We start from the raw sequence: 108,428 nt of genomic DNA on the forward strand, positions 1-108,428 counted from the left end.
ACAGCCGCCACTGCTGCTGCTGCTACTGTCAAAACAAAGCCTTTTCTGTCCTTCCAAGGCTGGGGCTATTCTGGCAAGTGAAACAAAGGATCTCTCTTGGGGGTCTTTAACTGGCCAGAAACAACGACCCGCCCTTTGCAGACTCCCAAAAACTTGGCAACAAGCAGTGCAATATGTACTCAGAGATGCATCTCACAAACAAATCCAGTGGCTTTTCAGGGATTGTGCCTGGGGTGATGGTTAGGTTTAGGCAAATGGACGTGACAGGGCTGAGGTCCCGACAGACGCTGGAGCCCAATGAAATCAGTTTGGGTTCAAGTTAGCTGTGATGAGGAGCGGGGGAGAAATCCAATGCCATTTGCATTTAAAGGCAAACCTCATATGCACTTTCTGTAGCAACGGGAGCACAAAAAAACACAGCCATCCTTCAGAATGCGCACTTCTCCAAATTTTGCAATGCTGTCCTCCATCGAAAGAGTGTGTCGAAAACTGCACACGCTGGGGTAAAGTGTTCAGCAAAGGGCATAAAGGTAAAGGTAAAGGTGCCCCTGCCCGTACGGGCCAGTCTTGACAGACTCTAGGGTTGTGCGCCCATCTCACTTAAGAGACCGGGGGCCAGCGCTGTCCGGAGACACATCCGGGTCATGTGGCCAGCGTGACATCGCTGCTCTGGCGAGCCAGAGCCGCACACGGAAACGCCGTTTACCTTCCCGCTAGTAAGCGGTCCCTATTTATCTACTTGCACTCGGGAGTGCTTTCGAACTGCTAGGTTGGCAGGCGCTGGAACCGAGCAACGGGAGCGCACCCCGCCGCGGGGATTCGAACCGCCGACCTTTCGATCGGCAAGCCCTATGCGCTGAGGCTTTTACCCACGGCGCCACCCGCGTCCCTCAGCAAAGGGCATATATTCATGTAAATCGGATTGCAATGTGTATTCTATTACTTAACCCCTGTAACACTGGCTAAAATTTATAAACTAACATCAAATCTGTTGGAGGTGTAAGGTATCAGAGGGATCCTTATATCATGTATGGTGGGGATGTGATAAAATTAAGAAATTTTGGGGAAATATACATGAGGAACTGAAAATATGTTTAAAACAACAATAGGTAAGAAGCCGCAAAAATTCCTTTTAGGAATTATTACAAATGACATCCCCAAAAGACATGAAGAGAATCTTTTTATATGCAACAGCTGCCACAAGGTTATTGATTGCAAAAAACTGGAAATCAGAAGAAGTGCCAACATTGAAAGATTGGCAAAATATTTTTTTTTGAAATGATTGAATTAGCAAAAATGACGGCAACAATTAGAATGCAATGCAATCCAATCAAAATCTCAAACAGGAATGGAAATGTGTAGAAGAATACATGACCAAAAGATGCTCCAACAAGAATTTATTGCTATGTATAGACTGATTTCACAAAGTTAAGCAGATATATAAGAATGAATGTTTAATTATTAAGATACAAAATTACAATCTCAATAATAAAGTTACAAAATAATAACAAGGAAGTCACGCACGGGTGGAGGGAAGACACAGGGCAAGAAATAAGAAATGGATAAATACTGGTACATAATGAAATGTGAAAATGTGAATTTACAAATATAATGTATATGTATCAATATGTAAAGATTTCATATATGTATTGCAAGATTTCATATATGTATTTAATAATAAATAAATTAAGTGCGAAAGAAAGAAAGAAAGAAAGAAAGAAAGAAAGAAAGAAAGAAAGAAAGAAAGAAAGCAAGCTGCTTTGCAGGGCGAGTTGATCTTCACCCTTTCCTCTCCCAACGCAATCCTGAATTCCGCCACCACCAGCAGCACTACAGTTACAGTGGTGCCCCGCAAGACGAATGCCTCGCAAGACGGAAAACTCGCTAGATGAAAGGGTTTTCCGTTTTTTTAGTCGTTCCACAAGACGAATTTCCCTATGGGCTTCCCCATTTCGTCTTGCGAGTTCTTGCGAGTTTGTTTCCTTTTTCTTAAAGCCACTAAGCCGTTAATAGCCGCTAAGCTGCTAAGCCGTTAATAGCCGCTAAGCCGCTAATAGCCGCTAAGCCGCTAATAGCCGTGCTTCGCAAGACGAAAAAACCGCAAGACGAAGAGACTCGCGGAACAGATTAATTTCGTCTTGTGAGGCACCACTGTAGCTTTAGAGGGAAAGCTCCCATTGGTGTCAGGCTAATTGCAGTGCAAGTGGGTTTTTGCTGGAATCACAGTAGGGGAGGGCAAGGATAAACCTCCCTCCCCATACACTGTGATCCTGATGAAAACCCTCCACCCTGAATCTACTACTGTTTTTTAAACTTACGTGTGGTTGCATGAATGGGGAGCAGTTTTCCCCAACCGGGCACCCTCCAGATGTTCTGGACTGCAACTTGCATCTGCCCCAGCCAGAACAGGTGTGCTGATGGGCGTTGTGCCTGTGAATACTTCCTTTATCCTGAGCAAACCGTTTTGTGGTCCTGATTGACTTTTTGGACTGATGAAGCTTGTAGCGAAACCTGTAATATATCCAGAGAACACATCTCCTTTTGCCCACTTGTGTTATTCTCACCAGGGCGGTGGCTTTGATTAGCCTTCCCGTGATTGATCCATGCCTACGGCTTTGTGTTTCCAACTCAAGACCCATTGAAGAACATCTCATCCAGTTCAATCTTTGAAAAACAGCTTTGAAAAACTTTTTCACATTCTCCAGTGTGCTACCCTTGCCATTGTGGTGGCACGGGGTTGCCGTTCTGTGATTGGACTTACACTACTTGTTGAATGGTTCATTTATCCAGTCTATATAATGTTTACTGCACATCTAACTTGTTAAGATGGGATGTGGGTGGCGCTGTGGGTTAAACCACAGAGCCTAGGACTTGCCAATCAGAAGGTTGGCGGTTCGAATCCCCGCGACCGGGTGAGCTCCCGTTGCTCGGTCCCTGCTCCTGCCAACCTAGCAGTTCGAAAGCACCCCAAAAAGTGCAAGTAGATAAATAGGTACCGCTCCGGTGCGAAGGTAAACGGTGTTTGCATGCACTGCTCTGGTTCACCAGAAGAGGCTTAGTCATGCTGGCCACATGACCTGGAAGCTGTACGCCGGCTCCCTTGGCCAATAAAGCGAGTTGAGTGCCGCAACCCCAGAGTCGGTCACGACTGAACCTAATGATCAGGGGTCCCTTTACCTTTACCTTTAACTTGTTAAGATAGAGTTGTACATTTATCCACTTCATGTTTACAGTATCTCCAGGCTTTGTCTTGCATATGGCACCTTAGTATATTTGTTGTTTGAATGGTTACAAGTCTATCTCTATTCTAGCTATTATTCTAGTAAATTTGGTTTTATACTTATAAGCCAGTTTGTGGTGGTGTTGTTTTGTTGTATTATTATTACTGTCACCACATTTGATACTTTGTGTATATACTTTGAATTAAGAGTACCACCTTGTTTAGCCCTCAGGTCTCAGGATTGGGAGAGAGGGCTGCCATTCAGAGTAGACAGCACTGGGCCAAAGGTCTGGTTCAGTCCAAAGCAGCTTCAGTTCCTCATTCATTTCATTCTCTTTTGACTCCAGGCACAAGAGATCAACTTCCTGATCTCCTTCCAGAGGAACGCTAAAGGTGCTGTGAGGCTCGAGGTCTTCCTCCCGCCCAGGAAGAACCTTAGAAAACTAGCAGACTGCATGAACACAGTCCAGGTATGTTGAACGCACAAATTGTCTGACAAATACAGTGGTGCCTCGCAAGACGAAATTAATTCGTTCCGCGAGTTTTTTCGTCTTGCGATTTTTTCGTCTTGCGAAGCATGGTTTCGGAAAAGTTTTGGAAAAGCTTCAAAAATCACCAAAGTCTTCAAAAACCTCAAAAAAGGCTACCACACCGCGTGCTATGAGTTGCTCCTCGAAGTCAAGTCGCAACTGTATTAACGGTTTTAAGAAAAAGGAAACAAACTTGCAAGACGTTTCCATAGGGAAAATCATCTTGCGAAGCAACTAAAAAAAACAAAAACCCTTTCGTCTTGCGAGTTTTTCGTCTTGCGAGGCATTCATCTTGTGAGGTACCACTGTAGTTCCTTCTAACTGACATATCTCTCCATTTCCCAGTTCTGAAAGGGGGGGCCCATCAAGAAAGAAGGTTGCTTAGAAATGTGGGGCTGCGCAGCTCCCTCCGCAGACAGCGTGCACATGTCGCCGCAGAATATTGAGGAGGCCCGACCCTCTCCTTTAATTTTTTTGGGGGGTCCTAGAACACTTGTGGCCGCCCCTAGATGCTGCCCCTGATTCATAGGGTGGACCGTTTCCTGGGAAGACGAAGTGATGACCATCATCTTCAGTGGTTCTTTAAAAGCATTCAGCTAACTCACTGTGGCTGGATCCATTGATAGTTAAGGGAGCCAGCTGGGTCAGACCAGTGTCTAGTCCAGCAACCTATTTTCACAATGGTTTGCTAGATGCCTGTGACAAACCAGCAAGCTGCACCTGAGCACAAGAGCCCTCTCCTAGATCCCATGGATCCCAGCAACTCTTATTCAGAAAGATTCCTGCCTTCAACTGTGGAGGCAGAGCCACCACATCTAAGAGCCTTCTCCTCCATGAATCTGCCCAATCCTGGAAATGTAAAGAAAAGGAAGGAACTTTTTATCACATGTGGTGGGAATGTAAAAAAGTGAAAAACTTCTGGGAAATGATATATAATGAGAAGAAAAAGATGTTGAAATGTACATTCATTAAGAACCCAGAAGCATTTTTACTTGGCATTGTAGGAGATGGTATTAATAGACAGGATTGTAAGTTGTTTTCATACGCAATGACAGCAGCAAGAATACTATTGGCACAAAAATGGAAGCAAGAAGAATTACCAACGAAAGAAGAATGGAGAATGAAACTGATGGACTATGCAGAATTAGATAAATTAACAGGAAGGGTTCGAAACCTGTGGGACCAGAGATTCTTAGAAGACTGGAGTAAATATATGAACTATTTGAAAAGTAATTGTAATGAACAGATTACACTAGTAGGACTGCAAGAAGTTCTGTAAAGAGGACCATTTGAAATATTGCAAGAAAGACTATGAGGAGAGTTATTAGTTAATGATAATTAAAAGTAATAGAGAAATTAAGAAATGCAGAATAAGTGATAAAGAATGAAAAATCATCAGAGGTGTTGACAAAAGTCTAAAATATTGTATAAGATAAGAAGTTATGTTATATGATTTTTGGAAATGATATGTTAAAAAAACCAATAAAATGTATATATAAAAAAGAATTTGCTCAATCCTCCTCCTCCTCCTCCTCCTCCTCCTCTTCTTCTTCACAAACTTTACTGAGTACAGTGGTACCCTGGTTCTCAAACTTAATCTGTTCTGGAAGCCCATTCCAAAACTAAGGCGCGCTTTCTCATAGAAAGTAATGCAAAATGGATTTATCCATTCCAGACTCTTAAAAACAACCCCTAAAACAGCAATTTAACATGAATTTTACTATCTAACGAGACCATTGATCCATAAAACAAAAGCAATAATCAATGTACCATGCTATAAAATAAAGGAGACAGTATTGTAGATGGCAAAAATGATTACTCACACAGTCATAAAAACAAATTAACCGAAAAGTCCTCAAAAACAAAAAATACCAAATAAATAGCAAAAACAAAAGCACCAAACTTAATCCGTTCCGGAAGTCTGTTTGACTTCCGAAATGTTCCAAAATGTTCAAAAACCAAGGCGCAGCTTCTGATTGGTGCAGGTGCCCCGAAAACAATACCCGACAGCTGCATCGGACGTTTGACTTCCAAAAAACATTCGAAAACCAGAACACTACTTCCGGGTTTTTGGCGTTTGAGAACGAAGGTACCACTGTATCTTAAAAACAGTTACCAAATTTATTTGTCTTCCAAGACAAATACATGTACAGATGCGAAGTCTTGCGTGCTGCCATTCACAAGGCATCAAAACAAACTTGGAGAATCTTTTACATTACAAATTCAGCTCACAATCCGCAGGGTGGACTTGAGATAATTTCTTAACCGGTGACTGCTTCAACTGAAATGAACACGGGATTGCTGCTGTTACTGTTTTTAATAAACAATGTGAACCGAGACCATCTGCACACTGTTTGCTTTGCTTTCCTTTACAGAGAAGCCGGATTGAAGAGATTCTGGAAGATGAAACGGGTGAGGTCTATATCAGAAAGCCTTGAAACCCCACATAGGACAAGGCAGTATAAGGGGAGGAGATTATGGATGGAAGCCAGACAGAGACCAAATCTCTGGACAGCTCCAACTTAGAAAAACTATTGCTGTTCAATAAACTTGATGGATTATTATCCATGCCTTAAGACAAAAAACAAAAAACCTCATAGTTAGGGGTGGACAAATCTGTTTCAGCTCCATGTTATTTTTGCATGTGTTCACCCAAAAGTCTGTTCCATTCCATTTTTTCCCCATTAATTTTCGAGATCTCCAAATATATATTGCATTTAAATGTGCATTTTAGGCTGCAATGGGACCTCTCAACAGTAGTGTATAAGGCTGCGCGGTCAAAATGCAATTTTTGAAAACGGTGAATTGTTAAAAGTTTTGGGTGCTTTTTAAAAGAAATGACCATGGCTAAACATTCAGGAAGTACAAACAGCTGGCCAATAACTTAACTGACACATCTGCACTGTGGTCGGAGTGGTCCTGATCAGCAAAGATAGGGTTCTCTCTCCAATTTGCAGTTCTGCCTTTCAAATCAATGTGCGTGGACTTTGTCAATCTGGTGCACGACTCTGCTTGCTGGGGCTGATGGGAACTGTCATTCAAAACATCTGGAGGGCACCAGAGTGGCAAAGGCTTGCTAGAGCATTATGCCTGGGATGGGAGATACCTGTTGGAGGAACGCTGGACCTCAGATTAGCCATCTCTTGTTAGAGACATGCTTTTCAGTTCAAAAACCTTTTGGTACTGAAGACCTATCCTTCGGTGCAGTCCTGTGCCTAGTTAGCAAAATAGCTGAGCATCAGACTTGCAGAGTTTGCCATACTGAATTCCTTCCATTTAAACCCTGTGCAAAACATGCAATCCTGTGCATGCTTAGCCATGAATGTGGGACTCGCAACATCCTCATTCCATTGGTGATGCATGTGAAAACTCATGAGAAGCAGACACTGGCCCCAATCCCCATCTGTCACCACGTCCTTGCTTCCTCCTCTGTCAGTTTTGTATTTTCTGGCTCCCCGCCCAGCAACCATATAGCCTGTTACAACTACTAGGCTCTCTCTTCAACCCAAAATAAAGCAGGGGGTCAACATTCAGCCACGTGGTCCCTGGTCCACGATAGTGTCCCCCCCCCCATCTGCAGAGAATGAGACCTGCAGGAATCATTGCATGAATGAGATGACTTCACGGGATTCAAAGGCTTAGAACATGTTCCTATATATGCCTGATTCTAAGGTTTAACAATAGGAAAGTAGATTCTACCAGGCTCATTAAAAGCACAGGTAAAGGTAAAGGGACCCCTGACCATTAGGCATAGTTGTCAACGTTTCCCTTTTTTTAAGGGAAATTCCCTTATTCTGAATAGGATTCCTCACAAGAAAAGGAAAAAGTTGATAGCTATGCCATTAGGTCTAGTCGTAGACAACTCTGGGATTGTGGCGCTCATCTCGCTTTACTGGCCAAGGGAGCTGGTGTACAGCTTCCAGGTCATGTGGCCAGCATGACTAAGCCGCTTCTGGCAAACCAGAGCAGTGCACGGCAAGGCCGTTTACCTTCCCGCCGGAGCGGTACCTATTTATCTACTTGTACTTGGTGTGCTTTCGAACTGCTAGGTTGGCAGGAGCAGGGATAAAGCAACAGGAGCTCACCCCATCGCATAGGACATGTCTAAACCGCACCGCTTCATAGGATCATAGAATTGTAGAGTTGGCTGTGGTCTAAACCACAGAGCCTCTTGGGCTTGCCGATTAGAAGGTTGGCGGTTCAAATCCCCGCAACCTAGTGGACTCCCGTTGCTCTGTTCCAGCTCCTGCCAACCTAGCAGTTCAAAAGCATGCCAGTGCAAGTAGATAAATAGGTACCGCTCCAGCGGGAGGGTAAATAGTGTTTCTTTGCACTCTGGCACTTGTCACGGTCCTCTGTACACAAGAAGCGGGTTAGTCCTGCTGGCCACATGACCTAGAATGCTGTCTGTGGACAAATGCCGGCTCCCTCGGCCTGAAAGCGAGATGTGCGCCGCAACCCCATAGCCACCTTTGACTGGACTTAACCGTCCAGGGGTCCTTTACCATCTACTCCAACCCCATGCAATGCAGAAATCTCAGCTAAAGAATCCCTGAGAGATGGCCCTCCAGTCTCAGTTTTAAAACCTCTAGTGAAGGGGAGCCCAGCACATTTTGTGGTCGTCCGTTCCACAGCTCTTACCGCCAGAAAGTCCTTCCTGATGTTTATCCAGAATCTCATTTCTTGTCATTTGCATTTGTTTGTAATTTGTGTTGTGTTGGTTTTATGCACTGGTTTAACTTGCCATGCCTTTCCGGGAAAAATTCTGAGGACTGAAGTTTCTTGAGGTGCCAAGGATTGTTCTTCCCCTACAAAGCTACAGTTCTCAGTGTTCCCAGGGGAGAGGGACTTTTGCCAAACCATGTGAATGGCATAATATATATACTGTATTTTTCGCTCCATAAGACACACTTTTTTCTTCCTAAAAAGTAAGGGGAAATTCTGTGCATCTTATGAAGCGGATGCGTAGTCCCTGGAGCCGAATTGCCCAGGGCAAAAAAATCATGCTTTCTTTTTTTTTTGAAATAGGGAAGTGGGTGTTGAAAAAAAGCCGCTGGTCGCCAAGCAATCAGGAGGGAGATAAGGGATGCTAGCAATAAAGGAGGCTACCTGGGAGATAAAAGCCCATGGATCCTCAGGATTTTTGCATTGGGTCACCCCAAATTCACCATCAGATCACATAGCATGTCCATGGCTACAGCTTGCACCAAAAAAATCACGCACCCACTGTTGTGTGGCACAAAAACGTGGTTACAAAGCACGGATCCACATGGATCCTCAGGATTTTTGCATTGGGCTACCCCAAACTCACCATCAAATCACATGTCTGTGGCCACAGCATGAACCACAAAAATCATACATCCACTGTTTCGTTCAGAATATTTTTTTTCTTGTTTTCCTCCTCTAAAAACTAGGTGCGTCTTATGGTCAGGTGCGTCTTATGGAGCGAAAAATACGGTATATATGCCCAAGGGGTCAAGTTCATATATCTTTTGTACAGGGATGGATAGAAAAGGCTACTTCCAAGTCCATATCAGTTTCAGATGTGTTCATTGCCTATGTCTCTTCCACCTTCCTTTCTGCATTATGATTATTTTTTTAAAAATCCACAGGAGGTTGTGCGAATTGTGAGCAGCCCTGAGACCTCTGGGTATGGGGCGGTATATAAATTAAATAAATAAATCTAAATTAAATAAATAAATATAAATAAGATAGATAAATAAATATAAGCTCCCTGCCCTCCACACATGTGTGCATGTTGCATCTGAAACTGACTGGACCAGCCATTGTAATGTCCCAATAACGCTGGGAACTGTTGCGAGGGAGAGATGGAAACTTCTCCGCTTTTCAAAACCTTTTCAAAACCTCCAGTTCTCTGGAATCTTACGGGAAAGCCATGCAGGACCCAGGGGTGGGGAACCTCAGCCCCCAAAAACCTAATATTGGCCTCCTTTAACTCTTAAGAATGCCTCTTTGCTGGCCTGGGTGGAGGACCAAGAGAGGTGAGTGTAGGAACGAGCCTACGGAACAAAGCTGAAATTTACATTCGTTGCTCTACCCATTTTGGCCTCTGGTCCTGCCTCACTGCTGGCATGTGCCCACACCAGCCCCCAAAGCTTGCCCAGAAGGGAACGTAGACCTTGAAAAAGGTTCCCCGCCCCTGATAAATCAAATCAGCATTGTTAACAGCCAGTGACCATGGTATGACCTGTCTTTTGAAACGGGCTCTCAAGTGCTAAACGCTCTGTGTCTGCTCTCTTTTGCCGCTTCAGCGAGATTCTAGGGCAACCGCCCTCCGGAAATAGGTCCCTGTTTCCTTTGCCACAATCAGGGCTCTTGGCGATGAGCGCTTGGCCTTGTGCTGAACCAAGGGGAGCGTAGCTGCTCAGACGTCTGTAGAGCCTCTAAGCTTGAATAGGTCACTTTTTCGTATATGTAAAGATAGTCACCATGTATATATATATACCCATGTTCCAATAAAGGCAACCGACCCAGCTTGGAATTGCAGCTTCTATCTTATTTCTCCTTTGCTCACTAGTCTTTCGGTGGGGTTCGCCAGGGCTGAGCCACCATGACTTTCCACAATTCACCATCCCAGTTTGTCCTGACCGCCATGACTCTGATGTACCTAGGAGCATAGTGCGGGGAGGGCCAGGGAGCCCCCAGCCCTCTCTTTGAATGGTCACCTGGCCGATGTTGAGGTATTGAGCCCACAAAGGACCATGTCATGGCCCCCATGAACCCTCTGTGTCCCAGGAGACACCCAGGAGAGAAAGTTCCCCAAGTGCAATCAATTATTGTTGCCCAGTGCATTTTGGAAACAATAACTTCTTCTTCTTCGTCTTCGTCTTCTTCTTCTTCTTCTTCTTCTTCTTCTTCTTCTTCTTCTCCTCCTCCTCCTCCTCCTCCTCCTCTTCTTCTTCTTCTTCTTCTTCGGCTTCTCCTCCTCCTCCTGCCCATCACCCTAAGGTCCCAGGGCGGGTTTTTAACCAGGGCGGGTTAAAACACAGTATTAGAAACAGTTTAAAACAACCTACAATCACAAAAATGAGGTGGATCCAAAAAATAAAGAACTCCCTTCCTCCAAGACAATCCCCTGCAAATACACACACACACACACACACACACACACACACACACACACCATATTGGACCGACAGTAAGCCGCACCCACAAATAAGCCACACCTTTAAAATTCAAGGCTCATTTGTGAGGGTAGCCTGCCTCCCGGCACTACTGCCCTGAATGGGGCGTAGGGGCAGCCGGCGCTCGCCACTCCGCTCCCCAAGTCAGTGCCAGCACTTGGCTCCAAATACAAGCCGCAACAACAACTACCAGACTTTTAGAAGACATCTGAAGGCAGCCCTGTTTAGGGAAACTTTTAATGTTTGATGCATTACTGTATTTTAATATTTTGTTGGAAGCCGCCCAGAGTGGCTGGGGAAGCCCAGCCAGATGAGCAGGGTATAAATAAATTATTATTATTATTATTATTATTATTATTATTATTATTATTATTATTATTATTATCACAGAATTTGGCCAAAAAAAAGTGTGGCTTATATTTGGGCCAATACAGTATATATTTTACTGCAGCTTCCCCCATTGCCAAGCGTGGGCAATAACAAAAGATTTCGGACACGTTCAGAACCTTTTCCTCTCTGGGTTGTTGTTGTTTGTTGTTGTTTTGCTGCATTCAGTGCCTCTCCCCCCTTTTCCCGCAAATTGTGCCAAACGGTGTCCTTGTGAGGACAATCCCCTCTCCAGCTCCAACCTCAGGAGGAGAAGTCAGGCTAGCTTGTGCTACCTGGCCCATAGCTCCATGGCAAAAAGTCCCATGTTCATTCCCCAACATTTCCTGGCAGGCTGGTGGGGGGGGTCCCTGCCAGAGACCCTGGAGAGCTGCTGCCAGTGTGTAGACCATGGGTAGGCAAACTAAGGCCCGGGGGCCGGATCCAGCCCAATCGCCTTCTAAATCTGGCCCGTGAACGGTCTGGGAATCAGCGTGTTTTTATGTGAGTAGAATGTGTCCTTTTATTTAAAATGCACCTCTGGGTTATTTGTGGGGCATAGGAATTCGTTGATATTTTTTTTCAAAATATAGTCCGGCCCCCAACAAGGTCTGAGGGACAGTAGACTGGCCCCCAGCTGAAAAAAGTTTGCTGACCCCTGGTGTTGTCAATGCTGAGCTAGATAGATCAATGTTCTGATGCAGCATTGGGCAGCTTCCTGAGTTGCAATGCTTAAAATGTACAGGCAGTTTTGAATAGTTTTGGGACCAATCTGATGCTTTGAGCCACTGTGGAGTTTTCTGTGCAATCTAGGCAATGGGAGATCTTATTCCTAAGGGTTGCAGTCAGCTAACTGTTCCTTCGAGTAGACACACTGAAATTAATGACCAACTTGCACCCGCTGATTTCAATGGTCCTACTCTGAGTAACAGGGACGCGGGTGGCGCTGTGGGTTAATCCACAGAGCCTAGGACTTGCCGATCAGAAGGTCGGCAGTTCGAATCCCCGTGACGGGGTGAGCTCCTGTTGCCCAGTCCCTGCTCCTGCCAACCTAGCAGTTTGAAAGCACGTCAAAGTACAAGTAGATAAATAGATACCGCTCCGGCGGGAAGGTAAACGGCGTTTCCGTGCGCTGCTCTGCTTTGCCAGAAGCAGCTTAGTCATGCTGGCCACATGACCTGGAAGCTGTATGCCGGCTCCCTTGGCCAGTAAAGGAAGATGAGTGCTGCAACCCCAGAGTTGGCCACGACTGGACCTAATGGTTAGGGGTCCCTTTACCTTTACCTTACTCTGAGTAACAATTTCTTGATGATGATGATGATGATGATGTATCATCATCATCATGGCAGCTTCAACAACCCTTCGCTCTTACTTTAGCAGCAGCTAACACACATTGAATAAAGGGGGGGGATCAATTCATCGTTTTATTCTCCCCCTCCAGCCCAATCGCATAGGATAAGCTTTGGCATCATCATGTATGTTCATGTCAATAACATTCAACATAACGCTGAGGATCAAGAGTCAGGGTGGAGAACCTGGGACTCTTTGGAAGTGGATGGACTACAACTCCCATCATCCCTGATCACACTTGCTGTGGCTGATGGGAGTTGTAGTCCCTGGATAACCACATATACCCCATGCTGCTCAGGAGAAAAAAATACTCACTGCTCAGCCAGTTTCTTAAAACACACGTGGAGCAGCCTCCCTTGGTCTATCATCCCACTTTTGACTCCATTTTTCTAACACTGGGTTATATTTTGCTATATTCCAAGAGAAAAGCAGGAGGGAGCATAAAATCACACATGTTTTTATTTATTTGTACCCAGCCAGATGGGTGGGTACAAATAAATAAAAAAATATAATAAGTAATAATAATAATAATTAAATGGTTCCTCCATCCTTTGCGCCTTCCCCCTCAGTCAGGACAAAGTCCTCTGAAGTACTGTGCTTGGGAATTTAAATGCTGCAGGCCATATAAAGTCCAGGGCTTATGAAATTGTAGGCAAGCATATTCCACCTTTTTAATACCTCGGCCTTTACAATTTATTACTTTCATTATTAACGTGCGCTCCCAGGCTCCTGAATTTCTTGGCAATTAAATTCTGCATTGTTGCTTTTAAAATTACATCTTCTAAATTGGTATTTTTGTGGCGGGGGTGCGGGGAGGGGTACTACGTGCTTTAGGGCGTAATCCCATACATGCTTACCTGGGTGTGAGTCCCACTAAACACAGCAGGCCTTACTTCTGAGTAGACATGCCTCTAAGATTGCACCATTATTGTGAATAGGAAATCATTGTTAGGAACTGATTTTGTTGTGTGGCTAACCTGACTGGATTTTGTTTTGTTATATTTTGATGACTCCTTTTTTTAACAGAATTGCTGTTTAATACCTTGCTGTTTAATAAATATCCGGATTTTAAACAACCGACTATAAAATATGATTTATGTATGATTGCCTCACTGTTGTAAGTGGCTTGCCCTAGATATTTCGGATTGCTTGTTTGTTGTTGTTTGTTCATCTCTTGTATTATTATTGTTTCGATGTAAATTGTCTTAAGCACTTCATATGCAAAGATGCTGTACAAATAAACTGGAAGCTGAATTCAACTACCTCTGGCATCTCTGACTCTTCTTTGCTGTCCAGAGCCTTGACTTCCCTCTGACTCGGACTACGCAACTGCCTTCAACCTCTCTGAGCAGATTAGAAAGGGACACATTGCCACGGTTCCAAGCTGGGTTTCCATGTGTAAAGTTTTTGCACTGATACTTCGCACTGGAAGCCAGGCTTGAACCACACAATATGGGCGCTCACCTAACCAGCATCATTAGAGGATTCAACTAAGGCTTGTGAGACCTGGGTTCAAATCCCCACTCAGGTACAAAGCTCACTGGGGTGAACCTTGTGTCATTCGAGTAAAAGCTCCTGACTGAAATCCTGGGAAACACCTGCCAGTCAGTATAGACCAGGCCTACAACAACTCCCATGATCCCTAGCTAGCAGGACCAGTGGTCAGAGATGATGGGAATTGTAGTCTCAAAACATCTGGAGGGCCGAGGTTGAGGAAGCCTGGCGTAGACAATATTGATCTAGATAGACCAATGATCTGACTCTAGTTTCCTATGTTTTCAGCATAAACTACTTCACAGGGTTGTTGTGGGGATCAAATAGGAAGGGGAAAACCATATATGCCACTTAAGCTTCCAGGAGGAAAGCCAGGATATTGTTGTTATTGTTGTTTAGTCGTTTAGTCGTGTCCGACTCTTCGTGACCCCATGGACCAGAGCACGCCAGGCACTCCAGTCTTCCACTGCCTCCTGCAGTTTGGTCAAACTCATGCTGGTAGCTTCGAGAACACTGTCCAGCCACCTTGTCCTCTGTCGTCCCCTTCTCCTTGTGCCCTCCATCTTTCCCAGCATCAGGGTCTTTTCCAGGGAGTCTTCTCTTCTCATAAGGTAGCCAAAGTATTGGAGCCTCAGCTTCAGGATCTGTCCTTCCAGTGAGCACTCAGGGCTGATTCCCTTAAGACCCTGATGCTGGGAAAGATGGAGGGCACAAGGAGAAGGGGACGACAAAGGACGAGATGGTTGGACCGTGTTCTCGAAGCTACCAGCATGAGTTTGACCAAACTGCAGGAGGCAGTGGAAGACAGAAGTGCCTGGTGTCCTCTGGTCCATGGGGTCACAAAGAGTCAGACATGACTAAACGACTAAACAACAAAAGTTTGTTATTGGTTTGAGCTTTTGTGTGAATTTGCACCTCTTCAGATACCTCAGCAATTCTCACCCCTGGGCACTTCCCTGGGTGGGGTGTGTGTACATGTCCTCGCGGGAGGTGGCAGGCAAGAGTCCTTTTTGCCAGGGCAAAATGGCGTTGGAATGTGTTTAAATTGGCAAGGTATATGATTTATAAAGCTAGGTATCTTCCCTGAGCAGTCAAGTTGAAAGGATGTTGTTGTTTAGTTGTTTAGTCGTGTCCGACTCTTCGAGACCCCATGGACCAGAGCATGCCAGGCACTTCTGTCCTCCACTGCCTCCCGCAGTTTGATCAAACTCATGCTGGTAGCTTCAAGAACACCATCCAACCATCTCATCCTCTGTCGTCCCCTTCTCCTTGTGCCCTCCATCTTTCCCAACATCAGGGTCTTTTCCAGGGAGTCTTCTCTTCTCATGAGGTGGCCAAAGTATTGGAGCCTCAGCTTCATGTTGAAAGGATACATTCAGGCATAATATTTGTAACATTCAACAACCCCATAGATGTGCTCCCCCCCGTAATTTCCGTAACAGCTGGGATCTCCAAGGATCATCTAGTCCAACCTGCTGCAATGCAGAAATCTCAGCTAAAGCATCCATGGCAGATGGGCATCCCAAACTCTGCTTAAAAACCTTCAAGGAAGGAGTGTCCACCATCTCCCGAGGGAGACCATTCCACTGTCCAACAGCTCTTCCTGTCAGAAAGTTCTTCCTAATGTTTAGCCTGAATCTCCTTTCTTCTAACGAGGTTATTGGTTCGAGTCCTGCCCTCCAGAGCAGGAGAAAACAGGCTCCATCTTCCTTGTGGCAGCCCTTCAGATATTTGAAGATGGCAGTCTTCTTATTCAGATAAAGGTCCAGAGAATCATGTTAAACCCCTTTATTATGGGAGACTATCCCATGCAGACAAGGGACGCGGGTGGCGCTGTGGGTAAAAGCCTCAGCGCCTAGGGCTTGCCGATCGAAAGGTCGGCGGTTCGAATCCCCGCAGTGGGGTGTGCTCCCACTGCTTGGTCCCAGCGCCTGCCAACCTAGCAGTTTGAAAGCACCCCCGGGTGCAAGTAGATAAATAGGGACCGCTTACTAGCGGGAAGGTAAACAGCGTTTCCGTGTGCGGCTCTGGCTCGCCAGAGCAGCGATGTCACGCTGGCCACGTGACCCGGAAGTGTCTCCGGACAGCGCTGGCCCCTGGCCTCTTGAGTGAGATGGGCGCACAACCCTAGAGTCTGTCAAGACTGGCCCGTATGGGCAGGGGTACCTTTACCTTTACCTATCCCATGCAGACAGAGTCTCTGTGCACACCACGCATTTAAAGCACATTTAAAGCATGTGCAAAGCACATTGCTCCTCACCCCCCCAAAAAAAGAATCCTTCACCGAGCTACAATTCCCAGCACCCATTACAAACTACAATTCCCATGATTATCGGGGAAGACATGTGCTTTAAATATATGGCTTGCACACTGCCATAAGTGCAAGCTTTCTTCTGGCACTGAGCAACATGGTGCAACATCGTATGGCATGTGTCAGCGCTGGATTGGTGCCCCAGAGCTTTCTGCCTATGTACATAAAAATGTAATGCTGTCATCACGCGGCCCCAATTGGAGGATTTGTTGCGTCACATCACAATGCTGGATTTGCATAAAGCCAGAGCACAGCCTCCCATTGGAGGGTTTGCAGTGCCTCATCAAGGGGGAGGGGGAATAGGAGGGGAGTTTGCAAGTAAATTGAAAAATACAGGAGAGCCATTCTTGCAGTGAAGGACTATCTAGTGGGGTTTTATTTCCTTTCAAAGGCCTACATAACAACCCAAGAGGGAAACGGAAATAATGGCAGCCAAGTAGTATCTCAAAGGCTGCAACACTCAGAATGGATCCTTGAATAATTGTTCCCAAAAGAAAAGGTGGCAACACAGAGAAGAATACTTGAGACTCAAAAGGAGTGGAGATCAGGAAAGTGAAAAGGATAAAGGTCAGAAGAATGTCAGGAGCAGAAAAAAAGGCTCCTGAGAGCAACATCTCCAAGGCAGCGTCATAATTAAGCAGAACTCGCTCCCCTGAAATCAGATTTAAGCAAAACATTGCATTTGCAAGTGGTGGTCTTCCACTATAATTGGAAGGATTAAAACTTTAGGGGGATTGTCGCAGTATACAAGCCACACGTGTGATATCAGTTCCTTTAATGTTGTGGTTTTCAAAGGGCGTTGCAAGAACCCCTGAGGTCCCTTAGACCAGGCTTCCTCAACCTCGGCCCTCCAGATGTTTTTGGCCTACAACTCCCATGATCCCTAGCTAGCAGGACCAGTGGCCAGGGATGATGGGAATTGTAGTCTCATAACATCTGGAGGGCCGAGGTTGAGGAAGCCTGCCTTTGAAGATTACCCAGAGTTCCTAAACGAGCAGGAAAGAGAAGCAAACTTTACCCAAAGACAGCTTTCCCTAACCCCATTGGTTTATTTCATCTAAGGAATATGTGTGCCACTCTTTGACCAATAACCCCAGGGCAACAAATTCTCAATTCGAATCAATTTGAGTTTTAATTCTTATTATTTTATATTTTAAAAAAAAATTCTTTTCATACAAGCAATCAAAAGGACAGAATGTGGTAAATAAACATGTACGTGCTTAACAGCTGCTAAATATAACCAGAAACATAGTTGTAGCTGGAGAATTGGCATTAAAAGAGAAAGAAAGCAGAAGACATTTGTAAACGGCTTAGTTTTTCTTACATTCGAACGGGGTATACATTTAATTAATTAATTGATTGATTGATTGATTACGAGCTTGATGGAACTAAAAAGGAAAAGGATTTAGGGGGGAGATCTAAATGATAACAAAGTAGGTACCAGGTTAACTTTTATTATATTGGGAATGTTGATGTGGAAGAAGTTTTTTTGGCTGGCCTAATTACTGCAATGGGACGTGGGTGGCACTGTGGGTTAAACCACAGAGCCTAGGGCTTGCCGATCAGAAGGTTGGCGGTTCGAATCCCCGTGACAGGGTGAGCTCCCGTTGTTCGGTCCCTGCTCCTGCCCACCTAGCAGTTCGAAAGCACGTCAAAGTGCAAGTAGATAAATAGGTACCACTCCGGCGGGAAGGTAAACGGCGTTTCCATGCACTGCTCTGGTTCGCCAGAAGTGGCTTAGTCATGCTGGCCACATGACCATCAGCTCCCTCAGCCAATAAAGCGAGATGAGCGCCGCAACCCCAGAGTCGGCCACATCTGGACCTAATGGTCAGGGTCCCTTTACCTAATTACTGCAATGTCAGGGGATGTTTTGCATTCAGGATTAGTGAATTAACCCTGCACCCTCCCTCCTTTTCCTTTGCCGAGAAAAAAAAACCTGCCACAGGCTTGTGTTAGGAGTCCTGCCAGGGGATTGTATATAACCCATATTGAGAAACTTGCGGTGCCGAAACTTCACCTGCGCAGATCCTGAATGAGCTATTAAGGCAATATATTGGGGCAGCTGAGCAGAATAAGAGCAATCTCAGCACCTCCTATAGAGATCTGTAGGACAAAGCAGACTGGATCAATGTATTTATTTGAAGGATTTTTACCCTGCTGCTCAGCCAAAAAGGGCTCCCGTGGGGGCCTTACAAAGATCGGTAATAAGACAGTTCCTCCTTTCAGGCTTTCAATTTAACAGACATAGCACAAAAGGAATGGGGATGGGGTGGAGGAGGGGGGAAGCAAACTCGTGCACTGGGTCTTATTTATTTACTTGAAAACATTTATAGAACACTAAACACTTAACCCTTCCCATAGTGATGCACAAGTTTAGCAGAATGTAATAAAGCACATAAAAAAGCACATCATAAAATACTGTCAACAAATAATGCCAGTGAATAGGCTCATCTCTCTGGAAAAACAAGCAGATTATTATTTTTAAAGTCTTTAATACAGGATGAAAGACCACAGTTTCTATGGGGAGCACATTCCACAGGGCAGGTGCTGTTGTGCTGTGGGCCTGAAACCAAACAGCTACAGAATGAGGCTCTGGCGCATGAAGCAACAGATACTGAGCCTCCAGAGGTGACCGCAGTCTACCTCTGATCCTGGGAGTAGCTCTAGCCATCATCCTGTTCGACAGAGGAACAGTCTCACTTTCAACTCTACGTTTCTATCATTCTCTCTTCTTTGGCGGTCACTCGTAGCTGAGTAAGATTGTCTTCCATAAACACGGTTTTAACAATGAGTCCGTAAGTGAATGTGGAGGCCAATTCTGGATCCACACATCTTTCCACAGTGGGGACATTGGTTTTCGGGCAGGAGTTGATCACAGTGCAGATTTGCCAAGCATGCCTTCCTCTTAGCACTTTTCTCCATTGCGTCCTGATTTCGAGTGTCTTCAAAGCCCATGACAACTTTGGTAAAGGCTTTTTCTCCAATTGGAGTGCTCGCAGGCAAGTGTTTCCCAGTTGTTTGTGTTTATACAGTGGTACCTCTGGTTATGGATTTAATTCGCTTCGGGGTGCCGTGTGCACCCCTAAAAATCTGTAACTAGAGGTGCTGCTTCTGTGCACCTGCAAGGTATGATAGAGCGCTTCTGCGCAAGTGGCAAAACCTGGAAGTATACATTTCTGGGTTTGCCGCAGTCATAACCCGAAGATTCCGTAACCTGGAGGTTACGCAACATGAAGTACCACTGTACAGTGGTACCTCAGGTTACAGACGCTTCAGGTTACAGAGGCTTCAGGTTACAGACTCCGCTAACCCAGAAATAGTACCTCGGGTGAAGAACTTTGCTTCAGGATGAGAACAGAAATTGCGCGGTGGCAGCAGAGGGAGGCCCCATTAGCTAAAGTGGTACCTCAGGTTAAGAACAGTTTCAGGTTAAGAACGGACCTCCAGAACAAATTAAGCTCTTAACCCGAGGTACCACTGTACTACTTTTTTTTTTAATTTGCCTTGAGACAATCTTTAAACCTCTTTTGTTGTCCACCAACATTACGCTTTCCATTTTCAAGTTCGGAATAGAGTAGTTGCTTTGGAAGACGAAAATCAGGCATCCGCACAACATGACCAGTCCAACGAAGCTGTTGTTGAAGAATCATTGCTTCTACGCTGGTGATCTTTGCTTCTTCCAGTACACTGGCATTAGTTCGCCCCTCTTCCGAATGATGTGTAAATCCACCCCATTGATGGAATCTTTCAAGGAATTGGAGATGGTGTTGATAAGTGGTCCATGTTTCACAAGCATACAGTAAGGTTGGTAGTACAATAGCTTTGGAAACAAGCATTTTGGTTTCCCTGCGAATGTCCCCTGTGCGTGAATTTGTTTTATGTGTGTCCTGTAATTCTATCCCTAGGAAACACAACTAGGGAGCTTTGGGTGTTTATGGGACTGGGGAGATCCAGGACCAAGCATGCGGCAAGGTCACAGAGGCAGAGGGGAAAGGTTCGACATATTCGTGTCATCTTTAACGCATTGGTTTTGATCTCAGTCTTTGGCTGCAGGAGTGAGCGTGTGGCTAGCAGGAAACAAATGGCGTTGTGGGAGGGTGAGACGGTCCCTTCTTGCTTTCGAGAGAGAAAGGGTCTGTCCTCTGATGTGGGCCTGGGAAATCGAGTTCCCGATTGCTGGAGTTGGGTGGCACCTACTGGATGCACAGAAGAACGCAGCTCAGAAAGTAAAGCCGAGGAACGGGGAGAAATTAATAAATAATAATAATAATAATACGGTAAGCTCGCATTCCCTGCTTTAACTGCTGTGCTGCTTTACATGGGTTATTTTATTGCGTGCTTTAATTATGGGTGCTTATATTTTGGGTGCTAATTATGGGTGCTTATAAGGGGACGCGGGTGGCGCTGTGGGTTAAACCGCAGAGCCTAGGACTTGCCGATCAGAAGGTCGGCGGTTCGAATCCCCGCGACGGGGTGAGCTCCCGTTGCTCGGTCCCTGCTCCTGTCAACCTAGCAGTTCAAAAGCACATCAAAGTGCAAGTAGATAAATAGGTAGGAAGGTAAACGGCGTTTTTGTGCGATGCTCTGGTTTGCTAGAAGCGGCTTAGTCATGCTGGCCACATGACCCGGAAGCTGTACGCCGGCTCCCTCGACCAATAAAGCAAGATGAGCGCCGCAACCCCAGAGTCAGCCACGACTGGACCTAATGGTCAGGGGTCCCTTTACCTTTACCTTATATTTTAATGGTTATGATGGCTTTGATTTCAGTGACTACTGATCTTGTCAGCTATGCCCTACCTCCTCTGTCGGAGACAGTATGGTTCTGAGTACCACTTGTTGCAAACCACAGAGGAAGAGCGTGCTCTTGAACTCAGGTCTTGCTTGCCCCAGGACTGAAGGTTCCCACACCAGTCGCATGGCTTGCTGGCTGGCTCTCAGAGACACAACCTTACACACAAACACACACACACACACCATCTCTTCCAGAGCAACAGAAGCTGAGAAGGCAGAGAGCCAGATGGGAATTTCAGAACAACACCAGAAGCCCAAACTCTTTGCTTGCAGAAGTGCTTTGGGAAGGAGTGGATGACGGAAACTGCCTTCTACTGAGTCAGATTGACTGGTCCATATAGCTCAGTGCTGCCTACACTGACTGGCAGAGGCTCTTCAGGGTTTCAGGCATGCAATCTCTCCCAGTGAAATATACTCGGAGTCGAGAGTGGATTTCATGCTCTTTATTCAGCTCATAGTGGTGAGGAGGAATGGAAGTTCCCCCAGGATGTCTGCTTTATATACATTATTTACACAATGCGCTGCATGTGATTGGCTAATTCCAGGATTCTCCTGTAGGCCAATCAGGTTGTGGGTTCACTTTCATCTGGAGCTGGATTGGGTGGCTCCTGCGGACCAATCAGACTGCTGTATTCTAGACCCTATTGTTCTAGGACCAATCAGACTGCTGCATTCTGAATCCTATTGTTCTAGGACCAATCAGACTGCTGCATTTTGGACCCTATTGTTCTAGGACCAATCAGACTGCTGCATTTTGGATCCTATTCAACTCAGTACATGACACCCAGTCTTGCCCAGAAACGCTGAGGATTAAAGCTGGGAGCTTCTAAGTTCAAAACACCATCCATCTATGGCCCTCCCTGGCGAAGTGGAACCTCAGGCACAGCTCAGGGCCTGACTGAGAGCCAGAGCATAGGCGCCGACTCCATGGGGCCTGAGGGGGCCCGAGCCCCCTCAAAAATTCGTTTAGGGGGGGGCTCTGCCCCCCCAATAATTTAAGAAAATTATTAGTTCGGCCTCATTACGCCCCCCCCCCCCGGCGATTCTCTGCCAGCCGCTTCATTCCACTTCCACGCGCCTCGGATAGAAGGTGACGCGCGCCGCTACCTTCTGTCGCCTCAGTCACTTCCCGGCTTCGTCTCCCTTCGTCCCCGCCCACTCTTGGTTCTTCGGCGCTCCTGCTCGGCCGGCAACAGCGGAGACTGCGACCCGCTCCGAACCGGCGCTCTCCAGGCGTGAAAAACCTGCGAGGGGGTCTTCCCATCCGCCGCCCGGAGCTGCGCGCAGCTTCTCTGCTGGAAGCGCGAAGTCGCCGAGGGGATGGCGCACGGGAAAAGCAGGAGGAGGAGACCGGAAGCGCCCAAAATAAAACTGTAACGGCATTCAGCACTCCGCCTCCCCGGTGGGATCCCGCACGGGCGGCCGGGCAAACGACAAGCCGAGGGAGAAAGTCTGCCTTTCAGCCCCGGCTGACTGACAGCGGGTTCAAAGCGCAGTCGCCGCTCCAGCTTTCTCTGCACCGGCCGCGCCCGCCCCCCGCCAGACTAGTTGGCTCCACCCTCCCTGGTATGGGCCCCCCCCAATATTTTTTATAAGTCGGCGCCCCTGAGCCAGAACGTAAGCGAAGCTGCTGGATCTGTCTTTTAAAGTTATCCAAGTCTGTGGCCATCCCTGCCTCAAGTGGCAGGGAGTTCCATAGTTTCAACTATACGCTGCCTTTCTTTTCTCTGTCCTGAATCTTCCAGCGCTCAGCTTCCTTGCATTGTCTCTCGTCGATTTGAGTGTGATGAGAAAGGGAGAAAAAACTTATCTGCGTCCCTGCCCCCTCCAAGGATTCTGGGAGCTGTAGTTTGTTAAAAGGGTGCTGAGCGCTTTTAGGAGGCACCTGTTCCCCTCGTAGAGCTAGTTCGCAGAGAGAGGGAGGCATGTGTCTTTTGAGGGAAAGATACAGCCTTCCCAGCTATAGGAGAATTGGCTGATAAAACTATTGGGTGAGATGGCCAAGTTAACGTGTTTAATTAGAGAAAAATCATTCCTGACACTTATTAAGGATTGGAAATTTCTTGTGGAGTTTCTGCGCGAAATAGAAAATGAACTTGTCATAGCTGAAGATTGAAAAAAATACTGGTTTATGGAAGATAGAATGATTGGATCTTAATATCATATGTAGCTGCGGGACAGAGAGCCGGAAGTCCCGCTATCCTAATTTATCTCTCTCTCATCTTTTCTCTCTCTTTCTCTCCTCTCTCTCTCTTTAGGTTTCCCTTTTTCAAATTCTTTTCTCCTTTCTGCCTTTGTTCTTTTTTTAGACTAAGTAGCTGTTTTATATCAGTATATTACAATAATAATAATAAAGAAACTCCCTCTGCAGTAACTCTTAAACTTTTGTTATAAGAAAAAACTGCTCATTTTCCCTCATGGGGTACCCAAGAGCCCATATACTAGAGACCTTATGTAGGTCCTCTATGGGTAGGAGAAAATAACAGAGGCCAACCAGAGAATATTGAGAAGCAAAGCAGCTAGCAAGCCTGATCTTTATTAACAGACTTTTGAAATTGCCTCCCCTGTAGCTCAAGACCACCCCCCAAAACATCATACATACATCACAGAAAGAGGTGGTCCCCAGCAGAAAAATTTGAGTGTGTTGCTTCTCTCCTGTCTGCCAGGATACCTGATAATGCCATATCTGATTGCCTTTTCTGGGTAGCCTGGCCATTCCTTGGAGATGGTAAATACTTAGTTCCTGAATCTCTTGTGCATATTGATAGTGTGCTCAGCTTAACAGATACTTGCCAGACGGTATTTACAGGGAGGTGTAAGCCCCTACAGTCCAAAGACAATTAGAAAGCTTTCCCCATTTCCTTCCTCCTTGCAGAGAAAGATTTGAGGTCAATTTGGGAATGTCAAAATGGCTCCAGGATTGTTCTCCTGTACTATTTCAGACACGTGGTTTATATACTTACGTACAGTATGTGTTTGCCTGGTACATTTATGAACATTTATTTTATATCTTAGACCTTATAATTCTCATAACACTTTCTTGCACTGAGAGCTGCTATTCTGTTGTGTTTATTCTTTGCAGAAATTCCTTGTGTTGCATTATCTTTTGGCAACTGCAGGAGAGCATAAAGACTAAACATTCAAACTCAGACATTAATTTGCCCTTTGTGGCCGTGACCAGCAATGCTATATGTAAGCAATGGGGGAGGGGACATTACAATATACTGTCAGGTTTGTTCGTTTATTTATTTATTGCATTTATTAAATTTGTGTAATTTGATCTGTAGATCTTAGGACAGGTTCACAGCATAAAAATACCAGATAAAAACAAACGATATGTGACTGAAGAGGCAAGCAGTATTTCAATGAAGTGGGTTGCCTCTTCAGCACAAGGAAAACCTGTATCACAGAAACCTTCATCACAGATCTCCAGCAGTTTCTTCTGTCACTTTCCTGGTCGCCTTGGCAACCAGCTTGAAAGCTGTTTCTCCCCAAGCCTCTGTTTAGCAACCACTTCTACAAAAGCATTTAAATAATGAACTTATGGCGATAAAGTTCACTTTTGAACATTTTCTGCCCCACCCTATGTATAGAAAGGGACGCGGGTGGCGCTGTGGGTTAAACCACAGAGCCTAGGACTTGCCGATCAGAAGGTCGGCGGTTCAAATCCCCACGACGGGGTGAGCTCCCGTTGCTCAGTCCCTGCTCCTGCCAACCTAGCAGTTCGAAAGCACGTCAAAGTGCAAGTAGATAAATAGGTACCGCTCTGGTGGGAAGGTAAACGGTGTTTCTGTGCGCTGCTCTGGTTCACCAGAAGCGGCTTAGTCATGCTGGCCACGTGACCAGCTGTACGCCAGCTCCCTCGGCCAATAAAGCGAGATGAGCACCGCAACCCCAGAGTCGGCCACGACTGGATCTAATGGTCAGGGGTCCCTTTACCTATGTATAGAAGTCCCACCAAGTTCAACAGGACTTACGCCCAGGTAAGTGGGTATAGGATTACAGGCTAAGAGCCTTCCCAGAAGTGAATCCTATTGAATTAAATGGGGTTAACCACCAGGTAAGTGGAGTCAGGGGTGCATCTGTGATAGGAATTTTATGGTCTTAGATATATGGTAATGTTCATAAGTGTACCAACCAAGCACGTACATAGATCAGCACAGGAAGACCAACCTGGAACCATTTTGATTCCTAAACTGATCCAATGTTCTCTACAAGGTCAAAATGGGAAACCTCCCCATTGTCTTTTTCCTCACAAATCCTGTCTTAAGGACACATTTAAGATATGAATAGGGTGTGAGTTCTGTGGGTCTACTCTGAGTACAAGTTAGTGGGTTATGTCCTGGTGTTGCCATTTTATTTCTTTAGAACATTTCTTAATTCTTTGTAGTCAAAAGAACCTCAAAGCAATGTACAAAACAGAAGTCAATGCAATATATTGTTGTTATTTAGTCGTTTAGTCGTGTCCGACTCTTCGTGACCCCATGGACCAGAGCACGCCAGGCACCTCTGTCCTCCACTACCTCCCGCAGTTTGGTCAAACTCATGCTGGTAACCTCGAAAACACTATCCAACCATCTCGTCCTCTGTCGTCCCCTTCTCCTTGTGCCCTCCATCTTTCCCAGCATCAGTGTCTTCTCCAGGGAGTCTTCTCTTCTCATGAGGTGGCCAAAGTACTGGAGCCTCAGCTTCACGATCTGTCCTTCCAGTGAGCACTCAGGGCTGATTTCCTTAAGAATGGAGAGGTTTGATCTTCTTGCAGTCCATGGGACTCTCAAGAGTCTCTTCCAGTACCATAATTCAAAAGCATCAGTTCTTCGGTGATCAGCCTTCTTTATGGTCCAGCTCTCACTTCCATACATCACTAATCACCTACTTTACATTACTTTACATTAATGTGTCTAATTCGTTTTTAGCATTAACTGCCCAGTTTCAGATGAAGGGTGGTATACAAATTTATGAATGAATGAATGAATGAATGAATGAATAAAGTGGTACCTCAGGTTACAGACGCTTCAGGTTACAGACTCCGCTAACCCAGAAATAGTGCTTCAGGTTAAGAACATTGCTTCAGGTTGAGAACAGAAATCGTGCTCCGGCTGCGCGGCAGCAGCGGGAGGCCCCATTAGCTAAAGTGGTGCTTCAGGTTAAGAACAGTTTCAGGTTAAGAACGGACCTCCGGAATGAATTAACTACTTAACCTGAGGTACCACTGTAAAACTAATAAAGATATATCTTTTTGCCCAGGCTTGCCCTGACCCATAAAAATGGACTCTCTTATTACTGAATTCCTGCATTTTATAAACTCTGGGTTTTTTAAACTTTAAATATAAAAAGACTGAGTTAATTAAGCAATAATAAACCCTTTAATCAATCGATTGACGACATGACAACAGCCACAACATATGAACGGATTGCTTATAGCCACAGACTTTGTTTGTGCTACTACTAAATGTAGTACACCCATCTTCTCAGAAAAACTCTTCACAAAGTTCAAGAGGTCAAGACACAAAGGCTTTAGCAACTAATCCACACCTAATGACCCACCTAAGTGGTACTCAGGATATCACTCAAGAAATCACTCAAGATATCCCTCAAGCAATTAAGGAACAAAAGAAGAAAAGGCACACTAGCCTGGGAACTTCCTCTCTGCCCAGAACATTGGAGGCTATACCTCCTCAACAGTATTTATAGGAACTCAAACACTGAGATCCTGCTCTGTTCCAGTAACAAGAAGCCGAAAGCACCAGCCTGAAGATGACGAGTGAGACCTCGTCGAAACGTCGCCTAGACACCCCAACTTTTACACGGGAAGATACCCGAGGACACCAAAACCTGCATTCCTGTACCCGTGAAAATCTACGAAAGCATATATATATATATATATATATATATATATATATATATATATATATGATTAAACCCAATACGTCCCTTAATATTTGTTCTGCATCACTTTCTCCTGGAATAAAAATTTCGCCTTGTTTTGCATCATGCCGTTTTTTCTTTTTAAGACTTTAGATTTTCAAATCCAGTCCAAATGGTAGTGTTCTGCCAACTTGCCTCCGACCCACAGACGTAATTTTTATTGTGCCTTCGGGAGAATTCGCCCTGGTGATAGGTATTGGGGTAGTTGTACATGATCATGCCTTCAATATTGTTAGAACCTGTAAAGGTTTCAGAATAAATACTACTCCGTTTCCAATTGGGGCATGTCCTGTGGCTGAAATTTTGTAACTTTTAATGCCATAGATGTTCCATGGGGGGGGGTGCTTTCATATCCTCCAACCAGGGCACACAAAAAACTGGAATTTGCATCTTCCAGGGCTGGGCTCCCGTGAGAATCATGTAACGTGTAAGATCATGGCCCCAAAAGACAGGCTTGTGGGGGGCATTATGCGAGATCACGGCTCCCCAAAAAGTGTGTAATGCGAGACTGTGGTGCCCAAATTGGCCACCATGCTCTCGTGTGAAAAAACGGGGTGTCCTGGTTTTAACAGGGCACTTGAGGGGGTTAAATCGTAGCACAACTTTTGTTGCCCCCGCCTAAAGAAAAGTCAGGGCAAAAGTCGAAATGGGTCCTTAGAAAACTCTGCTCAAATACAGGAACAAAACCCAAACAATATTGCAGCCGATTCCTGTTTATCACAGTCGCTCCTTCCAGATCTGACAGTGTGAAAAAAGATTAAAGGTCACTGCCATTGCATACGACAATTGCTGGATAATAATAACAACAAATTCATACAGATAAACTGCATTAACCACATCTGCTGAAAATCTTCCAGTCCCGTCCCCCCCAGGTTATTACATATGTGCAGTAGACAAAGTGGGGGGGAAACTAGAGATGGGTGATAAATTTGATTCAGTTCCTATTTAAAGATGAATTTATCCAATTCACACTTTCCTGAGTACCAAAACACAGCCATTCAATGAAATTCGCACTTACCTGACCTTTGCTGTGCAGTTCCCCCCACCAAACGATTTGACCAAAATGCCATTATTGGGGAAAAGCATGTGTAAAAAGGAATATACTATTGAAAACAGCATGCAAAATAAATAAATAAAATAAATGAGTCCATCAAAGGAAATTGCTTGAAAATGGTGTGCATGAGTCAAATCTGCGTACAAAAAATGTGCTTATTGGGAGAAAATGACAAAAAAATGCTGGAATGTACATGACAGTTGGGTTTAAAACAAAAACGTAAATTGCTGCAGATCTGTAGAAAACTGAATTTGACATTGTGGGGGGGAAAATAGAAACTGAGCAGAACAAAATTGACAGTTCCTTCCGTCCCTAAAAGAAACCCCAAACAACTGACAAATATTTCCCCCCATGATAGAGCTCAAACAGTCTCTGCCAATCAGTGTAGACCAGGCATGGCCAAACCAAACTCGGCCCTCCAGATGTTTTGGGACTACAATTCCCATCATCCCTGACCACTGGTCCTGTTAGCTAGGGATGATGGAAGTTGTGGAGGGCCAAGTTTGGCCATGCCTGGTGTACACCATGGTTAGCTACCAAACTACAACTCCCATCAGCCCTGACCATTGCCCATGCCGGCTGGGAGATGATGGGAGCCCAATATGAGAAGGGAACAGGTAAGCCACAACATGTTAAGGCAGGGGTGGGGAATGAGTGGCATTCCAGATGTTGTTCCCATCTGGAATTTGGACCATAATATCTCAAGGACTGTCTCTCCCCATATGAACTGCCCCAGACCCTGAGATCATCATCTGGGCCCTTCTTCACGTGCCTCTTCTGCAAGAGGTTCGGAGGGTGGCAACATGAGAACAGGGCCTTTTCTGTGGTGGCTCCTCATCTTTGGGGTGCTCTCCTCAGGGAGGCTTGCCTGGCACAATTGTTACATATCTTGAGATGTCAGGCAAAAAATTCCTCTCCCCCCCCCCCAGCCTCTGGCTAATTAAATGACCTATAGAGGGTTTATTGTTTGTTACTGCATCACATATTTTTGTGTTCATAAACTGCCCTGTGGTCCTCAGATAAAGAGTGGCATAGAAAATAAATAAATAACAAAATCATCCCGGATTCAGGTAGGTAGCCGTGTTGGTCTGACGCAGTCAAAATAAATAAATTAAAAATTGTCCAGTAGCACCTTAGAGACCAACTAAGTTTGTTCTGGGTCTTCAGTGTATCTGAAGAAGTGTGCATGCACACGAAAGCTTATACCCAGAACAAACTTAGTTGGTATCTAAGGTGCTACTGGACAATTTTTTAATTTATTTCAAAATCATCCCCGATCATTGGTCACTGGCCAGGCTGATGGAAGCTGGAAATTTAACCACATCTGGATGGCTGTATGTTCCCCGCTCCTGTGTTAACTGGTGCTAAACACAGGCAGCATATTGGAGAACATCAATCAAAAGTCTCTGCCACATTCCTTCCCTCTGCTGTGCCACAAGTTGCAAACCACAGGTGTTAGATTGCAGTGTCCTTCACAACTGGGCTGATGGTTTGTTTTCCCCTGCAGACAACCAAGGTTTGCTTGGGGTGGGGTGAGCAAACTACGAGTCCAAGACTGGAAGACACGACAAGTTAAGGTTTGGGCCCTGACTACCTGGAAGATACAGGTGTTAAAATCTCCAGGTGAGCACCTTCTCTGGGTCTCATCAACATCAGATGCCTGGCGGGTGGGGACACGAGGGAGAACCAAAACAGGTTGCCCATATTTTGTGGGTTTCCTTCCTAAGTGATGATGCGATGGGCTCCTTCCTCCCAGTTTACTGAGACAAGCCTTTGGAATTTAAGCTGCAGACGATGTTGAGCATAGGGCTTCTTTCAGGGCAAGCTGGATTTTCACATTGGCACTGGAAAAAGCATGCGAGAGATTTTCACATTTTCAACCCCGAAGGCAAGGAAACGGGAAGGTTAGGGGGAAAAGGAAAGTGTTTGCAGAGATCATGGAATTTCTACGCCAGTTTTTTCTCTCGATGGATTCCAACTTTTACTTGAAAGGAGCGTTAAAGAAATTCATGGAGGAGAAAGCTCTCAAGGGCTACTAGTTATGATGGAATATATATTGTCTCCAGGATCAGAACTGTATAGTATTCCTCTGAATATCAGTCGCTTGGGGACCAAGCTATTGCACTCAAATTCTGCTTGTGGGATGGGAAGCGGGTGGCGCTGTGGGTTAAACCACAGAGCCTAGGACTTGCCAATCAGAAGGTCAGTGGTTTGATTCCCCGCAATGGGGTGAGCTCCCATTGCTCGGTCCCTGCTCCTGCCAACCTAGCAGTTCAAAAGCACGTCAAAATGCAAGTAGATAAATAGGTACTGCTCTGGCAGGAAGGTAAACGGCTTTTCCGTGCGCTGCTCTGGTTCGCCAGAAGCGGCTTAGTCATGCTGCCCACATGACCCGGAATCTGGGCGCCAGATCCCTTGGCCAATAAAGCGAGATGAGCGCCGCAACCCCAGAGTCGGCCATGACTCGACCTAATGGTCAGGGGTCCCTTTACCTTTACCTGCTTGTACGATTCCCTTTGAAAAAGCTGACTGGCCACGGTGAGACTAGATAGGCCTTTGGAAGCAAGACGCTTCCAATGTTATTATATTATGTGAAGGCATTTCCCCTCTTATTCATAACGAACTCCCACTAATGCCAGTTTACGGTCCCGCACACGCCACGGTGGGCCAGAATGTGCGCGCACACATTCGCAATTGCTATTTCTGGCGCGGAGGAGGCGTGTGCAGCTTCCCATTGGCTGCAGGAGCTTCCAGCAGCCAATGGGAAGCAGGCCAGTGTCACGGAAGGCGGTCTCCGCTCTGGTCCACACCAGTTTAGTGCGGCGCATGGGAGCCAACTGAGCTGGTGGCGGGGGTCCATGGACCGGTTAAATGACCCCCATGGGCCACTTTTGGCCCATGGGCCTTAGGTTGCCGACCGCTGCTTTTACTGCAGGATCATGCGACTTCTCTAGAGCAAGCGGCTCCAGTGATGTAAATGGTTTTAAGTCTTCATTATTATTTTTTAATAAATTTTTATTAATTTTCCAAACACATAATAAAAACAAACAATACACAAAACAAAAACATACAAACATATAAACATGTATAATTTCATAATCTTATTTTCATGCACCTTACTTCCCGGACTTCCCCATACCTCCCCTTTTCTACATCCTTGTTTTACATTTCTTCAGCAACCCTCCAGTTAACTAATTATTTAATTCACTTTCATTAAATCTTTTTTCTTTAACTTATTGATTACAGCTGCAATTCTCTATTTCTTAACACCTTAACATCTTAGCACTCCTCAATTTTACAGGAATTTTTAAGATAAATTTTAAATTTCTTCCAGTCTTCTTCCACAGTCTCTTTCCCCTGGTCACGGATTCTGCCGGTCATCTCTGCCAGTCCCATATAGTCAATCACCTTCGTCTGCCATTCTTCCAGAGTGGGTAGTTCTTGTGTCTTCCAATACTTTGCCAGAAGAATTCTTGCTGCTGTAGTAGCATACATAAAAAACGTCCTATCCTTCCTTGACACCGATTGGCCAACCATGCCCAGGAGAAAAGCCTCAGGTTTCTTAGGAAAGGTCCATTTAAGGACTTTCTTAATTTCGTTATAGATCATTTCCCAAAAGGCTTTAATCTTCGGGCAGGTCCACCAAAGGTGATAAAAGGTACCTTCAGTCTCATTGCATTTCCAGCATTTGTTATTGGGCAAATGGTAAATTTTTGCAAGCTTGACTGGGGTCATGTACCACCTGTAAATCATTTTCATTATATTTTCTCTTAAGGCATTACATGCCGTAAACTTAACACCGGTGGTCCATAACTGTTCCCAGTCAGCAAACATAATGTCATGACCAATGTCTTGTGCCCATTTAATCATAGCTGATTTCACCGTTTCATCCTGTGTATTCCATTTCAACAGCAATTAAGTCTTCAAACCCTGTTACAGTCCAGGTCTCTTTTAACAAGAGCTGACGTTTTGGAAACTGCAGCTGGCTCAGAACCGGGCAGCTTTTTTGTACCTATATTTGAGATCCTATTTTGATTTATGTGGAAAATCTTCAAATTGGCTGTGTATTTTTTTTGTATGTGTTATTCGTTGTTTATGACTACTTTTGTTATGTTGCAGCTATGTATTTTTTTTTCATGTCCTAAGCCAGGGGCCGGCAACGTGGGGCCCACAGGCAGGATGCGGCCCATGAAGACTGTTTCACCAGCCCATGAGCCGCCTCCAAACTGAGCGGCTTGCTCGGCGAGTCCCTTGCACGCTGTGCTAAACCGGCGCAGTGCAGTGACATGCCAAACGCTGCCAAAAAACGCGTTTGCACACGTGCAGATACCGGAAATCGCTTACTATTATTATGACACAAAAGCAATGATTATGAATTCAGAGCAGCAGCAATTATAATCCTTGGGAGGTGTGTGTGTGTGTGTGTTAGCAATCACCTGTGCTATAAGGGGGCCTTGGGAAATGGTGCCACAATTTTTTTAAAAAATGTCTTTATTTATTACATTTATATCGCACCTTTCCATTTTTATTGCCGCAATAACCCTGAGAGATGGGTCTCAGGCTAAAGGTCATCCACTGAGCGTCACAACTGGGGGTGCATTCTAGGACTACAGTCCTAGTCCGGCACTGTAACCACTAAACCACACTGCCTCACCTCCGGATGGCAGGGTCTATGGAGCCGGACCTCTGGTGCAGCTGACAATGAAGCTGGTTAATAAATAAGTCTTAGCACATATAGCCAACTGCAAATGTTCAAAGCCTGAAACATACCTGGTCACCTTAATCCTGACACACCAGCCCCGTAAGGCAGGCCAGTATAATTAACCCCTTCCTGCAAGTGGTTGAGGCTGTGTGTGTTTGTGTTGAGGCTAAGCAGAACAGTGCCCTGCCTTAAGGGTCCTTAGCCGCTTGCGGCTGCAATGAGATTTGAACTATGGTTGTAATGGACCTGGGAGATCAGTTCAAATCCTCGCTTTGCCATTGTAGTGGTGGCCCAAAGGGCCACAATAAATGTGCTAATGTGGACCCCTGTAAATCCTTGAGTGTGCTTCTAATAGAGAAGTTATGGTAGCCTGTTATTTTATGATTTTGCATGTTGCCGCCCCCTCATTGGGGCAGAAATAGCCCTTCGGCCAGTCACTGTTTCTCAGCCTTGCCTACCTCACAGGGCTGTTGTGCGATTAATGTGTTAAAAATCCTGCAAGTCACATTTGCTCCTTGGAGAAAAGGGTGAGCTATCAATGCAATAACGGCGCTCTCCAGCATTTCCTCGAAGAAGCAGTAGCAGATACGCAGTGACTCCCGCATCCGCTCACCTGGGCGGCAGGTGAGATGCCTGGGAAGCCACCTATTCGAGTTCCCCCTTCGGACCTGACCAACCCGGAGCGTCAGGCTGGCTACCACCCGGCTTTCGCGCTCTCCAAACGGCGAAGGAAGGGCGCTCTGCACGTGCTCAGAGGCACTCCTGCCACTCCACACCTGCCCATTCCTTTCCGCTGCGCTCTGCCCTGAATCCGAATCCTAGCCCAGGTTAAACTCCAGCGAAAATAACGCTAACAATAATCAAAGCGGTTCAAAGAAAAGCGCGCGGCGAAGCCTTCGATCCGGCGAAGGAGCGCGCAAAACGGAGCGCAGCCTGAACTTTCTCACGTGCGGAGCCCCTAAAAACACCCCCACCCACCCCCCAAAATACTACTCCGCTCTGCAACTTGCGCCGTCGGCGGATGCAATGCAGATGGCGAGGAGCAGGTTCGATTTTCTGTCTCCCATTTGCAAGCCTCTCTCTCTCTCTCTCTGCTGCCTGAGCGGTTCCTTTGCACGGTGCAGCAGCAGGCGCTGGGGTTTTGCAACGCATGCATGCACCCGGGAAAAGGTGTGCATGTGCGCATGCATGCGTGTGCATGAGCTGGGGGTGGGCTGGCAATCCCTACTGCCCGGTCCCGGGAAGAGGGAGGTGGAGAGAGAGAGAGAGGAGCGGGAAGGGGGCTGGTTGGTTCGCTCTTGACGCGAGGAAGTGCAAAACAGCAGTTGCTTTAGGAAGTCAATCGCTGGGGCTGGGGGACGCGTGCGCAGTGGAGACCCTGCCAGCCAGTATTTTTTTTTCTTCTTCAAAGCTTGCTTTCCAATTCTCTCTTCGCCTCCTTCCCTCCCCCCTCCCTTTCCTCAAAGGGTGTCGATTCTGGAGCTTTAAAATAAGAGGCGAGGAAGAAGCGGCCCGGGGGGGGGTTGGAAGGCAAGCAAGACAGGAAGGCACGGATGTGCTCCAGCCGGCGGGGGGAGGCTGCAGGGGCCTCGGATGCACAGAACGTGAGTAACCCCCACTCTCCTTTTTTTTGCAAAAATATATATATTCTCTTATCTACGGAAAGACGGACCAGCATCCACTCTCCCTGGTCCTCGGCGCGGGTGCAAAAGGGAAGCGATCGGGCCGGGGGTGGGGGGGGGGGCAGAGGAGGGGGGTGTTTCCTTGGAGGAGGGGAGGGAAAGAGCGGGATCGGAGCAGACCTTGCAAAAGAGAGAGAGAGAGAGAGAGAGAGAGAGAGAGAGAGGAAAAGCCCCTCCGCCCCTCCCCGGTCCTCTTCCTGTCTTTGCATCGCGTTGCAAAAAAGAGAGAGACGAAAAACGGCTTTCCTGAAACTGCCGCGCGGGGAAGCGAGAGAGCCTCTTTCTCCCTCCCGTCTTCATAAATGCATCAAGTGTGCCACGGGGGGGGGGGGCAGAGAGATCCAGTTGCAATGGACTGGGAGGAGATGGGCAGCCAGGGTGGGGGTGGAAGAAAAGAAATAAGCCAACAGACACACAGACCCCCCAGCTGCTTCGTGCCTGCAAATTGCTGGACTTGGGAGGGAGGCAGGCAAAGCTTGTGGATTTGGAGTGGGGTGGTGGTGGCCGCGTCCCGTTTTGCCAATTGAGCGAGGGTCTCTCTCTCCTCACACCCCGTCGGCTGGGGTGGGGGGGCACATTGCATTAAAAAAAATAACACCCGCCCTATGGCCCTTTGCTTTTAAAATGAAAGCCATGTGCGGTGGTTTGCATACGATTTGAGAGAGAGAGCGCGAGGACGCCTTCTCTATGCGTGGCTTTTGCTCGGAAGGGGACCCGGAATGGGAGTTTGCATCGCTTGCAACGCATTCGGTCGCCAGCTCCGGGGTGGGGTGGGGGCTTCCCTTTTGGAAGGAGCAGCCAGGGCAGGAGCCTGGCGCGCGCCCTCCGGCTTCCTCCTCCGTGACCCGGGGATTTGCCGGGCGTGTCGCGTGGCGAGTGATGCCCGTCAGCCCTTGCACGAGTTGCTCGGAGCAAATATAAATTAATACATGCATATATGTATGTGTGTGTGTGTGTGTGCGTGCGCATATATATATATATATATATATGCATTTATATATATTTTATTTATATATATATGTGCATTAAAAAAAATCAGGGTTGCGTTGGAAAGCTCCTTCAAGAGGGCGCTCCCAGCAGCCCGGCTGGGCTGCAGTCCCTTCCTAGCTTGCATGCATGCCTGTCTGCATTGCAAAAGTGTTCCCCTACCCCGCCCGCTCTGCTGCATCCTCTCCCCCCCCCCTTACGGTGGAGGGAAGGGAGGCGCAGGGGCTTTCCCTTTCCAGAGTCTGCGGTGGGGGTTTCCCCTCCTCCTCCTCTTCCTCCCTGCAAATATCCTCTCTCTTTCCCTCTCTCCAATTCCTCTTCCCCCCTCCCCATTTTTCAGCCCCACCCTGTAGAGCTGGCATCCTCTGCCGGAGCAAGGGAACCCCTGCTTTTGCACCGGGAGAGACAGCCCGCAGCAGAGATCTCCCCCTTTTCTAGAGCAAGGAAATAGGACGTGGGGGGGTATTCGGGTGTGGGGTTTCCCTGTCTTTTAATTCCGGGGCTTCCCAGCGGAGAGGAAACCCGGCCTCGCCTAAGGAAGGGAAGTGCGTTATGCCTGGCACCCCACCGCATTACCTCCGAAAGCCCAGTTTAGTGGTGGCTCTTCTCCGGCATCCATGCTCTCTCTGCATGCAGAAATCCCCGCTGAATCCGTGGCGGAGGCATCCCAAGAAATGGGGGCAGGAGATCTTCCTTGGTGATGGACAGCTGCCAGTCAGAATAGACGGGCCACTGGACAGGAGGAGCCAGAGGGATCTGCTTCAGTTACAAGAGACGTGTTTTGTTTGTCTTTTAACGGCTGCCTGGCTGAAAGTACCGTGGCGATATACGTAATTTTGGCCGTGCCCGGATTCGATCTCATGACAGCCCTGTGATGGAGGTCATCCCTAGCTCCCGCGTTGCAGATTTTGGAAAGGGAAAAAAAAGGAGAAGCAAAGGGTGCGAAAGAGCTCAAGGCTAGGGAGGGATCTGAAGCCTGGCTTGGATTTTTATATTCATTTTATTGCTTTTTTACCTGACATGGTTCTCCCTTTCCTCATCCAATCCTGTGGGGTAGTTAAGGATCAGAGGCAGTGGCTGACCCATTGAGCTTTGTGAATGGGTCAGGATTTGAACCCAGGTCCTGGTTCGGCTATGCTGTCCTCCTCGTAGAACCCTGAGTTTCCTGCAGAATGTTCAATCTTTGTCGATACTGCCTCCTCTCTGACTTTGAGAGGCAGTGTGGTCTAGTGGTCAGAGTGTCGGACTAGGTCCTGGGAGGCCAGGGTTTGAATCCCCACTTGGTCACGAAACTCACTGGGTGACCTTGGGAGCTGGTCACTCCTCGTTAGAAACTCAGATATATAAGCTTAGGCGCCAAATGGCTCCTTAAACCAGGGTTATAGTCGCCCAAACAGAACGCCTTGTTGCCATTTTGGTGCCGGGCAGCTCAAAAGTCGTATGTTTCAACGCAAGTTTTTGGTTCCTGGAATTCGTTCTGATTGTGCAGATAAAATATGATGGGTGGGATTCTACAAGGTGTGTTGTTAGTGTGTGAGAACAGTCACGTTTGGTTCGAGGACGCCCGGGCACGTACCTCCAGATGGTGGAGATTTCAGTCACCGTTCTTAGCACCCAGGCATCTTCACTTGGTCACACGTGGCCGATAAGGTAAAGGTAAAGGGACCCCTGACCATTAGGTCCAGTCGTGACCGACTCTGGGGTTGCGGCGCTCATGTCACTTTATTGGCCAAGGGAGCCGGCGTTTGTCCACAGACAGCTTCCGGGTCATGTGGCCAGCATGACTAAGCCACTTCTGGCGAACCAGAGCAGCGCACGGAAACGCCATTTACCTTCCCGCCAGAGCGGTACCTATTTATCTACTTGCACTTTGACGTGCTTTCGCACTGCTAGGTTGGCAGGAGCAGGGACCGAACAACGGGAGCTCACCCAGTCGCGGGGATTCGAACCGCCAACCTTTTGATCGGCAAGTCCTAGGCTCTGTGGTTTAACCCACAGCGCCACCCGCATCCCGGGTGCAAAATGCGCCTGGCAAATGCTGAAGTCGCTGCCTCTCAGCCTGACCTACCTCGCAGGCCTGTTGTAGGGATTAAATGAGTAGGGATAGAAGCATGTTTGCCACCATGAACTCCTTGGCAGGAAAACGTGAGATGCAAATGCAATTAACAACAAACAATTAAAGATGAGGAAACGTCTTTTTCTGCCAGTCAGAGAGGTCAGGCAGACCAGTGGTCTCTGCCTAAGGTGTCCTTCTGTTTTTCTGTAACTTTTTTTTTTGTTGAATTCAGGAGGAATTGGTGGAAATGGGTGCAGCGTGAACCTCCAAGTGCTTGTGTGAATTGCGATTTGTCTCATCCAGCACACGTTGGGGATATCTTAAGCCCAGTGGCCGTACCTCTCGATCTGGACGGGGGGGGGGGGGGGACCGTTCAGATTGCAAAAACAACAACGGCGGTGGCTCCCTCCGTTTGTTTTGCTTTCCTGGCACGGGCGACGCGCAGCTGCGGTTTTGCAAAACGAAGAAACGTCAAAATGGGAAAGATGCGAGAGTCAATTAAAAGATCATTTATAAAACCACAAATTTAGAAAAAGGACTCCCACACTCGCTGCTTGGAGCCTAAGCTGCTCTCAGCTAGCGCCGACGAAGGAGAAGGCGGTGGCACAATTTGCCAGCCAGGTGGGGGCAGGAAGGTGGTGTCTGCCCCCCAGCAGGGCACCTGAGTGACATGCAGGTGTCTCTGTGCATGCCCAGCACCCAAATGTGGAAGGGATCCCCAGAGGGCATGGCAAGACCCCTTGAGAAACTAATACCCATCCAGCCCACCCTCTCAGATTGGCTCCTGCAGGCCTCTAATTCTCCAGACTATCTTCCTCAACGTGGCAGCACCCAGATATTTTGTACTACAGCTCCCAGTAGCATCAGCCAGTTGCACTCCAAAACACCTGGGAGAGGGTGCGGCAAGTTGGCCAAGGCAGCTGCAAACCCTTTTTGCATTTGTATGAATTAAGGCTTTTGGTGTGGCAGAACTTTGGAACTCCCTGCCTGTTGATATAAAGGCAGGTGCATTCACCGTACTTTTCTCGGCAGCTGCTACAAATAATGATGATGATAATTTATTATTTGTACCTCGCCCATCTGGCTGGGTTTCCCCAGCCACTCTGGGCGGCTTCCACAAAGACCAAAAATACACTAAGATGTCACACATTAAAAACTTCCCTGAACAGGGCTGCCTTAAGATGTCTTCCGAATGTCAGGTAGTTGTTGTTCTCTTTGAAATCTAATGGAAGGGTGTTCCACAGGGTGGGCGCCACCACCAAGAAGGCCCTCTGCCTGGTTCCCTGTAGCTTTGCTTCTCGCAATGAGGGAACCGCCAGAAGGCCCTCGGCACTGGACCTTGGTGCCTGGGCAGAATGATGGGGGTGGAGACGCTCCTTCAGGTATACTGGGCCGAGGCCCTTTAGGGCTTTAAAGGTCAACACAAACGTTTTTGTGTGCGCATTCTTCTTATTGGTGATTTTATTAGTTTTATCGTTTTTCGCAAACTGCTTTGAGGTTTTGTTTTGTTTTTTTGCAATCAAGCAGTCAATGTTACGAAATAAATTTAAATAAATCGATTATGGGGAGCTGCTTGATGCTGACCCGTTTAGCTAAGTATGGTCCACACTCCACTGGCTGGCAGTGGCTCTGCAGGATTGCAGCAGGAGTCTTTCCCCAGCTAACAAAATGAATTTCAAGAGGGACAAATGTCAGGTTCTGCACTTAGGCAGGAAGAACCAGCTGCACAAATATAAGATGGGGGACGCCTGGCTTGCTGGTAGTACATGTGAAAAGGATCTAGGGGTCTTGGTGGACCACAAGCTGGACATGAGTCAACAGTATGATGCATTATTTTGGTAAAGGTAAAGGACCCCTGACAGTTAAGTCCAGTCACGAACAACTCTGGGGTTGCGGCGCTCATCTCACTTTACAGGCCGAGGGAGCCGGCGTACAGCTTGTGGCCAGCATGACTAAGCTGCTTCTGGCAAACCAGAGCAGCGCACGGAAACGCCATTTACCTTCCCGCCAGAGCGGTACCTATTTATCTACTTGCACTTGGACGTGCTTTCGAACTGCTAGGTGGGCAGGAGCAGGGACTGAGAAACGGGAGCTCAGCCCGTCGCAGGGATTCGAACTGCCGACCTTCTGATCGGCAAGCCCAAGAGGCTCAGTGGTTTAGACCACAGCGCCACCCGCATCCCGCATTATTTTGAGCGATGAGTTAATTTTGTTTTTGAGAGAGAGAGAGAGATGATTCCCTTCTTTTCTTTTGATAGAAAAGTTGTTTCTGTGCAAGATTGTTTTAAAGGCAGGTCCCTGCCCCAGAGAGCCTACAATTGAAGACCTGGCTTTGGGGAGCCTAAAGGGAAGGGGATGGAAGAGAGAAGGGTGAATGGGAAAGATATGTATCCTGTTCATTTACACTTACTTAGGCTTCGTTTCTGTAATGCCCTGTACTCATCGCATGCAGCACTGTTTCCATTCTGCTGCGGTTCACCTTCTTCCATAAACATCACTTTTTGTCTCATTTTGTCTGCTGTGGCAAAAGTGCGTAATTCGGATAAGTTACGTTATTCCACCCCATTCATTTGCAAAAGCAGGTGGGAGGCGAACGTGACTGTTTGCCAACTGAAAGCAACTGGGACAACAGCAAATCCTGATCATATTGTCCAGGTGGATTTCTACTCTGGACATGGGACGGGTATGCCGGCTATGTCAGATTGCACCCCTGTTTCCATTCCTGTTTGAATTTTCCAGCATGCTGTCCCTAGTGAGGATTAAGGGGCTGTGCCAAAAGCTTTATAGGAAGAGTGGCTCTTGGGATGTAAGGATGGAGAGAGAAATGGAGGACGAGGCCTAGGACCCACGTACCTATGGGACCGCCTCTCCTGGTATGCCCCGTGGAGGACCTTAAGGTCCACAAATGACAACATTTTGGAGGTTTCAAGGTGGTTAGATTGGTCTCAACTAGGGCCAGGGCCTTTTCAGCACTGGCCCCAACTTGGTGGAACGCTCTGTCACAAGAGACTAGGGCCCTGCGGGACTTGACATCTTTCCACAGGGCCTGCAAGACAGAGCTGTTCCGCCTGGCCTTTGGTTTGGACTCAGTCTGGCCCTTATGTTTCCCTCCCCTTATGGTTTTGATCTATGGGCTACTTTTAAAATGAGGCTGCATCTTAAATTGCATTTTAACCTTTATTTTATATTTTTCCACCCATTATGTTTTTACTGTAATTTTACCGGTGTTAGCCGCCCTGAGCTCGGCTCTGTCTGGGGAGGACGGGGTATAAATAAAATTTATTATTATTATTAGAATTAAGGCTAAGGGGACATGAAGCCAGTGTAGGGGTTCAGTGAGATGTAGGGGTGCAGCTTTTCTGTGACTGAGCTACACAAAGGGCTGCAGCACAGTGGTTAATGCAGTTGGTGTTTAGTAGCATTGTTGCTTCCATCATCATCATCAATATCATCATCATCATCATTCATTGGGCAGTTCACAACATAAAAGTACAAAAGGAAAATCCAGGATAGCTCAGTCGGTAGAGCAAGAGACCCTTAATCTCAAGGACATGGGTTCGATCCCTGCCCTGGGCAAAAGATTCTTGCATTGCAGGGGGTTGGAATAGATGAACTTTGGGGGGGGGGTGTGTCCCTTCCAAATCTGCAAGTGTATCTATAAAGCACAAAAGACCTTGGCGGTTGAATCTTCATACCACACTTCAGTAAAGTCTTGCCTTCAGGGACGCGGACTTATAAAAAATATTGGGGGGGCCCGGGAAAGCTCATGAATAATAAATAAGCTCATGAATATGCAAATAAAGTGGCACCGCCTCCTCGTGAGCGAATAGGGGAGAGCGTGCTGCGCCTATTAATCAGCTCCAAAGGAAATTGGGTGGAGCTTTTGCTCGGGAGGGAGGGCAGGAGGCATGCAGCCCGCCCCTCCCTGTGCATTTTGGGCTGGGGGAGGGGCGGCGATGGCACTCTGCTGGAGGGACGCCGGAGATTATTGGGGGGGCGGAGCCCCCCCAAACGAATTTTTGAGGGGGCTCGGGCCCCCTCAAGCCCCATGGAGTCGGCGCCTATGCTTGCCTTAAAAAGCATTTCATTCATTCAAAGGACGTAAACGTAGCTGTTCACCCCCTGCCAGTGCTCACCCAAATTTCCCTATTTTTTTTCTTAGTTGGGAAAATTGAGGGAGAAAGGCCTTTGGGGGGGGGGTGAGTGGGACCTGATTTCCTCCTCCCTCCAGTTTCCTGGGCTCACAGACCTCTAGGTGGAAGAGGTGAATTGGCTCCTGGTAGATAAGGACGACTAGCTGAAACCTTGCAGAAATACTGGAAAGCATTTTTCGGTGCATACGGCGATGGGAAGAAGCACATTCCCCGGAACGTGCCACAGTGGCTCCTGTCACGGTCGCTGCAGCCTGTAGATGTTGTATGATTGGGGGTGAAGGTGGGTCTCCTCTAGGGAACCGTGAACCTGTCTGGGAAGGAAACAGTTTTCCTTAAGCAGCTCTGCAGAGCCTTCCAAGAGACCTTGGCAGACATCAGGTTGTTTAAAGAGGCCGCTGGCAGATTCTGACGTTTGGCTACTCTTCATTTCCCCTCCAGACTCAGTACCGTATCCACACACACCAAAACAGACCAGATCTCCTTGTTTTCCGGACACATAGGGTTCTTGAACTGCGCTGGACAGATGGCATATGTTAAGTCGTGGGTTGACATAGCAGCCGGCACAGCGATCTCTTCAAGTAGCTCTTTATTATGGTAAGCTGGAATAGAACTGACAGTGAACAGCTCAGCCGGCCTGTATTTATAGGCAGCCGGCTGTCACATTGTAACCACAACAGCCCAGAGTTCCCGCCTAAAATAACTGCCGCGGACCTGAGTGAAAACTATCTACAGACCTGAGTGAAAACTATATACAGTATCCCCCTGTTGGCCCAGGGTGAAACTACACTACATAACACCCCTCCCCACCGAGATAAGGCGTTAGTTACAATCGTAATGGTTTCCTTATATACAGCACTACGCGTAATGGTTCAATTAGGCACAAAAGCATATCGGTTACATTTCCCATACTTAGACCAACAGTGATACCTGTCCAACAACATAGTCCTTTAAATGAGTTGGGCGCTTGGAAACTCTGCCAGACCGCCGGGGACTGGTAGCCAAGTCCGGAGGGCCACACAGTTCTCGCTGAGGCTGTGGTGCGACCCTAGGTGGCGTTGGAACCAACTCCCCTGGATCCGCTGCTGTGAGTGGAGCCTCCGCAAGTGGAGTGGTCTGAGTCTGTTCTGAGACGGCTCGGTTCGGCTCCACGCTGGCAGTTTGCGAGGGAGGTGTAGGTGGGGCCTCGCCATCTGTACGTGTCTCTTCTGGAGCCGCAAGCGCAGTTGGGGGCACCTCGGTAGTGTCCAAGTCCCCAACCCTGCGCCTAAGTTGGTCTATGTGCCGTCGCCACAAGCGCCCGTCTTCGAGTGCCACCTGGTACGAGCGAGGTCCAGTGACTCCCACTACTGTGGCTGGCACCCAAGGGATGTCCCCCACATAGTTCCGGGCAAAGACCTGGTTTCCTGGGACAAATGACCGTGGTGCGTTGGCACAGCCTGGGGGTTCAGCCACGGCAAAGTCTGGGTGTAGCCGGTCGAGCGGTGACCGGAGGCGGCGGCCCATAAGCAGTTCCGCAGGACTCCTCCCTGTGGCCGCATGAGGGGTGATGTGTTGCGCGAACAAGTATTCGGCGACCCGCTCATGCCAGTCTCCCCGGTCCAGGCGCGCCAGTGCCTCTTTTGTCGAGCGCACCATTCTTTCCGCTTGCCCGTTGCTGGATGGATGAAAGGGTGCCGTTAGGGCATGGCGGATGCCCAGTCCCAAAAGATACCGCTCAAACGTGCCTGATGTGAACTGCGGTCCGTTGTCAGAGACAAGGACATCAGGACACCCATGCGTTGCAAACAGGCCTCGCAGCACCCGGATGACAGCTTCGGTAGTGGTGGAGGGCATCAGGGCGACCTCCAGCCATTTGGAATAGGCGTCCACCACTACCATAAAGGTCCGGCCGTGAAAGGGGCCAGCCAGATCGATGTGCACCCTCGACCAGGGTGTCTTTGGCGTCTCCCACGTGTATCCCTTAGCTGCCGGTGGTGCAGGCCTCGACTCCTGGCACGCTTGACAGGCGGACACCCAGGCAGTGATGGCATCGTCCATATTAGGCCACCAGACGTAACACCGAGCCAACGCCTTCATTTTGACAATTCCCGGGTGGCCAACGTGCAGAGCCTCCAGGACGCGCTGACGGAGTCCCTGGGGAATCACGACGCGGTCTCCCCACAGCAGACAGCCGCGATGAGCTGAGAGTTCATGTTGTCTGGTTGCGAAGGGCTGGAACTCCGATGCAAAGGGCCCTTGTGGCCACCCCCTCCACACCCAGTTGAGCACCCGGCTGATGGTGCGATCCTGGGCAGATGCGGAGGCCACAGTGGCAGCCGACACAGGCGCTGCCGGAAGATCCTCAATCAGAAGGAGCGATGAAGCTGGAGCCGGGTCTTCCACAAATGCTGGAAGAGGGCAACGGCTGAGGGCGTCGGCATGGCCCATCGATTTCCCCGGGCGGTGGATGAGCCGGTAGTGGTAGGCAGCCAGGAAAACAGTCCATCGCAGCATGCGTGGTGAGAGGACCGGTGGAGTTGGACGATCACCGGCGAGGAGGCCCAGGAGTGGCTTGTGGTCAGTGATGAGGTCAAAAGTCCTGCCATAGAGGTATTCATGAAACCTCTTCACTCCAGCCACAAGTGCCAATCCCATCCTCGTCGCCAGTGTTAAGTCGTGGGTTGACATAGCAGCCGGCACAGCGATCTCTTCAAGTAGCTCTTTATTATGGTAAGCTGGAATAGAACTGACAGTGAACAGCTCAGCCGGCCTGTATTTATAGGCAGCCGGCTGTCACATTGTAACCACAACAGCCCAGAGTTCCCGCCTAAAATAACTGCCGCGGACCTGAGTGAAAACTATCTACAGACCTGAGTGAAAACTATATACAGTATCCCCCTGTTGGCCCAGGGTGAAACTACACTACATAACAGCATAGGTCTGGAGTTCCCCTTGTGCTTGAAAAATTGTTGCATTTATTTTACAGTGGTACCTTGGTTCTCATACTTAATCTGTTCCGAACCAAATCGTTCCAGAACCAAGCCATGCTTTGAAAAAGTAGTGCAAAACGGATTAATCCGTTCCAGACTTTTAAAAACAACCCCTAAAACGGCAATTTAACATGAATTTTACTATCTAATGAGACAATTGATCCATAATCAATTGTAATTTCGTTGTCCCCGAGAGGGGGCAATGACAATAAAGATATTATTATTATTATTATTATTATTATTATTATTATTATTATTATTATTAAAATGAAAGCAATAATCAATGTACTGTACTGTAAAATGAATAAAACAGTATTGTAGAGGATAAAAATTTAAAAAATTCTTACCTGCACTGATGATAGTCATTGTTTGGATGGGGGGGGGGCTTTTATCCATTTCTGCAGTCAATCAATCAATCATCAGTCAGTCAGTAGCTGAACTGGGATCCACACAGCAACAAAAACAAATTAACTGAAAAAACCTCAAAGCAAAAAAACGCAAAATAAATAGCAAAAACAAAAGCACCAAATATAAGCTCCAAATATCACCTTAGAACACTGCAGTCGGAAAAGGAAGGCTTGAATTGCAATGGGGGTGGGGGATGGACGCAAATTAGCAGCGCAACAGGAAACACAGGGGGACTCAAAACAGATTCCCCCCAAAAAGTTTGAAAACCGGAACACCTACTTCCTGTTTTGCAGCGTTTGGGTTCCAAGTTGTTCGTGAACGAAGCTGCTCGAAAACCAAGGTACCGCTGTATTTGGTTTTTCAGCATCCGTCTGTCTCAGGAGAGACAGTGGAAGAGTGTGCCTTCGTGGGGGAAGTCCAGCCGTTGGGGAGTTGCAGCGCCTGCTGTGGCTATAGAGACCGATAGGGGAGAGATATGTATCGTTGCAGCTGGGGCAGAGGAAGGTTTCTTGCTGGGCTGCTGCAGATGCACCACGGTGTTTCTTTTATATTTATTGCTTTTATATTCTACTTTTTCCCCCTCCAAGGAGCACACACGGTTCTCCCTCTCATTTAATTCCCACAAAGACCCTGTGAGGTAGGTTAGGCTGAGAGGCAGCAACTAAACCGAAGTCACATGTTGAGCTTCGTGGCCAAGTGGGGATCTGAACCCAGGTTCCAGTCTGTCACTCTAACCGCTATGCCACACCGTCTCACTGCCATGATGTCTGTAACAAGGTCCATCCTGTTCCATATACACCTGTCTGATCACCTGAAGAAGGCTTCCTGGTTGTTCCACAGTTAATTCACTTTCGTATAATTTCTTTGTGACGTGAGGCTTTTAGCACAGTAATTTGAAGTCCAGCTCCGAGGGCCTTCTGGCGGTTCCCTCATTGCGAGAAGTGAAATTACAGGGAACCAGGCCGAGGGCCTTCTCGGTAGTGGCACCCTTCAGATGTCAAGGAAATAAACAACTATCTGACTTTTAGAAGACATCTGAAGGCAGCCCTGTCTAGGGGAGTTTTTAATGTTTGATGTTTTATCATGTTTTTAATATTCTGTTGGGAGCCGCCCAGAGTGGCTGGGGAAGCCCAACCAGATGGGTGGGGTATAAATATATTATTATTATTATTATTATTATTATTATTATTATTATTATGTAGTGTTCCTATTAAAATCAGACAGGCACCTACAATTCTGGTTGTTTGTCGTCTGCTGAAAAATTATTTGTTTTGCCAAGCGTTTTTGGAGAATTAATTTGATAGTTTGTCATTTGTTCTGTATTTTATGATCTTATAATTTTTCTCAGATATATATATATATATATATATATATATATATATATATATATATATGCAGGTTTTGGTGTCCTCGGGTGTCTTCCCGTGTAAAAGTTGGGGTGTCTAGGCGACGTTTCGACGAGGTCTCACTCGTCATCTTCAGGCTGGTGCTTTCGGCTTCTTGTTACTGGAACAGAGCAGGATCTCAGTGTTTGAGTTCCTATAAATACTGTTGAGGGGTGTGGTGTATAGCCTCCAATGTTCTGGGCAGAGAGGAAGTTCCCAGGCTAGTGTGCCTTTTCTTCTTTTGTTCCTTAATTGCTTGAGGGATATCTTGAGTGATTTCTTGAGTGATATCCTGAGTACCACTTAGGTGGGTCATTAGGTATGGATTAGTTGCTAAAGCCTTTGTGTCTTGACCTCTTGAACTTTGTGAAGAGTTTTTCTGAGAAGATGGCTGTACTGCATTTAGTTGTGCTCTGGCTTGGCTTCGTGTATAGGGGCGAGCTGTGGTTTTGTGGCCTGTGCCCGCCAGATCTGTGTAGGGATTGCAGGGGGGTGCAGCATCCGGAGGTGCCACCATGGTTTGGCTACTGGATGGTGTCTGTAATTTATCTGTGGAGAGGGTCTGGGTTTGGGTCTGGTGTGGTTGATTGGTGATGGCGTTCTGTGTGCCTCTGGATCTGGTGTCAGTTTTTGTGGGGAGGGCTAATTTCCAGATGTCTGGCAAGCGGGATGTGTCGTCACGCTTGTTCATGTTGTGAGGGTGTTTCTCTATCTCGATGGCTTCCATGATTATTCTCTTGTGGTGATGTTCCATGTTAGAGAGCAATTTGGAATCTGCAAAATTAATTTCTCTGCCCAGAACATTGGAGGCTATACACCACACCCCTCAACAGTATTTATAGGAACTCAAACACTGAGATCCTGCTCTGTTCCAGTAACAAGAAGCCGAAAGCACCAGCCTGAAGATGACGAGTGAGACCTCGTCGAAACGTCGCCTAGACACCCCAACTTTTACACGGGAAGACACCCGAGGACACCAAAGCCTGCATTCCTATACCCGTGAAAATCTACGAAAGCATATATATATATATATATATATATGCAGGTTTTGGTGTCCTCGGGTGTCTTCCCGTGTAAAAGTTGGGGTGTCTAGGCGACGTTTCGACGAGGTCTCACTCGTCATCTTCAGGCTGGTGCTTTCGGCTTCTTGTTACTGGAACAGAGCAGGATCTCAGTGTTTGAGTTCCTATAAATACTGTTGAGGAGGTGTGGTGTATAGCCTCCAATGTTCTGGGCAGAGAGGAAGTTCCCAGGCTAGTGTGTCTTTTCTTCTTTTGTTCCTTAATTAATTGAGGGATATCTTGAGTGATTTCTTGAGTGATATCCTGAGTACCACTTAGGTGGGTCATTAGGTGTGGATTAGTTGCTAAAGCCTTTGTGTCTTGACCTCTTGAACTTTGTGAAGAGTTTTTCTGAGAAGATGGCTGTACTGCACTTAGTTGTGCTCTGGCTTGGCTTCGTGTATAGGGGCGAGCTGTGGTTTTGTGGCCTGTGCCCGCCAGATCTGTGTAGGGATTGCAGGGGGGTGCAGCATCCGGAGGTGCCACCATGGTTAGGCTACTGGATGGTATCTGTAATTCATCTGTGGAGAGGGTCTGGGTTTGGGTCTGGTGTGGTTGATTGGTGATGGCGTTCTGTGTGCCTCTGGATCTGGTGTCAGTTTTTGTGGGGAGGGCTAATTTTGTGGGGAGGGCTAAACACTGAGATCCTGCTCTGTTCCAGTAACAAGAAGCCGAAAGCACCAGCCTGAAGATGACGAGTGAGACCTCGTCGAAACGTCGCCTAGACACCCCAACTTTTACACGGGAAGACACCCGAGGACACCAAAACCTGCATTCCTGTACCCGTGAAAATCTACGAAAGCAAATATATATATATATATATATATATACACACACACACACACACACACACACACACACAGTGGTACCTCAGGTTAAGTACTTAATTCGTTCCGTAGGTCCATTCTTAACCTGAAACTGTTCTTAACCTGAAGCACCACTTTAGCTAATAGGGCCTCCTGCTGCTGCCGCGCCGCCGGAGCACGATTTCTATTCTCATCCTGAAGCAAAGTTCTTAACCTGAAGCACTATTTCTGGGTTAGCAGAGTCTGTAACCTGAAGCGTATGTAACCTGAAGCGTCTGTAGCCCGAGGTACCACTGCGCATATATATATATATATATATATATATATATATATACGCACGCGCACACACACACACACACACACACACCTATCTTAGAGTGCTTGCAAAGGATATAAGGAAATATTTGTCTCTCTTGGGTGGTTTTGTCTGCCTGTGAAAGTGATCCGCCAAATATTAGGAGAGAGCATCCTCTTGTCTGGTCAACTTTTCGGCCTGGGCAGTCTCAAAAAATATAATAAAAATAAAAAAGAGGTTGTAACCAGAGACTTGAAAGGGATTTGCTGTCCCACTCTCAACTCTTTCTGCTGCTTTCCCTTACTTGTGTTCTCAAGGCATTTTCAGGCATAACTAGGAGATGTCCGAAGGCATGCGTTCGCAAAATGGGAATGGGCAAGACTGCAATCTTGAAATCTTGTCTCCTCCTTGATAGCTGAAGTGGAAATTCCATGCACATGGGTTGTGTCTCGCTGAATGGCACAAAATTTGGGGGCAAGGCGGGTCGTGTGCTTTCTCACCTCCCTTTTTTTCCTCTGGGGCGTTTCGCTGGCAGCTGTTGGAAGCAGAGGGCCCTGGTCAAAACAGAAACGGTCAGCGAGGCAATTTCCACGATTGTGCATGTGGAAAACATGGGGAGCCAAAGTGCGGCACTGTGTACACAAAGCACCGCAGTTGTGAGAGCGAAAGAGGAAATGTGTGCTGTGCTATTGAATCAGTACCTTAGGAAGGTGTGGAGCGATGGAGAAAGATGAGAAGTTAGGACCTGTTGAATTTTTCAATTTCCAAGAACGAGGTGTGCTAAAAAGTTGTGACATGACCTTGGAATTCAAAAGATACTTTGGTTAAGTTAACATAATTTAGTTTTGCTTGGAAAGTAACACATTCACTCAAATGTAACGTGCACCTTTTTTGGGCCAAATTACGTCACAAAAATCCGGGTGCACCATTAGATTTGATTGTGCATTTACATTCACCAGCAAAGAAAAATTTGGTTTTGAAAATTGAGGTGCGCATTAGATTCGATGGTGCATCAGATTCGTGTAAATACGGTAAAATGTGTGCAAAGTGGCATAGAAATCATTAGAAATGTTTGCCAAGTACTTGCAGTAAAATTATATATTGCTTTTGTTTTTATTTTCTTCGGTTATTAAGCATCGCCCGACATTTTCGGAAGGTAAAATTAAAATTCTTTGTTTTTCCGAAAGCAGTTTCTGTGCTTACAGAATCCTAGAATTGGAAAGAGACCATGAGAGTCATCTAGTCCAACCCATTGCAATGCAGGAATCTTTTGCCCAGCATGGGACTCGAACCCACAACCAACCCTGAGGTTAAGAGTCTCATGCTCTGCCAACTGATGATTATATTAAAATTATTAGATGCCAAACTTTCGGAGCTGGCATCAAATTCTTCCAGCCTTTCCAAGTCCATTGCTGGTGTAGAATGGGGAACAACTTTAAAGAAAATAAAATCTCCAGGCATGTCGAAGGAGCATTATTTTTAGTGCTTTGCATAATTTATATTGCATGCTGAATTTAGACTTCTTTCTGGCACGTTAGGGCACCTTGGCAGAATGCGCATGATCAGCCTTCTCCTTGCAACAGATAAATGCCCTTTGGCTCTCACATCCTTTCCTGTCTCTCAGCAAAGCCTTTCCACTGCACTGCTCAGGAATGCTTTTCAAAAGGAGGGTTAGGAAACACATTCCATTTTGTCTAAGGGAAATGCTGATTAAATAGCTATTGACTCTTCTTAAGCTGTCTTTGATGGAGCTTTAAGTAGTGATTAATAGGTGCTTATCTGCCCCTGCCGTTGTCCGTACCTCTATAAATATGCTTTTTGTGCAACAGTACTTGGCCGATGTAAATCTTAAGGCCCGGAAGGATTATAGAGATATAACACTCGAGGGAGCCCTTGTATTCTTTCGTGGGAAAAACTGGTTTTGGGTGTTGTGGGAAGGGGACGTATTTATGTGCACGCAGCGTAGGAGGTTAGAAACCTCTGTAAGTACAAGAAGAAACCGAAACTGAAAAAAAGCAGTTGTGAATAATACAAACAGAAATAAGACCAAAACCCGGCACAGAGGTTAAAACAAGCTGAAAACCATTTTTAGCAGAGGAATGAAGACATTTTCTCCCTGTCTTATAATAGTCGAGGGCGTCCAATGAAGCTGAATGCTGGGAGATCCAGGACAGATGAAAGAAAGGGCTTTGGCCATGCCTTGTTAGACTGTGGAACTCCCTGCCACAGTGATGGCGTTAAAGGCAGATTGGACAAATTCATGGAAGGGAAGGCTACTTTTTGCCGCCACTGTTGGAGGCGTTATGCCTTTGAATACCAACGGCTGAGAATCACCACTCGGAAGAGTTCTGTGACACTCAGATCCAGGGTGCATTTGATTTAAATCAAATCAATTTAAATAATGATTTAAATCACTAGTCAGTAAGACTTGATTTAAATCATTTTATTTTTTTTAACAGAAAGAATCATTCTTGCTGGTATAATCTTAATATTTACAACCAGTGGAAGGTTTCATTTTTGGAATAATAAATTTTCAGCGTAGTTTTTACAGTTATATCAAAAATTACCGATTTGGTTACACGATTAGAAATACATAGACCAATAATTATGAAATTATTGTGAGGTTTAATAAGTTAACTGTTTATATTTGGACAACTTTTCTGCTGTACTTTATTGGAAGGAGAAAAAATAATAATCATTTTCTTAATCACAATTTAAACAATTTATTTAACTAAAGCGATAACATTGTAGCATATGTATCCATGTTTGTTAACTGATGTGGTTAAACTTTTTTTAAAAAACCAACAAAAACATGAAAAACTTAAAACAAATCCTTATTTCCTGATGGATAGCCTTTGGACTATAATGTAACCTAAATAGAAATTATCATTATTCTTCCAACACAGGTATACACACAGACACCCTTGGATTTATGATAAATGTCTCCAAACACCCTCCATTTTTTGTGTATGTGTGTTCCCCACCCCAGCAGTGTTTTTACAAGTCTGGGTGCTCTTGCTTAGCTTAAATAGAAAACTATCTTTAGAAAGATATTTCCTCCAAAAGCATTTTATTTTAAAAATCCAATTAAAATAAAAAATATCCGATTTTTTTATTTTTAAAAATCATTGATTTTTATCGACCCAGCTCAGATCCCTCCTGTATCTGTTTGGTGTCTTCTGGGGTGCAGAGAAGGGAAATTCTGATCCTAAACACCCACTCCCTTGCGGGATATCTTCAGGAGAAGAAAAAACTAAGGAGTAAATCCTGCACAAATCTGGAATGGAGTCCCTAAGACGGTTGGGTGGCGTCTTGTCCACCTCCTTCCAGCGACTCCTGCAGCCAAGCTGGTGCCAAACGTCTTCCTTTGCTTTCCTTTGGACCCTGTCAGTGAGGCTGAGGGGGGGGGTCTTGTCGTCTGGGATCTAGGAAGCCCAGGACCTCCCTGCACCCTGCCCAGGCTTGCATCCAGGGTATCACTTGGGTGCTACTAATGCAGCAGTGGAATTCACCCCTGGAAGCGCACTCCATTGTCTCTCAAGACAGGCAGATGCCGTGAGAACAGGGGTCAGCAACCTTTTTCAGCCGTGGGCCGGTCCACTGTCCCTCAGACCTTGTGGGGGGCTGGACTATATAGTGGTACCTCTGGTTGCGAACAGGATGCATTCCGGAGGCCCGTTTGCAACATGAAAAGAGCGCAACCCGCAGCGGCTCGTCAGCGCATGCGTGGGTTGCGATTCGCTGCTTCTGCGCATGCGTGTGACGTCATTTTGGGCTTCTGCGCATGCACGAGCAGCGAAACCCAGAAGTAACCCTTTCCGGGCGTAACCTGAAAGAACGTAACATGAAGCGGACGTAACATGAGGTATGACTGTACAGTGGTACCTCTGGTTGCGAACAGGATCCGTTCCGGAGGCCCGTTTGCAACTTGAAAAGCCCGCAACCTGAAGCGCCGTATCTGCGCAGGTGCAATTTGGTGCTCGTGCACATGCGCGAGCGGCGAAACCCAGAAGTAATCCTTTCTGGTACTTCCGGGTCTCTGCAGGACGCAACCTGAAAAAACGTATAGTGAAGCAAATGTAACGTGAGGTATGACTGTATTTTGAAAAAAATAATGAGTGAATTCCTATGCCCCACAAATAACCCAGAGGTGCATTTTAAATAAAAGGACACATTCTACTCATGTAAAAACACGCTGATTCCCAGACCGTCTGTGGGCCAGATTTAGAAGGAGATTGGGCTGGATCCGGCCCCCGGGCCTTAGGTTGCCTACCCCTGTTTGAGAACAATGTGAGCGACTTGATGGCTCAATCCAGCAGTACTTTTCTGATGTTCTGAATTTGGACATCCTCCCTGGAGACCCTTCTCTCAAGTTCCCTGTCAACAATGTGAGGAGCGGTTGATTGCTAGGGAGAAGACCTCCTCAGCAGTGGTGGCCTGTTTGTGGAATGCCCTCTCCAGGCTGGCATTTTAGGTGCCAGGCGAGGGTGTTGTTTTTTTTTTTTTTAAGAATTATCCCAGGCATTTTAATGGGTACAGTGGTACCTCGGGTTAAGAACTTAACTCGTTCTGGAGGTCCGTTCTTAACCTGAAACTGTTCTTTAGCTAATGGGGCCTCCCACTGCTGCTGTGCCGCTGCCACGCGATTTCTGTTCTCATCCTGAAGCAAAGTTCTTAACCCAATATACTATTTTAGGGTTAGCTGAGTCTGTAACCTGAAGCGTCTGTAACCCGAGGTACCACTGTATAGTTATCTGGTGCTTTTTAGATTCTTTCATCAGATTAACAGTACAGTGGTACCTCGGGATGCAAACGGGATCTGTTCCAGAGCCCCGTTCGCATCCTGAACGCAACGTAAGCCGCGACGGCGTGTCTGCGCGTGCAGGGGTCGCGTTTTGCCGCTTCCGCACATGCGTGTGATGTCATTTTGAGCGTGTGTGCGAGCGGCGAAACCTGGAAGTAACGCGCTCTGTTACTTCCGGGTTGCCGCGGAGCACAACTCAAACGTGCTCAACTCGAAGCACATGTAACCTGAGGTATGACTGTACAGTCATACCTCAGTAATCCCTCTTGTTACGTCCGCTTCATGTTACGTTTTTTCAGGTTGCGTCCCGCGGCGACCCAGAAGGGGTTACGTCTGGGTTTCACCACTCGCGCATGCAGAGACGCACAAAATGACGTCATGCGCAGAAGCGGCGAATCGCAACTCGCGCGTGCACAAACGTGCCGCTGTGGGTTGCGTTCCTTTCATGTTGTGAACGGGCCTCTGGAACGGATCCCATTCACAACCAGAGATACCACCGTATACAAAGAGCTAGACTGGATTTGCCAAAGGCTTATCAGGTGCAGCATTCTGTTCTGAAAGCAGCCAGCCAGATATTCATAAGAAGCCTTCAAGGAGGACCAGGGGGCAACGGCCCAATTTCCCCGTCTGGGACCTCCAGCAAAGGCATTTATAATAGGTATGGTGCCTCCAACAGCACATAGCTATTGGTAACCACGGGGAAGGATACAAATGCCACAGATAAATGGAGAAACAGCCCTGGCAAAGCGCATGTAGAGATTCTGTGAGGAATGGCGTGGCGTTTTCCGATTCCAAAGAGAATTCGGCCGTCTTGCGGGGCACTTCCAAAGACGCAGAGCAAGACTCGTCTGAGACAGATGGACCTGCACTTCAGAGTGGCTGAAGTGGGAGGGAAAGGAATGCAAATTGAATCCCAAGGTTTAACCTTATCTCCCCAGAAATTTAGAAAGCCCTTTCCGTAATCCTGCAAGCAGAAAGAGAAGGCTGTCTTTATATACATTATTCCATTTCTATCCGCTGTTACTCCAAGGTGGCTTACGTGTTTCTCCTCGCCGTCTTTATTTTCACAATAACTCTACCAGGTCGGCTCGGCTGAGAGTTAATTGTTATAAGAAAAAACTGCTGCTTTATCCCTTATGGGGTATCCAAGAGCCCATACAGAATCTTTATGTAGGTTCTCTATGGGTAGGAGAAAATAACAGAGGCCAACCAGAGAATATTGAGAAGCAAAGCAGCTAGCAAGCCTGATCTTTATTAAACTGTTGCAACAGGGTGCTCACACACAAACACACACACACCCCGCAGGGAAGGAGGAGAGGAACCCAGAACATTGGTGTGCAAGCTCTTATACAGTGGTAAAGGTAAAGGTACCCCTGCCCGTACGGGCCAGTCTTGACAGACTCTAGGGTTGTGCGCTCATCTCACTCTGGAGGCCGGGAGCCAGCGCTGTCCGCAGACACTTCCGGGTCACGTGGCCAGCGTGATGAAGCAGCTCCGGCAAACCGGAACCAGAGCAGCACACGGAAACGCCGTTTACCTTCCCGCTATAAAGCGGTACCTATTTATCTACTTGCACTTAAGTGTGCTTTTGAACTGCTAGGTGGGCAGGAGCTGGGACCAAACGACGGGAGCTCACCCCGCCGCGGGGATTCGAACCGCCGACCATGCGATCGGCAAGTCCTAGGCACTGAAGTTTTACCCACAGCGCCACCCGCGTCCCTGATTATACAGTGGTTTGTTGTTGTTGTTTAGTCGTTTAGTCGTTTCCGACTCTTCGTGACCCTATGGACCAGAGCATGCCAGGCACCTCTGTCCTCCACTACCTCCCGCAGTTTGGTCAAACTCATGCTGGTAACCTCGAAAACACTATCCAACCATCTCGTCCTCTGTCGCCCCCTTCTCCTTGTGCCCTCCATCTTTCCCAGCATCAGTGTCTTCTCCAGGGAGTCTTCTCTTCTCCTGAGGTGGCCAAAGTACTGGAGCTTCAGCTTCACGATCTGTCCTTCCAGTGAGCACTCAGGGCTGATTTCCTTAAGAATGGATGCGTTTGATCTTCTTGCAGTCTATGGGACTCTCAAGAGTCTTCTCCAGCACCATAATTCAAAATTATACAGTGGTACCTCATTTTAGGGACGCGGGTGGCGCTGTGGGTAAAAGCCTCAGCGCCTAGGGCTTGCTGATCGAAAGGTTGGCGGTTCGAATCCCCGTGGCGGGGTGCGCTCCCGTTGCTCGGTCCCAGCGCCTGCCAACCTAGCAGTTCGAAAGCACCTCCGGGTGCAAGTAGATAAATAGGGACCGCTTACTGGCGGGAAGGTAAACGGTGTTTCCGTGTGCGGCTCTGGCTCACCAGAGCAGCGATGTCACGCTGGCCACGTGACCCGGAAGTGTCTCCGGACAGCGCTGGCCCTCGGCCTATAGAGTGAGATGGGCGCACAACCCTAGTGTCTGGCAAGACTGGCCCGTACGGGCAGGGGTACCTTTACCTTTACCTCGTTTTAAGTACTAAATTCGTTCTGGAGGTCCGTTCTTAACCTGGAACTATTCTTAACCTGAAGCACCACTTTAGCTAATGGGGTCTCCCACTGCTGCTGCACCGCCGGAGCACAATTTCTGTTCTCAACCTGAAGCAAAGTTCTTAACCTGAAGCACTGTTTCTGGGTTAGCGGAGTCTGTAACCTGAATAGTATGTAACCTGAAGCGTATGTAACCCGAGGTACCACTGTATAGACTTTTGAAATTGCCTCCCCTGTAGCTCAAGACCACCACCCCCCCCCCAAAACATCATACATACATCACAGAAAGAGGTGGTCCCCAGCAGAAATTTGAGCGTGTTGTTTCTCTCCTGTCTGCCAGGATACCTGATAATGCCTTATCTGATTGCCTTTTCTGGGTAGCCTGGCCATTCCTTGGCGATGGTCAATACTTAATTCCTGAATCTCTTGTGCATATTGATAGTGTGCTCAGCTTAACAGATACTTCCCAGACGGTATTTACAGGGAGGTGTAAGCCCCTACAGTCCAAAGACAATTGGAAAGCTTTTCCCATTTCCTTCCTCCTTGCAGAGAAAGATTTGAGGTCAATTTGGGAGAGTCAAAATGGCTTCAGGATTGTTCTCCTGTACTATTTCAGACACGTGGCTTATGTATGTCTTTGCCTTGAACATTATGAACATTTATTAGATAGATAGATAGATAGATAGATAGATAGATAGATAGATAGATAGATAGATAGATAGATGATAGATATGAATGAATGAGAGAGCTTCATGGCCAAGTTTGGATTTGACCCCCGGGTTCCCAGAGCCTATCCCAACTTTCTAGCTACATCAGTCTGTTACGGTGGCTTCTGTTTCTCACGCGTCTGCTGGACTGGACATTGTTGTTTGGAAGGAGATAGGAGCCATATAAGTAGTCTTTAAAAAGATATATATTTCTGCTTAAATGCAGTGCATTTCCTCCATAAATTTTGCATGGCCCACCTTGCTTGTCAATCACAGGTTTGCCCAGGCTTGTAAACAGCTGCTGGCCCAATGGCAATGTCCTCTAAGCATTCATTGATAAAAAAATATATAAAAAACATTACAAAAGCGTCTTTCTCTCCCTGCTGCTTTGAAAGTCACAAATGACTATTTGTGGGCAGGCAGCCAATAGCACATTTATTTATTTTTGTAGGCTCATCTATACCTTGCAGACTCATTTGCAAAGCTGAGTTTGCTAAACAGGAAGAACTACGGCTTACAAGGAAACACACAGATGGCGTCTTTGTAAATGCAAACGAATCTCACTGCTAAAAAAAAATGAGCCACTCCCATTACGATTCAGTAGAAAAATAATCAGCTTCCGTTAGTGAAAAGGTGTCATCTTGATTGGTGACAAAACCGGTGGTGTCACCTAGACCCAGTGTGGTTTAGTGGTTGGAGCAGGCAGCCCCAACCTTTGGCCCTCCAGATGTTTTGGACTACAATTCCCATCATCCCTGACCACTGGTCCTGTTAACTAGGGATCATGGGAGTTGTAGGCCAAAACATCTGGAGGGCCGCAGGTTGGGGATGCCTGGGTTACAGTGTCAGGCTAGGATCTGGGAGACCAGGGTTCAAATCCCAACTCAGCTATGACACTCATTGGGTGACCTTAGTCCAGTCCCTGCCTCTCAGCCTAATCTACAACACAGGGTTGTTGTGTGGATTCCTTGAGGAGGAAGAGAAGAACCATGAATACCATCTTGAACGCCTTGGAGAAATGCAATAAAAAATGCAGATTATTATTATTATTATTATTATTATTATTATTATTATTATTTATATCTCACCCATCTGGCTGGGCTTCCCCAGCCACTCTGGGCAGCTTCCAACAAAATATTAAAATACAGTAATGCATAAGACATTAAAAGCTTCCCTAAACAGGGCTGCCTTCAGATGTCTTCTTAAAGTGTGGTAGTTGTTTTTCTCTTTGACATCTGATGGGAGGGCGTTCCACAGGGCGGGTGCCACTACCAAGAAGGCCCTCTGCCCGGTTTCCTGTAAATTGGCTTCTCGCGGTGAGGGAACCTCCAGAAGGCCCTCGGCACTGGACCTCAGTGTCCGGGTAGAACGATGGGGGTGGAGACGTTCCTTCAGGTATACAGGACCGAGGCCGTTTAGGGCTTTAAAGGTCAGCACCAAGACTTTGAATTGTGCTCAGAAACGTACTGGGAGCCAGTGTAGGTCTTTCAGGACCGGTGTTATGTGGTCTCAGCGACCGCTCCCGGTCACCAGTCTAGCTGCCGCATTCTGGATTAGTTGTAGTTTCCAGGTCACCTTCAAAGGCAGCCCCACATAGAGCGCATTTCAGTAGTCCAAGCAGGAGATAACCAGAGCATGTACCACTCTGGCAAGACAGTCTGCGGGCAGATAGGGTCTCAGCCTGCGTACCTAATGGAGCTGGTAGACAGCTACCCTGGACACAGTGGGGTTTAACCTAACTAAGCCCTAATCAGAGAAGTCCCATTGAAATTATTGGAACTGTTATTTTTACTAGTTGCTTTCATTACAGAAATGATGCCAAGCGACTTGCAAGTCCTGTCCATTAATTTCAGTCGGTCTACTCTGAGTATCCCTTGAGGAATGGCCAGTGAATCACTTGTAGCCCCTGTATATTTTCCTGCGTTACCTCTCTCTTTCCTTCTCTCTGAGGAACATTCAGGGGAGCCGGGGGGGCAGGAAGGGTCAGGGTTGGGGGGAATGGGGGGAATCCCCATTTACATGTGTCCTGTAACGGAACCCTGGTCTGAGTGGCTCCCACAGGGAAGCCACAGAAAGATTGTGGTTATGTCAAGGGTGCTGTGGACTCGAAAAGGTTGAAAACCACTGGCAGAGGCACCACACCCCATCCCAGATGCAGGGAATGTGGAGTTATGATCTGGCTCAGGGATGTGGGAAGGATTTTGCCTTATGCCATCTCTGTAACCTGCACCGCTTAACCTGCATTCTGCACCCGCTGAACCCAGCACACTCTGGAAAGGCAGCCCTACTTTGAACTGCCTCCCCCCCCCCCCCCCAATAATTGCATCCTTAAAGACAGTTCCAAACTGGGGAAAGAGCACGGCTTAAAAAGCTTGTTGAAAAAGGAATTTCCTCCGCGTATGCTAAGAAGGCAACCGAGGCGGCCCTTGTCTTAATATTCCAGGGGAGGGTAATCTGCGCATTATGAATTATGGTGCTGGAGGAGACTCTTGAGAGTCCCATGGACTGCAAGAAGATCAAACACATCCATTCTTAAGGAAATCAGCCCTGAGTGCTCACTGGAAGGACAGATCCTGAAGCTGAGGCTCCAATACTTTGGCCACCTCATGAGAAGAGGAGACTCCCTGGAAAAGACCCTGATGTTGGGAAGGATGGAGGGCACAAGGAGAAGGGGACGACAGAGGACGAGATGGTTGGACAGTGTTCTCGAAGCTACAAACATGAGCCTGACCAAACTGCGGGAGGCAGGGGAAGACAGGAGTGCCTGGCGTGCTCTGGTCCATGGGGTCACGAAGAGTCGGACACGACTAAACGACTAAACAACAACAATCTGCGCATTACCTGCGCAGATGTCACTGCTGCTTCCTGTAGTAAACATTCGTCGTAACAGATTTCTGCATGCGTTTCGTCTTCGCTTGGCTGGCCTACCCTCTGCTTCGAAAGGAAACTGGACCACGATTCTACTGCCGTGTTTCTTTTCCTGAACCTTTCTAACCTAGAGCAGTGGTTCCCAAATCGTTTTTTGCTCCTTTGGTTCCTTAAACTCCTTCCCAGCGCCCCCTACCCTATAAATAGGTAAAGGCTAAAGGAACCCCTGACCATTAGGTCCAGTCATGACCGACTCTGGGGTTGCGGCGCTCATCTCGCTTTATTGGCCGAGGGAGCCGGCGTACAGCTTCCGGGTCATGTGGCCAGCATGACTAAGCTGCTTCTGGCGAACCAGAGCAGCGCACGGAAACGCCATTCACCTTCCCGCCAGAGCGGTACCTATTTATCTACTTGCACTTTGACGTGCTTTCAAACTGCTAGGTTGGCAGGAGCAGGGACTGAGCAACGGGAGCTCACCCTGTCGCGGGGATTTGAACCGCCAACCTTCTGATTGGCAGGTTCTAGGCTCTGGTTTAACCCACAGCGCCACCCGCGTCCCTTACCCTATAAATAGCTTTATTCAAAATAGTGGTTTGCACTGCCCACTCAGGAAGATAACGGCACAGTGAAATTCAAAGCAGGAGCAATTAACTGCACATTTATTTCAAATCCAATTAAAGCTATTTAGTTTAATGAATTTGGCAAAACGGATGCTCTTGATGCTGTGATAACCAGCTTTTCGAAGGGGCGAAGTGATTTGGAGCTTCTGAGAATTTGTTCAGAAGTAAGCTGAATGCTCTTGGGCAGTCTTAACAGACAACAATAAGATCCACCTTGGCGGCCAAAGGGGTGCTTTCAAAGAGATCTTCAAAATTCTTTTCTCCACAATTGACCCATTTCTGACACCCGCCTTTTTCCCCTGTGGGGCTGGCCTTCTCTCATGTGGCAGTGACTCTCGGATCAGGATGCATGTGAATAAGTGAGCTCTGCTTCAAGGTCTCAACTGTGCGACGGTCAGTGAGGAACTGGGCGGTCAGTTGGCCACTGGCTCTTCTGCCTCTGTAAAGCAGCTTGATGCATCAACATAACTGGATCGCCTTTCTGTGAACACCTGGGAGAAGAGATGAGCTTAATACTGTCTTGTTGGAAGCACATTCCATAGGGCAGGTGCTACCACACCAAAGGCCCAGAGCAGGCATAGAGAAACTCTGGCCCTCCAGATGTTTGGGACTACAATTCCCATCATCCACTGGTCCTGTCAGCTAGGGATGGTGGAAATTGTAGTCCTATGCCTGCTCCAGTGCATCTCTCCGGAGGGAATGAAGTGACCAGGCAGGGGTATACATGGTTAGGGGTCCCTGGAGATAACCTAGGACGCAGGTAAAGATAAAGGACCCCTGACCATTAAGTCCAGTCGCGAACGACTCTGGGGTTGCAGCGCTCATCTCGCTTTATTGGCTGAGGGAGCCGGCGTACAGCTTCCATGTCATGTGGCCAGCATGACTAAGCTGCTTCTGGCGAAACCAGAGCAGCGCACGGAAACGCCGTTTACCTTCCTGCTGGAGCGGTACCTATTTATCTACTTGCACTTTGATGTGCTTTCAGACTGCTAGATTGGCAGGAGCAGGGACCGAACAACAGGAGCTCACCCCGTTGTGGGGATTCAAACTGCCGACCTTCCGATCGGCAAGCCCAAGGCTCAGTGTTTTACACCACAGCACCACCTGCGTCCCTAAGGACGCAGCTACACAACTGCAAAAAAAACCATTTTAAATGTGTTGTAAAGTGCAATATACAAATGTGACACTAGATGGCAACAGTGAGCTATGCAAAATTCAATGTATTTTTCAAAACTTTTTTTTTAAAAAATGCATTTTCGCAGTGTTTTTAATATGTGTGTTGATTCCACCCTAGTCCCACATTGTCCAGGGTTGTCGTAGCTCCTGCCCAGAGAAATATCATGCATGGAGCTGTCTGCAGAACCCAGGTTGGGATATATACCCCTGCTGATGGCAGTATGCAGTGCATGGGAATGGTATGGATTTAAACTGGATTTCAAAGGGGCTATGGAGACAGCAAAGAGACCACATAGAAGTTGTGATTTGGAAAGCAGAGAGAAGCCGGTTCTGAAGCAACTTGCATTTTAAAACCCGACCAAAAAAAAGGATTGGTTTTTTTATCATGGCAGCCGTTTGACTCCATTCATTAGTCAAGAATATATTGGAAGGACATAGCTTATTTGGCAATGAGAGCTGCAGTGGAAATATGTAATTAGTTAGTGGGTTTCACCTGATTTTCATATTTAATCACAGCCAAGACTCTTTATAAAGCAATTCTCTCAACCTCTTTGCTCCTTCTCCAGCTCAAGGGATGTCACCCATTCATAATGGCCCAAAACTGTAATAGCTCATATATTTAGCTAGTGGGAAACATATTCTTCACAGCATCAGCCCGTATTTTGTTGGAGTGTTGTGGAGGCTGTGTAGCCTTGATCCTATGCAGAAGTGAGTGGGCCCGGTGGGGCTTACTTGAAAGAACCTGTTCACAGAACTGCCCTGAAACTGTGTGGGATTGAGGTTAAAATCAGCAACACATTTATAGAAAACTATTTGGTGTTACTTGCTTTTGTTTAAGTACCCATGCTGTGTCATTTGGCTACGTTGAAATTATTCTTAATTTCATTTATGAATCCCTTCCTGTGAAGCATCTCAATTGATACAATCCAATCCAAACAACATACATTGCATATATTAAAAAAATAATAGTTTGAGCAATTAACATATATGAAAAGAGTTCATAAAGCAGTTTCAGATACATTCAGATAACAGCTGGCACATACATAGTGCTTAGTTCATAGCACTGGAGTTTGTGATTCCCAGTCTGAACAATGAAATCTTGTGCAAGATGGTGAGTGGTATAATGCAGGCTTGCATTTAGCTACTAGCCTGGTATCCACTGGTAGGCATGCCGTGCAGGTGAATGAAAGCCTTCTGGGGGAAAGAGAACTAGACACCTGGAAGCAGACTACTCAAACCTTCATTGGAAAAGAGTTCCAGAGCTTGGAGGCTGCCCAGGAGAAAACCCCTTTCCCCACGGAGGCTAAGCCAGACTTTGTTGGATGGAGTCTGTAGGTCAGACATGTCCAAAGTCTGTTTCGGGGGCCTAATCCGGCCTGCTGGTCGGTTTAATCTGGGCCCTGTGGCAGTTTATTTCCTGGGGTAAAATCCAAAAAAAACCTCAGCAACTTCAATCCTAAAAAGAAACTCAACAATTTTGGGGTAAAATCCTTAAAAAAGCTCAACTTCAATCCTAAGAAAAGGTCAGAGGTCAACAACTGTGGTTGGCCCTTTGGTCGGCCCCCACGGCCCTTCACTTCATCAAATCTGGCCCTCTTTGAAAAAAAGTTTGGACACCACCCTTGTAGGTGAACCTCCCCAAGAAGGTTTCAAGAGCTGGAAGGGAGGGCATGTTCATAATGGGACTACAGATAATTAGGACCCAAGTTGCCTTAGGATTTAGAGATAAGACATAGCGCAGGGATGTCCAACCTGTAGATCACGATCTACTGGTAGATCACCTGGGTGCTCCAGGTAGATGGCGGGACGATAGGAAGTGATCACTGAGAAACAGATTTGGGGGCCCCCCAAAAAAGCTAAACAACCCTTGGCAAATCTCCCCCCGTTTAGTTGCCACCTTTGGTAGATCACTGCCAGTTTTTTCATACTGGGAGTAGATCACAGTCTCTTGGGAGTTGGACGGGTCTGGACATAAGCAAGGGATGTTTTGCATGCAGAAGGTGTCTGGATCATTTCCAAGTAGGACTGGAAATGTCCCCTCCTTGAAAAACTGGAGAGATGCTACTAGCCTGTGTCAGCAATGCTGAGCCATCTGGGCCAGTGGTCCGATTGTATAAGCAGCTCCCTGTTTTCCTGTGTTCACATCACTTGGCAAGCCGTTTGTCTCATTCTGCACCAGCTACAAGTTCCAGACATTTCGCCCCAAAGGCAGGCTCTGCATAGAATGCCTCTGTCGGCAGATCTGGAAGTTGCATGGTCTGAATGAGAACAGCCTGGTCTCTGTCTTCCTGTGGCACTCAAAGCAGGCATGGCAGCCAACGCTGATAAAATGCCATAAGCTGCCACCTGGGATTCCAAGAGCACAGCCACATTGCTAAGGCCAGCAGATCTAGATCTCTTGCAACGTATTTTTTTAACCAGCTTTGGCAATTAGGTTAAAGCACCTCCATAATTGCAAAAAAGCAATATTTTTATTTTTGCAATATTTTAAAACCAGTTGGTGATTAGATGAACGCACCTCCATATTTGCAAAAAAAAAAATAAATGCTTATTTTTTGCAATATTTTTGCTGAAGAGTTTTGCGGCACGGCAAGAGAACGTAACACGGAACGCTCTCTCTTTCTCGTTCCAAACCCCCCTCCACACTCTTTCTCGTTTTCTCAACCGCTTCCTCTCTTCATTCTCTGCGCGGCCACCAGCTTTTCCTGTCCCTAGGAAGCCTTCACAAGAGATCTTCGCTGGCCGGGGCTTTCCCAAAAAAGGGCTTTAGCGTTGCATTTAGATTATGCCATTTCCTTTGCCACTCCCTTTCCTGTGAAGTAACAAGACATTCACTTCCCCTCTCCTCCTTTTTTTTCCTTCTTTTTGTTCTATCACCCCTCGAGTCTATCTATCTGCCTTTTTTTTTCCCCCTTCCTTTTTTTGCAAAATGTGCTGTGCCGTGCCCTGCAAGTAGACATCAGTCTGCTTGGAGAGAACTCAGGATGGCTAGATGGAATCCTGCCAGCCACGGAACAGGTAAGGGAACCTGTACCAACCTGGAACTTTTTTACTATGCTCTCACGGTTGTCTTCTTCTGACTTTGGGCAAGATAGCCTTTCGCAACGGGGTGGTGTCTCTGCAACTGCCCAGCCCCAGCAGCTTTTGCAAACAGAGTCCACTTGTCCACAGTGTTTGGGCTTTATTTGTTTTTAACCACCTGCCCACAACTTCATGTGTCCGTTGCCCCAGGGGGAAAAGAACCAGCTTTTCCCCTACCTGTTTGCAAAAGCTTCCTTGCAGGGAGGCAGTTCTTACAAACTGGGGGCAAATAAATGTCTACCTGTCTGCCTCATTTAAGGGCCTGCCTGTCAAAACTATATTCTAAATACTTCAGTGCTATGCTGTAGTTCATTCCCGAATGATTTCCCTTAATGCACATTTGTATTCCGGTGTCTTCATAACTAGGGGAATTTCTGCTTACTCAGAAGCTTGGCGTTTCGGGAATATTTGTGCTCAGAGCTGGAAAAAATATTTCATATCCTATTTTACGCTGGCGTGACCCGTCCTTGTCTCAATGCTTTCTGCTCGTTCTCTTCCATTTTCCTCTTCATCTCCTCCCCACCTCTTTTTCCTCCCATGGCTTTGTTCCACGCACTTTACCAGACTTCTTTTTAGCTGCTTCTGCCACCTCCGTTACTCTCCCCCCCGCCAGCCGCCAGCCGCCAACCTCCTCTTTCGGGGATCATAAATGCATAGATGTTTAAGTGGATTATCATATTGATGCTTCGGTTCAAGCTTATGCGCCGCATCTCGGTCGGCGCATAGAAATAAGCCCTCTTTGAAGCGCCGCGCTCGTGCCGCCGTCGCTCCTCGGAAGACAAAATCGTGTGGGCGCCTCTTCTGCGTGGGAAGCTGTTTGCACGAAGCGGTTCCTGTGCGTGGTGTTACTGCAAAGCTTGCTCTTTTTGCAGGGGGGCTGTGGCCAAAGATGGCGCTCGAGGCATTTGGGTGTCATTTCACCACAATGCATTCCTCGGGTGCAAAGGCATCCACCCAGTTTGCCATCTCCTTCCTCCATGTCGACACTGAGGTTACCCTGAGAGGTTTCGCACCTCTGCCAGCAGCCGTTGTGGGTGAACTGGGAGACACCCAGTTATACCACGTTCTCCCCAGGAACTTTTGTCCGAACCCCACATTTCCCTCTTTCCAGTAACTGGCAACTCGCCACCCTGCCCATTTCTGTTTTCTAAGCCCATAAACTTCTCCCAGAACATATTAATCTGCTGCTGCTTTTATCTGTTTTATTTAAATATTCATACGACGTTTCGCATTTTAGGATTTCTGCTCCAGATTATTTTCATTTCTTTGTTCACGTTAACTCTATTTCAAGATGGGATAGTGGCAGAACACATACTGTCAGCTTACAATTGTATTTTATTTTATTTTCTGACCAGGATTCGGCTACATAACTTCAATGACCAAGTAGTTTGTTTGTTTTATTATTATTATTATTCTGTATCTTGTGTTTCTGTATTGTGATTTTATGTTGTAACTGCCCTGAGACTCGCAGGTATAGGGCGGTTTACAAATTAAAAAATAATAATAGTTCGTGAGTTTCCTGAAGCTATTTTATTCTAATTGTACCTCTAGCTTAATAGTATATTAAAGGCAGTAAGCGAATTTCCTTTCCACTTGGATTAGTCATTGTTTTGTGTTGTGATGTAGGGGCTTCCTTTTCATTGCCTGCTTTTATTTTATTTTTATTTTAAGAAGACCCGAGGTGGTTACAGGATCTGACAGGAGTCACCATCCTGGCAGAATGATTCCTACCCACATATCAAAAATTTTCCTAAAATCCCACCATGTGCCACTGCCCCCCACTCCCAAATCTACTCCAAGTGGGACGTTTTTAATGGTTAATGTTTTATTGTGTGTTTTAATATTTTGTTGGGAGCCACCCAGAGTGGCTGGGGCAACCCAGTCAGATGGGGGTGGCATATTAAATAACAAAATTACTATTATTATTGCTCCCCCCAAAAAATTGGGGGGATCCCCACAGCAGATGGGTGTGTGAAGAGAGCGAGGGGAATTTCCACAGGACGGGTAGAAGTCATTCGCAACTTTATGCCATATACTATAAACCAGTGATGGCCAAACTTGGCCCTCCAGCTGTTTTGGGACTACAACTCCCATCATCCCTAGCTAGCAGGACCAGTGGTCAGGGATAATGGGAGCTGTAGTCCCAAAACAGCTGGAGGGCCAAGTTTGGTGATCACTGCTATAACCCCCCCCCCAAAAAAAAAAAATCCTGGGAAGTATAGTTGTTCAGGGAAACCCCCCTATTCCCCTTCACAGGACTATAGTTCCCAGAGTTGTTTTATAGTCAACTCCTCTTCAGAAGGGAGTGCAGAAAATGGCGGCCTGAAGACAGAAGACATTTCCCAGGATTCTCTGGGGGAAGCCATGACGGTTTAATGTGGCATCATCGTGCTTTGAATATATGGTGTGAATGTGGCCTTTGGGCTGGATTCAAACCCTGTGATTTTCTGTGTGAGAATTAGTCTCTGGTTTCCAGGCGGTGAAAATATCCCAAGTACATAGTGGGCAAAGATGCCCAGGAAATTAGATGAGAACTAGGCCCGGTCCTAAGTTAGGCCGGAAAAGGCGGCCTACCTCAGCTGGCAGTTTCTTGTGGGGCCAGGAAAGAGTGGCAAAAATTGACAATTAGTTAACCAACATGTATTTTTACCACAGGTTTGTGGTAGGAGAGGTGAATGCCGTTTGGATATGCCCCAAAGTGTTTTGGGTCGTCTCTGGATGTGAGGCAACTTTCCTGGGAATCTTTTTGCCCATTGTGGGACTCGAACCCACAACCCTGAGATTAAGAATCTCATGTTCTACCGACTGAGCAAAGTGGGCATTTGTGTGTGTGTGTGTATGTATGTGTGTGTGTGTGTGTGTGTGTGTGTGTGTGTGTGTATATATACAGTGGTACCTCGCAAGACGAATGCCTCGCAGAACAAAAAACTCGCAAGACGAAAGGGTTTTTTGTTTTTTGAGCTGCTTCTCAAGACGATTTTCCCTATGGGCTTGCTTCGCAAGACGGAAACGTCTTGCAAGTTTGTTTCCTTTTTCTTAACACCGTTAATACAGTTGCGACTTGACTTCGAGGAGCAACTCATAGAACGTGGTGTGGTAGCCTTTTTTGAGGTTTTTAAAGACTTCGGTGATTTTTGAAGCTTTTCCAAAACTTTCCCGACACCGTACTTCGCAAGACGACAAAACTCGCGGAACGAATTAATTTCGCCTTGCGAGGCACCACTGTATGTATATATATATATACGAAAGCATATATATATATGTATATATATATATATATATACACTTTGCAAATTCATATACTGCTTTAATAGTAAAATGCCGAAGCAGCAAACAATGTCAAATTGTCTTTTTAATAATAATAATAATAATAATAATAATAATAATAATAATAATAATAATAAAAAGACACATTCCAGGGAAAGCTTGTGGAAAGAAATTGTAAACTTTTTTTTTGCGTGGCTTTTGGCCGTTCCAGTGGAATATACTATAGTCGCCGTTCCCCTTGGAATTCCAGTTTTTTTAAAACTTAATTTGTGCGGCGTAGGACTGGCTCCTGGCGACCCCTTTGAACGTCACACTGCCGAATCACCAAGCCACAATTTGGAAACCGGGCGGCAATGACTCTTGAACTGCGCTGTTAAATCTGTTGCGTACGAATCCAGGTTCCCCAGAACAAAAAGGGGGAGCCGCCCCCTTTTCAAAGCAAAGAGACGGGTCCTTATTTTGTTGTCTTGGGAAATTTCCGCATTTTCAGATTGTTCCTCTTCGCAATTAACACACTCTCTCTCCTTCCTCTTTTTAAAGGGCGTTTTGAGATAAACTGCCCCGGTATTTTAGCTACCCAAAATGAACTTCCTCCTTTGCTCTGCTGCTGGGCAGATCCTCCACAGATTTTCGTGTGCCCTCGCTAGGCCAGGTCTGCAGAGCTTGCAATCTGCAAAGCCACATTCAGCCCATTGAAAGTGGATGGTGGCCTTCAGAAGCCTCCTAGGGAACAGAATTAGGGACCGACTATTTTTTGTAATCGTAATCAAAGAATAATAGAATTGGAAGGGACCTCGAGGGTCCAAACCCCTTCAATGCAGGAATCTCGGCAAGGGCCCTTCTCCTCCCAACTATTGCTGTCTCACACTTTCTCCACTCTAAAATCTGGAGATTCTCTGTGCTCCGAAAACCCAAAAAGAATAGCCAAGGCGTGTGACCTTTTTCAGATTGCGGCCAATGGGTTTGAACTAAAGGGACCCGTCTGATGACGGGAATAACTTGCTAGTTGGGTATTTCCCCCCCATTTGTTTGCTTAAGTTGATCCCGAAGAGACAAGCCGTTACTGCTGAGCTTCAAAAGCAGCTTGTCTTTTCGGCATTAGAAGTTGCTTAAAACCGCAGTGCCTTGAATTGGAGCCCCAAATACTGGTTGAGCAATGCTGTAAGTTTCAGAGATGTGATTAATCACATCGAAGGGTCTCTCTCATACTTTTGTTTGTTTGTGGCCACTAATAAATCACTTCTGGGATTACCACTTGGTCAGCAGGACTGGGCGAAACCTTCCCCCGAGATATTCGTAGGCTGCTGCCAGTCAGAATAAACCATCCTTCCTCAACCTCTGGTGTTTTGCACTACAAATCCAAACTAACCAGGTGTTTTAGACTACAAGCACCAGATGTGCTGGCTGGGAGCTGTAATCCAAAATATCTAGAGGGAGCTGGGTTTGGGAAGGCTGGAATAAACCATACTGGGGGGCAAGATAGGCTAATTGACCTGGGATAAAGCACCAGCTTCGTCTATTTCCGTGTTCATGCGGAGCCTCCTTCCTTTGGGATTTCCACTGAAAGCATCTGTCAGGGCATGTTTATTAGGCGTAAGATATCCCAGCAGCTGGGAAGGAAGATTAGCCACCAAAAGAGATCAGCGGGGAGAAGCCCTCGCCAACAGACAGCTCCCTCCTCCAGCAAAGAGCTGCTGTGCTTGCTGAGGGCAAGTCCGGCGCAGCTTCCTCCTCCTCTGAGCACTGGGGAAGTCAAGGGGCAAGGCAGCCCTGAAGCCTTTCCAGCCTTCCTTCTATGCTGGTAGGGGCAGCATGTGGCCAGGAGTCCTCTGTGTTCAACACAAGCGGATCCAAATTCCTTGCACGCTCAAGCACTGTGCTTTGCAGCCTGGCTCTCGGAGTTTAGCGTGAGTTACGATATTCTTGGTGCATGTGCATGAATGTAGATATTGGAGTTGTATCTAACGAAGCCCTCCCATTTGCTCCAGGACTTAACATTTGTGCAAGGCAACGTCCCCCTCTCCTCCCCATGTTGCCCCCAAATCCTGGGGGTGGGGGCAGAGCAGGAGGGGAAGTTCTGCTGCACAAGCAGAAGTCCTTTTTGCAAACAGCATGACTTATTTGTTTCTTATTTGTACAGTGGTACAGAACTTAATGGGACACGGGTGGCACTGTGGGTAAAAGCCTCAGCGCCTAGGGCTTGCCGATCGAAAGGTCGGCGGTTCGAATCCCCGCGGCGGGGTGCGCTCCCGTTGTTCGGTCCCAGCGCCTGCCAACCTAGCAATTCGAAAGCACTCCCATGTGCAAGTAGATAAATAGGGACCGCTTACTAGCGGGAAGGTAAACGGCGTTTCCGTGTGCGGCTCTGGCTCGCCAGAGCAGCGATGTCACGCTGGCCACGTGACCCGGAAGTGTCTCCGGACAGCGCTGGCCCCCGGCCTCTTGAGTGAGATGGGCGCACAACCCTAGAGTCTGTCAAGACTGGCCCGTACGGGCAGGGGTACCTTTACCTTTACCTTACAGAACTTATTTCGTTCGGGATGTCCATTCTGAACCTGAAACTGTTCTTAACCTGAGGTACCACTTTAGCTAATGGGGCCTCCTGCTGCCACTGTGCCGCCGCCGCGCGATTTCTGTTCTCATCCTGAAGCAAAGGTCTTAACCCGAGGTACTATTTCTGGGTTAGCAGAGTCTGTAACCTGAAGTGTCTGTAACCTGAAGCGTCTGTAACCCGAGGTACCACTGTATTGAATATTTAGAGTTGAGATTAAATAAATTCCTATGTGTATTTTTTAAAAAATACTCAATTGAAAGCGTTGCAGTGAACCTGGCTAGCTTCTTTCTCCTCTGTTGCATTCTGGGAAAGGAGATTGTGCAAATGCTCGTGCGAGCCTCATCTCTGACCAACGAAGTCCAGAGTTGCATAGAGAGGCTGCTGAATGACAGGAAGGAGTTGCCCAAATGGTGAAACCAGATGCTCATCAACAAATGTAGAGTTCCCAATCCTGCGTTTGCCTCTAAAGGTGAAGGAAGTGGAATCGTTTTGTGTTGTGTGTGCTTAACCCTTCGCCGGCAGCAACTTGCCCCATTTCCCTGGGAAACATGGTCTTGGAGCTCAGCTAGAGTGAGGACCAGTTTCAGACGACCTGTAATGACCAAAGGAATAGTTAATTCCCTGGCCTTCCCGCACACACATATTGGTTCTTCCCTGCAAGTGACCAGTCCCTTTTTTCCCTCTCTTCAGAGGCAAACACAGAATTAGTAGCCCTATTCCCATGTTTTATGATGAATCACTAGTTCTGGCCTCAAGTTAGGGATGGGTGTTTTTTATGCACACTTTAGTATATGCATTTTTTTGTACACATTGCTTGTGTGGAGAACTGCATTGCGATATTCAGAGAAGTGCACATTTCAAAGGGATGCCTGTGTTTTGGTTCACACATTGGACAGTGCAGAATAGGTAGATTCTCCTTTCAATGCAAACTGAGCCATCTCTACTTCAAATGCACTTTAGAAATTTTGGTTGGAGTAGGCAGGGCCAGTCTTGTTTTGCAGCAGGACACATGCTGCTTTTCCAACCAAAGCAGCAGCGGCATGCATCACTTCTCCAACCGCGAGGAGGCTCCCTCCCTCCTAATTTGTACCTTTCCACATCGCTCTGTACACTCCATCTTCCCCAATGCCTTCTGCTTCCAGGATGGGTTAGGTAAAGACTTGTGGGGAAGATGGGTGGATGAAGGCTCATGATGGATAGCTTACTCAGTAGAGCATGAGACTCTTAATCTCTGGGAGATGATATATAATGAAATGAAAAAGGTATTTAAATATACCTTCCTGAAGAAACCAGAGGCCTTTCTCCTGGGCATCATAGGCCAATTGGTGCCAAAAAAGGATAGAACTTTCTTTATGTATGCCACGACAGCAGCAAGAATACTTATTGCAAAGTATTGGAAGACACAAGATCTACCCACCCTGGAAGAATGGCCGATGAAGGAACTATATGTAACTGGCAGAAATGACCGGCAGAATCCGAGACCAGGGAGAAGAGTCGGGGGAAGAAGATTGGAAGAAATTTAAAGACTATCTACAGAAATATTGTAAAATTAATGAATGTTAGAATGATGTTGGATAAAAAGTTAAGTGGTTTTTAGCTATAACGCTATAAGGAATATGAAAAAATGGATTATTAACAGGTAAAAATTTAATGTTATAATATTTTAAGATTAAAGACTAGGATAAACAAAGAAGGAAAGGATTTGCTGAACTAATAAATTGAATTGGAATACAAAAAAGGGAGGTGTGAGGAGGTCCGGGAAATAAGCAAATGAAAAATAAGTGATGGAAAGATGGAATTGTTTTTTAACTATTTTTATTTTGTATTTTTCTTTTTTCTTTTTTCATTTTGTAAAATCTTAATAAATATCTTTTTTTTAAAAAAAAGACTCTTAATCTCAGGGCTGTTGGTTCGAGCCCCATGTTGGGCAAAATATTCCTGCATTGCAGGGAGGTGGACTATAGATGACCCTCGTGTTCCCTTCCAACTCTACAATTCTATGAATTACGGAAGGTTGCATATGTCTGCACTCCTTAACTCTGTAAAGCTTTCTAGGGCCCCCTAGAAAGACGTCCGTCTTTCCAGACATTTATTTTTAGGAAGAGGCTGTCACTCAAGCCACGGTGCACACGCTCTGCATCCAGAAGGCCCTCTGTTCTGTTTCCCCCCTCCCCACCCTGAAATCTTCACTGAACAGAGTCAGAAGTGGCAGATCAGAGAAGAGCACTGAGTGAGCCCCTAGAACACTTACGGAGGAGAAGATCAGAAAGCGTATTTTATTTCTGCCTCGACTGCTGACCCAGGCAGCAAGGCAGTGATGGAGAGGCAGGCAGGCAGTATTAGGTCTCCCTCCCTGTCGTGGTCCCAGGACGTCCATCTCCTCTCCAAGCCTGCAATAAATTCTCCCCCACCCGTGCCACTGGCTGCCCATCAATTGGAAAAAGCCAGGACTGGAGAATGAATAACTCTTAAGGGCCATTCTTGCATTTTACGCTTTAGTTCAGGGGTCAGCAAACCTTTTCAGCAGGTGGGTGGTCCACTGTCCCTCAGACTTTGTGGAGGACCAGACTATATTTTTTTTGGGGGGGGGGTGAACGAATTCCTATGCCCCACAAATAACCCGGAGATGCATTTTAAATAAAAGGACACATTCTACTCATGTAAAAACATGCTGATTTCCAGACCATCCATGGGCTGGATTTAGAAGGCGATTGGACTGGATCCGGCCCCCAGGCCTTAGTTTGCCTACCCATGCTTTAGCTCATCTGGGTTGCACCACTACACTAAAACATTATTGCTGCCATTTTTTTGTTCAGTGTGTACTTTTTGTTTCCGTTCTCTCTTTACCCCCTTTATTTTTCGGTGTTCTCTTCTCTTTCTGCAGCCCATCTGAGTTTCATCCCCCCCCCCCCACTTTTGGGGGGTTGATGTTTAAATGCTTGGCAGAACTTAAATCCCTGCTGGAGGGGCACACTTTGCAATCACATAGAGATCTTGAGTTTAGGACAGTGGTGTTCAAACCTTTTTCAATGAGGGCCGGATTTGATTAAGTGAAGGGCCATGGGGGCCGACCAAAGGGCCAACCAAAGTTATTGAGCTTTTTTCAGGATTTTTACCCCAGGAAATAAGACTGCCACAGGGGCCAGATTAGACCCCCAAAACAGACTTTGGACATGAGAATGAGAAAGCCATGTTTATTACAGGAAATGCATGTGGGTTGGGAAAGTTCCCTAAGGTGGAGTCGCCTTGAGCTACGCATCTCTTCAGGAGAGACACACAAAGATGTCTCCTCTCCCAAGGTGAGGATGAAAAAGGAGGAGGTAGGAAATGAGGTTAGCAACCCAGGAGTATATTGGTCAGTCTTGCACCTGCGGGAAGGTCAACACAGGTTAGGCCAGGAAGTACAAGGAGGTTCCTCTCTCCCATGTAGACGCATCAGCCTCCAATGCAGTTTCAGCACTTCCTCCATGCAACAGGTTTCTGCGATGCCATTGCGCAGTCCTCCCCATCTCCCTTTTTTTTCTCCCTCCAGACTCCTCTCCCTGTCTTTCTTTCTCAACTCCGTTTCCTCCACCTTGTGTCTTATCCTTGCCTCTTCCTGCCTCGGACAGCCAACGGCACAAAGGGCTTTCAAACTCTCACACAGGAGAGAATCTCAGGTGGCCTCTTGCAACAGGCTGGGAAAGCTGTTGGCAATTCGGAAGGTGCAGAGACATCGTTCAGGGCTTTCTCTTCCCCTCTTTGATTTCTCGCAGGGCAACACAAGCGCAGGAAATAAGGTTTCACGTAGAAGCCTCAAGCTGCGTCAGCAGAGCCCATACGCAGTATGACACTAGCTACAAGCTAGGAATGGCTGTTCCAGAACGTTGTTCCATTTTCCAGGGCTGGAAAAATACCAGAAAACCCTGTTGCGTCCTGGCAAGGGTTTCCTTGCAGTTGTAACTGGAATGGGCATCGTCGGAATAGAAATGGCAAGATATTCTCCGTAAAGGCTCCTATCGCTGTCTTGGGTGCATTGAGGTTCTTTATTCCACAGCTGTTCCAGGGAGATGATCCCAGACTTTTACAGCTCTGCTAGTTTCTATTTTTTTTTTTTTCCAAATCCCAATCCGATTTCTAATTGCCATCATCTGTTTCTTCGGGTGTGGTCTGGCTAATCCCCCCCCCCCAATTTTCTCCCAGCTCACATCCTTGTGCTTGCTGAATTGGCCTGGTTTCCAGCTTCTCGCTGTGTGGTGTTAATATATTCTGTGAGGCAAGCACCTGGGATTCATGGGAGCATGTGTCTGGTTTTGATATTAACGTAGCCGCAGAGGGAATCCACAGAGTTTGTCGTCAGCTTGGCAGATGTTAACAGAATTGCATAACAGGATTCCAAGCTAAGCCTTTTTATCCTAACATTTGGTGGCATGGGTCTTTTCCCCCCCTTCATTTATTCTGCGCATTGAAGTTTTCTCATCCAGCTGAGAGTCGTCCCCTGAAACAGCCCTGTTCTCAGAAGCCGATGCCATGAATAGATAAGGTTTACCATAAGGTGCTTGAGTTAGGTGATCTTGACATCCTGTTTGTTTGGGGTCCAAGCGGAAGCGTGTCTTGTCTTTGCCAACAGCCGTTTTGCATTAGTCACTGTAGTTTTATCAAGCACCTTTCAGTGCTTTGGCAATGTTGTTATCTCATGCGACAGCCCTGTGAGGCGGGGCCAGTATCATTGACCCATAGTGCAAATTTGGTGAAAGAGACATTTGTCTGATGCCCTGAGCTGCAGGGCCGGGGTGCCTAGAGGAGATGTTCTGGTGAGGATACCACAATTTTTTGATGGGATGGTGGTGGAATTCATAGGTATAAACTGAGCACCTTAGACACCAATCATGGGAGCAATGGAAAAGTTCTTGATACCGCTTTGGTAACAGTTTATGGAATAAGGAGGGCATTAACACAAAAGCATGTGCTGTCTTTTTTTAAAAACTTCAGTCATTTATATCACTTTTAAGCAATACTTTATATACAATGGAAAAAGGCATGCATATTCCAAATACAATGTTGAAAACAGCATTTTTCATAACAATCCAAACACTAAGTTAATACCATGTACATGAATTCCGAAGGACCACCCTTTTGTCTGCTGCAGTTTATTTAGCAATATGCTATAGAAGTAAGAAATGAGTTTTGTCCCCCCTCCCATTCTATACAGTGATTGAATCTTCTTGCATTTTTCATATTTACATATAGTAATTCCAGAACTTGCATGATTTACACTATAATTGCTTTTCCTCATTTCAGGCCTCACATCGATGAATTAAAGAAAAGAATATGCTTCTTCTGTATTAAAATTATCATGGCCTAAGAAGCGATCATCCCTATTTATTTCTTTGTAAATCTAAAACCAGTTTTTATCAGCATGTGCTGTCTTTGATGCAGGTTCAGCCCTTGATGCCGCCCTGGGCTCCTTTGGGAGGAACGGGAGGAAGTTATAACTTTAATAAATTACTAATAACTTTCAAAAGACATGGGGAACATCCTGCAGGTGGTGCAAAATGACAAGAGTGGCTCGCTTTTAATAAATGTCAGCAGGGGGATTTGGAATTTCTTGGCAAAGATTTGGTGGGGAGGGAGATGGAATCATAGATCCATCAGTTCAGGAACTGGAGCTCAGGAATCCGGCAGGTGGCCACCCAACCTCTGCTTGAAAACCTCCAAGGAAGGAGAGTCCACCACCTTCCGAGGTGCTGGCAAGGCCTGGACAGAACCTTCAAATATGAAGGTGGTGATTGACTTCCGTGCCGAGGTTACTGGCAGGATGTTGAGGAAGGAGCAGAACACCAGGCAGGTCCCGTGTTTGACGCCCCCAGCCTGTGCTGCATTGTGCAAGTAAGAGAGTCTAGACTCAGCTTTGGAGTTTTTGTGTCGTGGTGGTTCTGGCTGCTTTACAGATGGTTTGCATGAAAGGGAGAGGCAGTGGCAAGAAGGCTAGCATTGAAACTGGAGGAAAGCGGTTCGTTTCTCTCTCCCTGCCCCATGTGCAAATGCAGTAGAGCTGGGAAATGCTCCACAGCCAGCTGTTCATACCAGGGCCATGGCTCAGTGGCAGGACAGGTCCCTGTCTCTTAAAATCTCAAATAGAGTGCCTAGTCACATACCTCCACATGTGGTGGGAGTGTCCCAAAATCCAACTATTCTGGACAACAGTCATACGAGAAATATTTAAAATAGCCAAGCAAGTATCAGAAATCACCCCAGAAATGGCCCTACTAAACATCTTCCAAGACAACAATGCCCACTTACACCACAAAGAACTCATAACCCACCTACTTTCAGCAGCCAGAAACATCATAACCAGACACTGGAGAGACCTGTCAGGAATAAGCATGGACCAATGGTACCGAATAATATGGGAAACAGCCTGACTAGAAAAATTAACCAATAAACTGAAACTGACACAGGGACAAATAGAAGAAGACGCCTTCACCCCGGTATGACTCCCCTTTATCACATACACAGCCCAACAAGACAATGACAAAAATCCACCAACAGCATACAAATCATTATGGCTAGCCTGATCCAAAACACCCACCCACCCCACTCACACACAAAAACAAAGACCACCACAGCCAACCACAAATGAACAGCCACACCCTAGGCCAACCCCAACCTCTCTCACCACCAAAGGAACACAAGTGAACAGCAGAGAACTCGCATAAGCAACGCTGACACAAAACCCCACATATATTAAGTAAAATAGAAACATCACCCCCCAACCCCACTCCTCTTTCCCCCATTCTTCTTAATGTCTCAACAAATGAAACCAATTTTTTTTTTTGGGGGGGGGTGTTATGTGGGGGAAAAATATGAGAGACATTGCACATACCTTTGTAAATCAAGAAAATCTTTAATAAAAATACAGGGGGGGGGGGGGATCATAGAATCATAGAGTTGGAATAGACCACAAGGGCCATCGAGTCCAACCCCCTGCCAAGCAGGAAACACCATCAGAGCACTCCTGACATATGGTTGTCAAGCCTCTGCTTAAAGACCTCCAAAGATGGAGACTCCACCACAGTCCTTGGCAGCAAATTCCACTGTCGAACAGCTCTTACTGTCAGGAAGTTCTTCCTAATGTTTAGGTGGAATCTTCTTTCTTGTAGTTTGGATCCATTGCTCCGTGTCCGCTTCTCTGGAGCAGCAGAAAACAGCCTTTCTCCCTCCTCTATATGACATCCTTTTATATATTTGAACATGGCTATCATATCACCCCTTAACCTCCTCTTCTCCAGGCTAAACATGCCCAGCTCCCTTAGCCATTCCTCATAAGGCATCGTTTCCAGGCCTTTGACCATTTTGGTTGCCCTCCTCTGGACACGTTCCAGTTTGGCAGTGTCCTTCTTGAACTGTGGTGCCCAGAACTGGACACAGTACTCCAGGTGAGGTCTGACCAGAGCAGAATACAGTGGCACTATTACTTCCCTTGATCTAGATGCTATACTCCTATTGATGCAGCCCAGAATAGAGTGCCTAGTGTATCCAGCTCGTAAGGTATTGGCTAGCAGGTGCCCCAAGTGAAATGCTGGGGTATATTTTGGTCAGGGTATCAAAGAATCGTAGAGTTGGAAGGGACCCCGAGGGTCATCTAATCCAACCCCCTGCATTGCAGGAACCTCAGCTAAGGAACCCCTGGCAGGTTGGCCATCCAACCTCTGCTTAAAAACTCCCAGTGAAGGCGAGTCCACTGCCTTCTGAGGTAGGTAGGACTGAGCTAGAGGGACCAAGATAACTAAAGGTCTGGAAACCAAGCCTTATGAGGAACGGTTGAGGGAGCTGGGCATGTTTAGGGCTGAGAGGAGATAGGATTGCCATCTTCAGATATCTCAAGGCCTGTCCCATGGAGGATGGAGGCTAGGACTCAAACCAGTGGCTTCAAGTTTCAAGAAAGGAGATTCTGATTAAACGACAGGAAGAGCTTTCTGACAGTGGAACAATCTTCCTCGGGACGTGGTGGACCTTGGAGGTGTTTTAAACAGAGGTTGGTGGCCATGTGCCATGGATGCTTTAGCTGAGATTCATGTATTGCAGGGGTTTGGACTAGATGACCCTCGGGATCCCTTCCAACTCTTCGATTCTATGATTTTATGACCATTTAGGGCTAGGGCGAGGAATCTGTGACCTTCCAGAGGTTGCTGGATTCCATCTCCTGTCATCCCTACCTATTATGGCCATTCTGGCTGGAGCTGATCGGAGATGGAGTCCAGCCACATCTTGAGTGCTGCACGGTCCCCATTCCCAGCGCTACATCCAGGTTGGAGAACCTCTGGCCCTCCAGGTTCTGCTGGACTCTAGCTCCCACCATCCCCAGCCAGCATGGCCAATGGCCAGAGATTATGGGAGTTGTAGTCCGGGTACATCTGGAGGACCACAGATCCCCACCCCACCCTGATTCAGGGCTTTTCTGTACGTAGCTTGACTTGTCAGGGCCTACACACTTCACAGGAAACTTCATTGCAGGCGGTTGGACTAGATGATCTTTGGAGGTCCTTTCCAACTCCACAGTTATATGATTCCGCTAAATCGGACAACTGGTGCACAAACCCCTGTTTCCAGACAAACCTGTTTCTTTCCCACATTGCATTTTTGGACCCGTCCTCAAAAACTTTAGGCATATTTATAAAATATCTCATGCATGAAATGCTCAGCAACCGTGGAGCCTCCATCTGTCAGTATCGCAGGGACAGGGAGGGAGTTAAAGGGACCAACATTGACCCCAGACTCTTTGGTGGCTGACTGATTCGTCTTGTCTTGTGTGGTGTGCAGCTGCAGCAAGCCACTTGGAAGTTTTCGTTCTTTATCTTTTTTTTAATTGGCCGTCTCAGGGGCTGGCTTGCCCCGCTCCTGACACGGTTCCTAGTCCCACGCAGATTCTGCTCCGGCCTGCACAATCCAGCGATTGCGCCACTCTGTGGCGCAAGGTCATGCGGCGAAGTTGCAGCAGAGGGCGTCGGATGTGCAAATGGCCCATGGAGCTGCTCGGGTTGCGTGATCGGTGCTTAGGCCCACAGATTTGTGCTCCTGGGAAGGAGGCAGCTGAAATGGCAAGCGAAACATCCCGTCCCAAGTAGTTTTTTGCAATGAATAGTAAGAGCTAAATACCCCCTCTCTCTCTCTCTCTCTCTCTCTCTCCCCCTCCCTCCCTCCCCTTACCCTTTAATGAGAGGTTCTGTATGGAAAACCATCATTGCAACTGCCCCATTTATGTGTGCAGCCGAGAAGTCTATCTTTCTAATCAGCATTGCCCCATTAAGACAGGAGTGGGAAACTCCCAGGTTTCCAGATGCCTAAATTTGTAGGAACCTGATTCTGTTATGTAGGCTTTGTGACTTCTCCAAATACCCTCTTGATTATTATTCCAGTTCTATGTTGGTCTGAATCAGCAAAGAACATGACAGCACTGCTGCTCTTGTTGGGTTCTTAACACCTCTGGAATTTCATGCACCCATTTCTTCATTTTTTTAACAAACGTATTTATACCACCCTAACCTACCTTCCAAGGTTGTTGTGAGGATGCTGTGGTATACCGTAAACTCCATTGGAGTGACTTCTGTTAAAATGCTTCGTATCTGAGGCTTTAAGAAGCATATCTCTGTGATGACTTCCACACCTGCAGGTCATCGGCTATTTGATGATGAAGAATGTTTGCAGGGGAAAGAGTCCCCTTCCATTGCTGTAAAGCTGTCACACTTTTCAGGTTGTACCAGTGTTGCGCATGAAGGGCTGGGAGCATTTACTTATCTCTATTAGTGTATGGAAGTGAGAGCTGGACCATAAAGAAGGCTGATCACTGAAGAATTGATGCTTTTGAATTATGGTGTTGGAGGAGACTCTTGAGAATCCCATGGCCTGCAAGAAGATCAAACCTCTCCATTCTTAAGGAAATCAGCCCTGAGTGCTCACTGGAAGGACAGCTGAGGCTCCAATACTTTGGCCACCTCATGAGAAGAGAAGACTCCCTGGAAAAGACTCTGATGTTGGGAAAGATGGAGGGCACAAGGAGAAGGGGACGACGGAGGACAAGATGGTTGGACAGTGTTCTCGAAGCTACCAGCATGAGTTTGACCAAACTGCAGGAGGCAGTGGAAGACAGGAGTGCCTGGCGTGCTCTGGTCCATGGGGTCACAAAGAGTCGGACACGACTAAACAACAACATTAGTGCAATGTGCTTTATCATGGGTCTGCCATCAGGTTTTGAGCTTCCCCACTTATGGAGCAGAGGACAGGGATCTGGCTTTATTTCTTTTTGCGCATAGGCCGGCGTGGGAAACTTGTGCACCGAGTTGGCCAACAGCCTTGGCCAACCGCAGTTGCCTTGCCAGGTTCCTGCCCCCTCCCTTCCGCTGCCACTTGGCCAAGGCTGGGCAGAGGCAAGTCGCAGGTTCGATCTCTCCAGGCAAAGCTAGCAAGGACCCTTGTCTGATACCCTGGAGAGCCTCTTCCACGTTTACATCATGCAGAACTAGGTGAGCCAATGGTCTGTCTCTGTGTATGGTAACGTGCTACGTTCCTAAGTTCCTCTGCAGAGCATCAGCCACTGAAATGCCCCACCTCCCTTTCTTCCAGGAGAGACATGGAGACATGGAGTGTGCCAAGCCAGTCATGGCGCCCTCCTTCCAACCTAAAATGTGGGGAGGGGGACCACCACACTCACATGCCCACACTTCTGTAGGACCAAGACTTGGAGGAAAGCTCATCATGTTCGCCAGAGGGTAGAAGAACACTGTCCTGTCCTTGGTGAACATGGTCAGCCAGGGATCATGGAGGCACCTGTGGCCTTCCAGGTGTGGTTGGATTAGAACTCCTGTCCGCCCCACACATAAGCAGGATGTAATAATAATACTGTGTTATTTACATTCTTTCCCACCAATTCAGCTAAGGAGACCTATATTCATGAGCAGACATAGTAGGCGTGTGTCATTTACGGATTAGGAAGTAGATTGGGAATCGGAATCATATTCAAGTGAGGATGTAGTTTAGCAGTGTGACTTTGAATAGGATGTTCATTCCAATGAGCATCCGAAGCCATGTTGTTGCACACCAGACAACAAGCTAGCACCTTTTTTCCCCTCTCTTCTTCACATGTGATGAGCAGGATCATCAGTCTCTTTGCTTCAGAGGTTCATTGTGTGTGTGTGTGTGTGTGTGTGTGTGTGTGTGTGTGTGTGTTGTGGTTTTAAAATTAACCACCCCCCAGGCATTAGAGATAAGTTGAGATACTAAAAAACGATAATACGCTACTTCCTTTTCTGGTATGCGAGGTTCAACTCCCTCGGCGAAGAAACTGCTTTGTGATGACACTGATGGGGTGTTGCCTTTCTCTTCCGACAGGTGCCATCCCATAAACCGCAGGGGCCCTAGGAAGGGCAAGTGTCAACGGGACGTGTGGCCAGCCCTTGGCCAGAAACAACAGCCACGGTGGGCCAGAACGGCAGAGCAGAACTGCCCATGCCGGCGGTTTATGAAGTGGGGAAGCAGGTGAGCTGCTGGTTTTGTCTTACAGGAAGGTCAGGCTTGGGGTTAATCTGACAACCTTGGGAAGGGCTCCCCTTCTAGAGGTTTCTTTCACCCCTTCGTTGCATCGAAAGGGGGTAAAAACTATTCAAGAGTGAGACAACGCTTCCTGAATTGGTCACACGGTCTCGGGTGACATCAGAACACAGTCAAATCTGATTGGCTACGTAGCACCTTGACGTCATAACTTGATTTGAGCGGGAGCATTCCTGCCACTGACTCGGTTTTGGGGGAAATGTTTAGCATGTTGCCACATGACGTCATTATTCAGCTAGTACTCCAGAATAGTATAACCAGGGGGAGCTTTTTCTTCTTCCATTTAAAAAAATCTGACTTTTGTGAAAGAAGAACAGGAATGGGTGCTCAGTATTTTTTATGGCATGTGTACAAGTATCGTCCCACTTCCTGTGTGGAGTGGGGGGTTGGGGTTGGTGGATGTGGTTTGGAAGGCATGTGTTTCCTGCCACTTTCCCTCTGATTGGTGCGAGCTGCAAGTTTGTGGCTCGGTTCAGAGGAGAGAGGCAGCGGATCAAGCTGAGGGTCCTGAGTCAGAATGCTGCCCATGACTGCAAACATTAGCTGCACACAACATTACATCACAATAGCAAGGTTCGTCGTAGCTCAGGCAGACACATAGTTCCTCTTCTAATCTCCTGTGCTCCCACAAAATTAGAATTCCAGAATACTCGGCACTGAATAAAATTTTGAAAAGCCGCAGAAGGGCTGTCGCCACGTGCATGTTAAAAACTCTTGGCTTCTGCTGACTGAAGCAACACAAAGATACCTAAGGGATGTGATGTGACTACAGCCACAGATTTATTTATTTTCTCCAATTTGGGCACAACCCGTCGTTATCATAGAAAGGAAAACCCTTTGCCCTCTAATAGCAGTAACATGTGCTCAAATGTGCAGGCAGTCAGCTACAAATTCACCCTCAAAAACATTGGATCAAACAGCGGTTGTGCCACTACGAATGGTAAGTTTAGAAAGCCCCAGAGGTGGAATATAAGTGCTATTCAGCTCTATTCAGCTCTGGTGAAGTTTCGGCAAGAATTGTTACCAGCTAGATTTACAGGAGTCAGACCAATGATTCATCTAGGCTCATACTGCCTGTGACAAACAGGCCCTAAGAATACATTTAAAGCAGTATTTAAACTTAGAGCCACTTTAAACAGTTGTGGCTTCCTGCAAAGCGCTTTAAACATACGGTGTGAATATGACCTATGTGTCTGTGGGAGCGGGACAATTTCTTCTTGCGCAGTGGCACTTCCCCTCCTTATCCTACCCCCATGTTTCCCCACAAATCCCCCCCTCCCCAAATCAGCTCTGGGGGCTCCCACAATCCTTCCCAGTGGATTAGGGAGTCCGTTCCACCTTTGAACGGCTCTTACTGCCAGAAGGTTCTTCTCGATGCTGATCTTGTACCTTGAATCCGTCGGTTCCAGCCCTACCCTCCATAGCAGGAGAAAACAGGCTTGCTCCGTGTGACGTCTCACGCTTCTCCTTCTCCTTCCTTCCCTAGTACCCAGAGCCAGAGTACGCGGGGAGACCCCTTCCAATGTCCCAGCATGAGACCTCTCCGACAGTACTGCGACGCGCCAGCAACCACCGACGCAACAACCCCTGCTGCTTTTGCTGGTGCTGCTGCTGCAGCTGCTCGTGGTATGTGGAACAGACTGGGACGGGTTGGGGGGTTGGACGCTGCCTACCTGTGCCTGTGTCATAGGGCCTGGGCCAGTGGAGGCTGGTGCCCATTGCGGTTAGGTAAACGTAAAGGGGGCCTGACCATTAAGTCCACTCATGACCGACTCTGGGGTTGCGGCGCTCATCTCGCTTTACTAGCCGAGGGAGCCGGTGTACAGCTTGTGGCCAGCATGACTAAGCCGCTTCTGGCAAACCAGAGCAGCGCACGGAAACGCCGTTTACCTTCCCACCAGAGCGGTACCTATTTATCTATTTGCACTTGACGTGCTTTCGAACTGCTAGGATGGCAGGAGCTGGGACCGAACAACGGGAGCTCACCCCGTCACGGGGATTCGAACCACCGACCTTCTGATCGGCAAGTCTTAGGCTCTGTGGTTTAACCCACAGCGCCACCCGTGTCCCGGTTTATTGAATAGTTACAGATAAATTGTAAACAGATAAAAACATTGGCAGGATTGTTGTAATAACCCACAGCGCCACCCGTGTCCCGCGTAACCATTGCGATTAGCAGGAGTCTAATCATAGGTGGGCAGGGTCAGCTAATTTTGGTTTGAAACTATGGAAGAGGAAGCCGATAGGTTATTATGCCATTACGTCTTTTTTTGTTAAGAGAAAAGGCAAGTAAGATCGATAACAGTTTATGAAATAATTCATGGCACAGAGAAGGTGGATAGAGAAGTCCTTTTCTCCCTCATAACAGTATTCATTTATTTGACTTATTAGTCACTTGCCACCCAACAGATCTTACACTGAAGAACTTATACATAAATACATTCTAAAACACAACGGGGGGGGGGGGGAATAAACATTTAACATCCCATACAGCATATTTTTAAAAGCTTCTTCAAAGACGGTTTTTAACTGAACCCATCCTATTTTGTCAAGTCATGCAGTGACTTTCTGTTCCAGCAGTGACGCCCCACTGCTTTTAACAACCCAGACACGCAGCAAAAAAGCAAATATTTTTTTATTTTTTTTTTGCAGCCTTCAGAATGCATTCTTATATTATTGGAAATTTTCAGACGTCTTACCTAGCAAACCTGCTTGGATACTTAGAACCGTGGCAATGCAGTCTTAACGCAGAGTACTCTCGAAAAGCAAAATACGGAAGGTTAACTCCTCTAGAACGCTAGAACTCGGGGAGATCCGGTGAAGGTGAACGTTGAAAGGTTCAGGAGAGAGGAAAGAAATTTCTTCATCACAGTTAAACTATGGAACTCCCTGCCACTGCAGAAGGTGGTGATGGCCACCAAGCTGGATGGCTTTAGAAGAGGATTAGACAAATTCGTAGAGGGGAGGGATATTGATCACTATGGTGGTGGCTCTGTTCTGCCTCCATGGTCCGACTCAGGAATGCTTTTGATAAGCAGCTGCTGGAAACCACAGGAGGGGTTCAAGTCTCGTGTTCAAATCCTACTTCTGGGTTCTTCACAGGCATCTGACTGGCCACTGTGAGAACAGGTTCCTGGACTAGATGGGCCACTGGTCTCTTCTTATAGGCAAGTTTTGGAGGTTCCCTCTCCCTCTGCTGCCTGATGTTCAGCTGCCGCGTTTCAGAGGAGACATGTGCTTAAGCTTTGTTTATAGCTGGTGGCTAATTGGAGGAGTATTTAACAAAGCAAGTGTAAACACCATCTTGAGCAGATGGTCTGGTATTTGTGCCTCACAGAGTGCGGAGGCCCTTGGAAGCTTTGGGTGTTCAGTTTTGTTTGGGTTCGGATGCGTGTTTGTGTTTCGGATTTAGGATATTCTGCACGGCTGAATTTTTCCCACAATCTGTTCTCGGAAATGCTGCTATTTCCCTAGTCTGCCACTGAGCCCTGTCTCCCGTTTGCGTTGCGCTTGTCGTTCTCGGATTCACATGCAGTGCAAGGGCCACATTCCCGTCCGTGCAGTCTTCTGGGGGCCACACGCCAATAATGGGCAGGGCCAGAAGCAAAAGGAGGCGGGGCGAGCAAAGCGACGAATGTGAAATTTACCTTTCTGTAGCTGGCTACTTCCTACAGACATTTGCACACTTCTGTCCTCTGTTCCCAGGTGAGCAAGAGGTGTTGTCAGAGTTCAGGGGCACATTTCAGCCAGGTGGAAACACTCGAGGAAGGGTGCAAAGAAGGGATGGCGAAATGTGGCCTGCGGAGAGGAGTGTGGCTTGGAGAAAAGCCAAAGGGCCCAATAGAAAAGCCTGGAGCATAAGCGTAGCCGGGGGGCTGCTGCCCTCCGTAGATCAAGTAAATTAATAAAAATACCAACCAAGTCGCAGGTGGCTCAGTTCTGTCCCCCCCCCCCCCCAAGGTCCTGCGCCCCCTCAGCAAAAATCCTGGCTATACCCATGGCCAGGAGGACTGTATTTTGCCCCAATGCATCGTGACACAGCAGCAAAAAGAAGCTAATGCTATTCTAGGCTGCATCAACAGAAGTCTAGTGTCCAGATCAAGGGAAGTAATAGTCCCACTCTATTCTGCCTTGGTCAGACCCCACTTGGAATACTGTGTCCAGTTCTGGGCGCCACAGTTTAAGAAGGCTATTGACAAGCTGGAATGTGTGCAGAGGTCGACTAAGATGATCAAGGGTCTAGAATAGGGTTACCAGACGTCCCCGGATTTGCAAATCTGTCCCTGGGAAATGTGTCAGCGGCAGTCTCAGCAGCCCGGAGCCAGCCTGGTAGCTCTGTTGGCTCTGGCTGGCTTCAGGAGGGGCTCGCTACTCGCTGCCACCGCCACTGCCAAAGGTGAACCGGGGACATCCAGCAAGACAGATCTGCTGCCCCCTTCTCCCTTTGTTTTGACAGATCGGGGGAGTCTCAGGAGTTGCGGGCGGGTGGCCGTTGCCCAGGAGGGGCGCAAAGCGCGCAGTTTCTCTGCCAGGCAAGGTGCAAAGCCCTTCTTTCGCACCCTGCGAAACATAAATGCGCAGAGTTTTTTTAAAAACTGGGCAACAGCCGCCTGCCCGCGACTCCTGAGCCTCCCCCGATCTGCCAAAACAAAGGGGGAAGGAGATCAGGGAAGGCTTGGGAGTCACAGGCGGGTGGCACGCCATTGCCCCGTTTTTTAAAAACTGCGCATTTATGTTTCACAGGGTGCGAAAGAAGGACTTTGCACCTTTATACAATATGCAGGTGTGCTTGGGCCCAGGGTCTTTTGCCTCACCATCCCCTCTACTGACTCCCTGTCGCTACTCAGCTTCAAAGGAAAAAAAGTGTCCCCGGATTCATTGAAAAAAATCTGGTAACCATAGTCTAGAAACCAGAAGGAGTTGGGTATATTTAGCCTGGAAAAGAGGAGACAGAGGAGGTGCGATATCCATCTTCAAATATCTCAAGGGCTGTCACCGGGAAGAGGGAACAAGCTTGCTTTCTCCTGCTCTGGAGAGTAGGACTCGAACCAGTGGCTTCAAGTTACAAGAAAGGAAATGCCAACGAAACGGCAGGAAAAACTCTCTGGCAGTAAGAGCTGTTTGACAGTGGAACGGTCTCCCACAAGAGGTTGTGGACTCTTGGACTACTTGGAGGTTTTTAAGCCAAGGTTGGGTGTCCATGAGTCAGGGATGCTTGAGTTGAGATTCCTGCATTGCAGGGGGTTGGACTAGATGACCCTCGGGGTCCCTTCCAACTCCACAGTTCTATGATGTCTCCCATCTCAAAGAGGCCCAAATGCTGCAACCTTTACTCAGAGGGCAGTTGCTCTTTATGTGAGCTTTTAAAATTCAAATTGTTCCCTATTTTTAAAACCCTTTTGATTAAATCAGATTCTATCTGTGCTCACCAGTTCACAAACGTGAGGCCTACCCGGAATTTCCCCGTCTCCTCCCAGTGTGGAGCAGCTGGACCCTTCCTTGGGAATTTGTCCCCAGGAATTTATTTATTTGATAAGACACTTGTTGTTTTTTACCCTTCCCTTCTGATGCATATGGATTACTCGAGGCAGCTTGCATCACTTAAAATTGCAATCTTGCAATAAAACCGCAGCAGCAGCAGAATAGAACAGAGACAGGCACGGCAGATTAAAAACACATCTTCAAATCACAACGTTATTTACCTGTCAAGGCAAATCTCTGCCAGAATAGGGAAGTCTGTACTGTACTGTTGTTGGCATACTTCTGTCTCGGGAGACGATGGAGGAGTGTGCCTTTGCAGGTGAAGTCAAACCGTTGGAGAGTTTCAGTGCCTGCTGTGGCTGTAGAGACCGATATAGGAGAGACATGTTTTGTTGCAGCTGGGGCAGAGGAAGGCGCCTGGTTTTTGCACCATAGCCTTTCTTCCGTCTGCACTCCTCCCAGCGGTTTTTCCTCCTCTGGTCACTGCGACGGATGCACAACCTGACTGTCTCCAGGCACTGCAGTCATCTGCAAAGGATTCCCACATGGTGTGGTTGGTGTTGCCAACCGTTGTGTCCCATCTGCAGACATCTTTGTAACGCAGAGTTGGCCTGCCAACACACGTGGTGCTGGAAGCCAACTCCCTGTAGAGCGCATCCTTGGAGATCCTGCCATCTTCCATTCTGTGGACTTGACCAAGTAACAGCGTAGACGTCGCTAAATAATAAATAATTTTTATTATTGCTTGTAAGCCGCTCTGAGCCCGGCCTTGGCTGGGGAGGGCGGGGTATAAATAAAAATTATTATTATTATTATTAAGACAGAAGCGTGAACATGCTGGGATTGTGGAAGCAGCAAGAGAGGGAGCTGCCCAAATCCCATGGGGCAAAGTGTCTAATAACTTGAGTACCACTACAGAGAGAGCTGGACCATAAAGAAGGCAGATCACCGAAGAATTGATGCTTTTGAATTATGGTGCTGGAGGAGACTCTTGAGAGTCCCATGGACTGCAAGAAGATCAAACCTATCCATTCTTAAGGAAATCAGCCCTGAGTGCTCACTGGAAGGACAGATCGTGAAGCTGAGGCTCCAGTACTTTGGCCACCTCATGAGAAGAGAAGATTCCCTGGAAAAGACCCTGATGTTGGGAAAGATGGAGGGCACAAGGAGAAGGGGACGACAGAGGACGAGGTGGCTGGACAGTGTTCTCAGAGCTACCAGCATGAGTTTGACCAAACTGCAGGAGGCAGTGGAAGACAGAAGGGCCTGGCGTGCTGTGGTCCAGGGGGTCACGAAGAGTCGGACACGACTAAACAACAACACCACCACCACCACAGGGAAGACCCTGTCTCCAGCCACCACTGACCACACTCCCATTTTGAGTGGGATACAGAGAAAGACCTGTTCTTCACATCTTCGGCTAGGAACAGAGAACACTTCCTTACACAGAATTAGACTGTTGGTCCACATAACTCAGTGCTTCCTGCACAGATTGGCAGCCACTCTCCACGGTTTCAGACTGGGAACACTCCAAGCCCTAACTGGAAATACTGAAAATGGAACTTGGGACCTTCTCAGCCATTGCTGCAACAAAGCCCTTCACCTCCAGGCTAAATTATTATTATTTTGATTGATAGACTGAGTTTATATACTGCCCTATACCCGGAGTTCTCAGGGCAGTTCACATAAAAAATAACAACATACAGTATATAATCAGAATAAAAACAACTCAATAGCGCGCACACACAACCCAGAAAAGAGCCACATTTTAAAAGGGTATAGGATGTAAAACAGATCAACCAAAGGCCTGGTTAAAAAGGAACCTTTTTTGCCTGGTTCCTAAAGGTGTATAACGAAGGTGCCAGGGGAGAGCATTCCACAGACAGGGAGCCACTGCAGAGAAGGCCCTGTTCACGTGTTGCCACTTTCCTGACCTGTCGAGGAGGGGGCACACGAAGGAGGGCCTCAGAAGATGATCTCAGGGTCTGGGTAGGTTGAGATAGAAAGAAGCGGTCCTTGAGGTATTGTTGTCCTGAGCCGTTTAAGGTTTATAGGTCAAAACCATCACTTTGAATTGGACCCGGAAATTAATTGGTAGCCGCTGCAGTCGGACGAGGATCTGCCACTCTGTCTGCCTTTCCCCCAAGTCCCTGCAAGATAAGCCTGCGGTCGCATTTGGACTCAGGGTGGCTTCCTTTGACAGCGGCATATCTTTGTGTTAATTCTTTTCCTGTATAGTTGATGCTCTCAGACTGCCAGGCAGAAGGGGGGTGAGAAAAAGATGAAATTTGCACACCGGAACTGCTGTTCCTGTGGGGCTTCGAGTGAAAGTTCTTTTTCTTTAAAAAAAGGAAGTTGAAGCAACTCAGGCCTACAGTCACTTGCCTCGGGCACAGAGGAGGCTGCCAACATTGATCTTTTATGTTTGAATCAAGGATGCAAACTTTAATAGGCAAAATGTCTAGAGTGTGTTTTTTTTATATAAAAGTAGGCTGTCTCCAGTGAGAGATTTTATTTTCTTGGGCTCCATGATCACTGCAGATGGTGACAGCAGTCACGAAATTAAAAGACGCCTGCTCCTTGGGAGAAAGGCGATGGCAAATCTAGACAACATCTTAAAAAGTAGAGACATCACCTTGCCGACAAAGGTCCGTATAGTTAAAGCCATGGTTTTCCCAGTAGTGATGTATGGAAGTGAGAGCTGGACCATAAAGAAGGCTGATCGCCGAAGAATTGATGCTTTTGAATTATGGTGCTGGAGGAGACTCTTGAGAGTCCCATGGACTGCAAGAAGATCAAACGCATCCATTCTTAAGGAAATCAGCCCTGAGTGCTCACTGGAAGGACAGATCGTGAAGTTGAGGCTACAATACTTTGGCCACCTCATGAGAAGAGAAGACTCCCTGGAAAAGACCCTGATGTTGGGAAAGATGGAGGGCACAAGGAGAAGGGGACGACAGAGGATGAGATGGTTGGATAGTGTTCTCGAAGCTACAAACATGAGCCTGACCAAACTGCGGGAGGCGGTGGAAGACAGGAGTGCCTGTCCATGGGGTCACGAAGAGTCGGACACGACTAAACGACTAAACAACAACAACAGGCTGTCTAGAAAGATGCTCAGATTAATCAGGCAGCAGATGTTTTTGTGTGTGCTGAGGGGAATGTAAAAAAGGTAAAGGGACCCCTGACCATTAGGTCCAGTCGTGACCGACTCTGGGGTTGCGGCGCTCATCTCTCTTTACTGGCTGAGGGAGCCGGTGTACAGCTCCAGGTCATGTGGCCAGCATGACTAAGCCGCTTCTGGCGAACCAGAGCAGCACACGGAAACACCGTTTACCTTCCCGCCGGAGTAGTGCCTATTTATCTACTTGCACTTTGACGTGCTTTCAAACTACTAGGTTGGCAGGAGCAGGGACCGAGCAACAGGAGCTCACCCCGTTACGGGGATTCGAGCCGCCGACCTTCTGATCGGCAACTCCTAGACTGTTGGTCCACCCATCTCAGTATTGTCCACACTGACTGGCAGCTGCACTCCAAGATTTCAGGCACTTGTCTCATCCAACTTACAGAGTTACGGTTCATGGTTGTCTTCCTTTGGCTCTGGGCATCACCTCCAAGCCAACATAGCGGTAAAAAGTTTCACTTCCTGGAGCAGCATTTAAACTTCTTATATTTGTTGGTGAAACGGTCGCCTGCTTTAACTTTGAGAGAACACTGACCTCTAGTTGTCAGCTTTGGTAAAGACGGCTGCACATTTCCTTCCCTAAGTTTCCTATAAGCTCTTGAGTCTGCCTCTGGTGTAGAGTTTATCCATTCTTTTCTCTTTCTCTCTGCTTCATTTTCAAAACACAGCAGCCCTGGCGTGAGCTGCATCTGTGCAGAAGGGTGCAAGGTGCTTCACCCTTCCCTCCCTCTTCATTTTTCAGCTCAAAACGGACCTCCCCTGGGTGCTTTTACACTTGTTGGGGGGAAAGATAGGTGTGCTCTTGAGCAGGAAAGCTGTAGGAGTGGAAAGGGGTTAAGCAGCTTTTCCCAGTTGGGTTTGGGTTTTGGGGAGGAGGCAATGCATAGAATCAACTCTGATTAACATGTAGTTTGAACTTTAATCATAAGGTAGGGTGTGCCTTGTTACGCTGCGGTTTCTACGGGGATATACGCTCCGTATTTATCACCCCTGCTATGCAAAATCTCCAAATGAATCCGAACTTCAATGTCTGAAATCCCTGGTAGAGGACAAGGATCCTGAGATCACGTTAAGGGTAGCCAAAGTCTGTGCGATTGCCATAAAACTTAGGGAACAAGCTGTGCTATCATAACGATTACAGTTTTAAATGTTAATTTTAGGTTATATGTTAGTGACTGAGTTTTAATTTATATATTTTTTTAACTGTTGCTATATCTGTATTGTCCCTCTTATACCTAATTGCAAATTCAAATGTATCCCTATCATGTTTTATGACTTCCTTGATATTGTATGTGGGCTGGAACTGGTCTGTGACCGAAATAATAAAATTCATTCATAAGGTAGGGTGGTGGGGAGCACGAGCGTATGCTTGAAGCTTCTCCATAACTTCATTCTTGATCCTGTACGCACCCTGCCCTATTTGCAATCTTTTCATTTTGATACTAGGAATGAAGATCGTGAGCGGGCGTGGAGGGCATCGCGAGACACCAAACTGGAGCCCATTCCAAACTGTGAAGCCTGGTGAGTTCACTCTTTGCCGTGGTGGCAGCTCTCGTGCACTCAGAATTTCCCCCATCAACCTGTCCATAGCGAGCCATGCTGAGGAATTGCCAGGACAACGGGCAGGGCCTTTTTGGTGGTGGCACCCTCACCGAAACAATTTACTCCCCAGATGGGCAAGTTCAACAGGCCTGTCTTTTGGCTTGCTTGTTTTTCTGGAGATACGAAAGAACCATCGTTCCCTGGCAAACGTTTGGGGAGTTAACTTTAGTTTTCTGAGATTCCACCGAGGCCCTGTTGTTCTTTTCTGGTTTTTATAGGGTTTGTAATGGCTGTGGCACTGTTCGCTGGTTTTTACGGATGCATTTTAGTGGCTGTTTTTTTTTAGTGACTGGTTTTTATCTGTTGTTAGGTTTCCTCCGGGCTCCTTTGGAGCCGTGGGGAGTGGAGGTAAATCTCTACACAAAAAGTGCATGACCCAACTAAAGTGATGATGTGCCTTCCAAGTCTGATCACTTTCAGTGGGAGGGTTAAGTACACTGACATCATAGAACCGTAGAGTTGGAAGGGAACGTGAGGGTCATCTAGTCCAACCCCCTGCGATGCAGGAATCTCCCTGCCCAACATGGGGCTTGGAACTCGTGACCCTGAGTTTAAGAGTCTCATGCTCTTAATGACTGAGCTATCGTGCATGGGCTGAAAGTGGGTTTTTGTTTCGTTTTTATTATTTTTAAAAATAGATTACAAACATAAAGTCCAAAACAAAGCAGAACAAACAAGACAAAGCAAAACAAAAAACAAAGATAAAAAAAGAAAAATCACACCTACAAAGAAAACCAGAGGTAAAGGGACCCCTGACCGTTAGGTCCAGTCGTGGCCGACTCTGGGGTTGCGGCGCTCATCTCACTTTATTGGCCGAGGGAGCTGGCGTACAGCTTCCAGGTCATGTGGCCAGCATGACTAAGCCGCTTCTGGCAAACCAGAGCAGCGCACAGAAACACCGTTTACCTTCCCGCCAGATTGGTACCTATTTATCTACTTGCACTTTGATGTGCTTTCGAACTGCTAGGTTGGCAGGAGCAGGGACCGAGCAACGGGAGCTCATCCCGTATGAAATTCATAAGGAGAGAGAGGAAAGAAGCACATGAGACATGGGTGGTGTGTGTGTGGAATATCATCATCATCAACAACAACCTTTATTAAGGTCCAGAGACCCAATAAATTGTTACAAAGCCATACACAATTCATACAGCCTACCTCCAGGTTAAACAAGCATTTTGTTCAGAATATAGGGATCATTGGTTCTTGCAACCACCGATAAAAACTTCGCCACTGCTAATGTTCTAGCGTTTTCCAATAGGAACCTGACATAGTGAGTCTCTGATTTCCCCGGGAAAGGTACCAGCAAGGGTAATATCAGTTCAGCCCTGGCTTGCTCATATTTTGCACAGTGCAACAAAATATGTTTTATGGAATCGATGTCTTGAGCACACGAGCAAAGTCTGTCCTGGTAGGGAACTCCTCTCAACCTGCCATCCAGCACTGCAGAAGGAAAGACGTTTAGTCTGGCTTTGGTGAAAAGCCTTCAATAAGTTGGTACTGTCAGGTTTTTAATGTAAGATGTTAACTTAAAGACATGCCCATATTGTACTCCTACTGCCAGTGGACTACAGACTGCGTGTGATCGAGATCGCAAGTCACTGTGTGCATTATCCCATAATCTTTGCTTTAACGTCTTTAGGGCACCTTCATAACCCAGGTAATACAGTTGGGGGGGGGGGGTGACAGACCAATAGAGGTGGCTTTTTTAGCCATGGTTTTTTCCATTTGCTGACAAATTGTGTGGAATATCTTCCCCTTTTGCACATTAAAAAGCCATAAATGGATCTTCAGAAAGTCCATGGCCATGTGTGAGCTTGCCGTAACTCAGGGCCTAGTGCAGTCCTGCAAGCTGGTTTTTCAGAAATGTAGTTAAAATCATAGGAATCTACCTTAACACTGAGTTAGACCCCTGGTCCATTTTGCCAAGGGTTTCCCAAACTTGGGTCTCCAGCTGTTATTGGACTACAACTCCCATCATCCCTAGCTAGCAGGGCCAGTTGTCAGGGATGATGGGAGTTGTAGTCTAAAAACAGCTGGAGACCCATGTTTGGGAAACCCAATAATAATAATAATAATAATAATAATAATAATAATAATAATAATAATAATTTATTATTTATAACACGCCCATCTGGCTGATTTTCCCCAGCCACTCTGGGCGGCTCCCAATCGAGTGTTAAAAACAATACAGCATTAAATATTAAAAACTTCCCTAAACAGGGCTGCCTTCAGATGTCTCTTAAAGATAAGATAGCTGCTTATTTCCTTCACATCTGAAGGGAGGGTGTTCCACAGGGTGGGTGCCACTACCGAGAAGGCCCTCTGACTGGTTCCCCATAACCTCACTTCTCGCAATGAGGGAACCACCAGAAGGCCCTCGGCACTGGATCTCAGTGTCCGGTCAGAACAATGGGGGTGGAGACACTCCTTCAGGTATACAGGACCGAGGCCATTTAGGGCTTTAAAGGTCAGCACCAGTTGTGCTTGGAAACGTACTGGGAGCCAATGTAGGTCTTTCAGGACCAGTGTTATGTGGTCCCGGCGGCCGCTCCCAGTCACCAGTCTAGCTGTCGCATTCTGGATTAGTTGTAGTTTCCGGGTCACCTTCAAAGGTAGCCCCATGTAGAGCGCATTGCAGTCTTCCAAGCAAGAGATAACTAGAGCATTCAGCACTCTGGTAAGACAGTCTGCGGGCAGGTAGGGTCTCAGGCTTCGTGCCAGATGAAGCTGGTAGACAACCACCCTGGACACGGAATTAACCTGCGCCTCCATGGACAGCTGTGAGTCCAAAATGACTCCCAGGCTGCGCACCTGGTCCTTCAGGATCACAGTTACCCCATTCAGGACCAGGGAGTCCCCCACACCCACCCGCCCCCTGTCCCCCAAAAACAGTACTTCTGTCTTGTCAGGATTCAACCTCAATCTGTTAGCCGCCATCCATATGGCTCAGTGCTGTCTGTACTGACTGGCAGTGGCTCTCTGGGATTTGGGGCAGGGCTCCTACCAGTGGTATCTGGGGATGCTGAGGATTGAATATGAGGCCTTCTGCGTGCAAAGCAGAAACTTCACCTCTATAGCCCACCTTTTTCCCCAAGGAGCTCAAGGTGACGTACATAGTTCTTTTTGGCATGCAGCTAAGGAAATGGGGGCAATTGCCAGGCCCCCAGCTGGCTCCAGCCCACTGGCCAGTGTGCCAGTCAAACTCCAGTCCTTGATACAGCATGAATCTGCGACCCAAGCTTCAAAAGCTAGGGCACGCTACTCAGCAGAGACAACGCTGCACAAACGGAAGTGGCAGGAGAGGCTGTGTGAGCCTATTTACAAGCAGTTTATTCAGCATACATCAGGACAGAAGGAAACATGTCTGATCTCCTTCGTGTCCAAAGCAAGACAGCTAAAGCAAAAGCTATACACAAACGGAAGTTCCCAGCAAGCTGTGCTGGAGTGTAAACAGACATGTGACACACAACAATCATGCCTGTTCCTTAAGGTGGAATGGAATATCCCAACAGTTCTCTCCCCAACCCATTATATTCCCTCAACAACCCAGTGAGGTAGGCTAGGCTGGGAGTGAGTGACTGGCCCAAGAACACCCAGCGAGCTTCATAGCCGAGTGGGGAACTGAACCCTGGCCTCCCAAACCCTAGGTAAAGGTAAAGGTACCCCTGCCCGTACGGGCCAGTCTTGACAGACTCTAGGGTTGTGCGCCCATCTCACTCTATAGGTCGGGGGCCAGTGCTGTCCGCAGACACTTCCGGGTCACGTGGCCAGTGTGACAAAGCTGCATCTGGCGAGCCAGCACAGCACACGGAAACGCTGTTTACCTTCCCGCCAGTAAGCGGTCCCTATTTATCTACTTGCACCTGGGGGTGCTTTCGAACTGCTAGGTTGGCAGGCGCTGGGACCGAGCAGCGGGAGCGCGCCCCGCCGCGGGGATTCGAACCGCCGACCTTTCGATCGGCAAGCCCTAGGAGCTGAGGCTTTTACCCACAGCGCCACCCGCGTCCTCCCAAACCCTAGTCGAACGCTTTAACCACTGCTCCATACTGCCTGTCAGCAGTCTCAGAAAGGGTAAAGGGGACCCCTGACCATTAGGTCCAGTCATGACTGACTCTGGGGTTGCGGCACTCATCTCGCTTTACTGGCCGAGGGAGCCGGCGTACAGCTTCCGGGTCATGTGGCCAGCATGACTAAGCCGCTTCTGGCGAACCAGAGCAGTGCACGGAAACGCCATTTACCATCCCACCAGAGCGGTACCTATTTATCTACTTGCACTTTGACGTGCTTTGAAACTGCTAGGTTGGCAGGAGCAGGGACCGAGCAATGGGAGCTCACCCTGTCACAGGGATTCGAACTGCCGACCTTCTGATTGGCAAGCCCTAGGCTCTGTGGTTTAACCCACAGCGCCACCCACGGTCTCAGTACCTAGCTCCATATTGTAGGCCAGGGTTCCAGGCCTTTCCTGCCTACCTGGAGATGATAGGGATTCAGCCTGGGGCCTGCTGCATGCAAAACAGAATCTCTCCCCCTGAGCAAGCACACTGGGGGAGACTCTTGAGAGCAGGCCAAAGGGACTGAAATAACTCCTTTTCTCCCCCATCTTGTTCCCTGCGGCTCCTCCTGCGCTGCCTGTGCCTCTGCCTGGCGGGAGGGCTGCCCCTTCAGCGCCAAGCCGACGACTGAGGAAGTCAAGGGCTGGTCCCAGTCTTTTGACAAGTTGATGAAGAACCCAGCCGGCAGGAACGTGTTCCGGGAATTCTTACGGACTGAGTACAGCGAGGAGAACATGCTCTTCTGGCTGGCTTGCGAGGAACTCAAAAGCGAGTGCAACAAGCACGCCATCGACGAGAAGGCTCGGATGATCTACGAAGATTACATCTCCATCCTTTCGCCCAAGGAGGTACCTGTCCGTTTGCAGCTAGAATTATTGACTTGGAAGGGGTCCCGTCCCAAGGGTCAGTTAGTCCCACTCTCTACAGTGCAGGAATCTCAACTATATCATAGCTACCCAACCTATGCTTAAAAACTGTTATTTGATAATGTACTTTATTATCCCAGCTCCTTCCCTCCCTCGCCCTGGCTGATGTGTCCATTTCCCCTGTAGTCCCCAGTAGGGTTGGGCGATGTATCGATACGTCATCCAAAATCAGTTTGAAGTCCACATCATGATAACGGTTTCATAATATTTGAGATGGCAATATTTTGCGAATCATACGTGTGTGCTGTGTAAAAAAATGCTATGTGGGGAGAAACGGCCATCCCTTTTCTCGTGATTCCTGCCGCCCCTGTTGCTCTGCAATACAAAATAACAGTCGTAACAATTGGTTAAAGATAAGTAAAAATGTGTTGCTTTTAGACCCCTAAGTAGGAGCGGTTTCCAGGACATTACCCCATTTGCTTCTACGTAGTTGACATCCTTATTGCAGACAAAATCAGTACAGTCATAGCTCGGGTTAAAGTCGCTTCAGGTTGAGCGTTTTCAGGTTGCGCTCCGTGACAACCCGGAAGTAACGGAATGGGTTACTTCCGGGTTTCACCGCTCGCGTATGCGCAGATGCTCAAAATGACGTCACACGCATGTGCAGAAGCGGTGAATCGCGATCCGCAGATGCGGGTTGCATTCTACTCAGGATGCGAACGGGGCTCCAGAACGGATCCCGTTCACATCCAGAGGTACCACTGTATATCACAATGTTTAGCTGGTGAAAACCAGACATCGCTCAGCCCTTCTCCCCAGCAGATTCGCTTCCCATCATTCCCCTAAAAGGTGTGTTGCTTCTCTCGCCCACCTGTCCCTCAGGTCAGCCTGGACTCCCGCGTCCGCGAAGGCATCAACCGCAAGATGCAGGAGCCGTCCTCGCACACCTTCGACGATGCACAGCTACAGATCTACACGCTCATGCATAGAGACTCCTATCCCCGTTTTCTGAACTCGGCCGTATACAAAGCACTGCTCCAGAGCGTCTCTCGGTCTTCCTCGGAGTCCTAAGCCCCTTCCACCACCTTCATCACTGGGGAGGATGGGGAGAGAAGCAAAATACGAAGTGACGGTTCTCCTTTCATACGGCAGGTGTTAACTTTGGGGTTTTTTAAATATATATATATATGGACCTCCCACTTGGTCTTACAGAACCAAGGGACCTGAAATGGCATTCTGGGCCAAATCCTGTAAAACCGCCTCAGTTCTGAACAACAAGCTGCTGGTCCAACTTACTAGGAAGTTTACTCCGTGCAAACCTGCCCCGTCTTCTTCTGCCAGAAAGGTGGCACCTGCCGTCACGTGAAGCTCAAAACTCAGGCCTCTGCTTTTACTACTGAATCCGTGTTGGCAAGCTAGCTGACCACGCAGAAGAACTAAAAGTACGGGAGGAATCGGCCAACTGGTGCAGGGAGGGGTGGGAGGGGGCAAGAGACTCCTGGGCAACATGGCGAAAGAAAAGAAAAAGGCCAAAATCCACATCTTCTGAATATTGTTCTTCCTGTCTTTTTTCTGTTTTGTTCGGTTTTCCCTGTTTAAAAAAGAAAAAAAGAGCTGTTTCCGTGGCAGATCTCAAATGGTTCTGGTGGAAGCTTCAGTCAGACCGATATGGGTTTAGCATAAGAATATTCTAAATTGCACAGGTGTAGGTGGTGGTTTTGGGCCAGAGAAGAGTCCCGTGCAACTCAAAGGCTTTCTCTATTCCCCCAAGTTGCATTTATTCCAGCTGGGGCCAGACCTCGGGAAGGCTTTTCTCATCTCAGATGTGGGAAAACTGAGGAGGGCTTGACCTCAGAGCTCTTGGAGGGAGAATAAGTAGGGTTGTTGAGGAGTTCCACTGAAAGCAGACCTCCCTGGTGCAAATCATGGTTTTGCCTTTCCCAGAAGCAACCCAGAAGTAAACTCCCAAATTTCCTGAGATCCCAGAAGTGTACAGGAGGTTTCCATGTGTTAGCAGCACAGGGGAATTCATAGTGTGATTACGTGTTCGTCCTACAAAGATTCAGGGCGCTTTTGGTAGTGGAGTTGCTGGTTGGAGCCCATCAGATTCTGGGAGGTGTGAGGCTCTGGAACTGAAACCTGGTTTTCGAAAGGTAAAGGAAATGTTTGACCGGTGGAAAACTGGGGTTCCATCTTATTCTTCTGGGAGCAGACTTGGATGGAGAAGGAAACTTTTCCGCCGGGCCACAGCACTCCGTGGCATAGCAGTCATGCCAAGACGAGGCCTTGAGCCTCTGAAGGCTGTTGCTTTCATGTCCTGCTTGTGAGCTTCCTAGAAGCATCTGGTTAAGCATGGAGGACAGAGCTGGTTAAGCTAGAACAGATGGACCGTTGGTTACATCCAGCTGGTCTGTCCTCACTGTACATGCTGGAGCAGAATGGAGTAGCTCAGTCGTGTCTATTGGAGGAAGACAGAACATCTCCTCTCTCCAGCAATTGAATCACAGAAGTAGGCTGAGTGAGTGAGATAGGACTATGGGATATGGGATGGGGTGACCTGTCTCAGAGGCTGGGTTGCTTATCAACAACCTCCAAGGAAGCCTAAAGGTCAAGGTGTCACACACGCCTCTCAGATAGGGCTGTGGTTCCTTTTAATCAGAATTGCAGAGTTTGAAGGGACCCTGAGGACCATCTAGTCCAATCCGCTGCAATGCAGGAACCTCAACTAAAGCAACTAGGGCAGGTGGCCATCCAGCCACTGCTTAAAGACTCCTGGAAGGAGTCCATTCCACTGTTGAACAGCTGTTGCCATCAGAAAGTTCTTCCTCCTGTTTAGTCAGAATCTCCTTTCTTGTAACTTGAAGCCGTTGGTTCGGGTCCTGTCCTCATAGGAGCAGGAGAAACCCAGCTTGCTCCATCTTCCATGCGGCAGCTCATTAGATATTTGAAGATGGCCATCATATCTCCTCACGGTCTCCTCTTGAGGAGACAGGCGTCCCACCAGATTTGGTTTCTCCCATCCTACCGTTGCAGTAACGGGAGAAGCTGTATCCGCAAAAAGGGAGAGATGCTTCCTTGGTAGAAACTCCTTGCATGAAGTGAGATGGCTGCCCTTCTTGTTCTGTCCATGCAGTGTTTCCAAAAGTGAAACCCTCACCTGAACTATTCCAGGTCCCAGTGGGCATCTGCCTGGGGCAATGCCAATTTGTGGACTCTTCCTCACACTAGATGTGCAGCTGGTTTTGTGTCTTCTTCCATCAAAGATGGGACACCCTCCTTTTGTTCTTCTTTTCCCCCCCTTCCATGATCTCAAAAGCTTATATTGTTTGATGCTGGGTGCCAAAATTGGAGCTTGTGTCACGACCACAGCCTGTTTGCCACAGCCTCTTCCGAAAGATGGGTGTGGATGTCTGTCGAAATCATGTTTTCATCAAGCCACAATATGCAATGATGTTGAGGCCTCTGTGTCGCCGCCACCCCACACCAATGTTGGAGAGCCAGTAAGACTTGAGCTCCTTCTCAACTGTCTTTTATTTGCAGTTCTCTCGTTTCTGCCTGGTAACACCTGCACTTCGTGAAACTGGCCTTGGAGAGTCTTAAAAGGAGCAATTGGGTTTCCCTTTTCCCTCTTTCCACACAACACTCAGAGGGCACACGTTCACATCATGGCAGGCTTCACACACACAACAAACCCTTTCTTGACCTGTGGAACTCTCTTCCACCAGAAGTAATAAAGGCCAATTGTGTCAATTGAGGATTATTATTTTTTTACAGGTGCGAGAAATGTGAGAATTGCAGCAAGTGACCTCAAGTAATTACAACAGTGTGAATAGGCTGAGTGTCTTTAATTCTGGAAGGGAAATGGCACTTTGCGAGAGAGTACTGTAGCTCTGTTAGGATACATCTTTCCTGATTCAGACTGGACAGATCAGTTCTGACTCTTGCATTGATATAGATGTAGTGACAACAAAATCTTTCTCTTGAGTGCCAGTTCCTACATACTGGTGTGTTCGTGGAATGCAGAGGTTTGCAGAAATGCAAAAAATAATTCTTTTTTTTTTAGGAAAAGAAATGAGGGACAACTCCAAAACAGCTCAAGGAGGGCTGAGTATGCTCGATTGGACTGGAATGCTGTCTGTTGTAGCATGGGGAACTGAAAACAGTGAATGCAATTGAATATCCAGGAAGGAAGCATGGCTGGGTAGCTGGAACACTAGACAGAAGGATTCCATACTGCAACATTTAATATATATATATATTTGGCAGATTCCTCTTACGCAGCATAATTACGAGGTGCTTTGTCTTCTACTCACAACAACCCTGTGATGTAGATCGTTCTTATTCCCATGTCATAAATTGAAAACTCAAAACAACGCGGCAAGTGCCTCATCAGCACCCAACTCGGGCGGCGACAGTCGTGGTGCTTCTGTGAGTCTTGTCCATTTGGGGGACATTGAGTGGGAAAGCCAAGAGGTGAAGTTGTGTCACAGTAACTATAGGGGAAAATAAAATTCCCCTGTAGGTGATGTTGGCTCAATATCTAGAGAATTTACTTTGGCAGGCATCTGCCAGATCCATGCAAAAAAAATTTATGGCCCACCTGCCACACTGATTTTGGGGAACAGGCAACAAAATGTGGGGTTATGTTCCATGTTCTGGGGTGGCTGTACGTTATGCTGCTTTGAACATGGAGGTGGTGATTATCTGAGTGCTCCACCAAGGAACAAAGACACAACCACACACACATTGCTTCTTAATGCTGTGTTGTGGTTGCCTAAAAGCAGCATCTGAGTTCCAGCACTTTTCTGACCAAAGCTTTTCCTGCAAACGTGGATCAGGTACGAGGTCTGTGGATATAAAGGATCTGGTTCGTGTATGAGAGAGAGAAATGCTTGGGGGAATGGTCAAGAGATCACCCTGCTAATTGTTCTTACTGGACAGATGTTGGGATGGGCAGATCAAAAGCTGGAGGAGAAAGGGTTACGTGGCCTCTCCCCACCCAACCTTCCAATTGGGCCATTTTCAATTTAAAAAGAAGCATAGCACTCTAATGTAGTGCTAGACTATCCAGTGCTCAGGATGGAGAGCAGGTTTGCCGCAGGAAGTCTCCCTATGTGGTTTCTCCAATATTAATGATGGGTGTTATTCACTGGGGTGAATGGGCACTTTTCATAAAACAATCAGTCAATGGTATTCAGGCAGGACATGGTCTACAATCTGCAATGTTTTACAAGAAGTTCCAACTCCCCTTTCTTCTTGGACTCCCAAAATGTAAAGTTACTACAGTGGTACCTTGGGTTGAGTGCTTAATTCGTTCCGGAGGTCCGTACTTAACCTGAAACTGTTCAACCTGAAGCACCACTTTAGCTAATGAGGCCTGCTGCTGCTGCCGCACCGCCAGAGCACGATTTCTGCTCTCAACCTGAAGCAAAGTTCTTAACCTGAAGCACTATTTCTGGGTTAGCGGAGTCTGTAACCTGAAGTGTATGTAACCTGAGGTACCACTGTATATAAAACCCAATGAAATCTTCAGTTCTTAGTGAGGGTGGACACTTTCACATTTAGTATGTTGTTTAACAACTTTTCATAAGCCTACCCTGACTTTTAAAGGTAAAGGGACCCCTGACCATTAGGTCCAGTCGTGACCGACTTGGGTTGTGGCGCTGATCTCGCTTTATTGGCCGAGGGAGCCGGCGTACAGCTTCCGGGTCATGTGGCCAGTATGACGAAGCTGCTTCTGGCGAACCAGAGCAGCGCACGGAAACGCCGTTTACCTTCCCGCCAGAGCGGTACCTATTTATCTACTTGCACTTGGACGTGCTTTCGAACTGCTAGGTGGGCAGGAGCAGGGACCAAACAATGGGAGCTCACCCCATCGCGGGGATTCGAACCGCCGACCTTCTGATCAGCAAGTCCTAGGCTCTGTGGTTTAACCCACAGCGCCACCCACGTCCCACCCTGACTTAGAGGAAAACAAAACAGAATTCTTAATTTGAAGATTCGCAATATCAGAAATGTTGCTCATCTGAGAGCCATCCTTCCTCCACCCTATAGTATTTGACACCAGAAGTCTGGATTGCCTGGCGCTGAGAGTACGAATCTGATTTATGACAGCAAGTATCAAAAGACCTTATGCCACACTCAAAGGAGTGATAAATGCAATGCAAATGACAGTGTGAAAGAACAGACAGAGGAAGTCTAAGTACTGTTTTAAATGTACCTTCTCAGACACAAGCATTTTGGGAACTTCAATGTTCACTCAAGTATCTGGTGAATGGGTAAATGAGTCCTGCCTGGGGCATGGACAAAATTGTCCCGAACCTTTCAGAATCAAATGTGCTTCCTACACAGCTCCATAGGATCGCAGCGCAAAAGGCAGATGAAAACTTGAGATGCATCACAACATTTGGAGCAAATGGCTTCATAAAGGAACAAGCCTGCATTGCATGATAGCTATTTTCAAGTTAGCTAAGTGGGATAAGTGCATTTTCTCAAGGTGAGAGAGACGGGCTAAATTTGAAGGAGCTTTGGAAGCCTCTCCCTGAGCTGAAACATCTGCAAGAATTTTGAGGGAAGCTGCAAGGATTTTTATTTTTTTAATCTTAAGCAAAGCTTCCACATGCACTTTTGCACATCTCTGGGAAAGGACCCATACAAATTATTCCAGCTGTGCTCTGGGCAAAGTTAGGTAATCTATGGAGATGCATGTAACTGTGCCCTGTCAGTTCTGACTGGGCGCTTAACAACGTCTCCCTCCTGGGATACTGATTTGGGTTTAAGAGACATTTATAGACTGCCCTTCATCCCAAAGGATCCCCAGGTGGTGAACATACAAGATGAAACAGTCTACAGTGGCGCCTTGGTTCTCAAACTTATCTGTTCCGGAAGCCCATTCCAAAACCAAGGTGTGCTTTCCCATAGAAAGTAATGCAAAACAGATTAATCCGTTCCAGGCTTTTAAAAAACAATCCCTAAAACAAATAAGACAGTATTATAGATGATAAAAATTGTCTTCCACACAGTCACGAGAACAACAGAAAAAAGCCTCAAAAATGCAAAATAGCAAAAACAAAAACGCCAAACTTAATCCATTCCGGAAGTCCATTTGACTTCCAAAATGTTTAAAAACCAAGGCGCAGCTTCTGATTAGTGCAGGCACCCTGGAAACGATAGCTGACAGCCACATTGGACGTTTGGCTTCCGAAAAACATTTAAAAACCACACTTTCAGGTTTTTGGCATTTGGGAACCAAGGTGTTTGAAAACCAAGGTACCACTGTACTTAAAACATCACATTCAGCAGGTAAAGTGGTTCAAGCACCGAAATATTCATGCCTGTTCACAGACCTTCAAATGCACATGTGGAAATCTCTCCAAGTTGTCAGTGAGCTGGAGGCAGCCTCTTTTGTGGAGTTTCACCAATGGGAGGGTCTGCTGCAGAAAAAGCCCTATTGTATGACACAGACCTGGCCGCAACATCAGGTGCAGCCACCAATGGAAGCAAAGCAACAAGGCCCAGCCTGGCAAGCAATGGAGAGTAGCTCCCAGTGAGTTCTTTGGTCCCGATTCCCAAGTTGTTAAAAGGCAGCACCTTGTAGCAAACGTCAGTGAGATCTGGCAGATAGCTACAACTGAGAGAGCCTTTTTCTCTTACAAGAAAACTGGGCTTCCAATTTAATTATTGTTTAGTCGTGTCCACGGGATGCGGGTGGTGCTGTGGGTTAAACCACAGAGCCTAGGACTTGCCGATCAGAAGGTCGGCAGTTCGAATCCCTGTGATGGGGTGAGCTCCCATTGCTCGGTCCCAGCTCCTGCCAACCTAGCAGTTTGAAAGCACGTCAAAGTGCAAGTAGATAAATAGGTACCGCTCTGGCGGGAAGGTAAACGGCGTTTCCGTGCACTGCTCTGGTTCACCAGAAGCAGCTTAGTCATGCTGGCCACATGACCTGGAAGCTGTACGCCGGATCCCTCAGCCAATAAAGCGAGATGAGCGCCGCAACCCCATAGTTGGTCATGACTGGACCTAATGGTCAGGGGTCCCTTTACCTTTACCTAGTCGTGTCTGACTCTTCGTGACCCCATGGATCACAGCACGCCAGGGACTCCTGTCTTCCACTGCCTCCCGCAGTTTGGTCAAACTCATGCTGGTAGCTTCGAGAACACTGTCCAACTTAATACCCTCCAACATTTCTCCAATGTGGCACAAAGGGCAGGAGAATATGATGAAAAGGTACATGTAATCTGGGACATGGGGGAAGTTTATCAAATCCATGGTAAACAAAGCAGATTGACGATTCTGTCCAGAGCACTAGAACTCTGGGTATCCCAATGGATTTTACTGGGAGTGGATTCAAGACAGACCAATGTACTGCTCACAAAGCAGCATGGAATTTATGTAGATTTATCACCAGGGTTCATAGTCCAACCCCCTGAAATACTGGGATCTTTAATCCAATGTGGGGCTCAAACCCTCAACCCTGAGATTAAAAGTCTCGTGCTCTACCAACTCAGCTACCCTAGCAGTAGATCACTGCCGCTGTCTTAGATAGATCTGTTTTCGTTTTTTAAAAGAAAATGCATGGAGGACAGCTAAGCTACTTAGCCATGCTGATAAAGTGGAATCTCCACATTTCAGGGCAGCGTCAACCCCAACACCAGTTTGTGGGTCATGTTGGTTTGCGAATTTCCTAGAAGCACCTTGGCTGGCAACTCTTGGAAACTGGTTGCTTGGCTATGCATGGAGCCTTGGTTTCTAGCCTCCTGTTCTCTTGTGCAACTTTCAATTGCTGTAATGTATCTGCAAGGGGATTTTCTGTACAGTGTGCCCATGATTCAATGCATAGAGAATCCTGTTTGGGGGGCGGGGAGTAGGACTATGACCTTCAGATTCCCCTATCTCTTTCTACACTTCAGCTTGTCATGAAGATGAGAGCAGGAGAGCTGCGGCCCATCAAAATGATTCCTTTATATCTGCATTTTAAAATTGAAGCAGTTTCCCTAAAATTATTGATCAGGAAATGCTATTTTGCAGTGGATCTTATATTGCACTCATTTTGGATTATTTTTTTTGGGGGGAGGGGGTCCCCCACCCGACGAAAATCCTTACTCTATGGATGCCATGGAAACAGCAGCGAGTACCAAACTGAATGCACAACTGTTGTTTCTCCATATCAAGCAACTCCAGCAGGAACAGAAATACGTTGGGGGAAGGAGAGGAAAATATGTTTATTTTTGCAAAACAGAAAAGGTGGAGCTTGCAAGCGGATTGGCAGGCTGGCTGCAATATTTGCCATATTTAGTCTGTTCTCCAACTGGCAAATGTACAAAACAGCTATGGAATCCCAGCACACAGAGGCTTGACGTGGCGGGCTGCCTTTTCAGATCCTTTCTGACCCATCCCTCTACCCAAAAAAACCTTCATTTTTTTTATTTTTTAAAGTCTCTCCCACCTGAACCAATTACAGCAGTGAGTTCCTGGTGTCTTTAAGTGAAGGTGTTTTAGAAGGAAAGGACAACAATGAACATGCTATTTTATTTTATTTAAACGGCCTTTGTGGTTCCACTGCTTGGAAAGGGAGAATGAATGTTCACATCCATGGATATTCCAAGATCCTCCTGTGCCGGCAGGCTAGAGAGATGCTACGAAACCAATTCAAGGAAGCAGAAGCGCCTGGCTGTTGTACGTGGCTTTCCCTTTCGCCTGCTGGGTGGCTATTTTGTTTTTTAAAAAACAAAAAACAAAGGCAACCAATGGGGTTTTGCTCTCACCTCTGCCCTCTTTAGAAGGAAATCCTGCTGGACCTAAATCTGCAAATTATGCATAGTCATTTGGCCCTGTGGCACTGATTTCTAAAGAGGGCCTTTGATGTTATAATAGTAATAATTTATTATTTATACCCTGCCAAACTGGCTGGGTTTCCCCAGCCACTCTGGGTGGCTTCCAACAGAATATTAAAATACAATAGTCTATTAAACATTAAAAGCTTCCCTAAACAGGGCTGCCTTCAGATGTCTTCTAAAAGTCAGATACTTGTTTATTTCCTTGATATCTGGTGGGAGGGCGTCCCACAGGGCGGGCGCCACCACCGTGAAGGCCCTCTGCCTGGTTCCCTGTAACTTCACTTCTCGCAGGGAGGGAAGTGCCAGAAGGCCCTCGGCGCTGGACCTCAGTGTCTGGGCAGAATGATGGGGGTGGAGATGCTACTTCAGGTATATTGGACCGAGGCCGTTTAGGGCTTTAAAGGTCAGCACCAAGACTTTGAATTGTGCTTGGAAACGTCCTGGGAGCCAGTGTAGGTCTTTCAAGACTGGTGTTATGTGGTCTCGGCGGCTGCTCCCAGTCACCAGTCTAGCTGCCGCATTCTGGATTAGCTGTAGTTTCCGGTTTTTAGAATTGTTAGCTGGGTGCAGTGCATGAAGAGCCTCATCTTTCTGTTAGGAATTTTTATTACAGTTGTACCTCTGGATGCGAACGGGATCCATTCCGGAGCCCCGTTTGCATCCTGAAGCGAACGCAACCTGCGTCATTTTGAGCGTCAGCGCATGCGCGGGCGAAACCTGGAAGTAATGCGTTCCGTTACTTCCGGGTCGCCGCGGAGCGTAACCTGAAAACGCTCAACCTGAAGCATATTTAACCCGAGGTATGACTGTACTTTGTTCCTTCGCAACTGTACATGGAACATACAAAAAAAGCGGGTGGGGAGAGCAGGTACAGATGCAGCAAAGGGCAGGAGATGCAAGCCAATCTGCCTTTGCGAAAAGCTGCACAGCCTCCCTGCACTTCTCTGCATTTTCTTGCTCACAGGTGCTGCCCTACCCTGCCTGGGAGTGATGGTGCAAAGTCCCGATTCAAAAGCCTCTCCTGGGATTGAAGTGGGTGCTAAAAGCCCGAGCCAGCCATGGCCTTCCCCCCTCCTTCCACCCGCTTGAAATGCCTTGAGCGCTAAACCTTCCCCTTGCCAGAGACCCACTGGGCCTTTCCCCCAGTGGCCGTTGCGTGCCCAACCTCACGTACGCCAGCAGATTCTTCTTTTCTTAGCCCTTCCGTGTTTGCATCTGCTGGCCAGGTCGTTTGCTCCATTCTGCAGTGAGCTTGCTCTCCTTTCTGACATGCACCCAGTGGGCCGGCACACCCCACACACCCCCTGCAGACACCCCCACAAGAGCCCAATTGGGAGATGGGCCCCACCTCTCCCCAGCTCTTCCTGTGTGGGTGGCCGGCAGAGGGCAGGAGGGTCTCTGCTGCTCAGAGGCCAGCAACGTTGCTACCCGCAAAGGAAGGTGAGGGAATCTCGAGGCAGAGTTCTCACCACCCCTGACAAATGTCAATTCCCAGATTTCTTTGCGAGGAGGAGCCATGACTATTATAAAT

General features: G+C 47.2%; 2 protein-coding genes and 1 non-coding gene across 5 annotated transcripts in view; 2 read left to right on the forward strand and 1 right to left on the reverse strand.

Moving 5' to 3' along the window:
* Positions 1 to 7,007, forward strand: part of LKAAEAR1 (LKAAEAR motif containing 1) — a 15,549-nt gene extending 8,542 nt beyond the window's left edge. The window contains exons 4-5 of the mRNA XM_077928089.1: positions 3,568 to 3,690; positions 6,126 to 7,007. Of these exons, the coding sequence (XP_077784215.1) occupies positions 3,568 to 3,690; positions 6,126 to 6,188 (186 nt within the window). The 3' untranslated portion in view covers positions 6,189 to 7,007. The remainder of the gene's footprint in view (positions 1 to 3,567; positions 3,691 to 6,125) is intronic.
* Positions 7,008 to 34,253: 27,246 nt separating this feature from the next.
* RGS19 (regulator of G protein signaling 19) lies at positions 34,254 to 100,808 on the forward strand. Of its 3 annotated transcripts, none has more exons than XM_028735461.2 (6): positions 34,254 to 34,498; positions 81,655 to 81,801; positions 83,360 to 83,499; positions 91,985 to 92,059; positions 96,806 to 97,040; positions 97,941 to 100,808. In XM_028735461.2, the coding sequence occupies exons 2-6, from the start codon at positions 81,772 to 81,774 to the stop codon at positions 98,127 to 98,129; spliced, it is 669 nt and encodes a 222-aa protein (XP_028591294.1). In that variant the 5' UTR covers positions 34,254 to 34,498; positions 81,655 to 81,771; the 3' UTR covers positions 98,130 to 100,808. The 3 variants fall into 3 exon arrangements, with proteins under 3 accessions (XP_028591294.1, XP_028591295.1, XP_077785511.1); XM_028735462.2 differs by lacking the exon at positions 34,254 to 34,498 and adding an exon at positions 64,030 to 64,403; XM_077929385.1 differs by lacking the exon at positions 34,254 to 34,498 and adding an exon at positions 69,426 to 69,640.
* On the reverse strand, positions 67,214 to 67,286 carry TRNAK-CUU (transfer RNA lysine (anticodon CUU)). Its single transcript has one exon. It is a non-coding gene; the product is annotated as a tRNA-Lys (tRNA).
* Positions 100,809 to 108,428: the final 7,620 nt, after the last annotated feature.

This window comes from Podarcis muralis, chromosome 5 (assembly GCF_964188315.1).
Source record: "Podarcis muralis chromosome 5, rPodMur119.hap1.1, whole genome shotgun sequence".
NCBI lineage: Eukaryota > Metazoa > Chordata > Lepidosauria > Squamata > Lacertidae > Podarcis > Podarcis muralis.

What these genes read in the sequence shown, in the direction of transcription:
- RGS19 (XM_028735461.2), top strand. Translation starts at nt 81,772, where the DNA reads ATGCCGGCGGTTTATGAAGTGGGGAAGCAG. An exon ending in TTTATGAAGTGGGGAAGCAG is followed by an intron (nt 81,802 to 83,359) that starts GTGAGCTGCTGG and finishes TTCCTTCCCTAG; the next exon opens with TACCCAGAGCCAGAGTACGC. An exon ending in ATTCCAAACTGTGAAGCCTG is followed by an intron (nt 92,060 to 96,805) that starts GTGAGTTCACTC and finishes CTGCCCCTTCAG; the next exon opens with CGCCAAGCCGACGACTGAGG.